Genomic DNA, 121,896 nt, shown 5'->3' with positions numbered 1-121,896 from the left:
CACGTGTACCGTATTTATTCGAATATAAGGCGAGGATTTTTTTCCAGAATCCGTAGTCTCAAAGTCATACCCCGCCCTATATTCGAAGCTCAGTATAGCAATATGACGATTTTTTTTCTTTTTCTTGGTTTCTTCTACTGCTCCCTCGCCTTATAATCGTGACCGCCTTATATTCGAATAAATACGGTAACTGTATTCCCAGCATGCTCCTCGGTGCCTGCGTTCAGTCAAATTTGTTGTAAGCACATTCAGACAGCAGGAAGTTGGCCAGATTTAAAATGATGTCAATCTGCTAGAAGTTTGACTGCATGTCAGTACGATGCCAAACTCTTATTACTGTCAAAACTGGAATGAATGAATATTGAGCTCCCAATGTCTGGAGTCTGGAGCACAGACTTCTGCACCACATGCTACCATCCTGCAGTGCAGTAATATGTTTGGTCACTGTTCCCACTCTTTACAATAGCTCACTGCTTATTGGTGGATAACAAGCCTCTTGAATGCAGACGTGACACAGAATTTTGAAGAAAGGTACTAACTTATTTATATTTATGATCGGTGGTCATCATGACGAAAGGATACACACCCACATTTATTGCTGTCTTGATCGGTGGTCATTGACGCTCGGGGCGGCGATAGTCTTGATCAACTATCGTTGCCCTAAGAAGCTGGAGGAAACTAGACATGCGCAATGGGACTGCGACCCAGAGGAAAGTAGACACGCGCGACGGGACTGCCACCCCAGGAGAGCAGAAGGAAACTAGGCACGCAAGCGCTTGGAACGACAACAAAGAGGGAGGTGCCAGCGTAGACATGGCCGATGCGGGTCGCACAGCTGCAAATCTTTGAGAAACCTTTATTATCTACCCGAGAGTCTACTGATCTTAAAAATGGTGCCTATTGATAACTAATCTACTGAAAATCCATATCCAAGTGATGAGACGTATAAGCTTTTGCATAGAATTAAGAGATTTTGCATCAAATTCGGGACCAGAGTTTTTCTTGATGCACACAAAAAATCCACGAAACCCTAGCCATAAACAGCTTCGCTGTAAAATTTCGTCCACAGAAATGTGGCTAAGAATCAAATTATGAGCTTGTTACTGAATGTACCAAACTAAAAGCAAAAATAATGGCTTCTGGCTTTTACCGCAAGGATGTATAAGGCAATCTCATAGGATAAATTTTGAAGTCTTGCCTTTAATTAACTAATCTATATACAGCCTATCGAAAATTCAAACCAGTCTTGATAATGAATGGGACGGACCATTGGTTCCGGTACGATTTATTTCTACACCAGTAAAGTGGTTAGTTGTACATTGCGAGCTCCTGTCTCTTTTTTGGCATTTCTTGTAAAGTGCAATTAGTATACCTATCAGTTGCTACTTATTTCTGATAAGATTACATTAAATGCATTTTGATTATTACCATAACGCTAACCTATACTCCGTTCACCCTTAAGCTGAGACTGGAAGCTCCGCCTTCAGCGCGAGCTGGCTGGCTTCCGCAGTACTTTGGTTACGCATGCCTGGGTGTTCACACTTGTGTTAACAACGGCAAAAAGCCCGCTCTCAGCGTGAACAAAATATAATCTTAAAAAAAAAAAAAAAAATTAATTCTTTTATCTTTAAATTATAGTTAACATATCTCCAAATTACTACACTCAAATGACTATGCATATTTATTTAGCTACATCGATTCAAAGTTTCATGTCCAGGTTGTTCACAAGCATGTTTCAAAAATCTTCCACGTTTCCTCTGAAAATTTGTTTTGTTGCAACACAGTTTTGTTAACAGTATCTTTATACCTAGAATTTGTATCTTACTTTTTTTCAGTATTACACTAATCAGACAGGGCAACAATACTAAGATTCCTGGGAACTCAAATATACTGTTCTCCGATTGGCAGCAACTTAATTTTCTTTTTTCCAATTATCATTGAAAAAAATTCAAAATGTGGTAACTTTTTCTAGAATGCTAAAATTACAAGAATTGCTTTGGTCCATATCTGTACTGTTTGGAAAACACATTGACATGTTTTGTCCCAGATTTTAATGGGTATATTGTAATAGTTGGGCAGAAACAGCTGCAACAAAGTTGATTTTCTTGAAAACTAATGGATAGGAATAACCTATAATTTTATATTTGTGCTTAGTGCCCAAAATTGCAATGGCTATGAGAATTTAATACGAACTGGGTGAGAAACCACAGTGAAAAACCAGTGTATCTCGCACCCTATTCAGAAGACGTCTTCACCTTAAAATGACACTCCAGCGGTAGGTGTGGGTAAACGTGAATATGCAGAAATTTCAATGATTTCATATTGGTGCAAGTACATGCATATAAAAGGAATTTTAAGAATTAGCAAAAAGTGCTGTTTGATCAATAAGTTGCTTTGCTGTACACCTCTCCAGTTGGACCCAGCTTTCATGGCAATTTCAAGGCTCTTCCTCTACTGGTGAGCTGAAGCAAATACATAATTTGTTTACATTCAATACTCCATTGTTCCTGAACTATTTTGTGGCAAGTCCTTTGAACAATAAGATAAATATTATCCAAGACATGGGTATGTTACCAAAAATGTTTATTACAATAACATGATTCATATAATATATATATTAGGTGTGGAACAAAAATGTTGCTTGCCAGCAGACCCCCGCACCTCTCTCCTTCTGGGTTTGTCAAAACTGGAATGAGAAAATGATCAAAGAGATTAAGTTAATCAACCTCTTTCTGAATCAATGAAGGAATAGGGGTGTACTAAATGGGGTACACCCCCTTTGTTTCTGCATAACGAAAGTAAACTGCATCGCTGAAATTCCAGACTCTGCCAGAATGTACTGCTAGGTGTTGGGATCAAATTCCTAAAGCTTCAAGACCTACCATGTTCTCGTTCGAAAGTCGGAGCAGACCTCAAAAACTTTTGATGAGAAAATGACTCCCTGGCAGCAGACGCTATTCATCTCCATCTATTTGCAGGCTCCGCTAACCATTTTCTCACCGACAATTTTTTTTAAATTAACTTTTGACTACAATAATGCCAGGTCCTCAAGCTTTGGCATCTTAACCAGCCAGCACATTGTCACTGGTGGTGTAAATATTGACCGTGTCAGAGTAGTAGGAGTTAAAAAGTTTAATAAACCGCTTTTAAAGGGGTAGGGGGAAGGAGAGTTTGCCGGTGGCTATGGGGCCTGGGCAATTGGCAACTTTGAAGGCAACTGGCCTTCGAAGTTGTGTAGTCTTTTTACGTTTGTATTTTAACATGTTTTATTCTAATGAAGGTCAAAACCAAATATCACAAATACAGCAAAACCTCATTATAACAAAATGGGATATAACAAACTAATGGATAGAACAAAGCAATCATAATTCCCCTTGCTTGCTAATAGTGGGAAGAAATGGACATTGGCTATAACAAACTAATGGTTATAACGAAATAATTACGACCGCTCCTTCAACTTTGTTATAACGAGGTTTTACTGTATATAAAAAATGTTGGCGGTCTCTGGCATTTTCTAAAGGCGTTCCAAATGTGCAGCATTTATAGGGCCTCTTCGTGCTCCTTATTTTGTGGGCAAAGTAAATTGGCCACTGAAGCTACATTGTGGTGTCACCTGACGTCAGTGTCGCATGACACTGTCATGTCATCAAGAATACGTGCCACGGACACAAAATCCCAAAAGGTATATGTTCAGAATTTGTTTTAAATCGTAGGGTGTTTTAAATGCTACATATTTAAGACGCCCTTTAATTTCTCCCCAAGACAGTCTGTCTTGGGGAAAAATTAAGCACGGAAGCACGGAACCATAAACATGTGGCAGCATATAGCTACTTTGGCTTGTGACAACTTGATGCATCAACCGATGCTTACATTGAGCAACAGTGCAACCACTTTAAGTTGTTACACCTTCAAAGTGTAGTGACATCTCAGGGTTGCTGAGGAGGAGCACAAACAATGCTCCCATTCAAAGGGAGCAAAACAAAACCAAACACACTTAGCCCTTCTTTCTGTTACCTTGTCTAGAGCCTCTAGGCACTGTCTTTATTAATGCGAAAGCATTAACTGTCCCATGGAGCGAGCCGACGTCATCAGTTTGGCACCTAGTTTTCCTGATCCCCAAGGTCCCATTGGCTGGCGAGTGGCGACGAGGCTCCCATTGGCCGCTGTGCACGTCAGTCTCAACGACCGCTGCCCAATGGCGCTGCGTGTCCGTGCCACCAGCGCACCGATAAAACTAACTGCCGCAACCCCATGCCACTACGGGCCCCGCGCCAATTAAAACGGACACGTTGGCGCGCGCTCGGAGGCTTCTGTTCGTCTCGCCGCCGACCAACATGGCGTCGCCTCCATCATCCACATCGTCGGCGGTGCTTCTGCTCGTCTTAACACAGACGAACATGGCGCCGCCTCTAGCATCCACATCAACAGAGGGGCTCTTATGCTTTCGCATTCACAACTCGTAAGAAGTGCCTAAGTGCACCTCAAGCTTTTTCCAAGTTTGTACGTGCTTCTTTTGGCTATAATTTCAAACAAAGCTGCTAACATCACGCAATGTCCTCGTGCTCAGCATTTACTTGGGCAGAGAAATTTGATGCTTGGCGCTAACCCGGAATAGTGAAACTGCAAGAAAAGCACCAGCTTTGCGCAGTGTCGTACTAGGACATACCCGCTTGAGGAACTCCTCTGCACAGATGCGCGCCCTTGCGTTGAGCGCCAGCTTCATCTCGCTTATCTCCTTGTCAATCTCCTCCATGAAGTTGATCACAAAGTCCACCAGCTTATGCTTGAACATCTGCTCCGTGTGGAAGTTGGTGATCAGGAACGAGATGTCGTAGCCCTGCGAGACAGAACGAAGCCCGAACACTCCGTTGACCCAGAATGCTCGCTGCAACGGAGCTTCCTTTCTCAGCCATTCCTTAAAGCCTGACACGCGATCAAGAAGGAGGAAACCCCTCCCCTCCTATACTTTTATTCACCTCAAAAGGAATCTGAAGGGGTTCTTGAAAGAAACGAGATAGAGGCGAATTCTAGCAATTTTTGTCACGTGAATTTGAACATCACGAGCATTTGACCTGAATGTATTAATAGACGCGAAAAAAACCGAGACCAAACACTGTGTGTGCCGTCTTGCACGGGGGTTCCAACTGCCTCGCTTGTGCCACTTGTGAGGGAAGGACTCAAAAACACTGCGCGCATTTCCCATGCCTTGCAGAAGGCACGGAAATGTTGACATCTACATATAATACGTCGCAATTACCTCCTTCCACCCAAACGCGCAAGAAGGAGCAGCTTCAACGCTATTTTGGAAGCACTGTTTGGCCACTTGGCTCAACAACCTGGAATATAATATTGATATTCGTGATTCTGGAGGTCAAATGAAGACAATTTAAGTGTTGTTTTTATTAAATACAAAACCACTTCGGCTTCCCTTTAAGTCCAGACGCGGCCGACGCTACGTGCCGAAGGTGTTCGTCATGTTTCTGTACATGTATCATCGCCGAACCAATCGTAAGCAGAAAAGGCCCAGCGACCCACGCTTTTGACGCTGCTTGATTGGTCTTATTATATAGTAAGTTACAGCTCAGGAAGGTAGGGCGAGGGAAAGGAAGGTTAGGGAGGAGAATGCAGACAGAACTCTGGAGAAACCTCCTCCTCTCTCCAGCATTCCGTCTGCTTCCTCCTCCCCAGCCTTCCTTTCCCTCACCCAACCTCCTTGAGTTGCAACAAACTATAGCTTGTAGCGTTGGCTGCGCCTGGACTTGGGCTGAAACAAAGCATAGCTCCCAAACCCGCTCGTTTCAGGCAAGGAGGACAGAAGAGCACGAGAGGAAAAAAAGCGGACACTGGGGAACTTGGAGCTATTAAACAAGCTACGGTTCAGAGGAACGACTCTTCGCCCATCTCGACGCTTCAAACGACGGTTGCCAGTCGCACGACGCTTTATCTGAAACCGCAGGGAACGGTCCTTCATCTCTGGAAATATTAAAACGATCCGCGACAGGACGACACAGCGTCGCCCGAGCTTCCCGACGCCTCGCCTAAATCTGAGGAGGTCCGATTTTCTAATTGTAACAACATTGTAACAACAAGACTTGCAAGGTCAGCATATAGTGTTTTTCTAGTTACATACTGCACAAAAGCACTGGCATTGTGCGGTGCATAAAAAGAAATAAAGTTGAAAAGCCCACAAACACTCTCAATTTGCCGCAGCAAAACAAACACGCCTAATCTATAGTCCGTCTTCTTCACTTGTGTCAGCATTTATTATACTTGCACCATTTACCCAGTGTTCTTAATGTCGACAGTTAACCACTACCTGTCGTACAAAAACATTGCGGTTGAGCCTTCCGATAGCAATACTGCTAAAAATAACAATCCACACAGCGGCACAAACTGGGGTGACCTCCATCCTCAATCAGCGGCAAAATCACGAAAGGTGTCAACTTCAGTTTTGGAGCGCCATCTGTCCGATGAGCTTCTTCACACGCTTGAATATTGCTGAAAAAGATGCTTAAAAGCACCATTCACGTGACTACTGCCAATCAATCCAGTGTGCTCCTCTCTAACAGAGGAGCGAGTAATCTGCCTGTCAGACGCCATAGTATCCGAATTTCCTCTCTGCAAACCTTTCAGAAATACCCAATTTTTTTTTTCTTTTTCTTTTACAGAGTATAATATTGTTTTGTCAGCTTCACGTCAGAATACCGTTTTGCTCGAGTAACAGCCGCACTTCTTATGAACAAGGCCCTTCCGTCTACTTTTTTGCAGAGCGCACACACACAGCTAATCATAACGTTCTGCATAAAAAACGCAGCGAATAACAAGGTTGAGAACATGATTCCCCATAAAAATGCGATCTGAGCAGATAGCAATTTAAAAAAAAAGAGCCTATCTCTGTCCCGTAAATTAATGCCATTTTTCTGCCAATCGCGGTGATTCGCTATTCCTGTACTCCGCGGGAAAGCAGACCCAGAGGCCTCATTTATAAGTGCGGCTATTATTCGAGCAGATACGGTCAGGGACTGAAACCGAAAAATATGACGTTTCGGCTACGGTTAACGCTTCCTGTTGATATCGGTCTCACTTCAGTTTTTTCCAGTTTAAATTTTTATGGTTTCGGTTACTCCAATAATTTGTTCTACTAAAATGCTAGACAGCAGTTTTATAATAAATGGTTTAAAGCAGTCCCAAATATCCAAAAACTTTATATAAAACGTCAATGTAAAACCTCAGACTTTTTTTTTTCTTTCTGTGGTATTCCAAAATCGTTACTCGCGACGTGTTTCAGACGAAATGAATACCAGGTTCTGTTTTCCGCCAGCTCTGCATGATGGTCAATTAATTTACCTCGTTTCTTCCTACTGGCTACTGCAGGTCAGGAACGTCGGTAATTTTGAAAGAACAGAGTTGAATGGAGATCTATGAAATCTAACCCTGAAGGCAACACATACTGAATATATGTAGCGGTTGTAGGTGTGGCAGATTTAGAAATATAGACTTTTCATTATAAGCTCGGCCACTCATTCCAACTAAGTATTCTTAATCCTAAATTTAGATTAAACGTAAATGTATTACTAGGTGCAACACTCGCTGACGCTAACTCTGTCAATCTGTCAAATGGCCACGGCATTTCAAGATCTCTCCTCAAAGTTATTCTTAAGAAAAACTAATTTTTTTTTTTTTATTTCCTGGGGTAATATTGTTTAATATTGGTTATTGGTAAATAATTTACAGTTACGGTTTTCATAAATTTCAAATAACGGTTTCGATCTAGTTATGGTTACTGAAACATTTTCGTTCCTAACGGAATTTCGGTTTTGGTTACGGTTTGAGCCCCTGGATACGGCAGAAGTGAAAAATGCAAAATGGACTTTTGAATTTAAATTGCTAGTCCTTTCGAGATGTCATCCATTCCCATGCTCTCAATCACTGCAGTGAACCAGTGCTCACCATTTTAGTGGCTCGCTTTGTTGTGTCAACAAAAGCAGGAGTCAAAGAACTTTAGCTCTCCGCTCCTTTTAAGAACACGCAGGGTGTTTCTTTTTAGTTGTAACACAATTTTTCAAAAGGGGGGATCCTTGGATGAATGCTGTCTTCACTGCGTATTTAACGGGCTCGGCGGACGTTAGACGGGGCAATATTCATCCCAATATGTCGGACAATCAACTGAAATTGGCTAGCAAACTTTTTAAGTTTTGATTTTATGAGTTATGTTCCAAATGCAGTCTTAAAGTCAATCACTAATAATGGATAGACCAATTTATACAATTTGCAAAAAAGGATAGTGGTTTTTTAGATATTCGTCCCCAAGTTTTCACATGTTTGTCGGCAGTTAAAAAAGTGTGGGCATATTAGCATGCCCAATTATTTAGGGTGGGGCGCCCTGAACAATACGGAGAAGGGTGACTGGCACTTTGTCGTTATCTAGGCAGCGTCTGGTCGACGCCCACGCGCTGCTGAGATAAAGAAGAGGTAACCAAGAGGTAACCGGCACGGATACGTCACTTTTGTACCAATGAGGCGCACTTTGCGCGCACACTTTTTGATTTGCCAACAAACATTCAAAAACGTATTGCTAAATACCTCAAAGACTTTTTCGGAAATTGTATAAATTGGTCTAACCCTTATAAGCGATTGGTTTTAAAAGTGCAATTGAACGTGACTCATAAATCTAATACTTAAAAAGTTCATAAAGCAATTTTAATCAATTAGCTGACTATACATGACAAATCTTGTCCCGTCTAATGTCCATCAATCCTGTTAAATACACTGTGAAAACAGCACCATGTAAGGGTCACCCACTTTTTAAAAAAAATCTGTTAAGGCCCGTTCACACTCTTGCCACCGAGTACGACTGAGAGAGACGAGATCTCTTACAACTTCTTAAATGTTTCTAGAATGAGGGAACACACTGACATTGTGGCGCCATCTATGCGGTGATCCTAGAACTGCATTTCACAAAAGCGAAGGTTTTGCGGGATTTCCGAGGTCAAATGTGCGTAATACCCATAGAAAGGCTCGTTTATAACACTGACAAAAGCTTTTCGAGCCAGAAAGGAAAGGATATTGCGCGAGAAATAAAAAAAAAATATGCCGGACCGCCGAGTTTACACTGCTTCCCAATAGATGGCGCTAGTGTGTTCTCTGGTTTAAGAAGTTTTAAGGAACCCAGGTTTAAGAGGTCGCAAGCAGTCGCAAGAGTGTGAACGGGCCTTTACATGTAAAACTAAACACCCTGTACACTGTGACTTCACTAATCACCATAGTGGAGGGACCTTCGCTACATTACCAAAATGTCCTGAACTACTCAGCTTTACCTCATCCCTTTTATTAGATGTGGAAATTCAAGACTTCTTGAGATTGGGCTAGTAGGCTTGCCTTTTTTTTTTTTTTTTTTTTATTGAACTGCACTGCTAAGGTTTTAAAATGAAACAACACTTGGACTAGTAAAACACGTGACATACACGAGTGAGAGCAACTGCAAACTTATGTATGTAGTGTAAAACCTTAGTAGCGCAGTTCAATCAAAGACTCGCTTGGAAGCCCACATTCCCCCGCCCCCCAAACGACAACGACGGCTGCTAGCCGGCAAGGTTGCACCCTTTCGTTTTTGTCGACAAGCAATGCCATGCATTAAACACGCTTGCACAAGAACAGAACAAATGCATCAGTCCTGCTTCCCTCGCACTTTTATGTACTGAGCTCTGAGGACTGTTAAAGCCAGGCAGGGTCCCTTGTTCAATTGGCTTGCAGCAGCATTGGTCATTACGGCAGTGCCTGGAGCACGTCTCTGCCCCATGTTTAACATGTCCATGAGAGTGGTTCCTGGCTTCACAAAGGTGCCACCATAATGCATGCCATGATCCCGGCTAGGTAAATGCCACAAACCCAAATCAGCTCAGGCACAATATCAGTTGAGTCAGAGGCCAAACGGTCCCAGAACAGTGGGCCAGTCTCCGGTGGGAGTGAGGTGACGAGTTGTTTGCGGGCTTTGCGACCCAGAAGCTACGGAGGCCTCTCCGCACCACTAAAGAGAGAAGAGGACGGATACCTCGACAGGCTTGCGCCGTAGCACGATGAAGTTCTCTGCCCGCATCATCATGAAGCGCATGAACTTGTGGCAGAGGATGTGCTCGATGTCGTCGGCCTGCTTGATGGCAATGCTGACGCGCAGCGAGTTGATGGAGCCCTCGATGAGCACCTTTTCCTTCTCATTGCGGCTGATCACTACCGGGTTCAGCAGCAGCTCTTTGCTGCTCCTGCAAGGTGGGAGGCCCGGGACAAGCGCGGGTCAAGACACGACTCTCTCCACATTTTGCAATCCAATTGTAGTGATCACCAGAGTCACAAAAATACTCCCAAGGTACTGCAATGCTTTTTCCTTTTATCATTTGCAAAAGCAAAGTCTCACTATCTGCCACTAAGCTTCTCCTCTCCCAAATTTTCACCTACAGTTCTGCTGTTAGCCAGCAAACTGTCAGCAATTTTCAACCCGTCTTGAAAGCGTACACCGAGCATGCTGATAAAATTGCCCAATCACCCTAGAAGAAGTGCTACACTAACGCAATGGTAGGCTGCTCGTACCTGACTTCCACTTCGGGTTTGTTGTGTCTCTCCACCACTTGTGAAGAGAAGTTCTCAAGGCACATGGCAGCGTTTAGCGTGTGCCTCACGGCTGTCAGGTACGGCCGCAACGTGGCAGACTGAAATTTGAGAGAAAACCTTCGCTGAAGCACTGGTTGCCTCCCGTTCACCCAAACCTTAAAGGCTGCTTCACACACTTGCGCTTGACTGTGGCCGACTGCACTACAACCAGCCTTTGGAATCGCAAACTATGTGGCTTCTAGCGTTCGGCGCGGTTGTTACCCCAGTAAAGCTTTTTCGACTAACCGGATCCTGCATGAACAGGGGATGACTCTCCATGCTACACAACTAGACGCAATCCCTCAACCCCCTCAGGATAGCTTGCTGCTAAGGACGACGGAACCATGCGAGTTCTATCTCGGAGGAATTGGAGTGGAGAACGCAAGTGGAGTTTCCTTTTGTGTTGCACGTGACTCACCTTAACAATAGAGATTCGGTCTCGGTGTGACGGACATGCAGGTAACCGCCCCCGACAACATTAACGGGGACCAATTAGAGCTTGGGTCTTAGTGCTCATCGGGCTCAATATTTAATTAAATACTCCGAGCTCGCGCGATCGGCTGTCTGAACCCGATGGAAGGGCTGCGTGGGTTGTGCTAGCATATCAGCGTTGAATTACAACTGTACCATTATTCACGCATGAACGCTTCGCTTACGTCCCTTGCGCTAGATCCGTTTTAATGAAATAGTCATATTTTCTTATTTCTTTAACGCGTACAATAAGCTCGATGAGAATGCGTCTAATTAGCGGTTCATCCAACTGGTGTTGAGAAACAATTCTTTGCAATCAAGCTAAGCGCCGGGCGAAGTTGGAGCATGGCAACGCCTATGCCGATGTCGGCCCGCTTTGATGTTGGGTCGCAGAAACTACGAAAGTACCGGCCTTCAGAACTTTCAGGTGAAGTGGGCCTTTTCATTTTACCCACACTGCGTGTATTTGGTGGATTTTGAGGAGAGTTCACGTACCATTTCGACATGCAACTTGACCCGCCGGAGTCCACTATCAATATTTACCGGACATGACACAAACCACGCAGCCCAACCAGAAGGAAAGAGGCTGCTTTCGAGTATCACAAGTATGGTGTCACAAGTAAGTTTGTTGTAATGGCGCTAGTAACGGATTATTTAAGTTGCTCAAGGCGTTTTTTATATATATACATATAAAGCGGTGATACTAAATGTTTTATTTGTTTACGAATAATTTATAAGCGTAACATAAAGCGAAAAATACAATATTGCGAGGGCACTTGATGTTTAGAGCTTTTTGAGGCTTGGGTGTTGCAACATGGCGAGTTTCACAACTGAGGTACGGACTGAGCTGGTGGCTCCAGAGCTCTGGGTGGCTCAAAAAGGTCAAAAAGAGCGAGCAGAGAAACGAAAAACGAACAAACAAAAAAGTTTCTCTGCCCTTATGTCATTTCCGCCTTTAGGTTCTTCTACAAAAATGGCGGAAGGTGGTCCCCATCCACCCGATTTGGAAACCCAGAAAAACGACATCTCAAATTTGCTGAAGAAGCCTCTGAAACCAGACGACATTTGGTACGTTCCCGAGAGCCGCTGTTTCGCCCAGCACGGTTATTTCGCCGCCAAGGCCCAGTGCAACCGTCGAACGCGTGCCTTTGATTGCCGGCGACAGTGCTCTTTGGTGGAGCTCACCACCGCTTCTAACGCTTTCGAAGGCTTTCCTGAGGTGTCTTCGTAACATCGCGAGCTTAGCACTCCGACAGTCTTTAGACGCGTCACTTCGCTATCAAGGTCAATCTCTGACGCGACTTGGAGTACCGTAGCAACCGGAGGTGGCGTCATCAATGATTTCTCGGCTTTGCTCGCCTTTTTTATTTTTATTTTTTTATTTTTTCCCACGCCGAGCACACGTTTATCTGAGCATTCATTTTAAAGCCCCTTCGCCGCTTTCTCTGCTTCTTTCATGCGGATGTGGTTGAGCTTTGCACTCCCTAGACCTTTCGATTCGGGTTGCAAAAACGTCGCAGTTGGCGGCAAAAGAAGAAGAAAAAAAAAGTGGAATGATTTGCGGCCGAGTTGCCTTATTTGGCTTTTTGAGTTCGTGACAATTAGGAGAGATTCGCGGCGCCAAATGAATGACTACCGGACAACTTCTTTTTGGCACCGGGCCACCACTGTGTAACCAGCATAGCCTACACTCTGAAGGGGCTGTGCTCAGCCTTCTTGAGACGTTGGCGGCAGCCGGCGTGTATAATTTCGCCATTCGAATCGTACTTGGAAAAAAATTTTGAGTTGGCCATATAGCGCGGCATAGTTCCCCATTGTAAGCTAAACTTTTGTTTTCCTTAAATTATTTTGCTCGCTCGTGTTTGATGCTTGTGGTGGGCCCCCTTTCAGGTACCTCGTGGACAACAAGTGGTTCAAGCAGTGGAAGAAATATGTGGGATACGACACCTGGGACGTTTGTGGCATTGGGGAGCAAACGACGCATCCGGGCCCCATCGACAACTCGCCTCTACTTAAGGGTGAGTGTTTTTTTTGTTTTTTTTTTACAGCGAAGCTGTTAAGGGCTAGTGTCCCCAGGATCGTGTCTGGTACCAAACAAATGTCGACACAACACTCTGGTTGCCGCCGTCACTCATAGATGGCAGTAGCTGTTCAGAGAGTTGTGTTTGCCGGTTTTCTGCTTGCCGCTGTCACTCATAGATCGCGGCAACCTTTCCAGCCTCAGCAACCAGAAAACTGGTTGCTGCCGTTGCACATAGACGGCGGCAACGTTTGTTCGCAAGAAGAGCGGGAATGGAACGAGCGCGATGTGCCCAGCAGCGCGAATGGCTTAACAACCGCCGCGAGGCCGCTATCGTCTAAAGTTCCACTGCATCGAGCACTTCAGATTCCCTTGCGAAAGAAGAGCAGATCGCACGCCTGGAAAGCCACCGCCGAGAACAGAAGCTACAGCTCCGCTGCTCTTCCTTCTTCACCAGAGTGGAAAGGTTGAAAGTTTTTTTTTTTTAAATGATCTCTACTGATGTGGATAACCAAGAAAGTCTGACACCTGTTCGTAATGCAGCCGCTACACCCCATCACCTTAGGCCCGTTTACACACTTGCGACTTCTTAGGACCCTGTGTTTTGAAACCTCTTGAAATCTCTTATGGCGAGAGCAGAATTATATATATTGAGAGAGTTTGGCGGATGGATTGACCTTGTGACTCGCTAAATCTAGCTAGAGTGAGCCGAACTCGCAATAACACAAGATTAGGGATGCCGCGAACTTTTTTCGAATCGAAGTTTCGATGATCGAATCAAGCGGTTCGAAAGGTTCGAAAGATTTCGATTTTTCGAATTGTCTATATCGTAAAATTCGACGGAGGTCGAATTTTCGAACTTGTTAAGCTAAGAAGTTCGACGCTTTTCGAACCGTCGAACTTATTACGCTAAAAAATTCGATCTTTTTCGAACTTTCGAACTTATTGCGCTGCAAGGTTCGATGCTTGTCGAACTTTCGAACTTGACTGACCAAAAAATTCGATGAATTTCGAACTTTCGAATTTATTTATCAAGAGAATTCGAAAAGTTTCGAACTTTCGGATTCTAAAAAGTAAGAAGTTCGACGAACTTCGAACTTTTAGGGTAAAAGTTCGACGTTCGTCGAACTTCGAAAGACCGGCGGACGGTTTCATTTGATTTCAAGTAGTGGGGTACATTCGTAATTTTTTTTTCTCGAACTTTTACACGTGGTGCTGCGTTCCTTACGAAAGACAATGTCGTTTATTTCAATGTTCTGGCATGCTTAGGTTTAAAGAAATAAATCCCCGAAGGGGCGAGGAAGGACGACGGGTTTTTGACGATTATCGTTTGTGCCAGATTTGAAGCACGCTGCAGCCGGAGCTATTTATGGTAGATATGTTATACTTTTTTTAAGAATGATCTATGTATAGCCTAGATAAGTGCCGTCTTAAGATGTGATTATTGTTATTCAACGTGAGTTTCGAAGAAATGTCCAAACATATATCTGCATGCAATTATGACCTAAACTTTATATTTATTTCCGTCTAAGTTGTTTGAGGTATCGCATTTAAATTAACACCACAGACAGTACATATCATTGCCATCTGCACAATACGAAATAATATATTTATTGTTTTTTCACGTTAATGAATAAATTAACTCATGGGACAAGATTTCTAATAGTGTTCAAGCTCAGCACGTCATTAAAAGAAAACTTTTTTTTTTTTTCGCTTTACGTTCCTGGGACGTGTTTCTTTTAGCCTGTACACATTTTGGTAAAAGAAACTTGTTTCGAAGTTCTGAACCTCTGAATATGCAAGAATAGAACACTTCCGACGAATTCTTGATAGTTTTTTTTTCTCCTGCTTTTTATTCCCGCATTTATTCTTTTTTATGTTACTATCGGCACAGGTGTTTAGGTCGAAAAGACAGCTTTGAACTTCCGAACCACTAAGCATGTGACGAGCAGTGCCTTCTGACAACGAGTTTCTAACAATGACCATCTACGCAACCTTTTATGCAGTGAAGAGCGACAGTAGCTATACATATGCATAAATAATTTCAGATTAAAATAAGCTCGACCACGCCCTCTTTCCCCGTATTGTTTTCTTTAACAGTTCGAAATACCTGCAAGGGGGAGAAGGAGGCTGAAGCCCCCCCCCCCGCTACCCTCTTTCCCCCCGTTTTTCCTCTTCCGACGCCACTTGTATGGTAGAACGCTCCTCGACCTCGAGTTGTGTCGGCTTTTGTGCTTTTTGCGAGGCGATTCCTCCGTCCCAGAAAATAAACCTCCAGGACAATTATAAACTTCACCGGATCGGATTACTACCAGCGTGCAAGGGGTGGCGAGCTAGTTTGCCAGGTCGCTTCAAGGTTTTTCTGAGCCTCAACCTCCTGCTCGCCCCTGGCCGTTTCGAACTGGATGAGTCTCGTAAAACAGTGTGTTCGTGCAATCACTACTGCGTGATGCAGGTTAAACACCCCCCCCCCCCTCCCCCGGGGCTGGCGGTCACAATTCTGCACTGGCAAATATTCTAGCACGTCCGGGACACTCGTCGTCTCATTTTATTGCCTGACCAACTTTGCAGAATCTAGATATCACACCCTAACTTTTCTAAACCTGATTTCGTGAAAACCAGTGAGTCGTGAAAACGTTATTTAAAACTGAAACTGTGGAAAAACTTTAAAATCGGACTTCGAACTTTGAAAACTTGGATTAGAAAGAAATTCAAAATCTTCAAAGTTTTTTTTTTTTTTTTTTTTTTTAATTTAGCGTTAAAAGAAAATCGAAACCTTCGAACTTTTCGAACTTTATGCAAAAAGAAATTCGAAATCTTCGAATTGTTCGAACTTCATGTCTATAAAAATTCGAAGCGTTCGAAGTTTTCGAATTTTTTTACAAAGAATTTCGAGATCTTCGAATTTATCGAACCTGAAGTAAAAAAATATTCAAAATATTCGAATTCGAAATTTTGTAAACCGTGAAAGCTTCGAAATTTTCGAATTCGAAACTCCGCTGTGGTCAAAAGTTGCGAATTTTTCGAAATCGAACCTCGGTCGGTACGAAAATATCGAAATTCTTCGAAATCGAACCTCAGTTCGCTTCGCAAATATCGAAACACTTCGAAATCGAACCTAGGGTGGTTCGCGACATCCCTACACAAGATGGAGATTCATTCACGTTTTGCTGCTCCACTCTGAGCGAGCCCACTTAAATTCGCGGTTATGAGTAGCGTTACAAAAACATTTCTCGTCCATTGGTATTCCGCTAGGTCTGCAATTGATCACTGCATTCAAAGATTGCTCAGTCTTTATCCATCTCCAATAACAAAACTAACAAATAAGCTTGTTTCTGTTTTGTTTTCAAACAAAAACATGCTTTCTCAATCAAAAAAAGGTCCGACAATTTAAAGTATGGATCCATAGTTCCTGCATAGCAAATGCTTTCCGCTGCATTAAATTGTGGCGGTAGTGGAAATATACAAAAGTAATTTTCTAGACAAGAAAAGGGAATGAAGGACGGTAATATCTTTGGAGATGGTTGCAGATAGGGGAGTGTGAGCAGTTGGTTGCAAGGGAAAAGCCAAAGGCACTTACTATGATGAGATACCCTTTCAATGCGATGACATCTCACTGCAGACATGGGGTGGCTAATGCAGAGTGGGTCATGAGTTAGTAACACAATATGGTGGGGGAAACATTCGCAGCCGTATTCACCAGAAGTGACTAGCACCTGTTTAACCGCTAACTACATCATCAATAAAAATGATCACGTGGCAGGTGGTAATCGCCTCTAAGTAAGCACTCTGTATTCACCGACCATGTCTAGGGCTTTGTCATCCCGAGCGACTTAGAAGGCGACCGACCGAAAAATCTTGGACGCAGGGTACGGCTATAGTCGGTTACAAGTTAAGAAAGTAGAAGCTCCTCCCACAAGCGATTTGAAACCAACAAGGTTTCAAATCTCTCCGCAGTCGAAAGAAGAGTTCACTGGAAATGCTCCTTGTTCCGCTTCAATGGATAGATATTGGCTACAGAGTGATGCCAACTTGTCTCCGATCCCACTTTTTAAGAAAGCGACCTTTGTATTCATTGGAGGGGGAACCAAGCCCCTGAAAGCAGCCTTTGTATCCATTGGAGGGGGAACCTAATCCCCGAAAGTCATATTTGTTCTTGTCGGAGTGGGAAAACTCTAATCTCCCTCTCGTCGCTTCCACAATGCTAAGTCAAAGTCGAAAGATAAAGCAAATATGTACAGAAAGGCAAGACCCTCCTCGCGCGTTGGCCGCGAAGTCACGGAAACGATGGGACGCTATTGGATGCGGAGGTGGCGGTGGGATATATGATTCCCTTTGAGGGGCATTTGCCGCTACATTCTTGACTTGTAACCTACTATAGTTTAGCCGGTGTTTAGGGGGCGACTGACAGCTCGACGCATGGCTGGCTCCTATCACTGCTGACCGCCGGCACTAAGGAAGCACTTACTGTCTTGGAACCCTGGGGGACACATCCAGAAAGAATCGGAGCAGCAAATATTGTGGGAATAGGCACATTCAGAGGTCGGAGACGGTGCTAAGGCGATCTGTGCAAGGCGCTGGACGAGAAAGACACACATTTACGGGCGCTTCCATATTGGCCTTAGTCACTGGCAATGCAGCTTCCCTGTTTTCTCCTTCGAGTTTTTTTTTATTTCATTAAAAAAACTCTGCCCCGGTCAATTAGCCTCTCGTTATAACATTTTATTCACGCGTTGGCATTTAAGCACGCACGTGCAGGACCCATCTTTTTACGTCTCTTTCGCTTGTCTCTTCTGCTGTAAACAACCCTTTCTAATAGGTAGTACATACATTTGACTTTGCAAATACCACAGAACCTTCGCTCTAGTGGAACTTGCAGTTCCAAGATCACCGCAGAGATGGCACCAGCTTACCAGTGTGTTCTCTTGTTGCTAAAAATTTTAAGAGATTTTAAAGTGCTTGGTTCTAAGGAGTTGCGAGTGAGTGAAGGGACCTTTACGCTGTGCTGCGGAAGACGGTACAAATGAATAATCAAATTCAATTGAGTGCCTCACTACCTTCAGCGGGGACATGACCACACGTAGGGTGTGTAGACACTCGATGTATTCAGCACTGGATTGGCTGAGGTGACTCGAAGCATCCGCTGTGGTTTGTCGCAGGGTGAAACGGAGCGTAAAGTGGTGTAAATACACAAACTTCTTAAATCTAATGCGGTAACTTCTGGAAAGCGGAGGGGTGAGAGTAAAAGCTGCTATTCATGTGGAAAAATAGCTGTAGGTAGTGTGTGTCCCCCACTCTCTGCACTGGAACTTCCACCTTAAAGGGCAACTCCGCTTCTTTTCCAGTAGTGCAAAACTATACAGTTCTCTTTGTTATCATCTACGAAACTCCCATGGCAAATATTACGACGGAATTCCGCCTAGTTCATTAAAATCGCTGTCAAAGTTTGACAAGCACGAATCCGCTGGTTTTGGATGAGACGTGCGGGCCAGACAACACTGCCCGGCTGCATTTCCACTTCCTCCGAATTCCTTCTCCCGGCACGTTTGCGACGTCATCAAACATGTACAGCTTCTCTTTTTTTTTTTTAATTCTTTTTTTTTTTGGGGGGGGGGGGGGGGGGGGGGGGGAGAGCACGGGTGGCGCCAGCACCGTGAAAGACGTGAGTGACGCGCTCGGCCGGCCCGGCGCTCGACTATTGATACTACTGATAAGCCGATCGCCTCGTTGAGCGCGGCTTGTGTTACATCCCATACTTTTGAACACCAAGTAATAGGAGGAGAGGGAAGCTGCTTTTGTAAGAATTTTGAGTGACAGGTTAATCTTCTATAATCTTCTGGGAGGAGAATAGCGACGCCTGTGCTAATCCAGGAGGCACAATGGAGGATCCTGATAAGAGGGGAGCTCCATCTTCCCTTGTATATCACGTGGGTGTACATGCTTAGTGATGCCGAATATACAATGTTGTCCGGCTTTGCCATCGTTTCGGTTTCGGTTTGTAATCATGGCTAGAGTAAAATTACACGAAAAACATTTTATTTTTCGCGAAACAAAGGATTGGGGATTGTTTTTGAGTGCTTCAAAAAGTAAAATCGGCCACTATCTCAAAATTTTTGAAATTAAGCGGAGTTGCCCTTTAAGTCACCTTGGTTCGAAATCTACCCTCCTTCCTTGACCGTGTGGAGAAACAAAAATTGGGTTCAAGAAATAAGTTTCTTGAGTTTTTTGGTGTGTTGGGAAATCCGTAAATCCACTTGAACTGTGGGACTGTCACTGACAACCCTGTAACAAATGGATTAAGATTGCCCAATCACGATGAATCATGGTGTTCAAACCTTGAAATTTAGCTGCAGCATGGATGGCACAATCTGGCAGTTCAGCCTGTACGGACTGTAACTCGGTAGTCGAATGTACGCGTGAGAAATTACCATTGTACTAATAGACACCTTTTTAAAGGCATGCCCTCTCAACTTGGCTTGTTATTTGCACTTCTCCAATGATATAGTTACCTCCTGGCAGATATTAAGAGCTACAACCTGTTCCGTTGAAACGCGGTATGCACGTCGACATCAAGTTATCATCCGGTTTTTCTCTCTATCAAGTGAGCATGGTCTTTTCGGAGATGAGCATCTAGACGTCGAAGCCGGGCTGTTGCCAGTACAATAAACATTTTAGTCATGTTGCCAAAACTTAAAGTGAAGCTGAAACACTTCTTTAAAAAAATGATAGAGGTTGATTCTAGCGTTGTTTTATCCCATGAATCTGAATATCACATTCATTTTCCCCGGAGATGTAACCAAACGTGAGGAAACACAAAAAATCTCTGACCCGTCGTTACGCCATAAGAGGATCTTCAGGCCGCCAAGCACGTGTCGCTTGTGTGGGCAGCGCGTGACATTGCAAGCTTGCCAGGTGTCTTCTCTTGCACTGGCACCAGTCGTGACATCTTTTTTTGAGCTTTTGAAGATAGCAGGAGTGCGCGTGCATAGCTTTGATAGGCGCTGAAGGTGTGCTAGGGCGGAGGATCCGAAAACTCATTTTATGACATCGCGCCCCAGGAAGAAGGGGCTTAGCGGTACTTTGAAAATGATTTTCCGCTACCTTCATGCACAAAATAAAAAAAAAATAATCATCTTTATATTCGAGATCCTGGCAGCCAAATGAAGGTTATTTAAGTGTGTTCCTTCAAATACAGAACCGCTTCAGTTTCCCTTTAAAGATAGACGCAGTGTGTGTGGGGACAGATGCCACGAATCTGTACAGGTGCAAAACACGCTACAGTTGTTTGCAGCGATCTATTATGGGACCTGCACGAAACATTGCTCTCTTTTAGAGCAAACGGTGCTTCTGCTGCATGTAGGGTTACCGTGACAAGTGTTCCCTTCAAGACCGTTCCAATATTATTCGAACAGCTGTAATCTCTGGGATCCATGATTTTGATATGGCAGGCATGAGGGAAAATGCCCCACTTACCTTTTCCTCATTGGGAATCGCAGAGTTTCATGCAGCCCCCTCCATTTGCTCTCTTACAAGCACCCATCATTCACAAATGCGCCAAAGTGAGCACCAAAGTTGAAGTGAGTGTGACTCTTGGACTTAAATGACGTGGGCACTAAGTGGTATTTTAGGACGTCTTTTTATGATGTAAACTCAATCTATGTGCCCTAATCATCATAGAAAACCAAAAATTACAGTCATGCATGGCCTTTTTTTTTTTTTCTAAATGTTGTCAAATGTAGTGGCGGGCCCCCTTTTTTTGTGTGTGTGTGTGTCTTTCAGAACAAACTTTTTTTTTTTAAGAATCGGTGAATTAGCTCCTGATCTTGCGCTTACCAGAGAGCGCTGGTTCGCCAACCTTTTAAAATAATCTGTTCTGAAGGCCTTTAACGTGCCCATCTGACCTTGGTTTTAGAAAAGAAGTGTCTTTCTATGTTTGGTTGCATATTTATCAGGGAAAAAAAACCAAGCATGATTGCAATCTTTTTTTTTTTTCGTTTCTTAATATGGTTATGTCACATAGACTGAGTTATTGCCATAAGACAGACCTTCAAAATCCACTTCTGTGCCTCGAAATTGTCACCATTTTAGAAAATCACAAAGGTACTCATCAAATCCACTTTTCATACTTTTTGCCTGCACTTCTAAGGTTTCAGTGAATGTATTCTAGTGCTGGACTCTTTGATTGTACTGTCTCGAATTAAATTTTCTCCATTCATATAATTAAGAATATAATAACTTTTTTCTTTTTTTTTTTGCCTATTACTTTTTTGATCAAAACGGTATTGAGACCTTTGAGAACTAGCTTTCCTAGTATGGCATGTAAGTCAATAAAAGGTTTCAGCCTCGGTCGCTATCTAGATTAGATAGTGACTGCTCTCATACTGGAGCATTTACCCTCCTGTCAACTATGTATGTCACCAGCAGATAATCAGTGACCCACTTGTACTGCACCTCACTCTTTTTTTTTTTTTGTCTCGTTGAATTGTTGCATTTTGTGGATTCCGCTGACTCGGCGGGGCCACACACTGTCCTTAGGAGCTACTCATACTGTAGGCTCCCGGTCCTCCACCATTTTTATTATCGCGTTAGAATAGGAAATGAAGCTCTCTTGATGCACACTCCAATATCTGTGTCGACTTTCTCCAATGGGAAGGACAGCATATTGACAGAGATAGTGCGCAGTCTCCGGCAAGCTGACAAACTTCAGTCGTGTAGGAAAACCCAATCGAGGGGACAACGTGCACAAAGCTGTGCTTTTTCTACATTTCTCTAGTCTCAATCTTTCCTATGTTTTGATGGAATGTGTGGAATAACAATAATAATAATCTGAAAAATAAAGATTTTTATTTGAAGTGCCCCAAAACAACCACAACGGTATTTTAATTGGTGCACCTCGACAAGAACAATATATGTAAGGAAAGTATATACTGTAAATGACTTAATTTTCACAAGGACCTAATTTTAGCGAATCGCCTACAATTCGCGAAAAACAAGTCCCGCGAACAATTCCGGTAAAATGTAAACACATTGGAATCCATATTAAGATCCCACCGCGTCGCAAAAATTAGAACCCGCAAATTATTTCAAAACTTCAGCTTTGACCTAAACCGCGAAATATTGAGCCCGCGAAAAATAAGTCGTTTACAGTATACGTAATTGCACTCAAGACACACTTACCAGTGATGGAAGTGCTGTGCCATTTGCGACAAATTTCTTCATGAACAAAAGTCTGCCACACCTTGCGCCGAAATACCATTTTTGCTCAAAATTGTGCCACACAAGCCCAAATGACAAAGAAAAAGCAAAAAAATTATTGGTTGATTTTAATATTTAGGGAAGTAGGCCGGAGGAAAGGAAAAAAGTACAAATATGTATTTCACACAGCTCTACCCATTGTATAGTTTGTTTCATCTCAGATCAGAGCACAGTTGAAGACTGAAACACAGATGACCGCAAACACTCGTACAAGAAGCGTAAGTCACGGGGCATTCACTGCACTTGATTGGCTTAGCTGATGAAGGAACACGTCAGTGATGCGATTGCTGCGCCTTTTGCACCGAACTGCGCCAAAGGGCTTACACCGCTACATCCTGCTACGGTTAGCCCAAAATGTGAGGAACTTGTGCCAACATTGTGCCAAAACTTGATTTCACTTCATTAATACTGAAAATACAATGGCTCTGGTCCCGCTACACGTCCAAATCGTTATGGTAGGCTCGTACGAATTTTCAGAAATTTCCATTTTAGCCGCAAGCAACTTAGTATCCTGCTTGATCTCTCTGTCGGCGTCAAACACTTACAGTAGTCTGAATTTTTGCAATATCTCTTGTGTTTCTAGTCTGCTCTGGCGTGTAAGTTAGCTTTGTTGGGTGCGCTTCTTACCGTGCTATCGTGCACTGCAGTGAAATGGAAATCATGAAGTAAGCATCACAATTTTGCTTACTTTGCTTCGCTGCAGTGCATCCGAGTGCTAAAGGGAAAGCATTCTCCCAGAGCGGGACGTTAAACATGCAAGCGTCGGGTATATTAGAAATAACAGACTTTGTGAGTGTTAATGTAACAGCTCTTAGTTGCAGTAAGAAATTTTCAAACTGCGGCTAATAATTATGATTGACTGCGATATTCTTGGTGATATCTTATTCAAATTTTGGACTTAGCGAGGCTACTCGCAAGCAAATTTATATGAACTGCTCTATACGTTTATTTTTATTTGAACTCCTTCGTTTGGTTGCTCTCTTTTATGAATGTTTTATCTGTTCGAGGTACAGTCAGTAGAATATATTAAGCCAAATTAGGCGAAGCAGTAGAAGGAAGTTAGGGAGTAACCTTAGCAACTTTGGGTAGATTGTTTTAAGAAGGCATACTTATCGTTCCCGTGCCGATCTCCGTTTTGTTAAGGTTCTACATACAAAATGTAATTGATTTTCATAATTTAATAACAAAGTATATTTTTTTTAAAATCTGAATTAAGATTTTATTTTTTGTTTTATTACAACCTTTAAACGTGAAAGAAACATCAGTTCGTGTGCTCAAGATTATTCTAACATTCTTTTAGTGTAATATACTATTTGGTTAACAATTTATTTTGTACCTAAAAATACTATTCACAGCAGTCCATACTGTCCTTCATCGATCAGCATCTTGTTGCCATGCCTAGCGCATCTATGTACAACTAAACAGCTAGTTCTGTGTTTGACGAAATCAAACCTGCCGTTGCACAGAGTGTGAAGGCGAAGCGTGCATATTTTAGTTGGAAAGGCTAACGCACGAATCTTAACATGTAATATTTACAGTGGTACGAATAAAAATGAAGTGTGTGCTTGTGCTCCGAAAATACTTTTTGCTGCTTCATAATGGACGTTTGGCAGCTTCAAAAAGTGCTACAAAATTACTCGGGTCCACCGCATCACTGCCTGTACAAAACGATGACGAATGCCATAATATGGCACTTTTGGCGCTATTTGATTGGCCTCTTGTGCCTTTTGCCAAAACGATGCTTTTTGTGGCGGCCCCCCAGACAATTGTATTACTCAACAGTTGTCTTAATGATAATAAACTTTGACTGCTCCAAAGCAATATTTTGCCCACTACAAAAGGCTTTTAGGACAGACCCTTTTCGAAAGTGCACCCCACCTAGCGTCTGGTGTGCCATTTACAAGAGTCTACCCATGGCCTCTGAGATTCTTCTTGCAGTGGCTGTGCTCCTCCTCAGGCTATTGTATTTGTGCGGTAGAGACTTGCTGCTGGGTGCTTGGTGGCGCTTGCAACCAAACCGTACGATAGAAAGAAATAGCCGCTAACTATCACCATTATCGTCAATCTACGGAACTAAGGAGTAGTGCAAAAGGTGTAGAACAAATGTTCATGCACATAAGGAAAGTTCAAAAAGCTGTTTTCATGCATGATGAGAAAGAAATATTTCTATGCCTGTCCCGCTGGCCTGCACGGTATATAGATTCGCCCTAAATCTTGCATTCTGAGGTATCATCCAGCAAAACAATGCAAAGAATGAAGCTGCAAATAAAAATTTTAAGAAAACAGTTGGTCGTTGGTTGTTTATACAGCAGGAGTTTAGTCTGCGAGGACATGGGCAACATCGTTACCCACTGTAGGTGAGCAATTTAGCCAGTGTTGTACGACTGCTAGCTTAATGTCTTTAATGTGCACCACGCAGTAGTGATACACGACCGCACGCCAGTGCGATGCTCGTTCAGATAGAAAAGGGCAGGGGCGGGGATTGAAGCCAGGATCCCTGGGTCCTGCAGCTCCACGTGCTTCGAGCTGGTGTGCTTGCACCACTTAGCTTAAAAACAGCCAACAGAAAAAAACTGATTCTCCCCTTCCCCTTGGGGACCGGGCAAAAAAACTAAAAGCATCATTCCCACCTCCTCCCCCCTTACAAGGGAGTTGCCAGTTTTCCTCTGGTCTAACCTCATGGGCGGCGCCCAACACCAGACCCACTGGGGGACAAGGTTTAGACTCTGGGCCGAAGCCACGCGGGAGGGAGCTGCAACTTTCGCCTGTCCCGCCCATCCCCCAGCTATGCCAGTTAGTTTTACTTTGTTCAATTTCCCTAGATAATTTTCGCCAGCACTCCAACGTCCTCTTTGTTGCCTCCACTCTATCGGTCACCCAGAAACGGTGACTGCCAATGTTGCTTGTCAGGGTTTTGAAATGGGTGCATTGGGCAAAATGTCCCGGGTGATTGACTGATTTTCGGGATTGCTGCAGAGGACAACAGCGGGGAGACGAAGGACCACCTGATTGACGAGCTGGACTATGTGCTGCTGCCCCAGGAGGCCTGGGACAAGATGGTCTCCTGGTACGGGCTCACCCCCGGCCAGGACCCCCTGCCCCGGAGGGTCATCGAGTTCGGCATGTTTGTCAAGCACTGCAAGGCAGGCACTTTTTCTTTGGCCTCGTTTTACGGGGGGGGGGGGCCAGTGGCGGTCAGATGGCCAGTTCAAACCGAGTAATGTGCGTACGTACGCTGGAACACATAATAGGTCCACAAAGTTTTATGTCTAGAGGTGTAATACCACATTGAGACGTTTAGTGCACCTCAATATGTTGGATTACCAACTAGGTCAAATGTCAACCATGCAAATGCCGTATTTTTCGGTGAAAGTTGAACCGTTTCTTTTCTTAATTGTTCGTTTCTGTTCGCAATTTTTTCTTCGATAAACGCCGTTTTAGCGTCTGCACGAGACAATTCACCGAAATGCACTGGTATTCTGGAAACAAATAAACACCGGAAAGTATACGGGCTATTTATATACCAACTTCCTTGTGACCCGTGTGTAGGGTGGTACAACTTGTAGACTGGAGAGTATGGTATATATTTTCCCAGCACTTATCACCTTGGCGAAAAATGCTAGTCAATGAGCTGTGGATAAACGCACGGCGTCTAGCACATGCTCAGAACTGGATTTAGAGCCCAGTAGACAGGGATGAAATCACATAGGAGGCGATGATCAGAAACGTGAATTTTAAGTGAAATTCTACGTTTTGGTTTGGACGGCCATCTTGGAAGCATAAACCTATTTCGGAATAAGAGTGAAGGAGTGAAAGGGTCAGCACGTCGCTGACTGTTGCTGACTGCGCTGAGCAGCGCACACTAAGAGCACTTACCCTCCGCAAGGAGGGTAGGAGTGGGAAAGTTCCCTCTATGGCTTTGCTGCACCCGTAATATGGGAGCCCACGTCGCAATACGGAATCCGAAGAGTTCAAAGCATTGAACTCTTGAGTCTGGTTACCGGAGCTTTTAAAACGTCACGGTGACGTTGGAAGCCGCTGGGAGAGGCTTTGCGTGTTCTAGCACTCATACTAGCCATATTACATACTTGTTGGTTTGGACCGGCCTCAACGGGCGAGGTAATTTGTTGTGGTAATCGTATGACGAAAGTTTGGGGTGTGACTGCAGTATCTGGGGCGTTGCGCAAGAAGGCTTCGGAAGCTCCTAATCACGGTGACTCTCCTTGTTTCTTTCTTTTTGTCTCAAAACAAAACAGGTGGAAGTGTATTTAATGGACCTGAAGCTCTGCCTAAGTACCAACCTGGAGCAGTGCATCACGAAAAAGTTCAGCAAAGTGGACACAATCGGTAAGCCAGCTCTCCCGTACAAATTTGCCCGCTGCTCTTAGGTGGCAAGGTAGAGGAGCTTGTCGTGCTCCACCATTTATGTTCGTAGTGGCTGCAGCAGTAAAGCTAATTGGCACATTTGCCTTTGACTGATTGTCTGCTTTGCGACTGCTTCTAACTACTTGCGACGAGGGAACAGATTGGTGCCATCTGATCCGGAAACTCTGAAACACTTCCTCTACATATATTTCCTGATTTTTTTTTATTGCAGAATTTGTTTTATCGGCCGATTTTCATGGAGTTCTGTAACGTTTTGTTGTAACGGCTGGCTGTAACGTCGGTCCGTAACAGCCGGCTGTGAAATAAAACCGAGAACGAAAAGCGTTATGTCCACAGAGAACCGCATAAAAAGGGTTCATTCTCCCGGCAGGATTTGAACTCGCCAAGTCGAGATCATGAGCCACGCGCTCTGCCGACTGAGCTATTCAGGGCCGGTGGTTGGATTGCTCAAAAGCGAGGCCTTTGGCGCGGCGCAAGGGATCGGTCGCACGTTACGGCCTTGTCTTCTTCCTTGGAAGGCCTGTCACGCATTCTGTGCTTACTAGTCTTTGTCAGCATGATCAAGCGTGTAGAACTCTTTTATGCATAATTCTTTTATTGTCGGGTTGAAATAATTTTTGCCAATGTTTTAAGCCACCGTTTCTCATTGGTAGCACATTGATTTAATCTTGCAAATACTGCTGCGAAACCTTCAGTCTAGTTATATGCGGACCCAAAAGTTTCCTAGGCTTCAGTTGATCACATGCTAATTTGTTGAACCAGCCTGTACATTTTGAGTTTAAATAGAAGCGAGTATAGGTGTTATCAGTCCCAAACCTCGCTCTAAAATTGGCCGGAAAAATCGGCGCCTGATCGTAGCAATCTCAAATTTTTACCAATAGCATATCTTAGCGGTACATTTTACCTCGTATTATTTTAAGATGTCTCTTCCTTTGTGCGAAAAATAAGACAGACACCCTTGCCACGGTCAACAGCAGACGACGGTGCAAATGGCCGAGATAGCGAGGGTTCTGCTTGTCATCTTGTGCTTCGTGTTGATAGGTGCTACGAGCGTAACCCTTGCCAACTCGGTCGTCTTTGTCATCGTCTGCCGTTGAGCGCAGTGAGGGTGCTGCCCCAATTTTTTGCGTAAAAGGTACACCTCGACATTTTGCGAGGTAAAATGCATGACCGAAATATGCCTTTGAGGAAAATATAAGATCGCTATGTTCAGGTGCTGACTTTTCCCAGGCAATTGACCTTTCCGGAAAATACCGGGTCATCTCGCAGCAGGGGGAATTAAGGGGCCGTTCCGATTAGGTTTGTTACGGCTCGAACGCTTCGCATATCCTGGAAGCGGCACGATTCATTTTCTCCTCTCATTAGGAGCTCAGAACGCACAAAAATTAAAGCGTACAGAAAAGGAGATGTCGCACCCTGTCTCACTCTCCTTTGGCCTTCTCTGCATTCTGATATCATAAAATGATAATCCAGCGTCAACTCCGTCTTTGATTCCTGGTTGATCTCGCGTGCCGCACATCCAAACGTTACGATGCATTGAGCAGATGGCGAGGGCGCCACATATTTCCGGAAAGGCGGTATTTTAGGGCGAGCTCCGGGATCGATAACACACTGGAAACCATGTATTGTCGTTGGCGTTGCCAGTGGGTATTGGGTGGGTTGGGTGGTTCAGGGGCTGCAATGAGACGCGAATTTACCCCGAGGACCGTAACTAAATTGTGGTTTGAGAGGGCATGGTTGAGGGAGCAGACGTCGGCCTGTAAAATCTCGCTCTTTCCTGGACAGACCGGATCGAGAAGGAGATGCGGAACCTGTTCTCGATCCCGAAGGAGAAGGAGACGCGCCTCTGGAACCGGTACAGCAGCAACACCTACGAGCACCTGTTTGACCGGACGCGCACCGTGCAGGAGGCGGGGCTCTACCATGGGCAGGTGGGTGGGCACAAATACCTTTTTATTGTAAAAACACTGAGACTGCTGGCCCTTTGGTCGTAGCTAGGGCTTACTTGGCATTCGGGGAATTCATAGTCGCCAGCACTAGACCGAGCCATCTGAACTGTAAGATGTGTCATTTGGGGCAGGGATGAAGGGTGGCAAAAAGACTCCCTTTTCGAACTTGGTAAGTTCATGGCGAGTGCAAAATTGATGCCATCGATAAAGGTGGACAGGAGAACATCTTGTGTCTGAAGACCATTAATTCTCACGAAACCTAAGGGCACGAAGAAGTGACCGCCTAGATGGAATGCCTAAGGTTTGACAAAGCTTTCAATTTATAAGGATCGTGGGGTGCCTTTTATGACCAAATTTTGTGGCAATGGCAATTATTTTGTGGTGGGGTTCACAATACTGTGTATTGGCTTAATATTTGCTGAATTTTTCTTTCCACATTTTACGCTTAAAGTTTGTCAAATACTGAATCTGATTTGGCCCATCGCGGGTTTAGGCAAACCTATGGGGCATTGCTTGAAGACTGTGCTGTTTTATCTCTGTCCAGGTCATCATGATTGAGGAGCAGAATGACGATGGCAGTTGGTCGAGGAAAAGGTATGCTTTAGTCCTCTCAAGTTCCATTCTTCAGGTCAGTTTTGCAATAAGGCTGTAACAGGAATTTATAGTAATGTTCATAATTCACTTTGGCATATGATGAGATCACTTCTGGGCACAATGCCATTTTTCTTTGCTGTCCTGGAAAAATGAGGGGTGTATGTTAGTTGATTTTGTTCTAGTATGTGCTTTCATTCAGCATGGAATGATGTCCTATGCAGTGTGAAGGCCCGAATGACGGAGTGATATTGCCAGTCGTGTTTTAATCTGAACGTTTCCATGCCACTGCCATTTTCTTTAGAACCGTCGCATTTCCTGAGGTATGTAAAATGGTAGTGCCTTTTGAACTCCAGCATTAGCTCGGTGCTTTTGGTTGTTCTTTAACTTTACAAGCAGGTTTGATACAAACAGTGTCAGAGCACCAAGGATGCAAGTTTGATGCGATGGAGCCACGTGACTGGAGACTCCTTCCTTTAAAAATACCACTGTAAAGCCATTGAACACATCTAGCTGTTGTCAGAACAATGCACATTCTTCCTTGAGACCAGCAGGGACTAAACGGAAACTTTTCTCAAAGATCTTCGAGAAGTGTTCACCAGCACTTTTTGCCTCTTGTCATTCACTGGGTTGGGGCTGACACTGCATTTGTTCTATGCTTTTCTTTCAGTGCAAAAGGATCGGCGGGCTACTGTAATTCGTCGGGAGGAAGGGGGGGAGATGCCAAGTCTTACAACGCACCTGCCAACACCATGTAAGTTCCTAATCTAGTATACCATGCATTCATAAACACCCACAGCGATGGGAGTGCCGCGCCATTTGTGCCAAATGCCATTTTTGCTAAGAATTGCACCACACCTACGCCAAAGTGAGCTTAAAGCAACAACAAAATAAAAAAAAGAAAATTTGCTTATTGGTTGATAGACATATTCAGAAAAATAGAAAAAAATGCTACAAATATGTATTCCTTGGCGTCTCTCCTCACCGCAAGTTTTGTTTCATCTTAAGAGCAAATTTGGAGGCTCGAACACACCAGAACCCCAATGCACATGCACTAAAAGCTCAAGTGACGGGGCATTTGCTGGATTTGATTGGTTTAGCCAATGAATGAACACGCCCAGAAAGACTACGAATTCCATGGTGTTGCACTTTTGACGCTGTTTGATTGGTTCCGTTGGCTGGTATCGTCAGCTGTGCACTAACAAAGTAGGAGATTGCTCGTCAACCGCGCTGGCCCCGTCCTCGTCTGAATTTTCAGACGATTTTGGCAATGTGGGGACCTAAAAGTTATGAGAAAAATGTGCAAAATAATTGGAAGGCGGGTTACTGTAATGGGATGAAACCATGGCCTTTTGCTCCCGATGAGATTGCTCAATTGTTGTGTCTGCCACATGCCTCCACGCTGTGGCTGTAAGGTGCCGATCGTGGCACTTGTGCCGCCCGCATCAACCTTCACTGCCTCGTGCCAGGGGGCACGCATTGAACTTCACCACTCTGCACCAGAGTGCTAGGAGCAGCAACTAACATGGGGGAGCACCTGGGTTGGTGCGATTGCCTCAAAAAGTATGCTCGGTACTATTATAGGTAGACCTTCATTGGTCCTTACCGCGAACTGACCTCTAATTTAAAAAAAAAAACGAAACTGCCAAAAAGGGGGAAGAATAAGATGCGGGTCTATATTTGAATTAATAGGGTAGTCAAGCTAGTTCCTGTGCAGCTGTCAATCGAAAGGACAGCAAACTTCGACTCAACTCTGGTTCCGATGACACCAAAACGCAGTGCTACTTTTAAGGCGAAAGTCTTATAAGTAGCGCTAGTAAAAGTAGCACTAGTAGAAGTCATTTCACAAAGCCCATTGAGAAAAAAAGCGGCCATATATGGCCATAAAAAATACAATTGAGCGGCACGTGCTGCTCAATCGTGTGCTTAAGGACTACGCTGTCCTTGGCGTCGTCCTTGAGATCTTCCTAGGGGTCGTCCTAGACCTTACTTGTCCCATTATGTGAAAAAGCGGCGTCGTTGTGCCTGAAAGATGGTCATAAAAATATGTCAACAAGCATGCCCCTCACGCTCAAGTGCATGGGTGTAATGCCACCACCGCCGGAGCACCATGTACAAAAGGTGCGTTCCAGACTTCATCTGTGCTCATTGTGTGCTTCGTGTGATGGACTGTCAGGCGACTGCATCTGCATCTACGGCCTCGACATCGGCAGCAGCGTCTACATCTACAACGGCCTCTGCAGGCAAACGTGGCCGCCCACGCAAATACGCCACAGCCTCCTTAAGTGTCCTCCTCTAGGCGTCGTTCTTGACGTTGTCCTCTAGGCGTTGTTCTCCACGTCGTCCTTAAGGTCGTCCTAGAAGTCGTCCTCTAGGACATTATCCTCGACGTCATCCTAGATACCGTCTTTGACGTCGTCCTCAACATCGTCCTTGAGTTTGTTTGAGAGATCATCCTCGGCATCGCCCTAGAGGTTGTCCTAGACGCCATACTTGGCATAGATCTCTAGGGCGTCGTCCTCGACATTCTATACGTCGTCTTAAACTTTAATATGTGTAGAAACATTACTCGAAAACATTTCTACCACAGGACAACCATTATGCTTTCGCCTTCCTACACGTAAGCAGTCGTGTCCTCCTGTAATTTTTTAAGTTCACCGTAGGCAGGGATGGGCAGTATTTCAAATACAAGTATTTGAAATACGTATTTCAAATACTTTGTGTATTTTGCATTTGTATTTAATTACAAATTGAGTAATGTATTTGATGTGCGTATTTAAATACTAAAACATGGGTATTTCAAATACAATTGTAATTAAATACAATTTTGTGCGCAAAAATACATCCCTCAAATTTATTATCACTCTCCAGAGCAGGAACAAAACTACGTTCTGCACCGAATGCAGTGCCTTTCAATCAAGCACAAGCGTTTAGTGACTTTGTGATTACGGTGCTAGTCCAGGGCAAGAATTGCAACAAAATCGACGTTCACTGGCAGACTGGCTAAATAAGTGCAGGTGACAACTTGTGATGCTTTCCAGCCTGATTTCTATCTATATTTTTGCCTGGAACATTTAAATGCGCGGTTCGTCCAGATTTCCGTAACTGGTGCGAGTTGCAACAATAAAACATTCTCTAGCTGCTGCTGCGCGTCTTGGTCATCTCGGTACTTTGTTGGCCTACACCAAAATGTAATCGACAAAAAAAAAAAAAAAAAGCTGCTTGAAGCTCTGTACTTTTTTCACCTATTACGTCCAAGCTGATTACATTTTTTTTTGTGATTATATTTCTATTACGTTACTAGAGCTTCGCACACTAACTCCCGAGTGTGCGATGCAAAATTAAAATGAGATACCCAGAAACGCGTTGGAGGTGCCCTGAAGTCGCTGACGCAAATTTTGAGGAATGTATTTGGAAAAGTATTTGGAGGAGATCAAATACAGTTGGTTGTATTTGTATCTTGTACTTAAATACTTTTTTGCAAATGTAATTATATTTGTAATTAATTACATTTCTGACGAAGTATTTTGTATTTGTATTTCGATATATATTTGCATGTATTTTGCCCATCCCTGACCGTAGGTCTTCATTGTAGCATTGGCAGGTGGTAGTTTTTCCAGTTTATAATATAGGAATCTTGGGTTTGGTAGGTTCAGAGAACTTGTGAGAACATTTTTTTTTCTTTTTTAATAGAAGTCCTATTGGATATGCTGGTTTTTGCTGGCATTTTACGGGAATTGTATTTACAGATTAAATAAGCTATCGAGTGTAGAAAGGGGGGGTGGGGCTTTACCTCAACTGAAGTTTCGTGCTATGCTTCATTTTACATTTTTTTTTATATACCAGTTGTAAACGGAATTTACTAGTGATGGGACGAATCTTTATCCGAATCGAGATTCGGAGCCGAATCTGGAGATTCGGAAAGATTCGGAAGAGTAGCCGAATCTCAAGCGATTCGGAAAAGTTTGGAAAGATTCGGAGCGTTGCCATGGTTGCCAGATCACGTTGATGAGTCTTTCAACTTTTCGTGATATCAAATTCACTAAATTCTATGAAGTGCACAAAATATATTGTAATATAATATCATAGTAATAAATAAAACGTTCCGCTTTGTTTATATTATGTTGGATGTTTGTCGAGAATCCAGCCAAAAATCGTGGGAAAATTTAATTGGTTTCGGTTTCGGATTATGACCCATGCTTGGTGCACGTGGAAATACAAGTGCATGTTTTCATCGCCGCAAGAGATGATGCCGTACGTGCTGTACAATATTGACACATTTCATGTTCATAATTACCGTTATAGTGGCACACAACTAAGTATGTTCGATTCGATTATCTTCAACGTGTGTCCACTGAGGTATTATCGGAACAAGGGAAACAACCCGATTCCTGAAACTCCTTGCGCCGTACCCTGCACTGCATTTGTACCTTTCTGGTTAATGATATGTGATTTAGTAGCATTTGTTTCGACGTTAGACACCTCTGTGTTGTTTGTTTTTTGTCAAATAAAGTTCACGTCCACAAAACTTACTGCCGAGAACGGAGAAATGACAGTGCGAATTAGCGACGTTTTTCTTCCCCACCGGTGCCGGTACGCGGTCGAAGTTGCTACGAACATTCATCTCGCTCTCGCGCCTTACAGGTACTGCATACGCAGCTCTAGAGAAGGAGACGAACCATTTCCTTGCCTGAATATATTTATTGTGCGTTGCACCACATTATGTATAATACGCAGCATTTCGCCATATTTTACCGATCACCGCGAAACCGCACAGAAACCGAGACCGTGCATTGGTTAGGCCTACGTCAACCACACCGATCAGCTCAGCTGGATCTGGGCGTGTGCCGGGGTTTAGAATGACAGTACAGTACATACCATACGACGTACGTTGTAATAAACAAGACGAAATCTGGTTATATGCAGTAACAGTACCTAAAAACAAACAAAACTGACCGCGTTCGCGAGCTTTACGACAAGGTTCACGCTGCCGTTGCTGCCGTCTTCAACCAGCGACGAATCGGACGAATCTCCGAATCTGCCGAATATTCGTCGCGGGAAGTTCGGAAATTTCCGAATCTGGGCGAATCCGAATCTCCGGTGATTCGTCCCATCACTAGAATTTACTCTGATGCTAGCCTTATTTTCTAAAGAGGAAGCTGTGTGTTATATTTAGCGATGCAATCACTTTTTCATTTTCAAGTGATGAGCAAGCAGATGGCATCTGCTCCAAAAGCGTGGCTGTCTGCTCCAAAGCAGTATTTTGCCTCCTACATAACCGGGTACAAAAAGTCAAATGCTGCTTTCATCACTGCACCCTTGAAGCATCCAAGTTGTAGCAAGTTGTTTTCTTGTGTGGGTAAACCGGTCTACTTGGGTTGTGTTTCATCTGGCGACCTCACAATTTTTGTTGGCAGGCTGGCCCCTTACTGTGGGTTTACAGAGCAACCTCATTGTTAGTGTTGTCTGCTTTAATCCACAGTGAGAGTTCTGACTATGTGCAATGAATTTCTGCAGTGCCACGCGGAGTTACAGTGCAGTGGGCAACAACTACGGCAATTACAGCAACAGCTGCAACTACGAGCTTCACGGAGGTGGCAGCACACCCGGTCTCTGTGGGCTGGCCAACCTGGGGAACACCTGCTTCATGAATGCCGCAGTGCAGGTGAGGAAGCGTCCCGAGCCATACCCGACCTTGGGCTTGTCCTTCGACTAACTCGTCTTCGCTAAGGCCGTTTGTGTCCTGGTAGTTATTATCTTCGATCTGCAGTAGTAAACTTTTGTTCTTGCCAGCAAGGATGGTGTTGGAAGGGAAGAGACTGAGTAAAAGCATGATGTCAGCGATGACAGTTCAGGCAACCCAGACCTCTTTTAGAGCGCAGCTCTTAGGGGCCCGTTCCCGGCTTGAGCGGCGTCGGCGTAACCAAGGTCACCCCAAGGTCACGTGACCCCCAAGGTCACGTGACCTCCCCCGAGGTCACGTGACCTCCCCCAGGTCACATGACCCCTCCTCAAGGTCACGTGACCACCCCCTTCCCGAAGTCACGTGACACCCCCCGAGGTCACGTGACCTCCCCGATGACGTCATCGTTACTGATGACGTCACCGGCATCCACATCGTCATCATCATCATCACTGATGACGTCACCAGTGACGTCACTGATGACGTCACCGGCATCCTCATTGTCAACGTCATCATCACTGATGACGTCCCCGGCATCTGCATCGTCATCGCCATCAAAACTGATGACGTCATCAGTGACGTCACTGATGACGTCACCGGCATCCGCGTCGTTATCGTCATTATCACGGATGACGTCATCAGTGACGTCAGTGATGACGTCATCGGAAGCCGCATCGTCATCGTCACTGATGACGTCGTCAGTGACGTCACTGATGGCATCATCGGCATCGTCACGTGACCCCCCCCCCTCGTACCCTTCCCTCCTCCTCCTCAAGAGCTGCGCTCTAATTTGGTGTTACAGGGAGTTGTAAACGGCTTCCACTTTTTTTGTTTACATGGTAGTCTCTCTTGAAACTTGAAATTTTTTGTATTGAAAATTAAGGCCGAACCACATAGGGCACATTTTCGACGTATTTATTGGCGTTTTGATGGACGTAATCCCGACGTGTAGCGGATATTGAGTCGTACGCTTCCTTGATGCCTCAAGGTCGGCGTAATAACGCGCATATTCTGCGTTCCCAACCGTGACAAATCTCGACGCTTTGGCGTATTTCGGCATGGCGTATCCGGAAGCGTACGGCGCGGTGCTGGCTGATCAACTTGCGAGTTGACGGTTGGAAGTTGCTTGAGGATGTTATTGTGATATTTTAGCCAGTGTGCTACGATTGCTAACCCCTTGGGCCTTAGGGAATATGGGGATGCACACTTGTTCGTCAAAACTGACACGAGTGGAAATAAAACTCGCAATTTTTCGGTGTTTAGCACGAGATTTTGCTTTGCCCAGTACCGAACTCTAGCGTGTTATTAACGCGCCGAACACTGAATCCCCATCGTCTCGCACAAAGAATGGAAACCTGATGCCCATGATCTTGAAGCCTTCACCACTTTAGACGTGTTAGACTTTTTCGAGTTCAGTGTTTGCATTCTCAAGTTCCTAAGACCAGAACGTCACGAACAAGTGACACGCTGGGAGCGTTACGAACGTCGAGGTTGATATACACGGTGAGTCAAAGGGATGGCATAAATCGGTTTCTGAACTTATCGAGCTTTTTACAGAGGTTACCGAAGGAGGTGCATTAAGGGCATAAAAAGTTTACCGAACAAACTTACCCGAGTAAAAAGTTGGAAATTAAAAGCTTTAATCCCTACCTAAGGCAGCCATGTGCTAACCACAGGTGCCCGGTTGGCGCAGCAGCCAGTAGATGTCGGCAGTGCTCCCCGCGTTGACATCTGGTGGTCTGCATTGAAGGCATCGCGAGTACAGCATTTTTCAGCATCAGCTTGGGTGATGACACCGCTGTTGTCAATGGCATATTTTAATGGTTTCCCTCCCCGTGGAGTTGCACCTCACCCAGTGTAGAATTGTAGGGGAGCCCGGAGGTGACCACCGAAACTCCGCCTGATAACATCAGTATACCTTGGTCGTTTTCGGGCACCTCCCGTAAACCTAGAGCAGCCTTCACTCTCTTTTTGGCAGAAAGCACACCATGAAGATCACATTCACACACTTGCAACCGATTACGACTGAGAGAGACAAGACCGGCCTTTAAGCCTCTTGCGACAGCGTACAACCTGCTCCAGAGCAACGCATCCGGTCCTCCGCCGTCGCAAGAATCTTAAAAACTGGTCTTGTCTCTCTTGGTTATACTCGGTTGCAAGTGTGTGAACGGCGCTTTACACCCTGAAACAGCAGGCATGAAAGTTGCAGACAAGAAAAGAAACCAGGGGACACAAAGCAGATGGCAACATGTAGTCGAAAACACTTGTAAAAAAAATTGAAAGACGTTTGCAACTCCCTGTAATGCCGAATTAGAGCGCAGCTCTTGAGGTGGAGGAGGAGGGGAGGGTACGGAGGGGACGGTATGTCCCTCCTCCTCATCTACTCCTCCTGTGCTCCTTGCCTCTTCCCCCTCCTCCTCATCCTCCTCCCCCTCCTCCCTCCCGCGTGGTGCATTATGGAAATGTCTCGTAATGCAACGTGCACGTCACCGCTGTGCATTATGGGACGTTTCCCACCGAAACTGGACTGGGGAGGAAAAAAAAGTTTAGAGGAGGAGAGAAGTGGCGGAAGTCACGTGGCTGCGATACATTTTTTCCCCCAAACAACGCATTTGGAGCTTTTTAGAAGCCCCAAAAATGGGAATCATATTTCTTTTCTATTTTTAATATTGTGTGCATGCCTTCGATGACCTACGACTTTGACTATATTTGGTAATTGTGTCTAAACCTTAGAAAACGGCCAGTGACCACGGAAAAGAGAGTGAGCGCGACTCCAACCGGCCAGTTCTCGATCGGTGGTTTTCGGGCGGAAAGAGACCGAATTTCGAGTCGCAAATTCTGTTCTGGGTAGTTGGGCTCTCATACGTCATGTACAACTAAAAACCTCAGAGAGCATAAATACCCTGTCAGTGTCTCTTTAATGTATGTTTTTCGGCCACCACTCTAAAACATCTTAGTTTAATACGTTCACAAACTGATTTGTCCGGTCCCTTCAAACAGCAATCAATCCCTTCGACTCGCCCCATATATGTAAAGTTAAAACCCCGGCAGTGCTCGAACCTTGGTTGGTGGGGTGACAGTCGTATATTATAGCCACTGAGCTACTGGCACAGCTTGTCTGGAAGGGAAACCAATTTTATTTGCATGCAAACAAGCCAGCGAGAGCGGCAAGTTTTGTTGAGAATATTAAAATAATAAATAATAAAAAAAACAACACAGTTATTAAAAATAAATAATATAAATAGAAAATAATAAATAAATACAATAAAAATGAAATAAATAGTAATAGTATAGAAAGAATGAGAAATCTAGCACAATGTGGAATGTGGCTTGTACGGGACACCTTCTCTGCTTCCTGGTGTTTGTCAGCATGATTGAGCCTGTACAATATTTTTTCTAGTCTGCTGTTTGTGTTGTTAACATGTTTGATGACCAAATGCAGAACTCTTTCTGCTTGTGTGCCCTCCTTGACGCTTCTCCTGCATTGTGCAGTGCATGAGCAACACCCCTCCGCTGACGGAGTACTTCATGGAGGGCCGCCACCTCCAGGAGCTGAACCACAGCAACCCACTGGGCATGAAGGGGGAGGTAGCAAAGTCTTATGCCGACCTCATCCGGGTCATGTGGTCCGGAAACTGCTCCAGCACCATTCCCAGGCCTTTCAAGGCAAGTGGCTTCAGGGGGTGCAGCAAATATCCGCCTTTCTGGGCATAAGAACTGGAGTGTGGTTCGGCTGAAGTTTGTGCCCGCGTTGCATTCTCGGCAGGGCAGGTTAATGTTGTCGCAGCATTGTCTGGATTTTGACACGCCTTTCAAGAGATCTACTGCCTGTCATAGATAGGATGAAGTAGTAATGCGGACAGGGTCAAAATTGCGATGACTTGTTGCTTTATTTACATCTATTCATTTTTAATTTGAGGGTTTCTGCTCGGTGCCTCGCTGTGCAGTGGTAAGTTTGCTATGATTTGATATCTTGTTTTTTTTTTGCTGCAGAACATGGATGTTATTGGTGGGCATATGGTACAGTGCAATCCACTTGAAAAAATACTGAGAAACTCGAAAATTCAATTGTTATAGCCGATTATCGTTGTATGTGTACTAAAAACTGATCGTTTCTAGTTTAGAGGCTCTGGAAATTGAATGTTATAAGCATTACATTGTTATATGTGCTATCGTTATAAGTGGATTGCACTGTACTGTAAGATAGAGAATATTCTTCGGGAAATTGCTTGTTGGATTTTCTGCTTTTGAAATTTGTGTTTCCCTTGAAGCTTTAAAGGGGGCATAAAAAAAAATGTATGCTGCATCTTAATTTTTTATAATCATTAAACCACAAAGATGTTGATTCTTAAGTATTACGGCAAAATGATGCATTTGCATTTTATAAACCGTGTTTTAAAATTGTGTTTTTTTAACTGTTTGAAATGACCATGCGACACCCCTTGGCAGCAAGAGCAATAAGACGTCACGTTAGCTATGTAGAAAGGTTGAACAGATATTCAACATCATTTAATCTTCAAATAATTAATTGGGAGTGATAAAAACATTGAGATATTTACTGGCATTCTTGTACTAATTGTAGACCATTACATCATGTGATTGCGGCAAAGTTGAGGTTTAAAACGCATCCAGGTCTTCTGTCATTTGGTAACCACCGTAACCATGCTGCTGGTCCCACTGTGTTTCATATTCGTTGTGGAAGGCGGTTGTGGAGCCTGATTGTGAATTACAATTACAGTGTAAACTCGTTAGAACAGACATTTGTATATAATATACTACTTTCTAAAGTTTGGTTAGTTTTCCTATCTGTACCATTACGCGCGTGCGTTACCTCTAGACTGTCAGCGCATTCGTTTTGGGCCACTTATTTTTTGCGGGTGTAGCCATAGGACGTAGTATTTCCGTATTTCCCAGAACCAGTGGTCATAAGATTTCCATCAGTTTTCCTTTACCACGATCACCGGCCACTATCTTCCTCAGCAGTAGCTTGACATGCCGCTCCTCAAGTACGCAAAGGCGATTTGTTTCGCTTATGTTTTCAGCCTTTTCGTGCTTCTTCTGCGAGGGGGTCGGCACTTTTCTGGTCGAAGTGAGAACGCATTCACAGCTCTTTGTTTGACGATCATAACCAGATTCAGCTCGACCGATCAAAGTTTCAAACGATTCCCTCACAAATTCTTTTCTGTAGCATGACATACGGTAGCACAAAAAACGTGCGGGGTCGGCGTACGGCTTGAAACCTAAAAGCCAGCTATAGCAGCCAGAGCTCAGTGGGGTCTGCCATCTTACAATTATCCGAGCGTAATGCCAGACGTCAGATGTCATCCGTCGACTTGCGTGCACGACGTCGTTTTGGCGCTGCTGTTGGAGCGATATCTGATGCTCTGGTTTCGCCTATCAAGCCCTGTCTACGTCGCCATATTGCGCGGACAACAAAAATTTTCGATCGGTTACGTATGGTGATACATTCAAAGAACTGAAAGGGAATTCGCTCCCCGAGAAATCGAAATGATTTTTTTTTGCGCTAAGAAGTGAATTTAAACGATAAAAAAAAAAAAGAACGCAGGTTGTAAAATTAAGGACAGGTATTTCTAATAAACACATAGCTCAGAATATAAAAAAGAAAAAAAATGTTTAACAACTTGTTTAAAGGATACATGGGATAACACAGGCATGCGTGATGTCTGCACGATTATTCTCGTAGGTGCCTTTTAGAATGACACGCTTGTTACAAACAAGTAATCATGCGCCCACATAAATGTGTTTCGCGTGAAGTAAAACGTCTGCGCATGTGCCATGTCGACGGCAGCGCCACTGCAGCGGCGTGACGTCAGGACTGCGTGTTAGCGTATAGAGCTAGGACGATTGTGGAGACGTGGCAACAACTTTCAAATTTGTTCTTGCATAGATACTTCCTTGCATTTTTTATTCTTTCCTGACGTTTAACCCCTGGTTAGCTCAGTTGGTAGAGCGCTCCCCTGGAAATGAAAGGTCCCCGGTTCGATACCCGGACGAGGCAGATTTTATCGGTAGCGCACCAATCATCATTAGCTGTCTTTGGAGATTTGTGTTTGTCCTTTGTCCCCTTTGTTCCCGTTCTCCAGGGATTATTATTGCCATGCTTTAACAGTTTTAGGGGCAAAGCTCCTTAAGGTCTAGCCTTGTCCGTCCGGTGTCCGTGCTCACATCGATCTTGCTGGTGCTCGTGATTGTGCTCGTGAGCTCACGTGCTCACGTGCTCGTGTAGGGCGAAAAAAACATGATGAAAATAAAAAAAAAAAAATGTTTACGCAGTCGACAGGATTCGAACCTGTGCGGGGAGACCCCAATGGATTTCTAGTCCATCGCCTTAACCGCTCGGCCACGACTGCGGGACGAGTAGGGGGCTCTGAGATGTGGTAGTAACTCAAGAGCTGGGGATGTCATGGATGAAACGTTGCATGTAGCTGCTCAACGTCTATACAGGAGAGGGCGCTGCGGTCAAATGCGTATATAATCGCGTTAAACTTTGCATGCATTGGCTTAATGTTTATAGACGAGGGGGTGCTGCGGTCAAATGCGTATATAACCACGTTCCATACCACACATTCTCTTTCTGACATGGATGAAAACGAACGAAAGGCTCGGCATGCTGCGGCTCAGTGTCTACGCAGACAAGCACCACCAGAGCTTCGCCCCAATCAACATCATTCCCCACGTGGAAATGCGGTCATTTTTTTTTCTTTTTTTTAATTCTTAGCACATTCCTGTCCCTTCATCAGCACTTCATCATCAGTCTATATTTTTGACTTGGAGAAGCTGATACAAAGGGTAAAGAGATATGACCTCATATTCCAACCCTTCTTTTGCTCTGCATCAAGCAAGGAAGGGACCAACAGTGGTCTACACTTTCATCTTCACCTTACCAAACGTATTGTGGACTTTCGAGGTTGTGACACAAACATTCCGACGACATTGCGAGAATTTGAGGCGTGTCGGAACAGCGGAATTTCGGCGGGCACGTGCTCCTGGTCAATGCTTCGAGAATAGCCTCTGTTCACCGGGTCAACGATTGACAATCTCAACATCGGGGCGACATCACGAAGCTGGTCCCGTTCTAGTCCGGACGTACATGCTGGCTTTGAAACATTCTCGCAAAATTGGTGTGGTGTCAATTGTCACGAGACAACTGAGAGCTATTTTGGCTCACTCAACGGGGCCGTGCGACCGTAAGTGCTTCCCTTAGTAGATTCACCGGGTACCCAGGAGCTGAAACTGCCTAGCCGGCTTCCACCCGCTTCTCAGAGGCGCTCGCGTAGGTGTTTGACCAAGGCCTCCTTCTTGTGCAGATGGTGGTGGGCAGGTTTGCCCCCCAGTTCTCGGGCTTCCAGCAGCAGGACTGCCAGGAGCTGATGGCCTTTCTGCTGGACGGCCTGCACGAGGACCTGAACCGGGTGATCCACAAGCCGTACATCGAGCTGCGGGACCCCGACGGGAGGCCCGACGAGCTGGTGGCCCAGGAGGCCTGGCACAACTACCAGCTGCGCAACAACTCCATCATTGTGGACATCTTCCACGGGCTGCTCAAGTCGACCCTGGTGTGCCCGGACTGCCAGAAGCTGTCGGTGACCTTCGACCCCTTCTGCTACCTGTCCCTGCCCCTGCCCATCAGGAAGGAGAAGCTGCTCGAGCTGGTGCTGGTGCGCGCCGACCCCCAGGAGAAGCCCCTCAAGGTGAGCACCCCTCTCTCCCTCCCGCCTCGGGTTCCCATCTCGGCCGAGGTTCCCTTTACGGCCGAGGTTCTCATCTTGGCCGAGGTGCCCGCAATCCGACGGGGCTCGTTGCAGACGGTAACCGAGATATCGGTTGCACGTTGAAGCATCCCGTGTTCCGCCAGGGCGTGCCCTGGTTTGGCACTTAAAACCACAATTTCGGCCTTCCTCGTGTGCGCCGTAAATGGGGAGCAGCAGGGGTCCTTTTTTTCATCTGTTGTGGCTTCTACCTTGCAAACTGCATTGGAAGCAGGCTTTGGTTCCTTATTGGGCATTATTGGTGCCACTGTAGTCACTTAAACAATAAAAGCGGCAGGGCGTTTTTTTTTTGTCTGGCTGCATGTGCACGCTCGAGACACCCCGCAGCACTATCGAATGTGGTGAGTGTGTGCAGGATGTGGGGCGCTCTCCCTGCCGTTTTCATTTCGTCACTTACTGTTAGTGTGAGCACATATGCCTTCTAGTACAGTTGATTAACATAGAAGTTTGGGCTAGTTGGTAAGTAGACAGGATAAAAACAAAACAGTGCAAAGACAAGGACGAAGTAGAAAGAACCACAGGACGCAGTGCTGCTGGAAGGAACCACAGGACACAGCGCTGTGTCCTGTGGTTCCTTTTACTTCGTCCTTGTCTTTGCGCTGTTTTGTTTTTATCACTTCTAGCACAGCATGTTAAAAAAACAAAAACATTTACAGGGCTAGTTTCCCGAGTATCGTGTCCCCCGTAAAGAAATGTCGACACAAAATCCTGGACAGCTGCCGCCATCTATGAGCGACGGCGGTAACCAGACAACCGGCTTGCTGGCCTCGCTCATAGATGGCGGCAATCTTTCCAGCGCTAGAGCTGCAAACCAGATGCCAAAGTTCCTGAACTAGCCGTCATCTCATTGATAAGTTGCGTGATTTTCTAAAACATTTTGCTGGAAAAATGGGGCCCGATTTCGCCCGTTTTTGGTGGCTGGTGCCGTTCAGCTCCATGTATTCGAGAGCTCCGTCGCTCGCCATTTTTCCATTGAAGATTTCAGAAAATCATGTAACTTGATTTCGTAGGACGTGATGATGATCCCCGTCATTCTTTTGCGCAGATGAAAGTGACGGTGATAAAGATGAGCAGTATCCAGGACGTGTGCAGCTCTGTTTCTCGATTGGTGGGAATTCCTGCCGACAGGGTAAGTAGCATCCTTATTTTCTAGTGCTTTGTTTCTTTTGATTTATAGTATGTTTGTCCACATGTCTTTCCCTAGCAGAAATGATATACAGTAGTAGCCCAGAGATTTGTTGATTGAGTAGTTGTCAACAATAAATTGGGGAAGCGGGGACAATAATGCTATTCGGAGGCATGTTTCGAAGCATAAAGCTATTGAGCTGACATTGACTTAAGAGCAAACGTAGAATGTGCCTTTAGATCTCATGAAATGTTTCTTTTTAGATGTTTTATTCTGGTGCTTCCTCAAACTGTCAACTCTGAATTCTTTTCGATCTGCTTGTTTGGGAAGTGGGCGCGAGTAGCATCATCGAGTCGGAAGGGCAAAGGTGGTGCATAATACTAGTTTTTTTTATTACGTGGTAATCAAATATTACTTCCAAGACTTATGTTAGACGTATTTCTTCGTGTTCCGCAAAAAAAGAAAAAAAAAAAGAAGACAATTGAATTGGATTACAAAGTAGGGTTACCAGTGTTCAACCAAAATTCACATTTCAGAATGGCTGTGTTCCAATGTCACTTCCCGCTCTGCAATCTATTTTCGACCTCTTTTTACACGTTTAAAATCATGGTTCTCGAAAGTATATATATATATTTTTTTTTAAATTTTGAAGCTATAGTCGGTTGCAAGCTAAGAACAATCTTTTAGCTCCACCCACAAGCGCATTGCGCCCATCTGAAGTGCCTCCACCGTCGAGAAAGTAGTTCGCTAGCAACGTTGCTTTTTCTTCCTCCAGGAAACGTGTCTTAAACTACTACAATATTTATTTAATTCATTCAGGACATTTAAATAAGTTAGAATACGTTTTTGTCAACGAAATAGCTGTTTAGTAAAGAAAGAAAGTCATGTCCTTATGTACCGTCTTCCCAATTCATTTTCTGTCCAAGATACTGTCTAACATACCGTCTTCCAGCTCTCAGCAGTGCTAAGCCTTGCGCCCGCTTCGAAATTTTCGTTGGCGATAGCGTCGCTGGATTCTCACGTTGTCGCGCAAATACTGCTGCAAACGCAAGCCGATACCATTAAGATTTCGTGGCGTAACCTCGGGCACGTAAAACACGGTGCAAAAAAGCAGAATAATTGTCACGAGAAACTAGCGTCGCGTTGCTAAGGCCAGCAGCCATGTTGAGCTTTTTTCTTTTTTCAAAAGGATTGCGATTGGTCCACGGAATCGTGACGTCATGAAAACGATTGGCTGGCGTTTCTCGGCGTAGGATTACATTTTCCTCTGAGAGGCATTTCCGGTTTTTTCTTAGCTTGCAACCGACTATAGGAGGTTGTATTTTGCACAGTTAGTACATATTGAGCTCCTCTTGTCCTATATGTGGTCAATTTTTTGATAGCTGCCTTGATGAAATATTTGTGCCCCCTTTTTCTTTCAAATTTACTTATAAGAGAGCTTCCAAAAATAGCGTGGTTGCTTCCTCGTGAACAATAGGTATGCCAATCCACCCGAAAAAAAAAAAAGCTATGCCTCGAGAGAAAATAAAAATTGTTAACTATTGAGTAGGGGTGTGCGAATACTTGAATATACGGATTCGAATCGAATAGAAAGTTCCCGAATAATTCGATTCGCGAATCGAATTCCTAGTATTCGGACACTCGAATATTCAATATATTCGGCCAAAGATGCGCGGTCGGCGCGGAGCTGACAAAAAAGCCGTTCTTTCTCCCGATGTAAGCGCCGTGATATTAGACAGACCATGCGAGAAACACCTCTTGGTCCTACCATTCCACAAAAATCTAACGCGCAGGTTAGAAAAAAGAAAATTAACGAACGCCACAAACTTATAGCACGCAGATTTACTCACGATCGTGACACAATCTTCCCTTGAATCACAACCGAAACATCCCGTTACGCCGCGCCATGCCTAATTTTTTTTTCACGAGCGCCGATGTAGAACACATTTGCCGCATTCACGGCAATCGGCGACTGCACGATCACACAAAGAAAACTACATTAACCACGCCGATGAAACCAGCCGAGTTATCGTCGTTATCGTCGTCGTTCTTTTGGAGCCGCAAGCCGCAAATTCTGATTCGGAACAAAACGGAACGGAAAAATAGTGTGCCTAGATTTGAGAGGGTTTCCAACCGTTCAATAGCCGCGTTTGAATTACGAACTGTGAGAAGGTGACGAAAGCGTCGATCGGGATCGGGCAGCAGGGCAGGCGTCGTCGCTCTTTTGTTTGCTCGCCTTCTTTTCATGCGACAACACAACACATGCGCACAACCTACGCTGGAGCAGTCTTCGTAATTTCAGTTTCGCTTGCTCCCTCTTTTAAATCAAGGCTCTCTAAAACAGGATGGATAGACAGAAAAATGGATGCATAGCGGCAGTTGGACGGTGACTTGCGCCACCTAACCAAGTTTTGTTTCCTTGCTTTAGACTATATTGTTTAAGCCTGTTTACTCAGATTTAACACCTATCTGTTTATTTATGCGAAATAAAATCCCCGGTGTCCTTTTTCTTCCTTAAAATGGAGACCAAATATCGCAAAATGCCCCTTTTCTGACATACACAAAAAAGGTTGCGGTGTTAGGTTGTGCTTTTAACGAGAAAAAAAAAAGGCACGCGAGGCTGTAACTTTTTTTTTTGTGACGTTTAGGGTAGATAGATTATGTTTGCGCCATAAAATTGGATATTTAGTGGCCAATGTCCAACAGCAACTGCTAACTTTTTTTACATTTTTGCTTTTGTTCCGTACAAGACGCATATTCTACACCAGGCGCATACTCTGCACATATAATAGTCTCATTTGCAGCACACTTTGAAAAATTCCTACAAATAAAATCACTATTCGATATTCGATTCGATATTCGGCTTTTTTTCTTGATTCGATTCGGTATTCGATTCGAAAACTACCATTCGGTATTTGCACACCCCTACTATTGAGTCATCACTTTTTATGTTTCACTTTTAGTTTTATAATTGTAAAAATTCTGTGGTGCCAATCGCATAACTAGCAAGGTTTGCACGCTCTATACATCACCAAGAACACCTGTGTAAAATTTGGTTGCGATACAGTAACCGCAAACGGTGAAAATTGTGTGCGCAAACTTTGAAAACTGGCAAATATACCAATTTGAGATGAGAAAAACGCAAATCAAAGTATAGTTTTATGTGACATACCTAAATTCTCACTCAAACCACACGAAATTTGGTTGTAATATAGTTTCAAATGTCAGAGCCTCGACCAGCAAACTAGAATTCCGCCGCTGGGTAGCACAGCTCCAGAAAAGATGCCAGTCCCTCTCGCGCAGCGGCCGATTCCTGGATGGCGAGTTTGCACTTTTCGCAAATCGAGCATGCCGCACCACTGACAAGAGCTTTCATCACGCCGATCTTGCCAATTGCAGTACTTAGCTTGCATGCTTATCTGCAGCTCTCTCTCCGTTTTCAAACATCCTGATCTTCGTTTCCAATGCACTAACAAACTCGTCAACGCTGCCGATGAAACTCGGAAGCGTCGCCCCGACCGAGGTTAGGGTTAGCTGTCGCGGGTAAACTTTTCTTCTTTGAAGCTTTCCGCTTGCCCTTTTAGCTAATTCTTGAACTTGTGTGTCGTCCGAAACTTCCGAGTTCGAAAGTCGCGTTTTCAGTCGATGTTCATCACGAAGAAAGCGGAATGATTGAACAAGTTGTTGGTTCTGGTTTCAGGAGCAGTGTAACGCTAAAACAGCAAGCAAGCTTCGCCACACAGCACATTGCTCTTGGCCAATGGCGGGGCCACAATCGCATCACGTGATTTAAAAGTCCAGTGGCAACGTGCGTTTTCAGCAGGAAAAACATTTATTTCTTATTATTTGCAACCAGAATATGAAACTGTCGATGACAGTTCCGCAGTGAAAATGGCTAGGCCTGTGCGCCAAAATAAACGTGATGGCAGGCGACACTGCGATCCAAAGAATCACGCACGTGAAAATAGCTCAGATATGCACTGTTTTTCATCGCAAGAAGGGCTTCAAACTCGCATCTGATTAATTTCGCAATGATATCCGGTCTTGATCTTTTTTATACGCAAAAGAGGAAGGCTCAAAGATAATAGAACTCACTAAAAAACTGAAAATCACTTTTCTTTTAAGAAAATTGCTGTTTTTTGACTTCGGATACATCTCCCCTTGAAATTGAAGAGACAAATTTAGTGGCTGTGGGCTCTTTTCTCTCAATATACATTGTTAGGGTTCGGTCAAATGGCAAACGAGGGCCGTTGACTGATCTTAACGGCATGCTTTTGTCCCTCTCCTCCACTTGGCTGCTTCTCTTTGTCTGAATCCCTTGTCTTCTTGATTCCAGCTCCTGGTGACGGAGGTCCACAATCACCGGTTCCTGAGGGTGCTCCAGAACACAGATCCTATCGACACGTTGGATCGTATGGAAGTCTTTGTGTATGTCTGATTTTTTTCTTTACACCCAGTCTGCACCCCAAGTGAGGCTTATTTTGAAATGTGATTGAAAGGTTTGTTGGTCCAACCTAAGCTCGTGTACAGAGTGTGCTTTGACGAGCCGATGATCCGTTATGCTTTGACTGACCTCCAAGATAGCTCTGACCGGGACGAGAGTTGAATTCAGAAGTTTAATCCTCGGCCTCTAACATCTGTTACAAATACGGTAAAACCTTGCTTGTTCAACGAAGTCTGTTGTGCGTAAAGAGTTTTCATAGTAGGCAGGCATTTAAATTATCTAAAATATTTATTCTCTTTCCCGATAGAAATACTGTATTTTGCACGTATTACCCGCCCCTGCATAAAACCCACACCCCCAGCGAAGTACAGTATAGACCACTTACAACGTAACCGCTTATAGTGCAGGACCGGGTATAACGAGGCTTTTTTAAACCACCAGTTCGCCTCCCATAGAACTCCATGTAATTACATACCGCTTAAAATGCAGGCGCGCGAAGGGAAAAACCGGTTATAGTGCGGTTTCTGGAACAGCCTGCCGACCGACCAACGCAGTGAGCACGCTTCCCTGTGCGACACTAGAAAACGGCGGGAGCCGCAAGTAGCACTCGCGGGGCAAGGCGGTTGCTCGAAGAAGCGGGGAGAAGCGAAGAGAGAGGCTTCAGTTGCCATAGCGACGGAGGGACGCACGCACGTGTCGTTCACGTGCGTGCGTCCCTCAACCGCAACGACAGACCAATCGCAGGTTGAGGAGAAGTGTTCGCTCGCGTTACATGTCGGTCGCGGGCCGGCTTCTTCTATCCGCAAACATGGTGTCGGTGGTGATCGTCGACGTCAAGGAGGTCGACGTAGATGGCGTGGTGGAAGCTCATCGTTCCGCGTAAAAGCGCTATCCTTGACTGTGAATTTTCGTTGTGTGTCGCTATAGTAACCCAGCACGTACTAGAAGGGATGATCCACCTACTCGTGCGGCGATGTTGTGGCGGCACTCTCGAGACGGCAGAAACGCCCGTGTCGTCGTGTTTGTTTACTTCGACTACAGTGGTGCTTTCTAAGCCTTTGTGTTTTCGAACATCGCCCGGATTTCTTATTTGGAGCATTTCATGCCTGTGCTCAAGTTGAAGGTATTACTGGCGCGTACCGTATGAAGGATGCGAATTTTCACACGTTTTCATAACTGGAGAAAAGTGATTAGGGTTAGCAATCCTGAACGCTCGCAACGTCCGTCCGCAACCTGCGACGCCGTTAAAAGGCTGCGCCAGGCAAAAGTCGCTCATTTCTTTCAAAATGTGTGACACACTTGAGAGAGAAGTCTACTAGTCTGGTGAAATAAAGACTTTCCTCAAACTGAGCTTTATTTTTCATCTGACGTAAAATAAATTATTTTACAAAGGTAAGTTGTCTCATGGCATCTATTTTGGCCTGCAAAATTGATGTTTTAGTTATAACGCGGTACCGCTTATAGTGCGGATTTTCACGACTCCCGCGACATACGTTATATGCGGTCTACACTGTACTCTCAAAAAAAGCAAACAAATATCTCGCATATTACCCGCACAATGAACTATGCAACGCAATGTCCAGATCTCGATAGAGACAGTACCTTTATGTGAAACATTTACTCGTCGCTGCTGTCACTGCTCCCACGATCAGAGGCACCTTCATCCGAGGCACTTTCGTTGTCCCAGACAGCGTTATCGTCCGTGCCGTCCAGGCTATTGCCGACACAGCACTTCTTGAAGCTGTTTCGGACAATCTCGCCGGGAACGGCCTTCCAGGCGTCGACGATCCACTGGCATAGTAGCGGTTTGCCCGTTTTTCGGATTCGGCCCATTGGCATCGGTTCGTAGAGTCCTTGGGCAATCCACTCGGTGTACATTCTCTTCAAGTGTGCCTCGAAAGATTTGTTCAAACAAACATCCGAGGGTTGCAATACACACATTGTACCTCCCGGTATCACAACGAGGTCTCCGCGGTGCTTTACGAGGCAAGACTCTACCTTCTCGGTGCTGCGGCCCCGGAATTTGTCCAGCACCAACATCGACCTTCGGCCGGCATTGCACCCCATCTCTTCTCCCACACGGTTTTTGGCCAGTCGACGACGAGGCTCCCGTTCACGCACGAGTCGTCCTCCGCAGGGACAGCAATTCCGGGGGCACGTTGGCCGGCATGTTCTTGCGTCTAAAGACAACGTACGGCTGCAGTTCGGTGCTCCCGCCCGTCTGGACGCTCACCGACTTCGAACCCGTTTCCCGCAGCGTGGTGTCCAGTGGCATCTGAAAATACACCGGGGTTCAGTCCGCATTTCCAATTTGCAAGTCGCGCTCTCTGCAAAGGCCAACGACGTAACACTGGAAGCTCAATGGGTGTTCTTCGCACTTGCGGGGAGCCACTGCCACAAAATTGTTTTCCTCCTTGTCGTAGAAACCTCGTTCCATAAAACGACGAAACCATCCACAGCCCGCATGGAACTTGTGGCGCGATAGACCTTGCTCCCCGGCTGGCCACAAAGCTCTGATTTGAGTCATCTCCATCGACGCAGCGTGACCGCGGGCTTTTCTGTTCTCGATGAACTTGGCCGGCGCTTCTCCGGGTTTGGGATACGCCTCAGTCTTGGGGCCGCAGAATGACTGACGGTCACAACTGGTAGCTTGAATCTCTTCTTTCTTCTTCACTCCCGTACGTACGACTTGTCTACATCGTAGTCGCGGCCTGCCACTCGGTTACCAATTTCTTCGGCAACGCCGATGATCATAAGCTTTTGCTGCGCTGTAAATGAATGCTGCCGAGCGCAGCTCGTGGTGGCTAGGGCGACTGACCGGGGCAAGTGAGACGGCGAGGTTGACTGGATCGACTTCTCCCGACGGCAGAGAGCGGAGATTGACGTCTGGCCAGCGTGACGGCTCGCACCGGCCGGAAACAACGCCAAGATGGCTACGCAAAAAGAAGGGGGAGAAGGCTAACTGGGGAGTATTCCCTAGGAGTGACCAGTGTAGAGGGAATCCGGGAAAGCTGTCGCCTATGACTTTGCGCGCACTGCCGCCAAACTTTGCGTATAACCCGTGCCCCCTTTGCTTTTGAATTGATATAAATTTTGATGCGAGTTATACGCATGAAAATATGGTATGGTGAAATACTGATCGATTTGGGCTTTCTATGTTGGATCGCTTGCAACACTGGAAAGTCTAAACTTTGAGGGTTCATTGACCAGCGAACTGTCTTTGGGGGCGTCGATTTTCTCGACGGGGCATGTCTTTTGTTGCAACGTTGAAATCTTGTACTTTAACATCTACTGACTTTCAGACATGCAAGGATGTGGAAGCAAAGTTGCAATGCCTGCAAGCGGGTCAACAAAAACCCCAGAACCATTATAGTTTAACTTTGAGTGGACCTATGGCACAACGTAAAACATAGTCGGTAAAGTGTGAACTTTGTGAATGACATATACTGCAAGCCAAGTCACTTTGCCAAATGAGAGGATCGGCAAGTACGGCAATGGGGACCTCGGCGTGTCTGTTTTTCTAGCGTTAGCTTCTACTGGCAGAGGTTAAACTGTTTCGCATGGCCCCCATAATGAGCCATGCTCATTATGTGAGCCGTGCTCGTTATACGGAGCGCGCGGCGGCGGTGGCGGAGCTCCGCATAATGAGCACGACACACGGCACCGCGCGCTCCGCATAATGAGCACGGCTCATTATGAGAGCCACACGGCGCCGCGCGCACCGCCACCGCCGCACTTGCCTCGCCTGCCTAGCCAGTCTGCGCATTCCAAAGGAGTGACATCATAGCCGCGGCAGACGCACCGGTGCCACCGCGTGCTGAGCTGTGCGCCTCCGTTGTGCAGTAGCCAAGTCTGACGCTGTGCCAGAGCCGCTTGATAGCGCCTCTCATTTTGTGTGCATAAGCTCACGCTACGTATATCCTGCCATAGTCAAGCTAAGCCACTGCAATTTTTTTGTCGTTGAATCTGGGCGTCGACTCGCACCACCTAGTTTTCAAAAAGGGAGTCTAGCGCCAAAAAGCGACGAATTAGTTTACGGATAGGTCTGTGCAGTGGGATCAGATTATCCGTTGAGTTGCTACAGGAAGCTACGAGACCATAGAACCCTTGCAAACTATAATGTGACTGTTGCATAGATGCCTCCCGGTGTTTTAAACATATATTGTTGGCTTTTGGCAACTTTCTGTAATGCACTGTTGTAACAGAAGAGTGTCACACAAGTGTTGAGTCAGCGTCTGGCTGAAAGTCGTGCCCTCGCCGATTTAACGGGAGTTCCAGTTGACCGCTGATGCTGCACTCGTGTCCGATCTGCGTTCGCCTTCGTAGGTGATCGCACCAAGTTTGTCCGTACAATGTCACTGCGAATTAACACACTACTCATTTCGTGTTACCACTGCCTTTGCGACGATAGTGCAGAGAATGGGGCATAGTAACGCAGAATGTTCTTTATCAGCCGATTTTCACGGAGTTCTGTAACATTTGGCCGTGACGACCGTCCGGCTGTAACGAAAAACCGACACCGAAAAGCGTTTTGCCTCTAGAGAACCATATAAAAAGGCTTCAGTCTCCCGGTAAGATTTGGACTATCCACCTTGAGATTGTGAGCCAAGTAGCTTGCCAACTGAGCTACCTAGGGTCGGTGGTACGGACCACGCAAAAGCAAGCTCATTTTTACGGCGCATGAACGAACTTGTGCACTTTGCGGCCTTTCCACTTACGTTGCACCGTCTCCCGGCGTGTGTCTGAAATGAAAGCAAATGTTCGGTGGGTGGTGCCGTTCAGATGCCCTTCTCTCCTTTCCTGAATAGCCTGTGGCACATTCTGTGCTCACATCAGTGTTTGTCAGCGTGATTGAGCTTGTATTCTTTATTCTCTCGTTGCTCTTCTCTGCCGTCTCGCTGTACACTCCTGTCCCTTTGTCGGCACTTCATCTTCAGTCTATGTTTTGGACTTGGAGAGGCTGAGACAAAGGGTAGAGAAATGTGACTTCATATTCCAACCCTTCTTTTTGCTCTGCATCAAGCAAAGAAGGGACCAACAGTGGTCTACACCTGCTTTTTTACTTTGGAAAACACATGTAGGATTCTTCGAGGTTGGGACTTCGGCATTTCTATGTTAAAACAAGATGCAAGAAGTGAACGAAAAGTGAACTATAGTAGAATCTCGATAATACGGATCTCGAGGGATCGCGGAAAATATTTGTATTATCCGAAATTCGTACGAGCAAACACCAAGTCACGAAAGTACATGAAAGCAAAAAGGGGCTACTTGCAATTTATTGGTCACTCCCAGCCAAAGAAGTCAGTTTTCTTCTGACTCTTCGTTTTTTTCTATGTCACCCAGGAGGTACTTTTGGAATGTGCAAAAACGTGCACATGTGGCGTAACTGACGTTGATCGAGCTCACTATGCGCCGCAGCACGTCGAAGGATATCCTTCTGAAAGTTGGTTTAAGAAAATCGCACGGAGTTTAACGTACGTGCAAGTGCAAACAAAGGATGCTTGCTCGTTGACGATTATGTGATCACTGTTGATTCCGAATGTCATTTCTCATGTTCACTCGAGCGATAGAGAGTTCCTACAACCCGTTTATCACATAATAAAAAAGCAAAAAAAAAACAAAAAAAACATCAACTTTAGAGCAGGTGAATGAGAGTTGCTCCAGCAAGTTGAATTCGAATCATGTGACAACACAGGTAGTGCAGCAACGCTGGACGGGGGTATATTTTCGAATTTTGGTACGCAGCCATAGTTATTGTGATTTTAGAGCGTATGTAGAAAGCACAGCGAGAAAAATGATACAAAAACGCCTGCTATGGACTTGTCGGAGCCGAGCGATGTTGCCCTAAAGGACATGTAAACGATGTGGATCGTCGGTCGTATGATCCACCGCGGCCCAGGAAGGCATCCGGACTACGCCAAAACGCAATACATTAGTCTTAAGGGACTTTGGCCAGGGATTTTGAAAAATTCATATCAGCCCGAAATTCGGATGAACCGTGATTGCATCATCGAGACTCTAATGTATAGGTGAGAATCTGGCAGTTTCGATTTTGTGTACCTGATGTCAGCACTGCGAGTCAGGAATGTAAATTCAGCAAAAAGCAACAAGTCTAATGGTTACATTGTTTCCTCTTTTATCATCTTTTTTTTTTTTAAGGCCTGCATGGGCATGATTGTAAACAACTTTATTTTTACAGGTTCGATACTTTGCAACTTTTGCGAAGTCCTGGTTTTGGGAATATTTTGCGGGCACAAAATTTTGCGATTGGGAGCAGTATGTATTTGTTATCATAGGGCAGTGGTTCTTAACCATCAATGTTTCGCGGAACCCTTGTGGATCGGCAAAGGTGATGGAGGACCCAGTTCGTGGTGAGGGGAAGGGAAAGGTATAAGTGAATTCTGATAATGATTTAATAAATGGATATACCTAAGGGCTAGTGTGAAGTAGCCCAGGCGAAAATCGGTCCACTTCCAGCTGGATTATGGAACTGGAAAGGAGGCGGTCTAGCTGGACCCAGCTGGAAGCAAGGTAGACCCGGCTCATTTTCAGATCCATAATCCAGCTGGAAGTGGATTGATTTTCGCCTGGGAGACTTCCCTTATTGACATTCAAACAAGAAAACTGACACAAAGATATGGAGGTTTCTTCTTTGTCTGAGAAAGGACAACATTTGTTGCCGGGCTTGACTGATAAGGCAGGGTTTTGCGGATTCCTAGGATGTCTTCACGGGCCTGCAGACTCCCCTTTTGAGAACCACTGTCATAAAGTAACATATTCCTGGGATAAATTTTTCACAATATTGTCACGAAGGACGAGGGGACGAACAAGGAATAACTGACGAAACTGTAACATCTAATGGGGCAAACTTGTGCCGAAAACAAAAAGTGAACAGAAGATAACAGAGTGTCGCGGGCGTCAAAGTCGGCGTAACGGCAGGATCGAACGCTGGGGCGAGACTGACTCCGGCTCGCCCCTCGGAGCACCTTTTGTACCGGCGTGGGTTTCTGGAACATTCTGCCTAGAACGTTTGGCACGCAAAAGATCCGTAACTCGTTGAGACGAGAAAGTTCTTGAACTTGCGAGAATGACAAGTAGAAAGAATAAATAAAAGAGCACTGCTCTACCTGGAATCAAACTCAGATCTTCCGCGCAACAGTCAAGCACGGTAACCATTCGGCCACGCACATGGCAATATTCAAGTTGTGAAATTCGTGAGAATTAGGTTTTCGCGAAATTAAGTCATTTGCAGTGTACGGAGGAATGGGCATATATCCATTAAAAATCTTAATTTTTTCACGCTGACTTTTATATTGGTGTGACAAGTTTCTAAATGAGTAGCACTAATACCGCAAAATCCAGAATGAATGCCTTTCCCGAAAGATCACCCATCTTCTATCTCTGACTAGGTAAATATCTATAATAAAATTAACTGTTCGGCCAGTTGGTTACTCAACGTGAAAATCAAAAAGCGCTACGAACAAGTGTTAGGACAGGACAAAAGCCCGACCTGTCCTATTCTAACACTTGTCCTTTGCGCTTTTTGATTTTCGTGAGAGATCCGTGGTGTAAACATTGGTTACGATCAGCCACCTCATCCAATTTATACGTTGTCTGATAGTACTCCCTCAGCTGACACACTCCCTGCTAGGGGAGAATGTGCTCGGGTTACAGACTGGGTATGTTAGAGTGAAACGCTGTGTCACGCTTGCAATGGGATTAATGTGCACTTTATTGATACGCAGTTGCAGCTTGGGTACCAATTGCTATCTAACTATGCAAAACAAAAAACTTCCTCAAGCAAATATCTTTTTACCGTATTTGTATGTTAGTTCACTGTGCCTAGGATAAACAAGAAGGGCTTGTTTTGGCCCTAATGTCTTCCTAGGATTTTTGCTAGAAGCTCTCTCTGCTCTAATAATTTTTGTTTTTCTTCTTTAACAGATATGAATTGCCTCAGTCATTGAATCAGGATAACTCTACCTACTTCCTGCCTGTCTACTTGAGAGAGAAAAGGTAAGGTATTAAGTCAACTCGGCTTTTCTATAGTCCGTTGGAACTCAAGAAGGCCGGGGAGGAGGAAGCTTATGAAGCACTGGAGAGAAGAGGAGGTTTTTTTTCCCTCTCCAGCGTTCCGTCTTCTTCTTCCTCACCAGCCTTCCTTTCCCTCGCTCTACCTTCTTGAGCTGTAACTTACTATAGATATTTTTTTTTAATGTTTTTGTAGGGCTTGTTTAGTGACCTTTAGGGAACGCTGCAGATGCTGTTGCAATGGCAAGGGCAGAGTGGAAGTCACCCGATTTAGGCACCTCAAAGTTTGCTTTCTAGCTTGAGACTTTGTCGCAGTTGCAAGCACATTGCACCATGCACATCTGTCCTTGTGAGCTCAGTGTGCTGCCAGGTGTTGAGTATGTTTTAGTATTTTCTTTTGCCGGGTTCCAGTTTCGGATTTTTGGCACATTGTTTTTCTGTGTCCAAATTCTTGAAACTTTAAAATATTGTTTCGAACGAACAGTATGAGATTCGGCCCCTGACTCAAATATTTTTGGCAATAAATTCTTACTACACTTATTTTTAAAACAAAGTTTTTTAGGATTGGTGTTTTAGCACCGTTGAGTTCAATGGTGTAACATTTTATATAGCACTATTACCTGCCTATTTGGTTGTGAAATCACCTGTCGTGCTTTTTGTTGCAGCTGCCGCTATGTGTCCAACAACTGCAACGTGCCTGTGTACCAGCTGTTCAGCCAGCCCTTCTTTGTGTCCGTCCCGGCCAAGGACTGCACCTATGACATGCTCTACAAGCGCATCCTCAAGTGCCTTGCGTGAGTGCACCATCTTCCAAGAAGCAGTTTTTAACGCAGCATACATGTTAGGGCTGACTTCTAAGTCTGGAGCGTTGCAAAATGGTACAAAAACACGACAACACAACCAAGTGTCTTTCCAAAAAAAAAAGACCTCGACTTTCGGCAGGAATTGAGTCACTGACCTCTGTCTCCATAATTAGATGGCACACCACTTCCACCATTTCACACAGACCATTTCCAAGTCTGAACTGAGACAGCGCTGGAGCAGGTCCGTAGCAGACGAGATTTGTTGGCCTGCTTGGCTCTTATCGAGCAACGAGACTAATTGTGCATTTTGTAGCTGATGTGTTTATCTGTTGTTGTCGGTGCATCTGAACACGGTACGTTGCCATTGTGAAGTTTGGCATAGCATCATAGTGGACATCATTCTCGACTTGCTTTTGCACAATAAAACCCTAACAACTGGTCAATTGATTTCTTCCGGGACAGGAGGTATGTGACACCCCCAAAGCCTGGGGAAGAATGGTGGACCGAAGAGAACATGGACAAGCAAAATGGAGGTGGGTGCTCAAGAGCAGGAGGATGTGGGATAGAAGGCCTTTTGATAGCATGATCCTCCATTTCACTGAAACTTTGTTTCTTTTGGGAATTTTCTAAGCATACTCACCAGCTTAGGTGTCATGAACTCTTCACAGTATTTGCGACACTCACTATCCCATCACAAACTCTCCAGAGTACATGAGTCACTACAGTCGACTCTCGGTAATTCAAAGTCGTTTTATTCTAATTTTGGTCAGTTCGAAGCAGGGGCACGGTTCCCGTAAGTACAGATACAATGTGCGGTAATTATAAATTTAACCTCGGGAACTAAATTAATCTGATAGATTTTTTTACCTACTCGAAAGGTCCAGCAACTCTAGAAGTATAAGAAAGCCTCTTCCCCCTCCACTCATTTCCCCCCCCCCCACACACATGCACCACACAGAAGGGGAGACGAGTGGAGGGCGAAGAGGCACGGGAATTTATTATGCAGACAATCAAAGAGGCTTTCTCCCAGCTTGAGTGGAGGGGCACGGTGGATAGCACTGACAGCAGTAGTGTAGAGGGGGAGCAGAATTATGTAACAATGGAGACGACCACAAGAGAGTGGGATAAGGCAGAAAGTAAGGTTCCAGCAGGTACAGTGACAGACCCAGACGACATACCCATGGAACTCATACCCATGGAACTTATAAAGACACTAGGAAAAACAAGCAAATTGAAGTTATGACATGTGATAAATCAAATAATTATGGGAGGAGAGGTTCCCAATGATTGGAAGCTACCTAAGTAAAATGAGACTATAATATATAGAGGCAGCGGAAACAAAGACAACATTAAGTCGTGTCGCCCAATAACGGTAGCTTCAGTTCTGTACAGATTAGCTATGCAGATAGTAAAGTGGAGAATGGAGGAATGGGCAGAAGATACGCAAATACCGAGTGAGCTCAAAAACGGATTCTGAAGAGATAAAAGACTGGAAGATAACTTATTCGTCACCACTCAATGTATAGAAATTTCAACGAAGAACCAGACTCCTTTGTGGTTAGCTTATTTGGACATCAAGGGAGCGTACAATAATACGAGCCAGGAAAAAATCTGGAGTCAGCTGAGGGAATATTACTTATATGCAAATTTGGTTTGGTTTCTTCAGCAGGTGTACACAGACAATACGGTAGTTATAATATGGGAAGCAGAGACTACACAACCCGCTGCAATAAAAAGAGGGCTCAGGCAGGGCTGTCCACTGTCACCTCTACTCTTCATGATATATCTCAGGGAAATGGAAAAGAAATTAGAGCAGAGCAGTTATAGGTTTTGATGTGAGTTATAAGGAATGTAATACCAGGATTGATGTATGCAGATGACATACTACCTTTGGCAGGTAACCAGGATACATTACAGGAACTAGCTGGGACATTTGGAGAGGAAGGCGTCACATTGGGCATGAGTTTTAGTAGTGACAAGTCTGGAGTAGTGGTGTTTAACGACAAAAAAAGGGAACCCGTGATGACACAAGGCATTGAAATAGACCGAGTAGGAAAATGCATATATCTGGGAGTCTGGCTCAATTAGGGAAGGAAATATTTAGAGGAACATGAGGAGAATATAATTAGAAAAGGGAAAAGATATTCATCTATTATGAAACTCAAGGCACTTTGGAACTATAATAGATATGAAGTAGTTAGAGGTACTAATATGGAAAGGAGTGATAGTACCAGGACTGTCTTTTAGCAATGGAGTACTGTGCATGAAATCAGAGGCTGGGCTAACGCCGACAGGGTTTGACTAGAGGAAAATTGGCGACTCCCTCGATGGGGGGAAGAGGTGGAGGGTGATGTTTATAGTTGTTTTGCCCAATCATCCGAAGGTCATCTTGGTGATATCCCACACTACCTGGTGATAGTTAGGGGGAGAAAATTGGCTTAGAAGGGCGGGAGGAATCAAATGTTTGTCTTTCATAGGCTAGGTGGCGCAAGCCACTGCCGGCTACAAAGGGCATAGCCAGTAATATCCATCCATCCATCCATGGGATGGATGGACCGTTTCTGCGGTAGGGAAAAAGAAGGAACGAGCATGGTGCACAAACAAGCCGCAAGGCGGCCAAGCCAAGCCAAGCCATGCAAGCCAAGCCAAGTTAGCATGGCTGCAAGCATGCACATCATGGAGTGATTCCCATGTAAAATACAAAAGCGAGCGCGGCCACGCGGTGTTTACGGCCAACAAACTTTTGGTTTGAGGCATTACCAGTCCTATGAGATGTTTTGTCCACTGAATATATTGATTTCAACAAACATGGTGCGGTCTGTAGTTGTACAGTGACGGGCCTAGGAACGATCGTGTCACTTTCTAGTTCAAGTGGCCAAGTGCCGCTGACGCGGACACATCTTGTGGCACCACGGAGTACAATTTTATGTGTTTTTTGGCAAAGAAACTGTCGAAGGTGCCCAAGAAAGGTTTGCAATTTTAACGCAGTATTCCAGTTAGGGGGGACACTGGCTAGAGATTTAGCTTCTTAACTACTCAAGTGATCAGAATGAAATTTGCAGCGGAGATTTAACATCAGATGAATGTGTATTGTGCAAACTTTGAGCTCTCTAGGACAATTTAATATACTTGCATAAGGAGATGTGTCACTCTTCAGTATGAAATCTATGATATGCAAATGAAGCAATTAAGTACCATTTTGACTGCTTGTATATAAAGTGGGGGATGATGAACTTCGGGTTATCGAGTTTTAATAATTCAAATGTAAATATTTCAGGAAGAGTGATTACCTCAAGACAGGAGATGCATTTCTGTCCTACATAAATTTTTGAAAAGAATGTTTGTTCTCAATGAGGACTTTAACTTAAAACAAAATAAAGTAGATAGCCCAATTCCCCTGTAAATTTCAGTTTAGAAACATCTTGATTGTGGTATCGGAATACTTTTACCTTCGAACAAAAGATTCCTTCGTATGAAATTTTTGCAAAAAGTGGAACTGAGAAAAATGCATTCAAACATTGAACTCCTCTACTTTGTTACTGCCTCACAATGTGTTGAAAATATTTTATATCAACTTAACTATTTGGTGTATGGTTACGAAATTTAGTGTAAGGATGTATAATTAGTTTCTAAAACTGAAAACCTCAAATTTGAAAAATTAACTTTTTAAAAAAAAATTTTAAATTTATGTTTGTTTCCCCTTATTGAAGACAACTATACTACACGTCTTCGTTAATGAAATACTGCGCGTCTCCATTAGCGGAGGCAAGCAGAAATCAACTTCTATCCATGAATACTAAATATAAAACAAAACAAATGTTTTATTTGTTTTTTTATTATTTGAGGAATGTTTAGTTTGAAGCATTTTGCTTTCTTCTTGAGCTTCAAATTATCGATAGCCGACTGTATCACATCAGACTCTTCAGAGTACACGAGTCCCTCACCTTCATATCACAGACTCTTCAGAGTCCATAAGCAACTCTTTATCACATCGTGAACTCTTTACAGTTCACAATGTGACAGTGACTCATAAACTCTCCAGAGCTCATGAGTCACTATCGAATCGTGTTTCGAGAATACACGAGTCACAGTCATGTAGTGAACTTAGTGGACTCTCATCATCACATCGCATGAACTCCTCTGAGTCAATGAAGTCACTCAGTCATCCTCAATCACGCAGTGAGTGGCTGAGAGAGCTCACTAGTGAATTTGCCAAGGCATGCACGTTTGTAGAGGAATGTCGGGAGTGAAGGGGGTAGAGAAAGAGCGGCGGCCAACGGTGGTTGTCCCCCAGAGGTGGACGTGCTCAACGGCAGCAACGAGGAGTCGTTCCACGACGCAGACGAGGAGTGTGCAGACGGGCGGGAAGAGGAGGGGGGCAGCACGGCCGCGGAAGAGGAGCGGGCGCCCAACCACAAGCGTCCCGCCGTGGACAAGCCGCCTCGGCGCCTGTTCAGCCTGCACACCATCAACGAGAATGGGTCTCTCAACCTGGACTCCCTGGAGGACGGGAAGGAGCCTCTGAAGCTGGGGCCCCGCACCTACCTGGGCGCAGACTGGCTGCCCCAGGTGCGCGCCCGCTTCTTCAAGGACCATGTCACCAACGTGAGTTTTCCCACCTCTAGGGCGTAGGGAACGTTCCGAGAGATGTGTTAAGAATGAGCTGGGCACATGCTCTCTCTCTCTCTCTCTGTCTGTCTGTGTCTGTCTGTCTGTCTGTGTGTGTGTCTGTCTGTCTGTCTGTGTGTGTGTGTGTCTGTGTGTGTGTGTGAGACATCACAGTCATGTGACCTCATGATGTCAAGGTCATATAAGCAATATAGCCCTCTGGGGCTATAGGAATTGCTCATATTACCCCTATCTCTGTTTCGGTGGAGTGTGTAGTGTCGCCTTTCCCGTGAAACTCTGCCCTGTAGCACAATCTGCGTTAAAAAGGGAACTTAATGTTGGACGTCTGCTGGCATATCTCGATTCGTCGCAGCAATGTGTTCTGGTTTCTGGTTGTGTGAGGGCCTTTGTAAATTAAGGAATGAGGTTTTGTGCCTTTGGTTAAAAAGAAAAAAAAAAATGCAAAAGCATTTGTGTACTCTTCAAAAGTTGCATTTGGATCCCAGTCGGATCCATTTGAAGCATTTGTCCAAGTCGGTCATACAAAAACATTGTCTATTGTAGACTGTTTAGGCAGCACATGACACCTGAAAACAAAACTAAGTTTATTTATTCGACAAAAGAGTTGTCTACTATTGTAGACAAAACACGCTGCGGAGAAGCAGCACCTGTGGAAGCGATCTTTGCGGGTGTTGCTTCTCTGCAGTGTACCGGTGCTCTGTAAGAAAGCGCGCTCAACGGGGCCACGAGAACAAAAAGTATGAATAGCACGAAAACACCTTTCAAATTATGCGACTTGTAAATACATTGAAAACACAGTGGGACAACCGAAATTTTGAAATTTGTTTGATTTATCCGAAAGTATGAAATATCGAAGTTCGAATTTTTGCGAGTCTACTGTAAATGAAGAGTGAATACACATGCTTGTTCTTGGATGCTTAATCACAATATGCTCGCAATATTTTTTTCATTGCATGAGGATATTTGCGACAAAAGAGAAAGAAATAAATCGAAGGACAAAACTCGGCATTGTTTTCTCGCGTGAGAAAAAAAAAACACTCGTGGTTGTGCCCGTGCCCCAGCTGGTGCCTTGACAGGGATTGGAGACTACTTTATTTTATTTTTCTGCTCTCGCCCTGTGTGCCTTTAAAATTTTATTTGTAAGTTATGTTCAGCCCTGAAGCTGTTTTGGAGCCACATGCCAATGTTTAGTGAAGCATAAAGGATGCACTTGTGGAATATCTCGTGGCAAAGAATAATTGAAGAGCTTTCCTTTCACTCTTCTTGTTTTGTGTTCTTGAGTTCTATCCAGAATTTTTATATCTGAAAACTGAAACATCAATTACCCTCCTTTTCCTCCAAATTATCCCCAGGGGAGGGGTTCACTCAGTTTGCTCATGCTTCTGTGTCTTCATTGCTACCAACCTATGAAGCAAATTGTTCTAGTCATCTAAAAGTCGCAACAGCCTCAGTAACTGCAGGTAGCGGTGATGTGGGACAAGCAATCTTATTGAGGTCCAAAGGAGATTGAGACTTCGCTTATAGCTGTAGTGTGCAAATATTTTCAATGCATGTCTTTTCTGTTTTTCACATGCGTGTGTATCCGACAGTGGCCTTATGATTTCGCGTGAAATGGTGGATGGCACTCTAAAGAGGGGGAAAACAATGGGCGATTTGGGGAAGTTTACTAGCAGCCATGATTCAGGAGAAAGGCGGGAAATGGGGATGTATGGGGAAGAGATAAGACAGAAAGTAAGAAGCCCAAAAATTTGGAATAAAAAAAAAAAAAAAAAGCCATTTGATTTATGGATACAAAGTGAGGTAAGGGAAGTGCGGAAGGGAGATTAGAAGATATGCTGGTCTTGCATCACAGTCTTGCTCGCCAAGATTTGATGGTCAGTGAACACAAGTACAGAGTAGTGCCCGAAGAGGCAATAGCACTAATTTGTCATTCCGCAAAGTTTGGTAAGAGATATGTGCACGTGTTAGGAGTAAGCAAGGTTGTAGCAACAGTGTTTCTGAGATGCATTACATTAACAAAGGGGAAGCTCGCTTAACCCTGCCGTCGAACATATATACTAACATAACTATAATAATCCCTGGAGAAGGGGGACAGAGGACAAACAAAAGTCTCCAAATACAGCTAAGTGACTGGTGCATAACTGAAAAAATCCGCCTGGTCCCGGTATCGAACCAAAGACCTCTGCATTTCCAGTGGAGCGCTCTACCAACTGAGCTAACCATTAGTTAGACGTCAGTAGAGCAAACGGGTTTTAACTGCTGCCTCTGGCCTAACACCAACAAGGGTAAACAGCCCCCATTTTAAGGTTACGACGATAATTCATTGCAAAGGTGCAGTGAGCTGGATAAGATTAGCAATAATCCCCGGAGAAGGGAAACAAGGGGGAGAAAGGACAAACACAAAACTCCAAACGCAGCTAGGACCATGATCAGGCGAATTTTTCCTATCACGCATCAGTCCCCTAGCTACGTAATCGTCACTCTCGTCCAGGTCGCTGCACCTTCGCATTACAGTAGAATCTCGTTACTCTCTTAATTCGAACTTGCGGATAATTCAAACTAACATGCAGGTCCCATCCTATGCGTCTCTATGGGAGGAAACTCCCGGTAATTAAAACTCTTCTTTATTCAGACAAATGTTCAGTCCCCCTCGAGTTGAATTAACGAGATTCGACCGTAATCGCATTAACATTGTACGCTAGCGGCGCAACCTTTCCAAAGGGCGCAAGGCCGGAATAGAATAGCGACCCTGGACACGAAGGAAGGTCCCCCTCTCTCGCAGGACATGGTGGTGCACGAGTCGATGCACCAGCGGCAGGTGGCCAAGCGGCAGCTACAGCTGCGGGAGTGCCTGGAGCTGTTTACGACGACGGAGAAGCTGGGGGCCGAGGACCCCTGGTTCTGCCCCTCGTGCCGCAGCCACAAGCAGGCCACCAAGAAGTTTGACCTGTGGAGCCTGCCCCGGGTGCTCATCATCCACCTCAAGCGCTTCTCCTACAACCGCTTCTGGCGAGACAAGATCGACACCCTCGTCGAGTTCCCCATCAGGTGCCTCCCCCCATCCGGCCGGCTAACGAGCCACGTTCGCGAGTGTCCACGTTTGTTGCGTTGCTTAGCCAAATATCCGAAGCCCTATCCGTAGGAATCCTAGCAATGTTTACAGGCTACTTTTGGAAATGCGAGCCAAAATCACTCCTGCGAAGTGTATACATTGCGTGAAAAAAAGGTTGATGCCATAGCGGTCTGTGTCAAGGAGCTTGTTAGGGAAAAGTATTAGCGTGAGGAATAATTGGGTAATTAATTACTTTCCTCTAAGTAAATTTTTATTAATTAATTTTGAAGGTGCAGTTTCAGTTAAGAACTTGCCGGGCATCATCGAAAACTACTAAATCCACCCAAATTACAACGCTATATGGCATGCGCAACTTTTTCGCACGTTCCAAGAAAAATTTTCATTGAGCACGTTTGTAGGTTTCGCTTTCTTGTCAGAGTGCTTCTCCGCACCAGGAATCCCGCTCCCCGTGGTGGTGACGCACAACGTACTTGCGCTGCCACGCATCGCACGTAGAAGAGGCTAGGTAAGAAGGTCTCCGGACTACCGAATCAGGTCTGCCTCTTAATGCGAAAGCGTTAACTGGTCCCTTGGAGCGAAGCTGGCGTTGTCTGTAACCGTCTGTAGCATCGAAACGGCAGCTAAATTCCCATCTGTAGCAGCAAAACATGGCATTCATACACGTAAGCAGTCTGAAGTTTCCTTTTGTAATTTTGTTTATGTTGCTGCCTGTGTGAAGACACCTTTGTGTGTGATGCGTGGTGCCGCACGCACATGGCGTCTTTTGGCCGAATGGGGCGGGATTGCCGACACGGAGATCGCTCTAATAAAAACTGAAACCTAGAAACACGTCAATATTGCGCAATTTTTCTTAACAATGTGTTTATTAGTTTTGAATGGTTTGCATCAAGTTTCTAATATAAACAGTACCTTAATATTAATAGAAAAGTAGCTAATTACCCTATTCTTAATGCTAATGATTTTTCTTAATGGGCCTTTGGCACTGACCATTACGGCATCAACCTTTTTTTCTGTGTGATCCGTAGTTTTCGCGGGACAATTTCACCCGCATTTCCAGAAACACCCGGTGTATGTTGGCCTTGTACTTAAAAGGGTTCTTCTATTTTTTGAGTAAATGAAGTACACATTAAAGTACATATTCACAAGTGCGTCTTGCACATTATGCACTTGCACGATGTAGACTCCGCGAGTTTTTATTCACAAAATAAATTAATTTTTGTTCTGAATTACGGTTAGTAGTCCAAGAAAAATATAATTTATGAATGTTGCTTTAACGTCTGGGGCAACCGGAAATCAGACAGGAAGACTGACTTATCATTGCAGTGCAATAGACTACTTCCATAAAGCCCTGCATGCAACACGGCGCGCGTTGCACTCTGGGAACTAGTTGGCCAGGGAGGAGGGTGGCATGGTTTCGGTTTCGATAGACACGTCGACAAGAGATTGTTTTTTGGTCCCAAGAGCGTCATTTGTGGTCTCTAAACTAACCTAAATGGCCAGACCTCGAACCTTTAGCACAAGCCTGAGACGTATAGCTTGTCTTAACACATGCTTGTTGTATTCTTGTACTTGAGCCTTCCTGTTAGCGTTCCAATCGAGGTATGTGGACGAGCCAGTGCTGGGAATCTCGACGCTGCGAAGCTCGGGGATCTTGCTTGTGTACGAATCAACAAGCTGTAGCAACCAATAAGTATGCATACATCAAGCTCGCGTCTTTACATTAGTGTTGTTGATCAGGAAGTTTGTTTCGTGCGTCCATACACGAAATATTACTTTTTGCTATTACTGTTTTTTTTAATATGCCTGAGTATGCAAGGTAAAACTCGGAGGCGCCATTGAAAAGCTAAATTTTAGCACACTTCTTATCTCTTATCTGAACAGACCCGCAGCACTGCGCGAAGTGAAGTTCCCACCCGCTTGCATTCCACTAATATTCAACATCGCGTATGCGCATAAAGTTATCCTGCAATCATATAGGAAAATTCGCACATACAGACCGTTTTAAGAAAGCAAAAGTCGAGCACTTCTGTGAAGAATGTCGCACCGTTCGCCGGAAATGCGCCGGACGGGCATGAACCCCTATGCGCACCGCATAGGGGTTCATGCCCGTCCGGCGCACGGTGCGACATTCTTCACACAAGCGCTCAAACGAATTCAAAGCGCGTTTGACGGTTGCTAATGGCCATAATATTTGTTATGTGTTTGCTTTCTTCCTGCCTGAGTATATGCCGAGATAATTTCAGACACACCGTTCAGGCACAGATCTTGGGCGTCAGTAAAAGCTCGTCCAAAAAGGCTTAGCGAGGAGTAGGGGACGCTTGTTAGGGGCTCCGTCGTAGCTAGCCGATCTCAGCGTTTGCGAAAAGTTAATCTTCTATCAGCATAAAATTTGAGTGTGAGATAGGTGATGACACGAGGAAGACATCATAGTAACTTTTGTGCAGTAGTGTAGTCGAAATTATTGCGTTTCCTTAAAAGTTCATGCGTAAACGCTGGGCTCAACTTTGATACCCTGTGAGGATGCGGCTTGCTTTTCGCCCAATGAAGTAACAAGAAGCGAACGTTTGGCAAAAAAAAAAAATATGTGTAAAGCTCCAGGTGAACAAATCTCAGTTCTAGTTCACTGGTACTAGACGGGATTATTGAAATTGAGCTCAAACATGCACTCGTGGGGTGAGGTGACTAAGCCACGACTTACTACGTTCGCATACGCACGTACAATATCCGGTGTTTCGGGAACTAAGGAAAGTGCCCCGGTCTTCGTATTGTATCGCTCGAAAATGAGTGCATTGTACGTCCGTGAAAAGTCAGATAATCGAAAACGCGAGCAGCGCGTTCGGTCGCGGCGTGATAGCATGAGATGAAGCTGCTCAGTCGAAACCGAAACTGAGTGGCCAACTAGTTCCCAGAGTGCACTGCGTGGTATTTCGCCGCAATGGGGCGCGTCGGTTTTGAAACAAGTCCATTTGGATGGAGACTCATGCTGCACGCTTTTTCCGCAGCAATCTGAGGATGCACGACTACATCATCAACCAGAAGCATGGTCCAGCTGTGTACGATCTCATCGCAGTGGCCAACCACTACGGCGGCATGGGTGGCGGACACTGTGAGTAGCCCAGCCCGTCTTTCTACACTTGTCCAATCTCCTTGGCAAACAGTAGGGCCATAGCAGCTTTTTATTAGTGCGGTCATACCTAAAAGTCGCGTACAATGTTATCCATGCATTTCCTGGGTTAGTCCAGGAATGTGTAGCAACCGATAAATCTCTGCGCTGGTTACGCTACGATACTAGGTCAAACAGAAAGCAACTTCATTTGAATCCTGCTGGACAGCAGTCTTTGCGTACAATGATGTGTACGAAAGATTTCTTTAACCATTGAGGCTCTTTTTGTTTTCTGCCGAACTGCTGCTGCTATGTGTTCTGGCATTCTTTCGTGGGTGGCCTTGACCTCTTGTGACTGGTGGCAATAATCTCCCTCTCCCCCAGACACGGCCTATGCGAAGAACAAGGAAACGGAGCAGTGGTATTACTTCGATGACAACAGCGTCTCCCCCGCCACCGAGGACAATGTTGTGGTGAGTCACGTGTCTGCGCCCCATCAATGTTTTAGTTTATGCGCCTAGAAAAATTGGCACGAGATGTCTAGTGGCACACTTGCATCTATGTGCCTAGATGCAAGTGTGCCTGCCATTGTTCGGTAAACACTTAGTGCACCAGATACAATTTTCAAAGTCGGGTCTACGGGCAGAAACTTTCCGGCTAAGGAGGAGGTCGTTTTTTCTGGGGCGTTGCAATAAAAGGGCACTATAATTTGTAAGAACTTGAAATTGCAGTACCACAGAACCATAATTTGTTCTTTCGATTTGTGCCACTGGAAAGTTCTAACGCGTAATATGTTATATTGCCAGCACCTAACAGTTTCCTCTAGCGCAGATCTTGTGGTGCAAGTGTGCCACCCAAAAATTAAACTGTATAAAAAGAAAAAAAAATTAAAAAAGAAAAGTATCGGGAGGAAGCATGTAAGCGCTCGATTTCTCGAACCGGAGCCAATCCGACTGTGAGTCGGATGCTTTCAATATACTGTGGCGACAGCATGTGCAGGAAAAGCGAGTTTAAAGTGTCTCAATGCAGCGAGCCAAGACTGCTCCATTGTGACACGAAAGGTGCTGGAATTTTTGTCGCCTACCAGAGGTGAGTGAGAGGCACGGGTAAAACACGAGGGCCGCATCATCGTTCGACGGGAACTTGTGCAAAACACAAGTTTCTATCACCTGTGTCACTGCGTTCGTGTCCCTTCGTCAGCACTTCACCTTCAGTCTATGTTGTGGACTTGGAGAAGCTGATACAAAGGGTAGAGAAATGTGACCTCATATTCCAACCCTTCTTTTGCTCTGCATCAAGCAAAGAAGGGACCAACAGTGGTCTACACCTGCTTTTTTACTTTGGCAAACACATGTAGGATTCTTTGAGGTTGTGACTTCAGCATTTCTATGTTAAAACAAGATGCAAGAAGTGAACGAAAAGCGAACTACAGTAGAATCTCGATGATACGAATCGCGAGCGATCCCGGGAAATATTTGTATTATCCAAAATTTGGATTCTATAATGGAATCTTCACTTCACTAGACATGTTTTGAGTTTTCAAGGCTGTGACGTGAGCGTTTTAATGATGTTACAACAAGATAGAAAAAGTGAAAGAAGAATAAGCTATACTAGTAGAAAATTAGGGAAAGGGACAAAATTTTTCTTTGGTGCTCTCCTAATTTAGCTTTACCGAGTGAGTGGCATTCTTTTTGTGCTTGGTTTAAGGCTGACTCAGACATTTGCTTTGTGTTGCATTGCATTGCATCTCTTACATTTCATCATGACGCTTTGCACATGTTGGCTGATTCAGGCATTTGCTTTGTGTTGCATTGCATTACATCTCTTACATTTCATCATGACGCTTTGCACATGTTGCGTGGCCCTTGGTTGCCGTAACAGCCTGGCATAGCATCTTGTTGTAGCAACTAGTTAGTTGTAGGCAGTTGTAACGGTACCCAGTTGTACTTGGATGCAAACGTCAGAACCAGCCTTTAACTTCATCACTCATGTTGATGTCAGTCGAAAACACTCTTTTATGTTGATGAAAGTAGTCTAAAAGTGTTGTCTGGAGTACATTGGATACATGAATCAAGGTTTAGGGGTGTACTGGTTCATTGGAGAGTGCAAAAAAAACGAGTTTTGATGACAGTCCTTCAATACTGAGGAAGAAAAAGATAAAACCAGCGATCGCTTGTTCGCGCTAACAGTGTTGCAGAGTCTAACGAATTGACGCCACACTTGGCTAAGAATGGAAATAAGGGAGTTTCAGTAGATACATTTTCAACAGCAGTACTCGATAACAATACAACACACGTGTAAAGGCACCTATTGAATATTGAGCATTGTTACCGGAACAATCTATCAAACTCCCTATGTGTGCAGTCTAATTTGGGCTGTGCATTCTTTCAAAAAGATTACTGTGACACAACTGAAAACGGTGCACAAATAACAAAAACGAGGAAGCTGTAGATGAGACAAGCGCTTGTCCCGTCTACAACTTTCTCGTCTGTTATTTGTGCGCTGTTTCCAGTTGTATCATGAACCAACTCTCCTGCATCTCCACTTTGGTTAATGTGAGGTGACTGCTCACATCGGACCTTTATTATTAACGAGTGCAAGCATGTGTAGCATTGAGAAATTTGTAAGTAATGAGCTCTAAGCACATCACTTTCTTTACTCGTGGAACCAACTATGAACATATGAGCTCGTTTATTTAGTAGAGCCACTTCGTAAGTGCGGCCACAACGTGAGGGCATGCAGCGAACCCTACCTCTTGCCAAGCTCAATCGCCGCACAAAACGCAATGGGGATGAAAGTCTACACAAGCTGGCAGGGACCAGACATTTGGAAGCTTGGAGTTGCTGGTCCCCTTTGATTCTTTTTCTTCGTCGACACCAGGTTTCAGAACGTTTACCGGAAATGTGTTTGGTCTAGAATGCATAGAGCAAAGGCTTCCAAGTTGGAGAGCTCTGGAATGCTCTACGAGTGTCCGAGCACGAAATTTTTCATTTTTGTTGGGAAAGCTAGTTACCGACGTGACAAGAACAGCACCCGACAGAGATTGCACTGCGCCGCATGCAAACTCAGATTATTGAGTGGAACCATAACAGTATTTTCTTTCTCGCTTTCTTCTCTCCTGCTCCTCCGGGACGCCTCCGTCGCGGACCCAACACCAGTCGAAGGCGGCCTACGTGCTCTTCTACGCCAAGCGCGGCGAAGGACGATCTCGGAACCCGTCGGCGTCTGCGAGTGCGTCATCAGCCGACCGCCAGTGCTCCTCCGCGTCCGGTTCCCCCGTGGACGAAGAACACATGGACCTCAGCTAGGAAGCAGACAGACAGTGCCACCCCCGACCGGGGGGCGAGGGAAGAGAGGAGAGAACACGGACAATGCCCGAGAATGCCGAGAGAGGGGCTTTTGCACGTGCAAGAAGAGAGAGGTGGAAGAGCGCGGCGTCCCGACAGTCAGCCGTCCCGCAGTTTCCGAGTTCTTGCCCGCCGTTTTTGCCGACGCCGCTCTGCCTCGACTCCCCCGACCGCCATTCCCGTGTCTCTAACGATTGTTTGTTTTGTTTCTGACTGACCGGCTTGAGAAAAGAGCCCAAACGACGTCTATTGTGGCGCCGTTCAAATGCTTTTTTATGTTGGCTCTTTTTTTTTTTTACGGCGGAGATTAAAGGGCAATCTTACTTGGATCGGCATGCAGCTGGGTCACTTGCGTCGAATTTCCCGGATAGGTTTCATTGCGGGTGCTTAGAGGGCGGCGAAAACGTGGGAGAAATATTTTTTACCTTTTCCCGTCGGGGTTTTCGAAAGGGGTTGATCTTGCCTACCGAGTCCTCGCGGACGAATCTTCCAGTCTTCATTTGACTCGTAAAGGAGGAACGTTTGTATGAAAGAATAGGCGTTTGGTACTTGTGCCGGTTTGGGCGTTCTCAAAAGTCCTAGCTTTCGCGGGGTAGTGAAAAGAAATTTGTTGTCTCAATTTAGTGCATAGGGAATTTCGGTAGGGCCGCAGAGGTGAATTGGGCAGAGATGCAGCCGGTAGGAAAAAGAACTGGCACCATGTTAGGCTGAAGCACCTGAAAGCTGGTTCAGCTGGAGCTGCCTTTATTGTAACCCTAATTTTGATACGAGGTGTGACGATTGGTAGAGAGAGGTATTTGCACTGACGGGTGATGTGGTGGTATCGGCTTGCGGTTACATCGTTGGTCCTGATTTGAATCCGTGGTTTGCAGTTTGTGTCGGGAGTAGCTCTGTATCAGGTCGGAACATTGCCAAGAAGAGGCACGTCGCCTTGACTGAAAAGATTGATTGATCCTACGCGACCATGACTTCTCTCTGCCGGAGCCGAAACGGAATGTTGTGATACTACGCGACAACGGTGTTCGAGGCAACCTGGATTGGCTGTTGGAAGTTGCACACAGTACTTTCCTCTTCTTGCAGTATCTGAAAGAAATGCGGTAAAGTAATCCAGTTTGTTTGTTTCTTCTCTTAGGTGTTTTTTTTTTCATAGATGCTTTTTTTGGCTTGTTTTTTTTGGCACGTCTGCTTTAGGCTATTTTTTTTATTTGAGAAATTGTGTAATTTATTACGTGACGGTTTGATCAAAAGTTGGGCGATCTCGCTGTTGCGAGGTTCCGTTCTCCCTTTTGCTTCCACTGTAAATGTGTTCTGGGTTATGTTGTAAATTTGAAATAAAGGTCTGTTTTCTAGTTCTTTGCCCGGTATAGCAAAGGAAAGCTGTTTTAAGCTTTTTTTTTCATCTAGCGGTTTTGTTAGTTTTCTTTAAGAAGTGGAGCTTCTAGGAGAAAGCGTCAAGAGTTCACGTGATGTGGGGGAAAAAAAATTGTACAATCGCATAATGTGGAATATGGTTCAAACACAAGTGAAGGAAATCTGTCGAAGAGTATTGGCATTTTGATTTGTGACTCTCAAATCCTGAAAATACTTTTGTTCTGAGATGCAGGTCCATTGCGACACTGTTCTTTTTACTTGGAATAATAAAGAATGCTAGCAAGCAGAATTGCGTTATTGAATCCTTGCAACCAAATTTAATGCAGTTGCAGAGATTGGTTGTTCCTCACACATACATCTGACAAACACCTGGTGTTATCATAATATAAAAGAATACTGATTGGAACGATTGTTTACCTTTGTTAAGAGTTACCGTAAAATACTGAGCAAGTGCCCCCTCAAAGTTTGAAGATAATCGTGAAAAAATGGGATGGGTGCATGTGACATCCTAAATTTTACAATACAGGGTGTTTCACGAAAGGTGGACAAACTCGATATTGCAAAAACTATGCATCGCGCCAAAAAAAATGCCTGTGTCGTTTTGGTCCTAGGCCAGGGGCCTATTTATGGAACTTATTGGAATAATTAAGTTCTTAATTATTTTTGGGTAATTAATTTTTTTAAATATTGAGTTGAAGGGCATGATTTCATTTGGAAACTTGCTGAGCAACATCGAAAAACACTAAACAAAAAAATTGAAGGCTATAGATGGCGCACACGGCATTTTACAGCTTCCTGAATAACAGCACAGCTTTGACGGGTTTTTAAGTTTCGGTTTTCAATGAGAGCGCTTCTCGGCACCGACGGCACCGCACCCCATGGTGAAATAGTGCAACCAACCTCTGCTGCGCTGTCTTCGCACAATGCAGCAGAGACAGGTTGCACTATTTCTCCACAAGGCACGGTGCCGTTGGCTCCGAGAAGCGCTCCGATTGCAAACCGAAACTTAAAAACCCATCGACGTGATTTTTCAGAAAGCTGTGAAATGCAGTGCGTGCCTTCTATCGAACTCCAAATTTTTTATTTGGTGTTTTTCAATGATGGCTGAGTAAGTTTACTAATGAAACCATGCCCTTAAACTCAATATTTAAAAAATTAATTACACAAAAATAATTAACAACTTATAATTACCCCAAACTTCAATAATTTTCCTAAATAGGCCCCTGGCCTGGGACCAAAACGACAAGCCTTTTTTTGGTGCGACGCATAGTTTTTGCAATATTGAATTTGTCCATCTTTCATGAAACACTCTGTATATGTAATGTGCATATTTCCTCGGATGTTTCAAATTTTGGGGGTGGGCACTTAGTGCAGAATAGGTGGATGCACTGTATTATACGGTAGTCATTAGAGTGCCTCACACATAAAAACAATAAATTAGGGTGAACTTTTTTCAAATCTTTTTTTTTTTGTGTTTCTGTAATCCAGTCAAGTGAGAACTATAATATACAGGGGGACTCAAAGGGATTGATGACTGTCTGAAGGGTTGGCATAGATTGGTTTCTCAATGTATTGAGTTAAGATTTTACACAGAGGTGGCCGAAGAATGCGCACGTTTGTACTTTGAGCCTGATGGATATATTTTTCGCTATAAGCGGCCCGCTCCGGCAAGCGCTTGGAGAGCAGCCAGCGGAGAGCACGTGACGTAAACTGTGTCAAGACAAGCAAAGCTGTGGCAAGGCCGACAACGACAGGATGCCCTGGCTCAATGGTTCTCAACCATCTATGTTTCACGGACCCCTTGTGGATTGGTGGAGATGATGGAGGACCCCGTTCGTGGTGAGGGGAAAGGTATAGGTTAAATATAATAATGATTTAATAAATGGATATAACTAAGGGTAGTGTGAAGTAGACCTTTGCTATTGACATGCAGACGAAAAAACCTGAAAAAGACAATTTTTACTGTTCTGTTGACTGATAGGCAGGGCTTTGCGGACCCCTAGAATGCCTTCGTGGACCCCCATTTGAGAACCACTGCTCTAGCTGTTCCAGCCAGCGATCGGGCCACCGCAACCAACCACAAAGCTGCTTTTCTACGAATTTTGAGTGACTGGTTAATCTTTATAATTTTGTAGAGGGACAATAGCAATGTCTGGACAAATCTGGGACACAAAAGAGAGTCCCGGTGAGAGGGGAGTTCCTCCTTCCCCTCTTCTCTTGTGGTGACCGGAAAGCTGACGGGGTGACGTCGGGTTCAAGGCACGTATAATTCTAGGCGAGACGGGCATTGTCACCACCTGTCAAGGTTCCTAGATGGGCATTACAAACGAGGCTTTAGCGACATCCACCAGGTTCTCTTTGCTAACCGTCTAATTCGTTCTAAAATTCCTTTTCGTGTCTTTTTCAACAAGAGATTGGTGTGTCCGATGTGATACTGCTCTTTTGAAAAGACATAGACCAAAAAATAAGCGCCAAAATTTTGTTGTCGTATCCCTTTAATGCCCATTCTTTGGCCACCTCTAAACAAATTTAGCTCAATACGTTCTCCAATTGATTTATACAATCTTTTGAAACAGCTATCAATTTCTTTGACTCGCCCTGTATATTAGCAAATGACTACTGGAGGAAAAAAAGAGCGCACTACAGGACAGGCACTGTCTTTTAGAGCGCAGCTCTTAAGCGCCCGTTTCCGGCTTGAGCGGTGTCGCCGTCGGCGTAACCACGCGGTGCATTATGGGACACGTGACGTCACTGATGACGTCACCGGCATTCGCATCGTCACGTGACCCCCGTGAGGTCACGTGACCCCGGTAACGTCGCATGACCGTCGGGAGGCGATGGCGACGCCACGCGGACGGAGGGAGGAGTAGCAGACAGGATGAGGACGTGAGGAGGAGGGGTATACCTTCCCCTCAGTACCCTTCCCTCCTCCTCCACAAAAGCTGCGCTCGGCGTTACACGGAGTTGTAAACGGCTTTCATTTTTCTTTTTTGTTTCTTTTAAGTGTTGGATGCTATTCATTTTGCCCAGTTTTTTTATTCAGTCATGCCTAATTGACTTGGAAGCTAGGACTAATGAACATTGATGTTAAATGTGAGAACTGCTGCATCATCTATGCTTTGTAACATTGACAAGCCAGCAGCCTAAAACATTTACATATGACAAATATAATGATAGTCATTTGCCACATCAGCATTCACTGTCACTTAGCATGAACAGCAAGCTGTATCAAATACTGCTTGTTAAGATTTCCGTTAGTAAGCTCCCTAATCTACAGGCCCCAATTGAGCAAATAAAATGCGCTTTTTTGGCCCTCAAAAATAAACTGCACATCGTAAAAATCTGAAACTCCGTGAGAATGTGACTCTAGCGGTGGTGACAAAAATTCTAGAGTGAGAACTTGACATTACCTGAATCAAAAGATGAGAGAAAAACATGTTTCTTCACGAGTCGACGTCCACCTACCGTAACATACCGGGCAAGCGCCCACTCAAACTTCAGAGATAATCCCAAAAAAATGGGGGATGGGCCCTTCTCCGGTCATCAATTTTACATATAAATGTACTGTGTATATTTTCTCAGATCCTACAAATTTCGGAATGGGCACTTAGCGTGGTGTGGGCGGGTGCACGGTATTCTACGGTAAGCCCAATATTCATCAAGCCAAGAATTGTGGGCGCCGGTAGCATTAATCACAGTGAAAAAATCTTGTCGGTGAGAACGACTATTGTTTTACCATCTGATAAATTAAAAAAAAATATTAAAGGTGTTCACAGTATCATTTCTTGGTTTGATGAATATTAGGCTTAGGTGGACGTCGGCGGAAGGAAATATTTTTGTTTTTCTCTCATCTTTTTATCTAGGTAACGTCATGTTCTCAAAGTCCAGAACTTTGTCACCACTGCTAGCGTCACATTCTCAAGTTTCAGCTTTCTACGATGAGCAGTTTATTTTCGAGAGCCGAAAACTCAAGTTTCATTTTCTCGATTTAGCCCTGTATGCTGGCACTGCTAAGTTGTAAAACAAAGAATCTGCCTTATTTTATTTCGCAGGCTATATACGTTTAAAAGATTAAATTTTATGCTGTTTGGGCTATCTACTACCGCAGACGATGCAAGGATTTGTATTTCAAGATAGTTCATTATGACAAAGCATGATGAATTCTGAAAATGACAGGTTATGCTGATGATATATGTATAATATGAGCTTCTTTGTGAGCTAATAAAGCAATCATTTTTCAGGGTGTGCAGTGAATTATACTTTTTTAATAGGCAAAATATGCGCAAGGTCCAGACTATGCACCAGCCGCGGTCCGAGTTAAAACTTGCTTTCTCCAACCAATATTTGCCTCAGCGGACCATGCATCGAGTGCGGACCGGAAAATATGTTGCATGAAGGCAAAGAAAAGACTGGACATACATGTGCCTGTCTTTTGTTCACTTTTATGTAGGTATCTTGTACAACTTTGTAGCACAAATATTGAACAAGCAGCATAAAAATCTAACCATTCGCTTTTCAAGCCTTGCTGAACTCCATTATCGCTGCTGGGATTGCCACCATTTACTGCAAACCTCGAGGTTGCCGAATCGCCACAGGTTCGAAAAGCGAAAAAAGCACCCGAAGCACGTTTTTCTGGGCACAGCGCGGTAACCTCGTGGTATATTGGCTCGTACCAGGAAGGAGGAAGTAGTGGAAGGACGGAGTTTACTGCCCACTTCGGAAGCCGAGCAGGACAAGTTCATATTTGGGGGACTTGCGTGCCAAACCAACGAAGGGCATCTGGCAAGCCCCAGCAGGGGACCGAGGATTAATTTCGACCTAAAGTTGAGGCTTGGGCGAGTTGGTACGTACTTCGGAATTAAAAACAGCGCGGAAAGACGAGGACCAGACAAAGAAGTGACACGGACGTAGCGCTACGTCCATGTCACTTCTTTGTCTGGTCCTCGTCTTTCCGCGCCGTTTTTAATTCGGAAGTAATTTCGACCCCCTGGGGATCTTTCAAAGTGCAACTGAAATCTCGGTTAGACGGCGCCTTCTCCTCGCAATAAGCTTTGTCAGATTGCGGGCACCTCGGCTGGGGCCCCCACCCGCCACCTGGTGATTCGTAGGCTGAACTATCCCAGGACCCTGCCCACAAGTAAAGCCACAACAACACTGCTTGTACACACACATCTTTATTGATCTGTTGGTTGGTTGGTAAAACATTGCTCTCGTCATTATTTTTGTTCAATGTCGCGGCACTATGGTACAACATAAATACTTTTTCTCCAACACGGGACTGGAGCAATCGACGCACTTTCATTAAATAGGCCCCGTGAAGAGTATTTGGGATTCTAGCAGGCATCTAAGTGTACACACCTCTAAAAGCGATTGCGAGCGAACGGTATTGCCGGGAAGCATGGGAAACCTAGAGACGTGTGGTTTCTTGGACTTCCTTTATGATATTGTTCACGACGTCACGCGTGCTTGCCTGGCCTCCCAGATCTGGTGTGTGGATCTGCGAAGGATGAAATGCACTTGATTTTAAGCGGAGCAATGCTTAACATATGCCTCTTAAAATTGGTCGAGTATTACACCGCACACTTGAGGATTAATGTTTAGGATGAAAGAGGATTTGGTTACCTTGTCCACATTGAGTGTCTTGTCGATAGCATTCCTGATGACGGTCGCATCCTTTTTTAACCTGGAAGTGCATTTGCCATGTTTATGTATTTGAGGGTCTTTGGACATTATTCTCTCCCTCCACATTCTTATCTCCGTCGACGTTATTGCTATAAAGCAGTGCAAAAGCCTACAGAGTTAACAATAATGCTGTGCTACAGTCGAACTTGGATATATTGAATTCAAAGGGGATCGCTTAAGCTTCGCCTTTAAGAGTAAAGAGTGTAATGCGATAGCGAAACATATAAACAAATAAACTTCCGATCATACCCAAGCCATGCGATGTGCCTTGCGTGGCCTATAAATAGCGTGGGTTTGAATCACACCTAAATTTTTTCAAATGTTTCTTTGAATTAATTTATAGAGTGAAATCATTTGAGACATGCCGCAATCTTTAATTCACATTACATATCACGTTTTTTAATTGCTTTCATTCCATGCGTGACGTCACGTTTCACGTTAGCATTGTGGGTTGTTTGAAATTCCCGCGCGAGGTCATGTGGCTGCAACGTCGTGACCCTATCGACCAATCAGGATTTTTGCGGCACGCCACTGATGCCAGCTTTTCTGCCATGCCACCGATTTTCTGCAACACAAGCTCCTCAACGCAACTGCGTTAAAATGCTAGTGTTTAAACTGGCAAAACACTTTAGAGACAACTGACAAAATTTGTTTGAAATGCCCTCAGAGCTTCCTTGAGCAAAGTTCCTCAATGGAACCTAGGGGCTGCCTTAGAAGAATTCCCAAGTACTACCGGGAAACCCATATTAAGAGTAGGCATGAATCGCTCTAAAAATCATACTTTGAACAATGCAGCTTATTGATAGGGTTCGTTAAGGGTATTATTTTTTTGGGAGGGGGTTGATATTTCGCAGTTTATAGTTTTTCCGTAGTAGATTCGGTGGTTTTCAATGTCAATTTCCAATGTCGCATAAAAAAAATAGTGCATTTATTGCGGCCAATGTAGAAAAAAAGCGGGACAAAGAAACGGGAATCCTGGACCTCCGAGGAACGTATGTGCGACCTGAACGCTCGGAAAATGTCCCGGTACCCGAGAAAGAAGGAAACGAGATGGGATTGTGGTTCAACAAGAAAGCAGCAGCCTGGTGGACAGTTCAGTGTGAGCTGTATTCCGAGTCAAACAAAGCTGCAGCAAAAGTTTCCTTTCCACGAAGGTTGGGTCTTTTTTTATTCAAGGACAGCTCCAATTTGGGGTTTTTGAGTTTTCTTTGATTTTGATCAAACCAGTAGGAAGGTTACTTTTAGGTGTTTATCGTTATGGCAGCGTGTTTCTCGAGATATGAACCAGATAGTTCCTGCAAAAACTATGCATCACGCAGAGAAAAAGGTAATGACATACTGGTTTCTGCCAAAAGGCCAATTTGGAACAATTATGTTTATTATAGTTTGTTTATCAATTACCTTTGAGTAATTAGCTTTGAAATTAATTAGTTTAAAGTTATGGCTTCAATTAGCTTGCTGGGCATCATCAAAAAGTTCTAAATCCACTCACTTGAGAATGATATAAAGCATGTACAGTGTTTTTATGGCAATGCAAAATAAGGTGCAATTTGGATGCATTTGTATATTTAGGTTTTCTATAGCAGTATATGCTTGTTCCAGCAAAGCTGCATTCTACCTCCCCCCGTGGTCGTAACACGTGGGGAGGTAGAATTGCTGCGCTAATGCAAAGATGCTCTTCGGTAGGAAACAAAAACCTAAAAATGCGTCCAAACTGAGCGTTTTTCCGGAACGCTGTGCAATGCCATGCATTCTTTGTACCTAGGGTTTTGCGGGGCTTATATTTCATGAAATTCTAGGGCGTTTATCAGAGCTTAATATTTTGGCCCATATTCGCATTCGTCCGAAATTCAAAGTTTAATTTCGCTGTATTCCCAATTTGTACAAAATCTAAAATAAAAATAAATAATATCTAAACACAAACAATCATATCCTAAATTCACTTGTATTAACTTATATTTCTTCAGCTGGATTTGGCAGTGGCACCCCCGCCATTAGAAATATGAACCGCATGTTCCACGACGAAACTCGCAAACAAACATTGCTCGAATAAACATCAACACTTCAAAACCCCTAGACACCTGGACATAGTCGTTGGGAAGCACCGAAGCTTCACCTGCCCTGCCTCCATTCTATGAAATTTATGGGTTCATATTTTTACATTATAAAAATACGACCCCTTCTCTTCCCAGAAACACAAATGGCCAAACTGGAAACCAGAATAATGGATTTGCTGTGACCCAGAAGTGCAATGACCCATTGTCTCGAATGAATCTTGACGATATACGGTAAACCCCCTATGATAAATAGTTTGAGATTTGAAAGGAAACTGAAGTGGCCTCTCCTTGGGATCACTGACCCTGAGCAAAAACCAAACTTGCCACCTTTTCTTCTTACTACACAACCATTCTTTAATGCGAAAGCATTAACTGTCTCATGGAGCGAGCCGACGACAAGTTTGAAGCGCGAAAACGGCACCTTAAATCCTTTCTCTAAGTGGAGCCTGCTCCCAGCTATGAAACCACGCGAAAAGCCTAGACATGGCACCTAGCTTTCCTGATCCCAAAGGAGCGAAGTAAAGCTGATGTTTTTTCGGCTTCTGTCCCATTGGCTGGCGCGCGCCACAAGGCTCCCATTGGCCGCTGCGCGTCCGTTTCAACGATCGCTCACCCAATGGCGCTGCATGTCTGCGAGGCAGCGGCTTCACCGCTCCATGCCCAAGGTCAGTGCGTCGTACACCGCAGACGAAAGAAGGGAGCGAAGAGCGGCGTGCGTGCTTTCGCATTCACAACTCATAGGAAGTGCTAGGTGTACCTCGAGCCTTTTTCTGTACAATGCATACTTTTTGCAAGACTGATTCGGCTGGCGTTTCGAGAAACTCCCTGTATACTGAAAAGACTGTGCTCACTTGCAAAGATGGCAATCTTTGCAAGTAGGGTTTTGTGTTTTGTAAAGATGGCAACCTAAAAAGAATGGCATCGACTAGCCTGTACAACTGAGCACTCTCTTTATGGTAGTGATAGGGCATTTTACAACGGATGACGACAGGGAAAACTCACCCCAGGTGGTCCAGAAGGTCAACGCCGGCATTCATCATAGCCAAGGGGTTGGCAATATTCTTCCCGGCAATTGACTTTCCGGTGTTTCGTGTGCCCTAGGAAAAGGAATGCGTCGTAAGGTTTTTACTCCTGTTCTACGCCTCGGCTCATTTTTGCTCACACAACTGGCAAAATATTTCCTAGCTTCGGAAAAGCTAGGAAATAGTACAACACATTACCAGGTAGCAAACCATTTGTTTGTGCTTTATGAATAGCTTGAGCATGTCCTCAAGTGGCAGAAATACCCCAATATTTTTATAAATTTCAGAAGTGTAAAGGGCTACACTATAACACAAGTTGTGAGCAAAGCAGGTGCCCAACCCCCAACTTTTGTCACCAGCTGACTTTCACTTCAAGGCAGCTAAATAGTACCTAACTACTATATCAAGCCCTTCGATCACACCTTAGATACCTATCCCATACTCAACCGCCAAAACATCTGCTTTGAAAGCTATTAACTGCTAAGAAGTCTCTGGGTGGCCACAATCGTCAGCAAAGTGGGCTCACCGTCTCAAACACAGCATACTCGTGGCCATAATTCCTGCCAGATGTGATGCCAGGCCCACCAACAAGACCACAGGCGATGTTGGTCAGGATGTTTCCGTACAAGTTGGGTAGAAGCAGCACGTCAAACTGGGCTGGATAAGACACCAACTGCAGGCAAGGGAAAGTCACTTCTTAAAGTTGGAAGTATCTTGGAGGGGGTCTCATAACCCCTTCACTGTATTAATTTCGACGGGGGTCTCATAGCTCCGGCATTAGTGAAACTATGATCATAAGGACTGAATCTTGCAATAAGACATGATTGGTTTTTCAGTAAGTTTGTCATTTTCTCCTCACAAGCGCATGTTTTTGATGTGCTTGATCAGTTTAATTTTTCCTTTTATTTAATTTTGCATGGAATTTAAAATTCATATTTGTGCACTGTGCACATGCACTCCCGCCGTGCTCAGTAGCTGTATAACCCTGGTTCTGATAGTTTTTTTTTTCACAGGGAGTTCAGATTTTATGTGTAATGCAATTGTGACATACGTGTCAAGCTTTCTGCTTTGCACTAGCACATGCGTTGAGCTTCACCACCTTCCACTGGTGTGCTAGGAGCAGTGGCTTACACGGTGAAGCATCTGGGTTAGGTCAATGGGCTCAGAAGGTTTTCTCACTTATAGGTTGACATCCTTTGGTTATGATTACAGGTCTACCCAAAATTTTATATGACAATGCCAAAAAATACTTTTTGTTTTTTTTGACAGTAGTATTAATTTATTAAATATGGTAGTTCTTCAGAACCACTAGTCCATGCGAAATAAACTGCAGTGTGAGAGTTCATTCCTGTCCCATCAGTAGGCACCGAAAAGCGTCATCGGTTCACACACATTCCCAAATCATAACTTTAAATGTGTTTGTGTTTATTGCCCTGGTGCATTCAGCCATCTTTGGTTAGGTTTGGACTGGACCGCGACTGGTTTTGTGAGACAGCGGCGCAGCTCCCTCTTTCACTCCGTTCATTTGCTTGTTACGTCCACTTTCCCTCTAACGTAAGACGGAGTGTTGTCTCGCACGCTTCCATAAAACAAACAAACAAATTTGGTGTTCCTGTTTATGCAGCGTAAGGTCGGTCTGCCTTTGAGGTGCGGCGACACCAGTTTACGCTATTAGATGAGAAATTTAGTCGATGCAGTAGGACTGCTAGCCTTAGGTTTTTAATGTGTATCACAGACGACCACACGCCGGTAATCTGATGGTGTGGGGAGATCATGTCCGTAATTGGGCTGTTTCATTGTGATTTTCAAATTTCAATGGGCAGAATCTGAACAAAAACAGTTCAAAATAAGGACTTAACGCAGGTGGCTGATTTTCTTTAGTGCCTCATATTTTTACAAAACTTACACAAAAAGCGTGTTTCTTTTACCATCCGGCGGCCGGTTTCTTTCCCCTGGAACGTGGGGCTAAAGATGCAAACTGCCAAATGTTCTACTGTTCACCAAAGCCAATTATATATACTTTTTCCTAACCTAAACAGGCACAGAACCTCACAAGCACCCAAGGTTAGTCGCAGTCGAGATTCTGATGAAAAAACCATTTGGTCATGACTCGTAGCACTAAAACTTTAGTCATCTTTCAGGTAGCATTGATGAAGGTCCCTCGGTTTCACAAAGAATCTATTTTTATAACGGGATATCCAAAAAATGCAACCTCTTCTAAAACATTTTAGAAACATTTGTGAGAATGCATTGGCCTATTTCAAAAGCGTCAAGTCAACTTTAATTATATTATATATATATATATATATCTTATGTGATATTAATTTCAGTTAAATTAATACTATAACCAGTTCAACAGGATACAGCTCATGGTTTCATGTCTGAGCTGTGTCCATACTCTAATTTATTCTCACCTGCATGCTGCAGTTGTCGATGATCATGTTGTCGAATTCAATCTCTGGGTAGTCAACCGAAATTTCTTTGCAGCACTTGAGAAACAGCCCGTCGGAGAGCTTCCTGTAACAAGACCAGTCATGGGTGACAAGAGTGGCATTATAAACTTCAATCGCAGCATCGAGCCGTCGTTAAGGATTTATAGAAGGTATTATACAAAAGTAGCTGTAAACAATACACTCTGCGAAAGTTGCGTTACTGTAAATTTTGTTCAAATAATTCTCCGTAAAACTAGGGATAACAAGACTGATGAAACTTGGGAGCCCTAACCAAAAAATTATTTTGTAGTGCCCCTTGACGAGGGGAGACAGGAACAGTGTATTTTCTAGCACTATGATGTCTATGACTATGCATTTCTCACACATTCCTTATGCAGTTATGCTTCTGACTCTGCTTCTGTGCTATTCTGCATTCACTGCCCCAGCTTGTGCAGGGTTAGAGAGGCATCTGTCAGAATTATGCAGCACTTCTGTACCAAAGGGCTCCACTACTCAGTCAGCAAATAGTACAAACAAGTGTATGAATCGATGCAAAAGCTGATAACAACAGAGCTTCTGGACTTTCACATCATATACATTTTCCTTTTTGAAGTGGAAACTATAGGCTACCCAAATCTAATGTTCTCAAATTTTGTATCAATTTATTAGGTTTGTAAAATGATCCTTCTCCAACTGACTGTCCTCCTGGGATAAAAATCCCATTGTTGTGGTCAATAGTTCTTCTTCCGCACCTTTAACGGACAAGTGTTTCAGTGAAAAAAGTCAATCTTCTTTTCTGCTCTGGATTGCTCATATCTGCTCCCTACTCTAAAGTTCTATTTTTATGTAATCAGCGTGGGCATCAAGGTAGCCACAGTTGGGCTCCTTTTGTATTAAATATAAGGTAACACACTGTTACATAAATGACCATTTAGGACACAGATAAGCTGTGCTCAGACAATTCTTTGATGAGTACACAAATAGCACATGCTGCATGTTTCTGAAAGCAAGAACTAAATGTTTGCACAGAAAATTACCACCTCACTCAAAGGGAGTGATACTTTGTACAATGCAAGCTTACAAGAGGAGTATGTCCTTTGGTTTTGCCAACATATCTCCCTGCCTAAACACCGAGAGAAGCACACATAAACCCAGTCCTGGGGCCTCAAGCAATTAAAAAAAGCTCACAATATAAAATATAGGTAACTAAGTAGTGTGGTGCGGATATTCGAAAAGTAGTTTTTAGTAATACGCTATTCGGTATTCGCTTCGAGTTGAGCTGCGATATTGGTACCTTTCGAAGTGTTGATTGCAGCGGGTTAGCCCCGTTGAGTGCGCTTCTCACCGACCACCAGTGCACTGCGGGGAAGCAATACCCGCAAAGCTCGCCGGCTTTGCAAGTGTTGCTTCCCTGCAGTGCGGAAGTGCACGGGGAGAAGTGCACTCAATGGGGCTAACCCACTAAGATTATGCAAGAGTATATTAGGGGCGAAGCTCCTTAGGGTCTAGCCTTGTCCGTCCAGCGTCCGTGCTGACATCGATCTTGCTGGTGCTCGTGCTTGTGAGCTCACGTGCTTGTGTAGGGAAAAAAAAATCATGAGAAAAAAAAATTGTTTGCGCAGTCGACAGGATTCAAACCTGTGCAGGGAGACCCGAATGGACTTCTAGTCCATCGCCTTAACCACTCGGCCATGACAGCGGGACGAGTAGGGGGCTCTGAGATGTGGTAGTATGGATGATGTCATGGATGAAACGTTACATGTAGCCGCTCAACATCTATACAGGAGAAAGCGCTGCGGTCAAATGCGTATATAATCGCGTTAAACTTTGCATGCATTGGCTCAACGTTTATAGACGAGGGGGCGCTGCGGTCAAATGCTCAAATGCGTATATAACCACGTTCCATACCACACATTCTTTTTCTGACTGGATGAAAACGAACGTAAGGCTCGGCATGCTGCGGCTCAGCGTCTACGCAGACAAGCACCACCAGAGCTTCGCCCCAATCAACATCATTCACCACGTGGAGATGCGGTCAATTTTTTCTTCCATGGTAACCCTGGAGCCGGGGAAAAGAAGGGACGTTTTGTGTCTGTCCTACGTCCCTTCTTTTCCCCGGCTTCAGGGTTACCACACCAGTATTAAACCAGCTCGCCTGCACCCTTGCTTTAGTATATTCTAAGGCAGTGATGTCTCCACAGCCTGCGTTCATCATCCATGCTTATCTTGTTTATATTTCGTCAAATTTGAAATAGAAGAAACAATATTTGCACATACCAACCAGATTTATAAACCCTACATTAGGATAACTGCAACAAATCTGTTATTTACATGCCACAGTTCATATAGTAGTTATATTAGTTAAACAGCTTAGAAGTGGACAACCTTCACGAGTTCAGATGAATTTTCATTTAAGCATGGCGCACGGTAGTGAAAGACTTTGAGCAACTATTTGATATTTTATTTTCAACCAAAACCACTATTCGCTTCAAACTCAAAATTTACTATTTGCAAATGACTATAACTAAGCGTAAATATATGCATATGATTGAGGCATCTGGCTCTGTAGTTAGTTTGTTCAAACAATAAAGCTGCTATAGTTGGTCAAACTAACAACAGATAGAGCCACTAAATATATTGGCACCCCATTCCTCGATTTTCTTGTGGGTGGCACCATTTTGATGCTTAGTAGAGAGGGTGCAATTGGCAATCGTTCGACAATGGAACTTCCCGAGCTCTAGACAGGGTGTCAGGAAGCTCAGACGGTATAACTTTGCTATGTCGCGGACCCTCTCAACGTTTCTGGAGTATGGATAAGCGTTTCCTGCAATTTCAGACAAAGTTTTGGATGAGCGGCAACAATGATTTCAGGCACCAAGATGGCTGAAGGCACCAAGACGACTCGGAAGCGTAGCTTATCTATGTGGCTCTAACAACAGGCACAGTCAGCTGGAGTGGCATGAAGAGGGACTAACATGATGTTGGCCTTGTGCACAGCTGTGATCTTCTTCCGCCCATTCTGCCTGGCGAACTCAAAGGCGTAGCGAGCAATTTCCTCAGACTTCTTGCGTGTAATCAGCTTCAGACTCTCCACGACGCCAGGAACGCTCTGGAGGCAAGGAGGGGAGCAACAGCAGGAGTTAAGAAACATGTGTTACATGGCATGTGACAGAAAAGATGTGATGGCGCAGCATGGGTTGAGAGAAAGATCCAAAGGTGGCAAACCAGTCCAGCTTAAAACGGGAACTTTTACTCCTAAAGTTCTATCTCAATGTGCCACCCAAAGATACTTATGTGGAAATTATATTTCAAATTCAGCGACCAAGTGCCGAATGTGCGTGGAGCAAAAACTTGCACTGCAGAATTCTATGACACAAGTTCAATCCTCACTTTCAATCCCCACTTATGCAGGTTTTGATGTGGATGAGTAGTGTACCGGTGTACATTCGTGTAATCGCCACTACACAATGCACTTGAAGGACTCTGGCTCAAAAGGCATACTGCACTGGCCCAATTGCCCATCCAGGGTGAAAATATGAACCAATTCAAGACAGAATGACTTCCTGCCATGCAAACATCCATATCCACATTTGATGGTACAATCAACCCGGCCTCCAATATGTCCAATTAATTTGACAAAAAAACCACGGTTGCCCAAACTAGGGGGACGTTGCAAACTTTTGTCGAACCTGAGGCTCGTCTGATTCGGCGAGCCTTTGAACTTCTGTCAATATTCAATGAAGTTTGACTTCTCAAACGGTGTTGCGCAACTTCTATGCAACAATTTTAAATTTAAAAAGAAAATTGTTTACATAACAGCTTTTTTTATATTTTACTTAATAATTACCAGTGATTACGCACTATAAGTAGCAAGAATGTTAACTTATAATGATTTAGCAGTTATTTGGCTGCACCCCTTCTCTGCCAGGCGGTGCCAGTTCATTTTCCATGTATGCACATGATAGTCAAACTCCTGTCAAACCTCCAGTCGAAGTTTGGGCTAAAAGTTTGAGACGATCAAAGCTGATCAAACTCCTTGGCAGGTTCCTTAGTCTCAACTGAGTTATACAAAAAGATGGTGCCAGTAGATTGAATGCATTTTCTACAACATTAGCTTGAACTGGAGAATCAAGCTTTCTGATTGACTGATGTTGGCTATCATGAAGCTAGGTGAAACGAAAAACTTTTGTACAATGTCTACATGGAAGCTCCAAACAGCTTGTCTATTACGACCAGTCTAAAGTTGATAGATAAGTTGGTTTTCGCTAGGGGTTTGTAGGCCAAGCTGCCTGTAATTCAGTCTGCTAAAGGACAATGCCAGCCCATTTGCCGTCTGGCTAGCAGGCTCTACCAGCTTTCCCTGCCCCGCAACGACTGCGTGGGGCCGCCATTTTGAAGCCGTTGATTGCAGCATCAAGACATGGTTCTAAAACTAGGCTCGGGAGTTTTTACTAGACTCTGCAATATGAAAGCGCGCTCTGTGGTGCTACAGTGCCTGGAATGCGCCTTTCACTGGTGTGTTTAGCATCCTATATATGCCACCCACACATCGAAGGCAGTCCCAAAGTGGCGAGATATCACGCCGCAGGAACCGGCATTTCATGCTGTCGATCTTCACAATCCCAGCAGTCGGCCGTAGAAGTTTTGACAACAAATACAAACAAATGCTAGCGTTTGCATCGTGTCGTGGCTGCAGAAGTATCCACGGACTGTTGAGCGGAAGAGGGACCTACAGCGGAACAGGTGCCTGCTGCATCCAAGTCCATTGCCGCGCCTCCACTGGGATCGCGGCAAGCAACGGCGTGACGAGTCATCCGGCGAAAATTGGGGGACCACAAACGAGGACGTGGCAGATGCACCGGTCGGGGACGTGTCCCAGACGTCGTGCCATTCGTAGTGCACGTCGGCCTACCTCGTGTTCGGCGCAGCTGTACTCTCCTTCGGTGTTCTGCCGGATGAGGACGATGTCGATGCCCTGGTGCCTGGTGTGAACTCCCGGAAAGCTCTTGCAGTGGATCACGTTGACAAACAGCCCCAGCCGCAGTCGCAGCTCCACGTTGCGCGACTTGGCATTTGGAGAGTTGTGCCGCGTCTCTATGTTGCCTTTGGGGATGGGAAAAAGACGGGCCAAAGTTCGTCTGCTCAAACTGCAATCGCTGCTTCCAGGCAAGCCTGTATGAACTTCGACAGGCCACTTTTCAACACATTTCTAATGCGTTGTACCACACCATTGTCACTCTGAGAAAGGCTGACCCTTTTTTTAGAAATAAAAAGCTTGTGCATTTATTTTCCGAGAATGCTTATGAAGGCCAATCATTGAAAAAAATGTGAGTAAAAATTGCAAAATTGTAGTCAACAGGCAACTACGTAACCTTTCAAATTCGTGTAAAGTGCAAAGAGGCTGCTTGTGACCTTGCTTTTTATTGTTACGTACATCCATATATTCTTGCTGTTCAGTAACCCTCAATTTCCAGCGTTTTATGCGGATGACATCCAGGCAATGTGACCCCTAGAATATTGATAAAATGGAAACTTGGGCGAGTTGGTGATTCATATCTTAAGGTAACAGTGCAAGATCAATCACACAACACAACGCACAGAAGGACAAACACACGCGCTGACTTACAACTCTTTGTATTCTGCTACTTCTTTGTTCTCTTCATCCTTAACACTGTCTCAAAAAGAGCTCGAATTCTTATCCTGGTAATTGCGGTGGGGAGTGAGAAGCATATTTAGAAGTGTTTCCTGTATTCGTGTTATTGTTGCTGGTCATGGAGAGTCAACCCAATGAAGAGAACAAAGAAGTTGCAGAATACAAAGAGTTGTAAGACAGCATGTGTGTTTGTACTTCTGTATGTCGTGTTGTGTGATTGATCTTGCACTGTTAGCTTAACCTAGAATGTCCTTGAGGCATAATAAACTCAATGAATGATGGTCACTTTTTTATGAACTAGAGCAGTGGTTCTCAAATGGGGTTCCGCAGATAGGGCGACCACCTTCCTGCCAGCGAAATGCAGAACATGCTGAGTGGGGGGGATGGTGTAAGAGAAAACAGTACTATCACAGCGACTCTAGAAAGACGACTATTAGAGGAAATTTATTAACTTGTATACCGCAAATTGTGGCTCTGCAAACACATTTATTATCATGTGCTGTCCGAGAGTTTATTATGTAGGGTGTCTGAATTCATCAGGCTCGATCTAAAATTGACCGTAAAAATCGATGCCTGCACGAAGCAATCTAAACTTTTCGTCAAATGTGTATTTAACAGATCTGTTTTTTCTTGTAAAACAGATGTTTTTTTTTTTTATGTCAAATATGTTATTAAATGTGTCTAAGTTGAAAACATCAAAAATTGGCTGTAGCAGAACTCCACACCTCAAAAGGAAAGAAACAATAAATCTTTTTCGGCTTATTGTTTCCTGAACACGCTCTCACACAAATTTAGATCATTATGTTTTTTGGGGTTTTTTTTCGACCATTACCAGTTGCAGACTTTTTGCCTTGTGTGGCCATCTTCACAAAAAAAAAAAATCTTTCCACAGCAATCCCTCACACTGAACGGACTGATTTGAAAATAATTGCAATAATTTATTTGTCAACGTTTGGCGAGAGATTTTCCCTCACAATATTTTGCGACCTGGGGGAGATTGAGGCACAACGGTGCATGCGCATCAGTTCTCCTGCAAGAACGACGGTCACTTGCCGCAATGCTTCGATAGAAAATAGCGTACAGTCGCAATTCGCACGAATACCAGCGACCTCTGAACTACCTTGTGCCCAGTGGCACAGCCAGGGGGAGCTGATGGGGCTCCAGCATGCCCCCCCCCCCCTTGAAATCCAGCCAACTCCTAAATATATATACACATGCATTTTGATCCCCCCACCCGCTCAAATCATGGACGTCCCAAACACCTCTGCACCCCCTCTCCCCCCAACCGAAAAAAACTGTGCCACATTGTTAGGCAGCGCCACGAGTTGAGTAGTGAATTTTGCGAGTGTGTGAAATGTGTGACATTTTGAAGATTTTGATATTTCTTGCGGGACGCGGGACACGAGCCCTTAATATGGAAGAGTCCTGTAAGTCAGGGGACGGGTGGTCACCTTATCTGTGGGCCCCTTGGGGTCCCAAAGGCAGTCTTAGGGTCCCCGAAACCCTTGACCATCAGTCAAGTTGAGCAATAAAATTTTTGTTTCTGATTGGCGCTGGTTGTCCCACAAAGCTAAATAGACCAAACCATATGCTCTGAATGAGTAAGGTTGATTATTCTCTGTCCCAGAGCTTCAAAGTTGATTTACGAGCACTTAGTTCTCTTCATTTACCCTTTTGTCGCTGTAAAGATCCAATGCACCCCTCCAACACCCCATCCTTCTGCCAACACAGAAAGGGTCCCCAAAACATCAGCGGTTGAGAACCACTGGACCAGACAAAAAGGGCACCGTGCAAAAGCAGCACCTTTGAGGGCCACGCCATTCCTCTTGATCGCAATGATGGCCTCATCGACGTTGTCCAAGTCATCATGGTCGGTATCCAGGTGAACTTCCTCAAAGTCCACAGGCACGCCCGCATACCTGTAAGACAAGAGATTGCACGAACGTCATTTGTCCGAGAGCGGGAGAAGAAAACAAAACACGAGAAAACCTTTACTGCACCTGAAGACCTCACGGACGTGCTTCATGAGCTCGGGGCCAATCCCGTCCCCAGGTAAAACGGTGACCATGAAGCGGCCCCCATACTTGGCCTTCGCCGTGAGGTGCGCCGGTAGTGCTTCGCCTGAAAAGTGCTGCAGCATGCGTGCAACTGTCAGCGGAGCAGTCTTCCGCACGACTCTGTCAAAGTTTCAGTCACTTTGCGGAGATACGTTTAGAATTGGGTCCATCATGGTCTAAAGAAGACCCGGTAACAAGAAATACAAATGTGCCGCCACGGTATACCACATTGCGGGTAAATATTCCAACGAGTCGCAATGGGCAGAAAATTTTAGGTGCGTTATTAATCGTCAAGGCAAGTAATGAAACAATGTCAGCGATTCTTCCCTCAATGCCCGTTGAAAGTAGACCTCCGAATCAACTAAAAGTCGACTGATGCAATTTTTGTTTCAGAGTTTTCCGACTAACCGCCCTTGTTCAAATAGGGCTTGTGTCGAGTTGGAGGGTCCGTGATCATTTCAGCTCAAACGCATCGACTGAATTTGTTGGAAGGTCTTCCTTCTGCAACTGTAGTCACTGATGGCCTAAAATGCGCGGGGCGTGGCGAGTCCTGGGCATATTATGAATGCAACCAATGAGATTTCAGCATTAGCAGACAAACATAGCACAAGTGTGAACATAATGAACCATGCCCTGCATTTCACTATAATCATATGCAGACATATATTAGCAAATTAATGGTGAACCACATCATCCTTTGAACTGGCTCTGCATCAATGTTTCATTTTCCTTCATTTATATGTATCTCAAGGGAGCGCTTCACTCAAGGATATTTACATGAAATCACTGTAAAACATATTCTCCTTTATTGTGTGCGATCGAGAAGCAGAAACAACAGCCAGCTATTCATGAGATTGCACAAATTCATCTCCCATATTTAATATAACAAGCACAGATGCAGGTTTTAATCCCAGTGTTAGTGAAAGGGTAGAGAGAGTGTGAGTAAGACAGAGCAAAGATTAAGTTATCTAATGTGGGAAAAGGCAGACAAACTGGCAGCGATCTTGGTGACTTCAGCAACAAAAGTAACAATTAGACACACAAAATCTCTCAAAATATTATCACTATGTGACCCAACCAACAAGCATCACTCTAAACGTTCAGTCACTATAAGCGTCACACTCAACTCAAAGTACTCGTGAGTCCCATGTGGGAGGACTCACGACTCCCTCGGGGTTTTGGAAAACGTTAATCCTGCCTGGAAGCTCGAAGAGGGAAAGACATCGCGAAGATGGAGGGGAAAGTTCATCGACTGCCCTAGTAAAATGGGCAATCTCGAAACGAATCGAGATAATTTTTGGGCATAGAAGTAACAGTTATCCTGCCGGGAAAAGTCTGCTTTTTCTGCACACCATTGTTTTTAACTCTTCCAATGCAAACTCCCCTGACTCCCCCTCATCATTGTCGGAACAGCATCCGAGATAACTGGACGCGGCAATCGGCATCACTTGGACGAGCACTCACGCGGACAATTTCTCCAACCGCAAGTCTTTGAAACGACCTAAATGTTCAGTCATATTTATAGTTTAACAAGTTGTGGAGCCGGCAGCTGAATTCAAAAGAAAACAGAGGGCTGACCTACGGTCGCCCTTTGCGAGCTAAACCGGAGGCGGAATGCGCAGCAGCTCGCCGTGGTTCCTCACCTTTCGAGGCGGGAGCGTGGCCGCTGTGGCCGATGGCAACAAGATTCGGGGCGTTTGTTGCGTGAGGGTCCTCAGCAAGCGCACCGAATTCGCCATACCTTTATGTCCCCCGTGTCCCCGTCCAGTCAGTCAACACCAGTCAGGACTCAGTCACTCCGTTCAGTCGAGACCCGAGATACGGACATACGGAGAGGAGGGTCGGGCACCGTTTTAGCGAGTTTAGCATCATCTAGTGGCGGCTTCTGATATTTAATTTGTGCGCGAAAACGAAACCGAAACTGAAGGCCCACTCTCTACGGCTGTGTTCTAAATCTTACTCAAATGGATCCAAATTACTCTGGCGGGTCGTGTCACGTGACAACAAAGATTGAAAAACGCTGGACGAGGGTAGGTTTTGGAACGCCCAGGTACAAAACCCTTTAAGATCGAGTAAATTTTGGAACACGGCCTACATGTAGGCGGAGTTCAAGTTTGTCTGCTTCTTGCACAGGTGTTGCGATAATAATAATAATAATAATTTTTATTTGCTCAGGAAAGCCGCGGCACCGCAGGAAGTCAACAGCCCGTACCATAGACACCCATGGTGCCGATGATGTCAGAACGCCGATTCACTGGACGCCATATTCGAGGGCGATGTTTGGAGCGCATGCTCAGAACGTGCTCACATTATGCTGCTAAGACTGGCAATCTTGATGGTGCGGAATGCATGTGGCGAAAGAACTGCGGAAACTCGCCGTCAGCACGCGCTCAACAGTCGCGCACACAGCTATGGCCGCCAGTAAATACTCCACGCTCTAAGTTTTTTTTTTTTTTTTTGCTGACGAAGAGGAGGGACTTGAGCCTATCCTCCTCGTCGAAGAATGCTTAGCACGTCCTGTTGTCCACTGAACTTTCTCATAACAAGAATTACAGAGAAGATAAAAGCACGTTCGGGAACTTTCAATATTTCACAATGAGGACAAAAAAAGCTAGAGGTACACCTAAGCATTTCTTATGAGTTGCGAATGCGAAAGCATGCAAGCCGCTCGTCCGCCCCCTTTGTCGTCTGCTGTGTACTAGCGCGCGCGCGCTTCGGGATCTCGGAGGCCATGGCGCAGCGGCCAATGGGAGCCCCGTCGACGCGCGCCAGCCAATAGAACCGAAGGCGAAATCGCGGAAACTAGTAGCCGTTTTCGCGCTTCAAACTGATGACGTCATCTCGCTCCATGATACAGTTAAAGGGACACTGACAGGGTATTTATGCTCGCCGAGGTTTTTAGTTGTACGTGACATATAAGAGCCCAACTACCCAAAACAGAATTTGCGGCTCGAAATTCGGTTTCTTTCCGTCTGAAAACCGCCGATCGAGAACTGAGGCCCGATTCTCAAAGTGAACTTACGACGAAAAAAGTGCGTACGACAAATTTGAGAGAAAATCCGTATTCTCGAAACGAAATTGTCGTAACTTTTGCACAGGTTACGACAGAATCCTACGACAACTCCGAAACTGCTTTTACGATCAAATCAACATGGCCGACAGCGTCGCTCAGTTACTTGGTCGCGACAACCAACGGACATTAATTTTTCTACGTGCTCTTCTCGCGCGTCCCGACTTCAAGCAGCAAGAAAAAAGGAAGAAGTACTTGAAACCGACCACGACGGACATGAACGCTGGATCTACACGCACCCGGGAAAATCAACAAAGGCAACGATCTTATCGACCAAGCGAGCTCGGCAGAATATAGGCCTAGCAGGCACTCCGACCTGTTCCGGCGCAGCATTGCTCCGACGGTCCTTTGCCAAGACCGTCTGCCCACGACCGGCTGGCTTGCTGAATGGAATATGCCCGCGCGACCCTTGTGGACCCTTCCCGTGTGAATAGTTTAATCGCTGAACTTAAAGGGATACTACAACGAAATTTCGGCGCTCATTTTTTGGTCTATATGTGTTCAAAAGAGCAGTATCACATGGAACATACCAATATCTTGTTAAAAAGGTCTCGAAAAGGAATTTTAAAACGAATTAAACGATTAGCAAAGAGCACCTGGTGGATGTCGCTAACGCCTCGTTTGTAATGCTCGTCTAGGAACCTTGACAGCTTGTGACGGAGGTTGTCTCGTCTTCGGCCACGACGAGAGAAGGGGGGAAGGAGGAACTCCCCTCTTCCCGAGAATCCCTTTTGTGTGTCGCAGAAGTCGCTATTGTCCCCCTAGAAGATTATAGAAGATTAACCCGTCACCCAAAATTCGTACAAGAGCAGCCGCTTCGCTGGCTGGAACGACTAGGCCATCCTCTCGACGTCAGCCTCGCCGTAGCTTTGCTCTTCTTGAGACGACCTACGTCACGATTGCGTTGGATGTCACGTGCTCTAAGCTGGGCCTTCTCCGAGCGCTTGCCAGAGTGGGCCGTTTATAACGAAAAATACAGCCACCAGGATCAAAATACAGACGTGCGATTGTCATTTACGGATATTGTGGATCATATTCAACCTATTTTTGAACACGACGGGAATATTTCAAATTTCGTTGAAGTATCCCTTGAACTTAATTTCAGAGGTCAATCTCTTCCCCTTGTCATCTCGATTTCCTTGTTTTCCGACTCAGCGGTGACGAACGCTGTCGTCGAAAAGGGACTCATTGATTCTATCTCCTTGGTTTGTGTGATATAGAGCTCAAATAAACGCCGTACGGATTACCTTCGCAGCACATTATGTGCACTTTGTTATGCCACTTTTATTCTGACACGACGCTACGTGGGGTTTACTACGGTTGATCGAATGCCATTTCATCGAAGCACGTTTTAGAGAATGGGCACGTTTTATCGAAGCGCGGTTTAGAGAAAGCAGAACCTCAGTTTAGAGAAACGCCGCATATCAAAAAGGGGACACTTAAAAAAAAAAAAAAAAAGGCTTTTCTACTTCTTGCGTGTATCACTGGTGCGCGTGTTAACTCATGCCCCCCGCTGCGCTCCCGCCGCTTCGCGGCGGCAGTCTGCGGCGGCTCATTACAAAAATGTTAACTCACCTGATTTACCCGTACACGCCGCTTCGCAACGGCCAAATTCGCTAAAAGGAGGCTCATCTCCATTTACTCTAACCGACACGCTGTTTCCAAACAAGCCCGCGTTTGCCCACACCAGGTGTGGGCACTGCGCGTGCGCACAAACCGAATTCGGGAGGAGTGAAGCATCTGCGTATGCGCAGTGCCGTCGACAGCGCCACCGCAGCTGCGTGACGTCAGGGCCGCGTGTTGGTTCGATAAATCGGGGTCGAAAACGGCGTTCGCTGTCAAGCTAACAGTTCGTGGGAGCTACGCGATGCCGGTCGAACCTTTCTTTGCCGAGTGTCACGTCAGTATCGAGTTGCTATCATGAGAGATCGGTCCCGAAGCGCTTCCAGCACTTCAATCAAACGCCGCGCGTCCGCTCCGAGTGTAAACAGGTATTTGCGTGGCTCTGCATTTCTGAGGCCGCGAAAAACGCCGCGGCGGTTTGTTTCTATCTACGCCGCTGTGCAAACTACTGGCACGGTGCTTTTTCCAACGATGACAGTTGTGTTCACTTCGTAGCGATCGAGTTTGTGGCAGTCAAGTCAACGTTACGAGAACCCTCAGTTGGGAAACTTACCGGTGAAACTTGGGCCACTGGCGTCCACCGAGACCGAGCTAAATGCGACAACAGCGCCACTCTTTATCATTTGTTTTTACTGTGGTCACCTTGAACTTCTAGAAAGCATGTTTTTGCGTAAAAACCAACGAAAAAAAAAATCTTTTTGTAGTAACTTTTATTGGAGTTTAGTACAAAATGAAGGGCGCGTGACGTTTTCTAACATTTTTAGTTTGCAAGGTTTTGCGGCACAATTAATATTGTTTTTATACAACCATGCCTCAGCGGTGATTTCAGGTAGCGTGTCCCGACCTAGGTGAATTTTAACTTCGGTCTTCATTCGCGGCGCGTCCGCTTGGTAGACGGGGGTGGCACTCCTCAAACCTCTTCCACCCCCATCTGTATTGGCGCCAAAATGGTCGATGAAAGCCGAAATAGAAGTCACGTGCAGTTCCTCGAGTGGCCGCTGCGGGAGAAATGGCGGCTTTGCGATCGCCATTTGTTCGGTCCGCGAGCACGGATCGGTGCCACTTTTTGAGAGCAGGCTCTATGGCATTTTCCCAAGTGAGTGGTTCTAGTTAGGGGTGTCGCGAACCGGCCGCGGTTCGAGTTCAACCAGGTTCGACTTTTTCGAACTTTTAGTGGAAAGTTCGTCGAACCTTGTATCGAGGTTCGACTCGTGTGCGCATGCTCGACAGGCTGGCCAGTTGGCTTCGGATTGGATGGTAATGGCTAAGAGATGAATTAAGTGCAGCGCTGATCGGCTATTTCAGTGAATACAGTACTAAAATTTAAGTTATTAACTTCTTCAGTGAATAGAATTAGTTTCTTTCAATTGCAGCTGTTCACAAAATAAAATAACCCTTTGCATAAGAAAAGAAATTCTCCAAACCTAGACATGCTTGAATCAAGATCTGGCCACACTGTCCACAAAGTCGAACCGGTCGAATCTGGTGAAAAGTTCGTAGGTCGAACCACTGATCTCTATGTCTATTTGCTGGATCGCGTTTGACCAGCTCCTCCTATGGACCGGAATGCGGTCACTGGCGGCCATCTTTAGGTAGAGTTATATCATCTCTAGCCATCATAGTAATATGGCGGACAGCGCAATGGCGGCAGGCTGCCATAAACATAGCCGTAGATCTAGTACACTGTACCGTGGGTGACATTTCGTGCTTGATTGAAGTTGTTCGACGAAGCAGATTATTGAAACCCGGCGTGAACGGTAGCCTCATCTTTGAGGACCCGGCAAAAGTTCTACGAAAGCACAGCACCGGGGGAAAGCAGCGCAGCTCGCATCAAAAGCAGACTCCGTACCGTCGTCTGCTTTCGATGCTTCTTTCGATGCGACTTTCGATACGTGCTGTGCTGCTTTTCTCCCGGTGCTGCGATTTCGTGAAACTTTTACCAGGTCCTCAAAAAACGGACTACTGTTTACGCCGGGTTTCAAAAACATGTTTCGTCAAATAATTTTAATCAAGCACGCAATATCACCCACGCTATTTTGACCGCAGCCTGCCAACCCACCTGCCAAAACGCTATCTGCCATGGATGGATGATAGCGGCTGCAGCAGCTTACATTGGCTAGAGGTGATATAACTCTACCTAAAGATGGCCGCCAGTGACCGCATTCGCGGAGCGGGCAAACGCAATCCAGCAATTGTCATAGAGATCAGTGGGTCGAACCCCGAAAGTTCGACCAAAAAATCTGGTTCGACAAAAGTTCGCGACACCCCTAGTTCTAGTTAGGGGTGTCGCGAACTTTTATCGAACCAGATTTTTTGGTCGAACTTTGGGGGTCGACTGGGTCGAACCCAGGGTCGAATCCGACTCGTGTCGAACCCGACAGGGTCGAACCCGACAGGGTCGAACCCGACTCGTGTGCGCATGCGCACACGAGTCGAACCTCAATACAAGGTTCGACGAACTTTCCACTAAAAGGTCGCAAAAGTCGAACCTGGTCGAACTCGAACCGCGGCCGGTTCGCGACACCCCTAGTTCTAGTAACGTTGGTAGCAGTCAACGAAGCGTTTAAATCGTGTTAGCGTCGATATCACTGCATGGACACGAACCCCAGACAAGCGGTCAAGCGGTGGTGGAAAGGCCGCCTGTGTTTTTGCCCTCAGACAGGACAGGACATACACAGAGCTGAGTATCAACGATTAGTTAGCCTGTGTTTGTTATTAAAAATATGAAGCCAGATTCATAAGAAAAACCTCTTACCTACGACAACTTAGCTACGAAGTTCGTAAAGAATACGACTCCGTAAGTGTGACGTCATGGGTCCAAACAAGCGGTTGCTAAGGTCGTTGTTATGGGCAAATACATGTGGCGAGGTTTCGCTACGAAAACCCGAATGTTTAAAAATCAGAAGTAGCATTTAAACTTACAAAAAAAACTGGCAGCTGAAAGTGACCCCCAATTGACCGCCGCCATGTTGTACAATTTTGACCACTAGACACGTGACCAGGCCAAATCTATGACGTAACCAGACCAAATCTCTGGCGTCAACGATAAGATGGCAGCGCCCAGTGCGTGTCGGAAGCGTTGTGGGCGTTGATCGGAGTGTGTGGATTTCGTGTGCGGAATTCGGTTTTTCAGGGTTTTGTATGCTCCCCGCGTAGGAATAACGTGAAGTAGGAGGGAATGAGGCTTTTCTTTTTTATTTAATTCAGAGTAAGCCAGATTCGGTCCCGTGCTTCTCGTACGGGCTCGGATCACTACCTCGGACATCGCTCGGTCGTTCGAGTTTCATTAAAATATCCGCAATCGTTAACCACGGGAGCTCCTCCATAATCGCTGAGTCGAAGGATACGTCGAACCCATCCGGAACGCGGAGTCTAAAGGTATGTAGGACGTAACCAGAACGCGGAGTTCTAACGGTACGGCGGACGTGCCCGGGCAATTTTCTTAGCTCGACCGTCAAGATTCGCATTTGAAGCAGCGAGTGAAGTGTTGAAATCTCCGAACTGCTCGGTGCTGAGCTAACTACGGACCACTTCACTATGTGATCCGTAGTGACGTGAAAAAGACCGACGGCGGTCACTCCGGGTGGACGGCGGCTCCCGGCCGCCTGCCGGGTGCCTTCTGTGAAGGGGCGACAGTCGTGTAAGCAGTACTGTACCAGCTTCTCTTATAGTTATGTTGTTCTCAAGCAGCTTCCCGATCACTAAACCCCGCAAACGCGTGCCGAAATTTCAAAAGTTGTCTGCCAACCTGGAAAGCCTTGAACTCCCAGGGAATTTCGGATCATCAGGGAAAGTCAGGGAATCATTCAAAAAGTGGGCTAAATAGGGGAAGACGACTTTTGAAAGCGGCATGGCGGTTGCTCGTCGGTACGGCCATGCTGAATGACATTGCCGAAATGTCATCCTTCGACTCAAAAACTCAAGGAATTTGATCAAAATAGTCAGGGAAAAACTTGAAAAAGTCGGGGAATTTGAAATCAGTAGTTTGTTAGACACAATGTTTGATTTTCTTGGCACTCCACGCGTTTTTACACACGACAGGCACACGCCCGTGTATCACACGGCAGCCAGGCCAAGCGGCTGCCAGCCACTTGTGCAAGGTCGATAAGACGGAAGCGTGGAACGCTTTCGGACTGCTGTAAATACACCAGCGGGAGCGTCCGGCCGCAGTCCGACTGCCCACGCTAGGACACCCGACGCAGACTCCACGTCCTGGGTACGTCTGACGTATCTTTAGATTTTGCATCCTAGGTACGTCAGACCTATCTTTAGACAGAGTACCTGATAATAGTAGTGAATAGGGTCACGTTCAGTGCGCAAGTCACTTTATTACACTCGGAGAGCGGAATTCCATTCCCGTTGTGCAGGTAGTTCCCGAGCTAGGCATGCACTTGAAGACTATGTTTCACTCTTTCATAAAGCAAGCTTTGCGGGACCCCTCCGCCCTTGTGCACCCATTCGCAGGTCGTGTCGCCTTTCCTCACGTAACTCCCGCAGGTTCAGTGAGTTGCCGAGCCACTGCAGCCCTGGCGTCGCTCGGTACATACAAGAGGCGGCTCACGTCGGTCGTCCAGCAGCGTACTGGAGGGACGCAAAGCTAGCAGCCTCCTTGGTGCGCGCAAGACAAGGCTGAGCAGAGCTCCAAGCTCTTCTGACGCACATGTGCACTCCAATGAGACCGGTGTCGCACCCCGATTCCTAGAGATGTGGTCGCACTGGCAGTCTTGTCGGTCCCTGGGGGCCGTCGAGGAGTGCCAGAAAGCAAAATTCCATCCTTCTTGCGCAGGTAGTTCCCCAGCTAGTCACTTCCTTGACGACGTCGCACCCTCTCTGGAAGCAAGCTTCGGGATGCTCTTGTGCACCCATTTGCAGGTCGTGTCGCCTTTGCTCACGTAACTCCCGCAGGTCCAGCGAGTTGCCGAGCCGCTGTAGCCCCGGCGTCGCTGGTCGTGCATCCTGGTCCTGGTCGTGCATCAACCACCGCTGCCCATTTCCACTGAGTGCTTGGGTGTGGTAGCTTGACGTGCTTTCGCAGAAAGCTGTATGCCTTTGCCGAGTAAAAATGGAGCGTGAGGGCAAACTTGCGCGCATCCTCTGTACATGCGTTTTTGTTGCGCCTGACTCTTTTTAAGACGAGGTTGTGCACTGTGTTGGTGAATGCATTGTCAAGTATGTCAACTGCTGGCTTAGGAAGTCGTGTCCTCAGTTCACGGAGCAGCGTGTTCAGCTTCCTAATCCTGGCCGTCTTCCGATTGATCTTCTTCTTTGCCTGTTTCAACAGTTTCCTCGCCTTCTGCAGCTTTTGCCTACTCGTGGCCAGGACCCTGTGCAGTCGTGGTGACACAGCTGCGTACGAGTGGTCACCGAAGGAAGTGTTGCGTCGCTTGAACACAGCTTCAGGGGGAGTCTCTGACGTCGTAGCCTGAGAGGGGGAAGTAACCAGCTTTACATTGCTTCCAGAACCAGCAGCAGCTTGGGCCTCTCCTGGGGTTGGCTGATCAGTCGTCGATCCAGGCTGCCTCTCTGGAGGGTGAGACCTGTCAGCAGAACAACGAGCGGTGACATTCAAGACTGCCTGTATTCCACAAGACTGTGTGCCAGGGCATGCATTCTTGGCAGGTTATACTGTGCAGTGTGATATGTGACCACACCTTTTATGCATTGGCCAGAACTGGCACTGACCTACAAAAAGGGGGTGCTGGGAGTTCTGGCTTAAGAATAGGGTTCCATGTTTTGGGTGTTTTTTAATTTGTGAGTATTACCTGGCTCAGTGAGCAAAAGAAGAGCCGTGATCAAAGGGTGCAGCAAAAAGCTGTAACCAAAAGTTGTGTCCAAATGCCGTGACCAATGCGACGCAATCTAAGGAAAAAGAAAATAAGAGAAAAACAAACAGCTGTGCTCACGTTATCATTTTCGTCATGTGACTTAATTATTAATCACGTGATCGAACAAAAAATAAACCTAGAAATAAATTATCCCCTGCCCGGTTTCGAACCTAGGCTCTCATGATCGCAAAACTAGTGTGCTATTCATTGGGTCAACCTTGCTCATTGACGTCAATATAACTCGGCCAAAGGTAATGCTCACGCATTCTCACATCATGAAAGAAAGCTGAGGTGCTCTCGTAGTTTTATTTTTTTAAAAATGGGGGTGATTTTTTGGTGCTTATTTGTTCTCTCGAATTTTGAGCTTATCAGTGTCTTTTTTTTATATCGACTAAAACTCGGAGTGTCACGGTACTTATGTGGTAAAAGCAAATGCATATCTGTGGCGTTTCTAGGAGACACAACATGATATGCACTACTCGTTGCTAAATGGAGCACATGAAAACAATTTCCAAAGAAAAAGAGCAGCCTCGCAGACAGTTCAGTGCGGTCGGTGTTGTGGTTCAACAAAAGTACAGACGTTTATCAAGGTTCCCTGCCGTGGAAAGTGCAATTTCTCTTCAAAGCAAGCTCAATTCGGGTTCTTTCGGTTTTTGCAGATTTCAAGAAAAATTGTTTGGAGGTCATATTTTTATGTATAGCAGTATATACTGAAAACACGTAACCCACTTATGATTGAATGATTGTAAAAAGCATACAGCATGCCATGGAATTATTATAATGGTGGTGGTTGAAAGTGTTGCAAAGAACCTGAATGTTTTACTCGAACCTATCAACTTGATCCCAAAGATGCCACTTTTCTAGTGATTCGTTGACCACCACTTTCAGATACAAGAGACACAGCTTTGCAAGTTGTGCAACTAGTCGCCCGAAGTACCTGAAAACTGGAGCTTGTTACTTCCCCCTCTCAGGCTACGACGTCAGAGACTCCCCCTGAAGCTGTGTTCAAGCGACGCAACACTTCCTTCGGTGACCACTCGTACGCAGCTGTGTCACCACGACTGCACAGGGTCCTGGCCACGAGTAGGCAAAAGCTGCAGAAGGCGAGGAAACTGTTGAAACAGGCAAAGAAGAAGATCAATCGGAAGACGGCCAGGATTAGGAAGCTGAACACGCTGCTCCGTGAACTGAGGAAACGACTTCCTAAGCCAGCAGTTGACATACTTGACAATGCATTCACCAACACAATGCGCAACCTCGTCTTAAAAAGAGTCAGGCGCAACAAAAACGCATGTACAGAGGATGCGCGCAAGTTTGCCCTCACGCTCCATTTTTACTCGGCAAAGGCATACAGCTTTCTGCGAAAGCACGTCAAGCTACCACACCCAAGCACTCAGCGGAAATGGGCAGCGGTGGTTGATGCACGACCAGGACCAGGATGCACGACCAGCGACGCCGGGGCTACAGCGGCTCGGCAACTCGCTGGACCTGCGGGAGTTACGTGAGCGAAGGCGACACGACCTGCAAATGGGTGCACAAGAGCATCCCGAAGCTTGCTTCCAGAGAGGGTGCGACGTCGTCAAGGAAGTGACTAGCTGGGGAACTACCTGCGCAAGAAGGATGGAATTTTGCTTTCTGGCACTCCTCGACGGCCCCCAGGGACCAACAAGACTGCCAGTGCGACCACATCTCTAGGAATCGGGGTGCAACACCGGTCTCATTGGAGTGCACATGTGCGTCAGAAGAGCTTGGAGCTCTGCTCAGCCTCGTCTTGCGTGCACCAAGGAGGCTGCTAGCTTTGTGTCCCTCCAGTACGCTGCTGGACGACCGACGTGAGCCGCCTCTTGTATGTACCGAGCGACGCCAGGGCTGCAGTGGCTCGGCAACTCACTGAACCTGCGGGAGTTACGTGAGGAAAGGCGACACGACCTGCGAATGGGTGCACAAGGGCGGAGGGGTCCCGCAAAGCTTGCTTTATGAAAGAGTGAAACATAGTCTTCAAGTGCATGCCTAGCTCGGGAACTACCTGCGCAACGGGAATGGAATTCCGCTCTCCGAGTGTAATAAAGTGACTTGCGCACTGAACGTGACCCTATTCACTACTATTATCAGGCGCTGTGTCTAAAGATAGGTCTGACGTACCTAGGATGCAAAATCTAAAGATACGTCAGACGTACCCAGGACGCAGAGTCTGTGTCGGGTGTCCTAGGATGGGCAGTCGGACTGCGGCCGGACGCTCCCGCTGGTGTATTTACAGCAGTCCGAAAGCGTTCCACGCTTGCGTCTTATCGACCTTGCATAAGTGGCTGGCAGCCGCTTGGCCTGGCTGCCGTGTGATACACGGGCGTGTGCCTGTCGTGTGTAAAAACGCGTGGAGTGCCAAGAAAATCAAACATTGTGTCTAACAAACTACTGATTTCAAATTCCCCGACTTTTTCAAGTTTTTCCCTGACTATTTTGATCAAATTCCTTGAGCTTTTGAGTCGAAGGATGACATTTCGGCAATGTCATTCAGCATGGCCGTGCCGACGAGCAACCGCCATGCCGCTTTCACTAGTCGTCTTCCCTTATTTAGCCCACTTTTTGAATGATTCCCTGACTTTCCCAGATGATCCGAAATTCCCTGGGAGTTCAAGGCTTTGCAGGTTGGCAGACAACTTTTGAAATTTCGGCACGCGTTTGCGGGGTTTAGTGATCGGGAAGCTGCTTGAGAACAACATAACTATAAGAGAAGCTGGTACAGTACTGCTTACACGACTGTCGCCCCTTCACAGTAGGCACCCGGCAGGCGGCCGGGAGCCGCCGTCCACCCGGAGTGACCGCCGTCGGTCTTTTTCACGTCACTACGGATCACATAGTGAAGTGGTCCGTAGTTAGCTCAGCACCGAGCAGTTCGGAGATTTCAACACTTCACTCGCTGCTTCAAATGCGAATCTTGACGGTCGAGCTAAGAAAATTGCCCGGGCACGTCCGCCGTACCGTTAGAACTCCGCGTTCTGGTTACGTCCTACATACCTTTAGACTCCGCGTTCCGGATGGGTTCGACGTATCCTTCGACTCAGCGATTATGGAGGAGCTCCCGTGGTTAACGATTGCGGATATTTTAATTAAACTCGAACGACCGAGCGATGTCCGAGGTAGTGATCCGAGCCCGTACGAGAAGCACGGGACCGAATCTGGCTTACTCTGAATTAAATAAAAAAGAAAAGCCTCATTCCCTCCTACTTCACCTTATTCCTACGCGGGAGAGCACACAAAACCCTGAAAAACCGAATTCCGCTCACGAAATCCACACACTCCGATCAACGCCCACAACGCTTCCGACACGCACTGGGCGCTGCCATCTTATCGTTGACGCCAGAGATTTGGTCTGGTTACGTCATAGATTTGGCCTGGTCACGTGTCTAGTGGTCAAAATTGTACAACATGGCGGCGGCCAATCGGGGGTCACTTTTGCCTGATGAACGGTATACTAGTTTATCACTCTAAGGCCCTCTACCTCGTTGCAAAAATCACAGATATAGGATGCTTGAATGTCATATATGTTTCGACAGAAGTGTACCGGTAATCGCTTGTTTCTGGAATATTTACGACTGCAACTTCCGGTCCTCAAGATGGCTGCAGCGGACGACGAATACAAGAGGTATGCCGTCTGCCACAAGCCGGCACCGTTGTTTGAATCATGTGAATAAAGACGATATTCTGATATTGCATTTGTTTGAAATATAATGAGTTTCAGACACTTATAAGAACTCATAGTGGGGTGTGATGCAAAATATGGTTTATTGAAAGTCCGGGCGTTGATCGAGATGATCGTCTGCTAAAAGATCGCATTGCACCTGTGAGAAAAGCCCTTCAGGCGATCGGTTGAGATCCCAAATTTTGTTTGCGGACTCGCGCTATGGGAGGGTGCTTCGTGCCTTTTTGTAACCAGCGCGTGAAGAAAGGTCCTTGCAGTTTCTTCAGATTCCCGTAAGACCCCAGAGCGCGAAAGAACTGGATAAAAAACATAAGGTGAGTACCTGTAGCACTGGAGGACAGTTGCCTTGATGTTAAAAAAGGGCCAAACCAACTGAGAGCACGTAAAACCCATATTCTGTTCGGTCATATTGTTTGAAAATATGCCGGTATATTTATATATTATTACCATAACATTCATAAAGTAGTTGCATGCAAGCAGCAGTGAGAGTAAAATCCAGCTCAAACTTGCAGTAGTCTTACACTGCTATGGTAAAGCAGCGTTGAGAAGTATGCCTGTGTCCATGCGCTATGCGGTTATTTTGTGTATGCTTATATATCTACTTTTGGTGATTTTTTTTTCATTGTGCTCTTTATATGTCCTCCTGTTCAGACTAGCTTTTCAGTTTAGTATTTAGTACAAGCCTCAATAATAATAATAATAAACGACTTACCTCGAAGGCGTAAGATTTGTTTCTCATGCTGGCCTGCAACTACACCGGTAATGCACCTCAGGCCGTCGTCATAACTGATTTCCATGCCGTGGTTTGATTTTACGGCATTTTCGCCCCTCTGAACAAAGCTAAATTCTTCACACACACACAAAAAAGAAAAAAAAAAAAAAGAAAAGCGCACATTGCGGAGGCTTTTACGGCCATGCCGATGCACTTGTTTTTGTCGCACGTTTACCGACGCAATTCAATGAAGACGCCCGCTGCAACAGAGGCCAACAAATCTGTCGTGTCGTCGGCTGCCAAAGCAAAGCGGAGTGTTATACTTCAGAAATGGCTTTCATCGTTGCAATACGACACTGAGACGACAAGAACATCTTCGTAATTAGATATCAAGAAGTTAAGTTGCTTACAAGAAATTATTTACTTACTTGTAAGCAAAAGTCTAGCCTTATGTGGAGTCCCCAGGCATTAGTCCATAGCAACGTCTTTAGCAACGGTTTGTTTGGACCACTGATCTCAATGACAATTGCTGGATCGCGCTTCCCGCTCCCGCAAGTGAAGCCACCGGACGCAACTTCGCTGGGATACGATTTGCGGTTTCGCCAGCGTTTTGCTGCGGTTTTCCAGCGTGCTGTAGACACGTTTTCTACTCGTTCGTCGTCATTCGCCGCAGAAGTTTTTTGAGGCTCTGTGTATTGTTGAGACTTGCCGTTGTGAACTCGTGGAAAATTTTACGAAAGCGCAGTGTCGCAGGAAAAAGGCACAACTCGTCGAAAGAAGGGTCTGGCGTCGTGTTTAAAGCTTCCTTGGCACGCCGAAGTGCCGTGTCTCTGTGCCTTCGCGCGCTTGGATACCGACCTAGAATCGACGCCGTGTGGATGTGTTTTGCGAGTGCAATGTGCGTGAAGCCGTATCGAAAGGTACAACTCGTCGAAAACAAGTGTCGCCGGTCTCGCGGCGTGATCAAAGCTTCTTTGTCACGCCGAGTGATGCATCTTTGTGCCTTCGCACGCTTGGATACCGGTCAAGAATTGACGCCGCAGCAAAGTTCTGAACGTGTGTCGCGCGTAGATGCCTTTAGATCATTTATGTGTATAGGCCACGGAGTTCTGGATCGTCCAGCTGTTCCGGTGAGTTGCTATAAATAAAAGGGGGGAGATCTGTACGTGGTTCTTATGTACTATTACCCATGGCTATGTTCCAAATCTATTCTAATCGATTACGTGGGAGCACGAATAGGGCACCACTGTGGAGCAAGGAGGGTTTTCGAAAGCAAAAGTACAAGACGGCGAGAATGAAAATCTTTGAAGCACGGCCGATATGGTCGTGTGCAATCTGTTGACCAATTACAACTAGGCGAGCCGCGCTCAAACGTCGAGTGCAATTAAGTAGGTTGATAATAAGTCAGCACTGATCAGTGATGAGGAGTTGTGCACGGTGTTGTGTAAATCGTCTAAGGACGAAAAAAAGACGTACCTTCCCCCCATCTTCCGTCGCTAGTGGACGCTAAGCTCGTTAGAGTAAAGTAAGACGCTGATCTAGAGGCACATAAAGCTTCACGCACATTGCACTCGCTAAACACATTCACACGACGTCGATTCGAAGGCACAGAGACACGGCACTTCAGCGTGCCAAGGAAGCTTTGAGCACGCCGCCAGACCCTTGCTTACAACGAGTTGTGCCTTTTTCCTGCGGCACTGCGCTTTCGTAAAATTTTCCATGTGTTCACAACAACAAGTCTCAACAATACACAGTCTTAAAAAAAATGAAAGCCGTTTACAAATCCCTGTAACGCCGAATTGGAGCGCAGCTCTTGAGGAGGACTAGGGAAGGGTACTGAGGGGGGTGACGTCACCTGCGGGTAGTCACGTGGCCCCGTGGGGATCACGTGATCTTGGGGGAGGGGGGGTCACGTGACCTCGGGGGGGGGGGGGGAGGGGTGACGTGACCCCCCCCCCCCCCCCCCGGTTACGCCGACGCCGACGCCGCTCAGGCTGGAAACGGGCCCCTAAGAGCTGCGCTCTAAAAACTTCTTCGCCGAATGACGACGAATGAGTAGAAAACGTGTCTACAGCACGCTGGAAAACCGCAGCAAAAGGCTAGCAAACCCGCAAATCGCATCACAAGCGAGTGAAGTCCGGTGGCTTCACTCGCGCTGCAGCGAACAAGCGGAGAAGCGCGATCCAGCAGTTGTCATTGAGATCAGTGGTTTGGACCCAGACGCCATGTTGTGACGTAGTCACTTACGGGGTCAATTCACAAGCTGAGGAAAGTTACGACCTTTAACGGAGAAACGACGACTTCCGGTGCTGTTGCTATGGCGACGGCGTCTTCGGCAACACGAACATCCAATCGGAAAGCTCGGCATAGTTCGGAGCACGTGGACCTTTTAATAACAAACACAGGCTAATTACTCGTTGATAGTCAGCTTGGTCAGCTTTGTGTATGTCGTGTCCTGTCTGTCTGTAAATGTTTAGTGTTCAAGTGTTTCTCATAAACAAAGACGGCCTTTTCACCAGCGCTTGTCTGGGGTTCGTGTCCGTGCAGTGATATATCCACGCTAACGCGATTTCAACGCTTCTTTGACTGCTACAAACTCGATCGCTACGCAGTCAACACAACTGTCACCGTTGGTAAAAGCCCCGTGCCAGTCGTTTGCAAAGCGACGTAGATAGGAACAAACAGCCGCGGCGTTTTTCGCGGCCTCGATAATGCAGGAGCGAGCCGACGTTAAAAAAGATACGTTTGAACTGCGAGTGAACAGGTAACCGCGTGGCAAGAGCCACACAATTACCTTGTTCACACTCGGAGCGGACGCGCGCGTTTGATCGAAGTGATAGATTTGCACTGTTAAAGCGCGTCTTCGTAAGCGCTTCAAGACCGATCTTTTGCGATTGCAACTCGATACTGACGTGACACTCGTCAAAGAAAGGTTCGACCGGCCTCTTGTAGTTCCCACGAGCTGTTATAGCTCGACAGTGACGTAGCGTCGTGTCAGAATAAAAATGTCATACTAATAACAAAGTGCACATACCGTGTTGCGAAGGTAATCCATACGGCGTCTATTTGGTGAAAGCTTGAGATCATTGCGCTCTGAAAACAACACTGCCAACACCGTCAAAATTGAAGTTCGTACATTACACTTATTTCTGTCGATGAGAAAACCTTTGCTGACGTCATAGTCAGCATTCGGCCAATCCCGGAAGGCCGACCACAGCGTCGCTTTTGTTCGCGCCTGAACTCCATGGAGCGAACGGACCATTTCCGAGAAGCGTTCTGCGCACGCGCGAGCGCCCGATGCCAAGGGGTGGAAGTCGGCACGAAAAATCGAGGAAATTCGGAATGAGGCTATAGATCGACGAGTAGAACACGTAATTGCAGCATATATATAATTGTGTTACACAAAAAAAGAAAGTGGACGGAAAGAAAAACACGACGTTTGGGTGGTAAAACAGCTCCCATTATCGATTGGTAGCGCAGGTAGGTCACTTCCTCAATTTTTAGTTCGTGCAGCCACCGCCTGGTGCCGTCGATATTTGGAAAAGGTCCATTATGCGGCGAATGACTGACGAACGCCGCCCGACGACATGCTCGCTTTGCGCGCAACATAGCAGACACTCTGGTGATTCCACGCGCAGAGCAAAAGCCGCCGGGCAAAGTACAGTGCACCCCAAACTTAACGCCGCCACTGGGTTCTCAAACATTGAGCTCGTGTCAGCTACTTAATGCTAAATGTGTGACCGAAACGTTCGGATGCCTTCTGAGGACGGGAAAGCAAACGGAAACCCAAACATTCTTCAGATATTTCAATCGGCCGCCGCAGGGACTGTCAGACACGGCAAATGCCGTGGCGGCGTTAAGTTTGAGGCGCACTGTACGTCGATTTTTCGCAGCATATTCGTCCCATGGAGTTCAGCCTTTAACCGCTCATTCACACTGGAAGCGGATTCGCGTTCGCAGAGCGGTTGCGAACGCGATTGTATAGGAAGTATTCACTGGCGGCCATATCCGTGTGCGCGACTGCTGAGCGCGTGCTGATGACGAGCTTCCACAGTTCTTTTTGTTTGATGGATTGAGGGCCCGTACCGTGAGGACAGGGTGTAGCGAGCCAGGATGCGACCGACACGTTTCAGAAAACCACAGAGGAATGAATTTAATCAAGCGACAAGAAGTAAGTACAGCGAGAGCGGGCGCCACAGGAATGCGGCGGATTATTTACAAAATCAATAGGTGGCGACCTCTACATCTCCCCCCCCCCCCCCCCCCCCCCTTTATGAAAGATGAAAGATGGAGGAAGCCCACTACATAAAACTTCACAAATTTAAACGAGTCGGCCGAACAACACGTCGGCCACTACGAGTTCGCACAACACCGTCGCTGTCGGTTGGGACCGGGACCGGCTCAGTGGCAGGGGGCGGCCCTGTCGGGCTTGCAGGTCGTGATTGTTCAGAAACCAAGACGTGTTGCGCTGATTCGGGCTGATCTTGTGGTTGTGCCTCTCCACCGAAAGGCACAAGATGGCGGCGGTTTCGCTGAAGAACACCACCCCGTTCTGTTTCCACAATATAACTTCGTGGTCGTTGAGCGGGACTCAACACTGTAGCGCGCACTTGATCAGGTCTCACCCAGACTTGCTCTCCGGTTCGAAGTGAGGCCGGTCCCTGGCCGCGCGACGCCGGTTGTAGTCTGCAGCCTGTTGTCTTTTGTAGACTAAATCATTGCTGGCTACCTTGTCTTTCACTGGCCAGTTTGGACGGAGCTGCTCGTCGCGCTTAGGAACTCGGGTCTTCAGCTGCCTCCCCATCAAAAGCTGGGCTGGGCTGAAACCGTTCACTCCCGGGGTGTCTCGGTAGCTGAGGAGGGCGAGATGGGGGTCATCTGCCTTCCGAAAGGGGTCTTTTACCGTCCGGATCATTCTCTCAGCTTCTCCATTAGACTGGGCGAAGTGAGGGCTGCTGGTGATGTGGTCAAACCCGTAAGATTCAGCGAAAGATGTGAACTCTCTCGAAGAAAATGGTGGAGCGTTGTCAGACCTTACGCGCTGAGGAATTCCATGGCGAGCGAAGATGCTCTTGATCACGTCGATGACAACCTGAGCTGTCGTGCTTCTTAGCGTTACAACCTCCGGGAATCGGGAGTAGTAGTCCACCACCAGGATGAAGGCTTGTCCGTTGAGGTGGAATAGGTCCATGCCGAGCATTTCCCACAGACGACCGGGGAGAGGGGTGGAGACCAGCGGCTCCGACAAGTTCACACGAGTGGAGGCGCACTGCTCACAATTGGTAACCATGGAAGTGATCTCCGCAGTTATGCCTGGCCACCATACCGATTCTCGAGCCCGGGCTTTGCTACGGTTAATTCCCTGATGTCCCTCGTGCAGCAACGTCCGCACTTGCAGCCTCAGTGAAGAGGGGATGACTAAGCAGGCACCCTTAAGAAGAACATCGTTGCAAACAGATAGTTCATCCATCACGGCAGCATACTTTCCGAGATGCAGCGGTAACTTTGACTTCTGCGGCCACCCGCGCTGGCAAAAGGAGATCAGTGCACTGCACTCGCCATCAGAGCATTGTACTTTCTTCACATCCTCCAAGCTGACAGGCAGTACTTCGGAGGTGCTGTCAACTACCTCTGTGGCAAAAAGTTCCACAGTGTCCAAAGGACAGGGTGCCTTTGGAGGAATCCGCGACAAGGTGTCTGCTGTAGCCCGCAGCTTTCCAGGCACATAGAGCATTTGGAACTGATAGCGCATAGTCTTGAGCCTAAGTCTTTGTACCCGCGGAGGTAGCATGTCAAGCTCCATCTTTCCAAACAGCGAAACAAGGGGCTGGTGGTCCGTCTCCACGTCGAAGTTTATACCGCGAACGAACTCGTCGAACCGCTGGATGGCCCACGCTGTCGCCAATGCCTCCTTTTCCGTTTGACTGTATCGTTGCTCGGTGTCTGTCATTGACCGCGAAGCGAAGGCGACCGGTCGACGTTCTCCCGATGGCTGAGTCTGCAGCAAGACGGCACCGAGTCCAAAAGAGCTTGCATCTGCAGAAACCGTCGTGGCATACGCCGGGTGGTACTTGGCCATGCACCGGTCTGAAGTGAGCAGCTCCTTGACCTTTGCGAAGGCTGCTTCTTGTTCATGCTGCCAAGTCCAGCTCGTAGTTTTGTTCAAGAGGACTCGAATTGGGGCAGTGACGTCAGAGATGTGAGGCAGGAATCTTGCTAGGTGGTTTACCATCCCAAGGAGGCGTCTGACGCCAACGATGTCACTCGGTGGATCCATGGTCCGGATGGCTTCCACTTTGCCGGGATCCGGCCTGATGCCTTCTGCCGAAACAATAACTCCCAGGAAGGAGACCTCGGAGACTCCAAACCGGCACTTGTCTTTGTTCAGTGTGATGCCAGCTCCTGCTAGCCGAGACAACACCTGCTTGAGCCGAGCGTCGTGTTCCTCCTGGTTGCGTCCAAAAACGAGAATATCGTCGATCATATTGGCAACGCCTTCTTGACCTTCGAGGATTCTGGCCATTTGTTTTTGAAAGTACTCCGGCGCTGAGGGGATGCCGAAGGGGAGTCTACAGAAACAATAACGGCCAAAAGGAGTGATGAAGGTCGTGAGCTCCTGCGAGCCGGCTGCCAGCCTGACCTGATGGAAGCTTGCTGTGGCGTCCAACTTCGAGAAGATGGCCGCGTCGCCCAGGAGACCAAGGACCTGCTCAACTGTCGGCAGGATGTGGCGCTCTCTGAGCACCACTTCGTTGAGCCGTGTCAGGTCGACGCAGAGTCGATACGCTCCGGTAGGCTTTGGGACGACGACGAGTCCGGAGCACCATGGGGTTGGTTTGTCGACGCGACGAATCACTCCGTCGCTCTCCAACTTATCTAACTCGTGCCTGACGACCTCTCGCAGCGGGATGGGAATCCGACGAGGTGCGCTGAGTGAAAATGGCACGGCGTCTGGCTTCAGGCGAATGGTGTACTCGTCCTTGAGTGTGCCCAGTCCGCGAAACAATTCGGCATGTAGTGTTGTCTCGGGAGCATCCACAGTACCTAGGAATTGTACAACCTTGAGAGCCTCAATCGCCGGAAGACCCAGAAGAGGCACGGAAAGTGAGTCGATCACATAGAGCCGCTGAGAGCTTGTCTTCCCTTGCCACTGCAGTCGTGCCAGATACGACCCCAAGACACGCAGCGGTTGACCTCCGGGTCCTGTCAGCAGGCTTTCCACCTTGTCAAGCTTGGCCGGCACGTTGGGAAAGTCACTCGGTACAGCAGACACTTCCGCTCCAGAGTCCACCTTGAATTCCGCGGTGTAGTTATTCACGGTGACGTCCACGTACCTAGCTTTAGCGGATGTTCCCACAGCGTGCAGCTGGACAGAGCCGAGCTTGCCTTGCTTGACTTTCTTTGCACGGCACACTTCGGCGAAGTGTCCCTTCTTAAATTTCTGCAGTAGTTGCAGAGCGAGTCCCGTGCTGGGCAGTCTGAACACGCGTGAGGCGCGCGACCGCAAAACGAACAAGCCGATGACTCACGGGGATGCCCTGCTCTGGCTTGGGCTCCGCTTGCACGAGCTGCTTTGGCGTCCGAGCGCCGACGGGATGGAACTTTATCTTTTTTCGTAGCGTCGACTTGGACTGCACGGGAACTCTCGTTGCTTGGCCGCGCAGACGCTTTCTCTTTATCGGCGTCTTCGGACTGATGTGCCTGGGTCCAGGCTTCAGTGAGAGTTAACTTAGCGTTCCGACACAGCTGCTCCGAGAGACGCGTGTCACGCAGGCCGACGACAAACCTGTCACGAACTAGACGCTCTTCTATCGCCGCGGACGGATAGTTGCAGCGCTTCACGAGCTTACACAGCTCCGCGTAATAGGCATCCACGTTTTCGTCAGGTTGCTGGATGCGTTTGTGGAAACGCGAAGACTCGTAGAGCTCGTTGGCTGGATGCACGAAGTGCGCCGTAAAGCGAGCAACCACTGCGGTGTACGAGGCGAGGGACGCCGCGTCGAGCGAGAACGTGTTGAGCAGCGGACGAGCTTCTGGACCCATACAGTAGAGTAGGGAGCGTACCTGGACGTCTTGAGGCGCTTGTCCAAGCCCAGACACGGTGACATAGTCGTCGTAGCGGTCTCGCCACGTCGGCCAAGTCCCGACGTTCGAAAAGTCGAACGCGTCCGGCTGCTGCAGATTGACGCCGACCCACTGCGGGCTAGATTCCTTGGACATGATTGTAGTGTCCTGAAGGCTAGCGTCGAGGTCGGTTCACTTCTGACACCATGTTTGATGGATTGAGGGCCCGTACCGTGAGGACAGGGTGTAGCGAGCCAGGATGCGACCGACACGTTCTAGATCACCACAGAGGAATGAATTTAATCAAGCGACAAGAAGTACAGCGAGAGCGAGCGCCACAGGAATGCGGCGGATTATTTACAAAATCAATAGGTGGCGACCTCTACACTTTTGTAACGTGCATTTCGCACCCTCAAGATTGCCGATCTTTGCAGCCTATAGACGCTTTACACACGCGCCAGATTGAGCCGCCATAGCCGCCCTTCTCTTGTCTTACCGAAATGCCGAGCCACTGAAGCGGGCGTTGACGGGTCTTCACAAGGGCCTATGCTGGGCACAAGAACAGAATAGCATCTAAAATGGCAATAACCTGTCCTGCTGTGGTAATGACGAAGTTAAGCGAACGGAATAAGAGGGAACAAAAACTGAAGGTCAGTCATGGCGGCGCCCATGCACAGCTGCTGCAAAGCGTCTATTGCTCGTTCAGAGCGTGCGCTCTAGACATCACCCAGAAATATGGCGGCCATATCCGTGTGCGCTGCTGCTGAGCGCGTGCTGACGGCGAGCTTCCGCAGTCCTTTTGGAGCGTGCATTTAGCACCATCAAGGTTGCCGGTCTTAGCAGGCTATTAATGTGAGCTCGTTCTGAGCATGCGCTCTAAACATCGCCCTCAAATATGGCGTCCAGTGAATACCTCCTATAAAGATCCAGTACAATAGACCTATTGCTATATTACCCAAGCATCAAGGAGAATGCAGGGATTGGTGTTCTATGCGCCGCACGTGCTGGCCTCAGCAGTAGTAACTTTTCTAAAGTAAATACTTAAAACAAATGGCATCTTGCACGTGCGTTCGTCAACACTTTATTTTGGTTATTTACTTCGAATCTTTTGCACAGGGAAGGCGTGCGCGTGTGGCGCGTGGAACACCAATCCCTGCATTCTTCTTGATGCTTGAGTAATATAGCAAATGGTCTATTGCACGCGCACTCGATGACATCAAGTGCGCGTACAATTGTACTGGATCCTTATACAACCACGTTCGCAACCGTTTTGCGAACGCGGATCCGTTTCCAGTGTGAATGAGCGGCTAGAGCGGCCTTTAGAAGCAAATGGAGGCGGAGCACCAGCTCGTGGCACGTGTCCTGCGTGTTGTCACAAAAATGGTCAGTAGTGGTACTTGTAAGAAACGCGTCAACTCCAACGCGCTGTTTACAGACAAGCCCTCACGCGAGGTGGGGCCAAACGCGCAGTTTCCGCACAAGGTATGAGCACTGCGCATGCGCCCTGCCAATGCGGAGCGCGAGCCTCCTCCGCTCCTTTTGCCGCGGTTGTGGCGATGTTAGAACACCGAACTCCGATTGGCTCTGACCAAAGGAAAGTGGGCAGAGCTCAAGACAGCTTGCTTCGAGGTGTAGCCACTGTCCTTCGATCTGGGTCACTAAACTCGTCGAGCACAACTTTGTGCCCGAAGTTTGCGGAACGCGCTAATTTGACCCTCGCGACGCTGACGTCGCGCTGAGCGAGGTGTCAATCAAATACTTTACTAGGGGGAATACATTCCACTCTGCTCATTTGCATTAGACAGAACGCCTACAGCGCCAAATCCAGCCCTGACGGATTGGAGGTCCGCGTCAGTCCACGCGCAAGTGCACGTGGATGTTCGCGGCGACCGCGGCGGTGGGACTCAAGGATACTCACACGCAACGCCACTGGCCAAGAAACTTGTTTTGTTGCGGTGTAATTTCAAGGACAAAAGCGATCATTTTCATTCAATCTCTCCTTTGAAAAATTTTATGACGTAACGTGGGGATCGCAGTACACCCAAGTGACGATATTTGAATGCGGTTCATAGATTGGACCCGAGCATTGCTTGGGCACTCGACTCGGGCTCGTGATAATTGCTAGCTCAAGAAGCATTCGGGTAGTGACCCGTGTCCAATCGCTGCAACGACGACAACAGCCGAGCCATAACAATGTCTGGAACTCAGCGCGTGTCCTGCGCTTTGCCAACCCCAGCGCGTGGCTATGATCAACACTGGCGGCATATAATCGGCTCCAGATCACGTGGCCGCTTGTTCTGGCTGCGAGTTGAGGGGGTGAACGCTGCTCGTTTTTCTTTATTTTTTTTTTCTGGGACTTCTATTGCGTGGGGTGAAAAACGAACGCGTGTTTCATAGGTCATTGACGTTAGGGATCCGTTTTAAGCGGTATTTGCGCAAAGTACAAAAATTGTTGCATCGCTCCTTTAAGCCCCTTCATGTTTCAAAAGTAGCGCAAGGTGCGTCGATGCACGAGGCACGTGGAACGTGCGACCCTTGGGAAGATCATGGCGGCACAGCGCAGCAAAGAATTTAGCGCACCACTGAGCTAGAGTTTAGATGCCATGTTATTCTTAGAAGTGGTGCGCGGCACGTGTCTCGCGCATTTCCACAACAATGAATTTGGTATGTAGAGCATCAATAAAATCGATAGCCGAGACCTCCCCGACGATAGAAGGTTCTCGCCAAGCCCAGAAAGCCTGTCCGCGCTGAGGCTATTGTATTTGAGAGGAGTGGAATGTATTCCCCCTAGTAAAGTATTTGTGTCAATAATTAGAACGCTCATTTCTTTGAGAGCGACAGAATGTAGCAAAGTTCATAGGGGCGCGCGTGCAGCGCGTGAGGGGCGCGAGGAGCCCGCTGATTGAACGGCTTCGCCGATTACGTAGCGCCCGTTTGTCCCTACATCCCTACGCCAAGCTGAAATTAATGCATTGCAGAATGTCCCTAGGCGACCTGTTGACTTCCCGAATCCCCCCAGAGTTTCTGTAAAAAAAAAAAAAGTGATTAGAAACCTCGTTTGTCGAAGTTGTCGCTGACGTCAAAGTGACGTTTTTGAACTTTGCGAGAGCCGTGGTTTGAGCTCGAAATCTTCGCTTCGGATCGAGGCGAAGTTAAACTTTGTCAACATGGCGGTGCCGTACGCTGCGGCCGAGCTTATCTTCCGCCACCGTCGGCGTCACTACCGAGACCACCGGGACACCTTTCAACCCCCCGACGACGACTTTCGGCGACAGTACCGGCTATCGAAAGCCGTTGTGCGTTGACTCTGCGACAAGCTTCGTTCGGCGCCCGGACTTTGAGGCGGCGGACAATCGCGTCTACAATGACTGTGGAACAACAAGTTCTCTGCGCGCTCCGGTTCTTCGGAGCCGGTAGCTTTCAAGGCATGGCGGCGACTGACGAGAACCTGTCAGTCTCCCACATGACTGTGAGCCGGGCTGTCAGAGTTTTTGCGACTGCCATCGTTTTTTTTCTGTAATATCCGAAGAGGTACTACATAAACTGGTATTAGCCCCGAGTAGGGAGGCTCAAGTGAGGGTGGGTGCAACTGCTAGATCGGCGATCACGGGACATGGACGCCATTTAATTGCTAAATTTTGCTGGGAGTCTATGGGGCAAAGGGTCGTTTTCTTTCCTAACTCGGGTCATAAAAGCCCATTCAGGTGCTTGAATAATTTACACAAGGTATAAATGATTACTTTTCCATAGCCACCAGTTTTGTTGCGATAGGTTAAGTATTTTTTTAACGCGAAAAATGGTAAATTCCGCCATCTTGGACGTTGCTGCTTGTCTGTCAACCCTGCTTTCTCCGCTCGACGTTTGCAATTCTCGGAGCGACAAGGAAGCGAGAGAGGCTGCGCCATGGCGCTCGTTGCTTGCAATGGGAGGCGAGAGGAGGAAAGGCGCATGGAGCAACAGAGTTGCAACAGAGCGGGCGCCTGCTCTCGTGCAGGCAACACTGGCGCATATCCTTTCTCGAATCCTCTCCCTCAGGCGCCGCCATTAAAAGGCAAACGCTCTCCAGGTTTTGAGTTGCGCCCACCCTCACTACAGCTACTACAGCCTCCCTAGCCCCGAGAAGTTCGCGTGGCGCCCCCTTACGGCAAAACGGGGTGACGTCACGGCGAGGAGAGAAGTTTTCCCCGACTCGCGCCGCTCGCCCTGTGGAGGCTGTGACGACGCTAGCTGTCGGCGCGCTCGTTTCTATTTAATTTTTTTCTGGCATGTTTTCTGTAGGAAGTGTAAATTTTTATATGTGCCTTTATTGAGGTATGGCCTGTAGCTACAGGCGAAACTTCAACCAACATTTTAAGCATGGTTGACAGGGCAGGCAACGCATGAATCACAGCTGGTATATGAAAATGAAGAAATATGGCCACAATTGCAGGAGCATTACTATAGATTTACATCTCGCAAAATAAATGCTGCTGATCGTCTGAATGAATTGGCAGGTTGTGTATACTATTTTTGTTTTGTATCTCTGTTTTTGAACAAGATCACCGAAGCAGAAAAGCTGCATGCTGCTCGAGCAACATGCTAAATACAGCCTGGGCCATGGGGAGAGAATCACAAGTAAGACAGCCCAAGTGCAGGGGCAAAATAAAAAAAGCAAGGAACATTTTGTTATATACATTGCTCGCATTTGAACTTTGCTGGATTCGGATAGTATTTCAATGGACTACACGGGTGGTATCTGTGGACTTGTTTATATCAACCCTCAAGTAATGTATAACAAACGTAAGCGAATGTGTCTAGATCGTTATCAGTCCCTTAAGCCCTAAAATTGAGATTTTACTTAAATCGAATTGTCTCAAAGCTGAAATACCAGAAGCTTTTCTCACGCAGACTGTCGCCCTTCACAGGTTCCACATTTTCTGCTACTAGTGCTGCATCTACCACTGGACAGACAATCGAATGCTTGCTTTTACTCCTGTTTTCCTCTGTTGTCAGAGAGTCCAGCTGTAGGGAGTTTGGAGGCTGAGAAAGCTTTTGGAGACCTGCAGCAGTGTCTCTTTTAATTGGAAATAACAATTCAGACTAAACGGTGAATTTCCCGAATGCCCAAGGCTGGAATAAAAATTTCAGGAAAAAGTATAAACATTCCAAATTACGGCACTATTGCTGTGCATATTTTGGGCAGTTCAACACATATCATACAGGCAACTGGGGGCAATTCGGCCGTCTTTGCTGCTACCATACAAACTAATTTCCAGTAATTGTGCATCTTCTAAGAAATATGCCTGCATACGTGTATAAATTATATAATTAATTCACGAAGAAGCTACATTTATGCAAAACATCCCTGTTCCACGAGCACTTCAAAGATAATCAGACACAGGGCCTTTAAAACATCGGCGAACCAGCGCATGCAGAGTGGCAGCGCAAAGTCGGGGTCGCGAACTAATTTGCCGACCGCCCAAAGGCCCATGATATAAATGCCCCTTCAAATGCCTTGAAAGTGGGATGTAATATCGTTCTAAATCATGAACATGCAAGGAACAGAATTCCAGCGTCTGAAACACTTCCGCCACCGCTTCACCGATCCCTCGCAAAATTGCCTCGTGTCGTGTGGACAAACAGGGAGGTTCATCGGCGGAATTGCCTCCGCCGATAGCTTTCGGGATTTGTAACCCAATTTTAAAGGTAAAAGGGACAAGCAGGCTTATAAAATGTACGGAAGCACGTCAATATCGGCCTAACTCAACGTCTTGTACACCGGGTATACGAAGTCCAGCTCCTCGAAGAGCTTGCGGCACACAACGCCAACCCAGGAAACCGGTGCTGGGAAGCGAGCCGATGCGAGATCGCGGAGCGGAGTCATCGCCCTGCCGTCACGGTACACCTCACCCAATCAGGGCGCGGCGACCGCAGCGACGCTTGTGTTCGCTCTCGGGGCTAATACAGTTCAGAATGTTGGAAAACAAACAAGAACCGGGGTAATTCTTGGGTAGGGTCGAGTCTCTCGGGAGCCGGCAGAATTATTTACCCGAAATTTTACTGGCAGCAGAGGTCGGCATTTTAGGTCGCCCTCACTCACACTCACCCTCACAGCCACACTCACCTAAGCCCCTCACTCACCCTCACCCTCACAGTTACACTCACCTTCGGCCCTTCACTCACCCTTACTGAACCTCACGGCCCTCACGCACTCATCGCCCTCACGCCCTCACGGCCCTCACGCCACTCACCGCCCTCACGCCACTCACCGCCCTCACGCCACTCACCGCCCTCACGGCCCTCACCGCCCTCACGGCCCTCACGCACTCATAGCCCTCACGCCACTCACCGCCCTCACGGCCCTCACCGCCCTCACGGCCCTCACGCCACTCACCGCCCTCACGCCACTGACCGCCTCACGCCACTCACCGCCCTCACGCGCCTCACCGCCCTTGCGGCCCTCACACCCCTCACGCACTGATGGCCCTCACGCCACTCAGGCCAGCTTCAGATGGGGCAATTTCGCCCAGAAACTTTACGTCGCAACACCAGCAACACGGGCCGCCCGCGATCACACGCAGCAACCAATTGCTGCAATTTGCCATCGTCATCATAGAATTTTATTTTTCTTGCTCTATTTAGACAGAATTACGCGTTATAAACGTGTTTTTATGCATTTAAATCTAGTTAAGAATACTAATGCACCTTTCTGAAACAGTTTATTTCCAAAAAAGCGATCGATTTCAAACCAGAACCAAGTCTTTCGGTGTCATCATCACCGGCAGGAGGTATCACCTGAAAATTTTGCGTCCCTGATTGGATGCAGCCGCTACAGCCCAACAGCTCAACAATCTACTCTACTGCTACAAACGCATTCGAATTGCTCCGAGTTGCTTGCTTATCTCGAGCCAGACGCGATCTCAGCAATTCGTGTCGATCTAGGGAAAGCTAGAGAACAACCCGGCCTTTAATACCAAAATTGCTGAGAAAGATGCTCGGTCTGAAGGGGCCTCACGCACTCACCGCCCTCACGGCCCTCACGCCTCTCATGCCACTCACTGCCCTCACATCCCTGACGCACTCACCGCCTTCACACCACTCACGCACTCATGGCCCTCACGCCACTCACCGCCCTGACGCCCCTCACGCACTCATGGCCCTCATACCCCTTACCGCCCTCACCGCCCTCACCGCCCTCACCGCCCTCACCGCCCTCATGGTTTTCAGGGCCCTCGCGGCCCCCGCGGCCCTCACGGCCCTCACAGCCCTCACGGCCCTCACTCACCCTCACACTCATGAATTTT

General features: G+C 46.1%; 3 protein-coding genes and 1 non-coding gene across 5 annotated transcripts; 1 reads left to right on the top strand and 3 right to left on the bottom strand.

The window, feature by feature from the left end:
• Positions 1 to 2,566: 2,566 nt before the first annotated feature.
• On the bottom strand, positions 2,567 to 11,740 carry LOC8039536 (actin-related protein 2/3 complex subunit 4). Its single transcript, XM_029983921.3, has 5 exons — positions 11,611 to 11,740; positions 10,585 to 10,703; positions 10,052 to 10,259; positions 4,667 to 4,837; positions 2,567 to 2,686 (listed from the first exon to the last, which is right to left on the bottom strand). Exons 1-5 carry the CDS (start codon positions 11,611 to 11,613, stop codon positions 2,681 to 2,683), a joined length of 507 nt encoding a protein of 168 aa, XP_029839781.1. The 5' UTR covers positions 11,614 to 11,740; the 3' UTR covers positions 2,567 to 2,680.
• On the top strand, positions 11,724 to 73,002 carry LOC8039533 (ubiquitin carboxyl-terminal hydrolase 15). 2 transcript variants are annotated; one of them, XM_029983918.3, is made up of 21 exons: positions 11,724 to 11,734; positions 12,075 to 12,183; positions 13,006 to 13,133; positions 25,367 to 25,533; positions 26,647 to 26,737; positions 28,562 to 28,707; positions 29,270 to 29,319; positions 29,987 to 30,070; positions 34,834 to 34,981; positions 38,492 to 38,665; positions 42,328 to 42,711; positions 43,835 to 43,918; positions 48,252 to 48,343; positions 56,304 to 56,375; positions 57,056 to 57,184; positions 57,656 to 57,726; positions 61,536 to 61,798; positions 64,605 to 64,870; positions 67,898 to 68,001; positions 68,383 to 68,471; positions 71,157 to 73,002. In XM_029983918.3, exons 2-21 carry the CDS (start codon positions 12,089 to 12,091, stop codon positions 71,304 to 71,306), a joined length of 2,787 nt encoding a protein of 928 aa, XP_029839778.2. In that variant the 5' UTR covers positions 11,724 to 11,734; positions 12,075 to 12,088; the 3' UTR covers positions 71,307 to 73,002. The 2 variants fall into 2 exon arrangements, with proteins under 2 accessions (XP_029839778.2, XP_029839777.2); XM_029983917.3 differs by having other exon boundaries at positions 61,488 to 61,798.
• Positions 41,289 to 41,370, bottom strand: Trnas-aga. The gene has a single exon. It is a non-coding gene; the product is annotated as a tRNA-Ser (tRNA).
• Positions 73,003 to 77,874: 4,872 nt separating the features above from the next.
• On the bottom strand, positions 77,875 to 93,496 carry LOC8039535 (isocitrate dehydrogenase [NAD] subunit gamma, mitochondrial). Its single transcript, XM_040222464.3, has 10 exons — positions 93,263 to 93,496; positions 91,563 to 91,693; positions 91,366 to 91,481; positions 88,822 to 89,012; positions 86,885 to 87,018; positions 83,892 to 83,994; positions 82,004 to 82,150; positions 81,458 to 81,552; positions 78,339 to 78,399; positions 77,875 to 78,213 (listed from the first exon to the last, which is right to left on the bottom strand). The coding sequence occupies exons 1-10, from the start codon at positions 93,356 to 93,358 to the stop codon at positions 78,124 to 78,126; spliced, it is 1,164 nt and encodes a 387-aa protein (XP_040078398.1). The 5' UTR covers positions 93,359 to 93,496; the 3' UTR covers positions 77,875 to 78,123.
• Positions 93,497 to 121,896: the final 28,400 nt, after the last annotated feature.

The sequence above is a fragment of the Ixodes scapularis genome, unplaced genomic scaffold, assembly GCF_016920785.2.
Source record: "Ixodes scapularis isolate PalLabHiFi unplaced genomic scaffold, ASM1692078v2 PGA_scaffold2__306_contigs__length_199485367, whole genome shotgun sequence".
Lineage (NCBI taxonomy): Eukaryota > Metazoa > Arthropoda > Arachnida > Ixodida > Ixodidae > Ixodes > Ixodes scapularis.
Note: the sequence above shows the minus strand (reverse complement) of the source record. Positions and strands in the feature narration are given on the sequence as shown.

What these genes read in the sequence shown, in the direction of transcription:
- LOC8039536 (XM_029983921.3), bottom strand. An exon ending in AAACCCGAAGTGGAAGTCAG is followed by an intron (nt 10,260 to 10,584) that starts GTACGAGCAGCC and finishes CCCACCTTGCAG; the next exon opens with GAGCAGCAAAGAGCTGCTGC. An exon ending in TACGGCGCAAGCCTGTCGAG is followed by an intron (nt 4,838 to 10,051) that starts GTATCCGTCCTC and finishes TCTGTCTCGCAG; the next exon opens with GGCTACGACATCTCGTTCCT.
- LOC8039535 (XM_040222464.3), bottom strand. Translation starts at nt 93,358, where the DNA reads ATGGCGAATTCGGTGCGCTTGCTGAGGACCCTCACGCAACAAACGCCC. An exon ending in CCACGCTCCCGCCTCGAAAG is followed by an intron (nt 91,694 to 93,262) that starts GTGAGGAACCAC and finishes CGCATGCTGCAG; the next exon opens with CACTTTTCAGGCGAAGCACT. An exon ending in GAATGGCGTGGCCCTCAAAG is followed by an intron (nt 89,013 to 91,365) that starts GTGCTGCTTTTG and finishes CCATCCCCAAAG; the next exon opens with GCAACATAGAGACGCGGCAC.
- LOC8039533 (XM_029983917.3), top strand. Translation starts at nt 12,089, where the DNA reads ATGGCGGAAGGTGGTCCCCATCCACCCGATTTGGAAACCCAGAAAAAC. An exon ending in TGGGAATTCCTGCCGACAGG is followed by an intron (nt 43,919 to 48,251) that starts GTAAGTAGCATC and finishes TCTTGATTCCAG; the next exon opens with CTCCTGGTGACGGAGGTCCA. An exon ending in TCAAGGACCATGTCACCAAC is followed by an intron (nt 61,799 to 64,604) that starts GTGAGTTTTCCC and finishes CCTCTCTCGCAG; the next exon opens with GACATGGTGGTGCACGAGTC.